The following is a 143,765-nucleotide window of genomic DNA, read 5'->3' as shown; positions in this document are numbered from 1 at the left end:
CTCTTTTCCCAAGGGATTTTTCTATTGCACCTTGGTGTTGCTTTACCCCTGTTGCTGAGGCGGAAGCACACCTCAATAATGATTGTCTTGCTGTTCTCTGGAAATATGATTTCCAGAGATTCAGCCTTCTTTTCTGAGTGGTTACCTTCCATCCCTCTGAGAAGGTGAGAAGGGGCAGGCGTGTTCGACTGTCTGACACAGGTGAACACTGAGCACAGAGAAGTGGGCTCGTGCAGAGCTCACAGCTCAGGAAGAAGCATTTGGATGGATGCAGTGCTCAGAATTTCAAAGGGATGAGGTGTCTGTCCTCAGGCGTTTACATTCTAGATGGGGGTATGGCATCTGCTTCCACACTAAGCAAGGCCTGAGCAATTGCTATGTAATGCTGCTCCTGGAATCAAGGAGAGAAGGAGTAGAGAAGCATTAGTCAAAGAAGGCCTCTTGGAGGAGGTGATAGGCGCGAATTGGGAAGGGGAAGTGAGGGAGAATATTTAGGAGCAAATGTTTTGTGCAAAGTTTCAGAAATGAAGACAAGCAATATTTATGTTCAAGACATGATAAGAAAATTGCTGGAGATAGAGCACAGGCCTTCGCTGAGGAGGCCGGAGAGGTATGATTAGAAAAGAGGAGGGAGGGAAAGGCTAATTAAGAACGGAGGGAGGCCTGGGCTCTTAGGAGCATTTTCTCTGATCTCTGGACCCCAAATAAGGGTCCTCTGGTCCCAAGGCCAAACCTTCAGCTCTACATTCTCAACTCCCATCTGTGTCTCCTGCCTCGGCAATAATTACAACAGCACTCATAACAGCTGCCATTTGTTGACTGCTTCCTACGTGCCAGGCACGGCACGAAGCTCCATACCTGCATTTTCTCATGTGACCCTCCTGGAAACACTAAGGGGAACCTGCACTTTATACATGAGGAAACTGTGGAACTGTGAGACAGGGCTGCGAGTTGCGTGAGAGAGGCTTGGCAACTTGCCCCATGAATCTCCTGTCACTCACAAGTGGCAGAGCCAGGATGGAGCCCAGGATGTTGGACCCCAGGCTGTGTTTTCACTTTCATCTGTGCAGGCTCCTGCATTTCGGAAGGGATCGCAGGCAGGACTAGCTGCGTAATTTGTGGGGCCCAGAGCAAAATGAAAATGTGGGGTCTCCTGTTCAAAAATGACTATGAATTTCAAGATGGTGCCAGCAAGTGTGGGGTCCTTCTGAGAGCGGGACCCTGTCCACTGTGTGGGTTGCCCACCCACGAAACCTGGCATGATTGTGTGGGTCACTGCAGAGACACAGGAGGGTCAGACACAGTGGGTTTACATGCTGTCAGCAGCCCCTGAGTGCCCTCCCTTCCCCACATTACTCTTCTCCTCGCCTCAGAGGAGCACCCTCATTCAGGGAGGACAGAGATGGAGGGAAGGACAGGAATTGGCATCGCCAGTGGGGAGGGGCTGGTAAAGCTGTGCTTTAGCTGATCTGTCCTCAAAGGACCCCCGTCTCCTAGAAGCCCAGGGAGAAGCTGCCTTCAGGTGAGGGGTATGCTGTGTCCAGCCACGGTAACATATTGCATAGATACGCATTCATATAACAAGATATGAAGCGATTAATAGTCTGGGAATTCCTGCCTCTTAAGTGCCCTTTAAGTCCCTATTTATTTAAATAAGGAGCACTCGCTGTGTGCCTAGCACCCTGCAAAGTGATGAGGGGAGGAGACAGAATAAGTGCAGGGAAAGTCAAGCTTCTTGCCCTCAAGGAATTTTTGCACCCTGATTGGGGATATAAGATTTCTAAACATTAAATAATTAGAAGACAGTGCCAAATAACATATAATTACATTGTCAGTTAAATGTGATCGAATGCCAAAATATATGCCACTAACGTTACTTGCTATGTGCTGCCTGGAAGAGGAGAAGCCTGGGTTGGCCTGAGTGAGTTGAGCCTTGAATGGCATGTAGGAAGCCTAAAAAGGGAGGGGCAAGTCAGAGGTGGTGTGGAGAGAGGTGGGAACAGGGTAAGAACGTTAACTAGCCAGAAGGGAGAACAAGCATGGCGACTGTGTGAGCCTGGGAGGTGACCAGACAGGCTGAGCCAGGGAGGGTGCTGGGCAAAGAGAAAACTCTGGTGTCCCACAGACTGGGGTTTAAGGCTGGCTCTGCAGGGAACTAGCTGCGTGACCTTGAACATTGCTTAGCGTTTCTTAGCCTCAATTTTCTCATAAGATGATGATATCCACCATTCAAGGTTGTTCTAAGGATTAAATGCAATTTATCAACCCAGAGCCCGGCACAGAGTAGAGCTCACACATACAAAGCTGGCTACTTGTACAATTATCCTGAAGATAAAGTTGTGTGGATGAGTGGGATCAGATTACACAACACTGCCTTGCATCCAATCTGGCCCCCTTCTGCTTAGCTGGGCTGACGTGGACAGTTTACTTTACCTCCCTGAGCCTCAGTTTCTCCATCTGAAAATAGAGACAACAATGTCATCTACCTCCTGGGGCAGGTGCAAGGATAAAGTGACACAATACTTATGAAGCACTTAGGACAGGGCCTGGTACCTGATGAGAGCTAATAAACGTTAGCTATTATTATAGCCGATCCCCTCAAATCCTGCAAGGGGTTGCATCATCCCCACACTGTTGTTGAGGAAACAAAGGCTCAGAGGTTAAGTAACCTGCCCAAGGCCACCCAGCCCGTCACTGGGGAGCCAGAAGCCCCACACAGTCCAGACTGCCTTCCTCATCCAAGTGGACACTCACCTCCCTGATGCCAAAGCTCTCTGTGCTTCTAGAATAACACTTGTTACAGTCTGCTTATAGTCAGGGACTCCCTCGAGGGCAAGGCTGGTGTCTTACTCATCTTTTGTGGACCAGCACTGACGTCCCCTGGAAGGTGCGCAAGAATACTTGTTGACCTGACCTGAAAGGAGGGGATGGGGGTGGGACTTGTAGAAAAGGCAGGGCTCCACATGAGCCTGTATCTGAGGTGACAAAGATGACTCCAGGGTTCACGTCTGGGTAGGTGGGGAAGGTGGAACTGTTGGCAGAGAAAGGGAAGTTGGGAGAAGCTGATGGCTTAGGTTTGAGACGAAAGTGGGGGAAGGGGAGATGCAAAGGTCGGGTTTAGGCAGGTTGTGATGCAGAGATAGTGGCCACTGAATTAGGATTCCAGGCTGTGAAACCCCTCTGGCAGCTCCCTACACCCTCCTCACGGACTGGGTTGTGACCTGACGTCCAGGTCCTGGCCCTCGAGTTGTTCCTAATGGGAGACACCTGAGACACACCCAGGAAACCACAGTGTTAGAACACTTACACAGCTGCCTATCAACGCCCTGAAAAGAAAGGGTGTCTGGTCACCGTGGGAGGATGAGGAGCCCTGGAGTGAGTGGGGTGCACAGGGGTCAGTCTAGGAGAGCTTCTTGGAGGAGAAGAGGATGGGGGGGGAGGCTCAGCTTTGGCCAGCAGGGGGCAGTCAGCTGCAAAGGAGGAAGAGAGAACTGGGGAGGGGGTGCTCACTGAGGGAAGACGAGGCTTCCTGCCCCGGCTGGGAGTCCGGGCTGGTCCCCTAATCCGTCAGCAGGATGCTGGAGGAAGAACACATCACAGCTGTTGTGAGGGCCTGGATGAGATCTCTAGGAGACAGGACGACAATAACCACTCCAGTGCCCAGCCCCATTCCGTGCTCAGGGCCTTCTTCTCTCGCTGTGGGGCTTTGCTTTCTGCCATGTGGACACCCCTCACTCCCACTCCCTGTTCCTCTACTCCCCAACTTTCTGCCCCAGCAGACCCTGGGGAGGTGGGACCACCACCACCCAGCGAGTGGGGGAGGGTGGGCCTGGCCAGGTGCCTCCTGCCTCACCTCAGTCCATCACCACCCCTTCCTCCTGGCTGGCAGAGCCCACAGTCTGGTCCCAACAGACAAATTGAGCATTGCGCCGTGTCTCCCGCCCCCAACCCTCCTGTCCACTCTCCCCCAGCCCTCACCCTCTGCCCTGAGCTGGCTGACAGAGATAAAATCTGGATACTCAAGAGGTGAAGAGGTTGCTCCCCCTGGCCCTGGCCGTCCTGCGGTATCTCCCCGCCCCCTCCCCCCCCCGCCCCCCCCCCCCCCCCCCGCCTCCAGCCCGCTCCTTGGTTTGTTCTAGCCCCAGCCCTTCCTCTAGTGCCCAGCCCCACCCTCGCCCTGGGACCCCCTCTGCCATCAGGAGGGCACAGCAGCTCCCTGCCCTGACCTGGGGGGGCTGTGAGTCCCTGGGGGGCAGGCACTGTTCAGGTTCTGGGATTTCCCCAGCTGAGGGCCAGCAGGAAGTCAGCCTTAGATGGGGGAAACCTCCTTGTTGGCCTCAGGCCAGCTACTAAGCCAGACCAAAGTTCAGGGGAGGAGCCTGTTTCCCTGGTCAGCTGGGGACTCCCACTGACCTCTACTATTCAGGTTTGGGGGGGTGTAGGCCTCAGAGGCCCAGAGCGCAAGGTCAGGGGCTGAGGCAAGAGGGAGAGGAGGCGCTGAGGGCAGTGGGTGAGAGACACTCTATGCTGCCCCTGCCTGCCTCCGCCAGTCCTGGCTTCCCCGTCCCTCGGCCTGTGGAGCAGGGACTGTCTCCTCTCCCAGCTGGGTTGTGTGCCAGGTGGGTGTGGCAGGGCACAGAGTGTCGATAAGGGGCCTGTGGCAGCACCACCCTCCCCAGCCCTCATGGGAACCCCATTGTGGCCCCAGAGCAGAGCGGGTGTGTGGGCAGAGTCCCCATGGGACACCTGAGGTATCCAGGAATTAGGGGCAGGAAAGGAGGGCACCTGGAGGCCAGCCTTTTCTCTGGTGCCTCGGTTTCCCCCTCTCTGGGGCTGTTGCTGTTGGAAGTGATGACCCCTGTGGATGGGGCCGGCTGTGGAGGAGTGGCTTCCTTTCCCAGTGGCTCTGGCCTGGTAAAGGCCTCCCAGTCATTCCTAGTCCTCTCTCTCCTCTCTGACTCTTGCTTCTGCCCTTATCCCCTGGTTGCCCTGTTCCCTGGCTCCAAATGAGCCCCTGGGGACCCCTCCCCAGCAAACACAACAGGGAAAGAGCAAGAGCCAGGCCCCGGGCAGACAACACGGTGACTGTGCACATTCCACACTGCCCCACACCCGGCCCTCAGGCATTCTTCCTCGTCTTCCCCTCCTCTGTCCCTCAAATCCCAGGCTGGGGTCCCCTCTTCAGGGCTCTTCTTGGGGCTGGGCTGTCCCACCCCGCAGCCAGGGGCAGAGGCAGGAGAGAGAAACTGAAGCAAAGGGGCAAGCAGGCGGGAGGGAATCACTGGGTGGGCTGGAGTCAGGGTCAGATGGGGCGAGGGCCGCCCTGGGGAGCCAAGAACAGGCGGTTTGCGGAGAGAGAGGGAGAAACTGCGTGCCGGGCCAGCGCCCCCTGGTGGAGAGTGTTGCAGCGGCAGCCACCCAGAGCCAGGTCCCCAGCCCTGCACCCTGGCCCCTGGGCGGTCTTTCCAGGACACTTGGAGGGTGGGGAGCACAGCCCTGTACTGGGCCCAGGCAAGGTCTGCTCCAGCAAGAGTTGGGTTTGAGAAGGACTGTCCAGGACCCAATGCATCCTACCCTGACCACCTCGTTTCTCACCTGTCCAGCAAGCGGTGGGTTACCACACAGTGTCCGAGGCCCCTTTGGGTTCTGGCATCCCGAGACTGTAGGTCAGGATGGACCTGATCTGGCTCCATGTTACCTCTCTGATCTCAGAAGCTCTTACTTCTCTTGCCTGTGCTCACATCTGTCCAGCCACCCTGGCCTCCTGCTCTTGGAACACACCAGGCGTGGTCCCCCGAGGGGCATTACACAGCTATCACCTTTGCCAAGAAAGCTATTCCCCTAGATGTCCACTTGGTCACTCCCTCACCTCCTTCCAGTCTTTTCTCAAAGTCTGCTCCTTAATGGAGCTTGTTCTGACCTCCTGATGTAAAACTGAATCCACCTCCCAGGTCCTGATCCTCCCAACCTGCTCTTTTCCAGAGCCCTTATCACCTTCTCACATCCTGTACCATTTCCTTGTCTATTACGACTATTGTACAGTGCCTTCCTCCTTCTAGTTGAAGGCAGAGAGTTTGTTGAACTCACTCATGGATGTGTCCTCAGCACCTGGACCAGTGGCCGGCACGCAGTAGGAGCTCACGACTCTTGCTCAAGGACTGAGTGTACCATTGAGGGGGGTCCTGGTTGGGGGCAGACAGGTCCACCCTAAACAGCTCATATTTAGTGAGTAGCAATGGTTGTGCTACTGTGACCGAAACGGGGTTTCACTGAAAGGCCCACATTGCTGATGAGCGATCACAGGTGGGGAGAGCGAGAAGAAGGCGAGGGCTCGTGGGAGAACACACATGGCTTGGCCCCTGTCACTCACCAAATCCACAAACTGGCACCCAGTTTACTTATGTCAGATATCCTCTGTGTGCTCCATGGAACACCCGTTCTGAGGAATGCTCCTCAAAGAAGGAGTGGGGTGCAAAGTTCAGATAAATTTGGGAAATGCTACAGACCGGATCCCTTCTGAGATATTCAGAGTCCTGACTCCAGGGAGAACAGCAGTTTAAATTCTTTCGGCTGGTATTTCACAACATACATGACCATGGGATTCCACGTTCCTTCTTTCTTTTTTCAAGTAAAAGCTCTACTGAGCGCCTGCTAAATTCATGACTAACGCTGCCTTATAAGATAAAGCTGAACCTTGAGCACAGCATCCAAGGCCTTCACAGTCTCTTGTGGTCTCTCCAGACTAGTCTCGAACGTGCCCCACGTTTCACCCATACCATGCAGTTCTCTACCTGCTCATGGTTCTTTCAGCTCCCCGCCCCACAGCCCTGTCTCCAGAACGCCTTCCTGGCCCAGCTCAAGTGCCCCTTTCCCCAACCCCGCCTGTGTGCATCGTCTACACCCATCACTGTGCATATTCCATCCAGCCTGGGGCTCAGTGTCTTGTGGTTTGTATGCTGCCCCTCCGGACCTGCTCTTCCCGGGCAGGTAGAAAGCCAGCTCACCCGCATCCCCAGGGCCTGCCTGTGAGCTGCTGCAGTGGACGCAGGATGAATGGAGCCAAAGGAAAGGACTCGCACACTCTTTGTCCACAGCCTGGGAAGGGGCCCCAGCTCGTCACAGCTTCCGGAAGAAGAGCGGCCTGGCTGCTCCTCCAGTAGCCCAGGTCCCCTCGGCATCTGGAGTATCTTCCTCTCCGTGGGTCCTTCTCTCCCCTCAAAATGCTGAGGAGTCGCCATCCCAAAGATGACTGGATTTCCCCAAAGGAAAATAGTCAAACATATGTGTAGATGATTCACAAAGTGGGAAATCCAACCAGCTAAGAAACATTTGGGCACATTTTCTAACTTAATAGTAGTCGTAGACATGCACATGTAATGTGTTTCAAGAACTATAAATTGTTCATACCATGTGCCTCATTGCTGAATGTGTGACTAGATCCTAGGAAAAAAACATAAATATTGGAAACGCTTTATGTTCAAAAGTTATCCACAGTATTCTTCGTTACAGACATTCTTGATGGAGAAGCACAACACAGAAAGAACATAATGACAAGCGTACAGCTTAATGAACTATCATGAAGAAACACTCAATGTAAGCACCACGGGTTATGAGGTGGAATACCCCGGCACCCAGGAGTCTCTGTGTCCCTTACAAATCGCAAGTCCCCGTCCCCTCCCAGATAACCACTTCCTTGCTTTTCTCCCTGTCTGACCACCTCAGTAGGCGTCCACGAACATGAGGGTTTAGTCTGCCTGGTCTTGGGGTGCACACAAGTGAAGTCGCAGAGTGACCCACATCACAGGGGCCTTTCTCACGCGTCTCCGGAGCGCAGCGCAGGCATTTCTGTAGACCCGGCAGTCAGGGGCAGAATGGCTGAGTCCTGGGGATTCCATGGGGGAACGAAAGCACAGAACCCCCCGGCACAGACCCAGCACACGGGGGACACTGAGTGCACGTCTCATTCTTTCCCCAGCTCTGTGACAAGGGCCCAGCCCCATTTCTGAAGCAGGACTCTCCCCGCCCCCTCCCCAGGACTGATCTGCTGCCCGTCCCGCTACCACCACTTCTTACTGCCGCCCCGAGTCCGGGCTCTCTCCCCTGGCTCCGGGGACAGGGCTGTCTCCGTGTTATAACCCTCTGCCGCCCACACAGCTCCCGCTCCACTGAGGGCCCCTTAGGATTTTCTTCCAGGAACAAGACAGGGTCACCCAAGTGGAGCCCGCCCCTGTCTCCGCCCCTCGTTCCTCACTAAGACCCTTGGCAGGAAGGACTGCGCTGTTGCACTCTCAGCAGGTGAATCTTTACACAGGGATGTGGGGAAGATTTGCTCTATTTCAGAAGAGGCTGAATACTCAGGCTTTTCAGACATTTTTTCAAAGAAGCTGAGGCAAAAAAGAATGAAATCCGGGAAGTGGAGCCCACAGAAAGGTGCAGGGGTGGGAGGCAGGGCTGGAGCAGCGCGGAGGCTGCCCGGCTTGGAGAGGGACAGTGTGGGCAGAGCCGGGCCTGGAGAAACAGCCTCGGTGCCTTAATCCCCCCTCTTTTTTGCTCTGTCCTTTAAAACATCACCTTTGTGTCCCCCTGCTCAGTTTCCAGTGTCTTGTGCCATTTTGTAGGGTGCGTCCTATTGTAGTTGCCACCGTGTACACCAGGTCTCAGGAAGAATTCCTGAGAATCCATGCGGGTTAAGGAGCAGGCTTTATCCTGGAAACTTACCAGAGAGGTTGGCGAGAAGAGAAGAGGAACGTGACCCCTCATCCTCCCTCCCATCATCACATAGAAAGGTCTGGCCAGGCCTCAGTAATTTGCTGGATGCACAGAGAGTGGGGCTGTGTGGATGATGAGGGACCCTGGTCCCAAGTCCTTCCCCTTCTTACAGGGCAAGGGGTGAGGGGAGCCTCAACAGTGAGGGGATGGGTAGATCTGTGACCCCAAGAGTCCACGTTACGTGCCAGCAAATGACAAGAGTTTTCTGGGGGTGCGGGCTGCCCAGCACCAGGGCCTTGGGGGACCTGAGGACACTGGTGAGCCCTCTGTCCCAGGGAGGAGAGCTCATGATCTCATGGGCAGATGAGTGTGGCTGCAGACTCTCCCGGGAGGAGGAGGAACCCCAATACCAATTGGGGTGGTATCCAGGAAAGCCCAGAATGAGCTCCAGGCCCACTTTTGTTCAGTTCTGCTCCGGGCTGTCTAGGCGGCCTGGCAACAGTCAGCCTGTGTTCACTGAGTCCATGGATGACGATGCAGGATCAGGTCAAGAGAAACACTGCAGTCGCTGTCCCCACTCCTGACCTGCATGGGGCCAGGGTCTCGGCTGAGCTGGAGCGGGGGGCAGAGGTGCTCAGTGGGGAGGTCAGGGTGTGGGAGGAGGCAGCGTTCTCTACAGGGACCTCTGAGGACCCCGAGGAGCAGAGTTCACAGCAGGCAGGTGCCTCAGAGCCCCCACTGGCGCTTAGAACACCTTCTGGAGAAAGTTAGCTCAGAGCCCAAGGCCCTCGATCCTCAGGGAGACCTGGAGGTGGGAGGAATTCTCTGTTGTTCCAGGGGCTGAATTACCACGTGTGGGCCGAGTCTCCAGAGGAGAATTGTCGCAATTCCACCCGCAACACTTCTGGAAGCTGAACCGTCCTCACACCCAGTGCACGTTTACTCAGCACCCACTGTCTGAAGGGCCTGAGTGAAGCCTGAGCACACAGAGTGGAAATGACTGTCCTTGTCCTCTGGGGCCTCTACTTCCTGTGGAGGCCACAGACCCCACCTGCAGCCGCACCAGGACCCACGGTCTGGGAGGTGGGAGGTCACGGTCGTGCTGCTGCTCTGTATTTTCATCATGTCGATGTGGCCTGTGACACTGGGCTCTGCCTACCTTCCCTGGGTCGTGGCTGGCCTTGCCCTCCTGGCCTTTGCCACAGTCAGCTTGGCCTTGCTCTGTGTCTCTGCTTGTGGCCTCCCTCGCTTCTCCACAGCCCTCCTCTCGGCTGGCTGAGTCTTGCTCTGAGTGGATGGTTTACCAGGAACCCACTGCTGCTGAATTCTGTCATCACCCTTGCCTTGAGGCTGCTGTTGTCACTGTCCGTCCTCTTAGGGCCTGGCCATGGGACCACCATCCCCCCAGCTCACATCAGCCCTCTGGACACTGACTCACAGCTGGAAGGGGCAGCGCAGGAGTCCCTTCTCTCCATCAGTCCTGTGTGCTTCCGTCCCCTGTGCTGAGACCCCGAACCTTACCTGAGCCCCTGGAGACGAGTGAAGAGGGATCTGGGGACAACCTAGGCAGGCACTGGGCTCACTTACTCCCCTTTTGCGCTTCTCCCTCAGACTGTCATGCTGCTGGTGAATTTTATGCATGAGAAGCTCTTTTTTTCCTATTTACTTCACCTTAAGGCCATTGCCTCGGCCACTTCTAACATCCTTAGAACAGTCACCTGCAGACTCAGGAACGTGGGTCCCCAGGACGTGGATCATCTCCTCCTTTACAGCCACCTTGGCCTCCATCAGGAGCAGAGACCCGGGCCACAGGGCTCTGAGCTACATCTCCTCCCACTCCTGTAGCCCCTTCCCCTCCTGCTGGCTGTGCGCGCTCCACCTGTCCCTAGCAGGTCATCCTGCACGCCTCCTCCAAGACGCCTTCCTCCTTTATTTCAGTTTCCACATGTGCTGCTCTTGTCTCCTTGATGAAAGAAAATGCTTCTTCAGTGTCTGTACTACAGAACTTACAACCTGCACGGAAATGATTTCTGCTTCTACCTCCCTGGACTGTGGGCTCCTCTAAGACAATGGCTCTGCTTCCTGTCTTTGCATCCCACGGTGCTGGCACACAGTAGGCATTGATTTCATGTTTGTTGAATGGTGACCTGATGTTGCAAGGCCTCCTATCAGGAAATCTCTAGCGGCAGTTTGGTCTCCAGCCGCCAGGTGGCGCGAGTGCCCAGCCGCTGCCTGTGGGCGGGGCTGGAGGATGCTTTGAGGGAGGCTGAGGCGCTGGTTGCAGGCGGCGCTGTGGGGTCCGTCTACCCCTTGGGCTCCCAGATTGACCACAGGGGCGGGTAGGAGTGGTGAGAGGCAGAGAAACTGGGAGAGGGTGGTCAGTAGCTGGGGCAGCAGTACATAGCAAACATGCCCGCAGGATTCAGCGGTTAGGAGCCAAGTCCAGGCGGTATGAGCGCAGGTGAGAAGTCAGGGGCGAGGTCCTGATGTAGGAGAGGTCGGGGCTCGGGGTTCAGGTGGGGGATCTCGAGGTCCACGTCTCCGATTGCGCTGGGTGAGAATTATTTTGGCCTGGGAGTGGGGTGTATTACCATTGGGAATGGGGGACCTTTGAGGATCCTGAGCCTCGGTTTCAAGGTCTTGATCCAGGTAAGAGACTTCTGTGGTGAGACAGTCTCAAAGAGGAGAGTAGGGAGCCTCCGCCCCCTTCGGTGAGACAGACTCTGAGAAGGGAAGGCAGATCGCCTGGGGGAGGGGAGATGGGACACAGGGGTTTTCATGGCTAGGGGGTCATGTGGGGGGAAATGCCCGGCTCTGGAGAGATTATTTTGATCCGTGGAAGTGGAGCCTACTTTGAAGGACTGAGAAAAGGCCCCCCAGTCAACAGCAAACCCAGCTCCGGCCGTTAGGTCTCTGTCGCCCTTTCTTCCTTACTGCTCACCTCTCTGAGCTGGTTTTCTTTTCTGTGGAGTGGGGATAGTCCTCCCTGCCTCTCAGGTCGCTCTAGAGACAGCCTAAGATGATGGATGCACAGTGCTTGGAGCCTGTAAGGCGCTGGTCCTCTGGATCTTTTCTCACCTGGAGCACTCACAGCTTGGGCACCTTTCTGCCCAAGGTTGGAAGCCTAGCTTCCATCTCCCTGCCTGGGTGACCTTGGGCAAGTCACCTGTCCTCTCTGTACCTCTGATTTGTCATGAGCCCAATGAGCATATTGAGGGGGCTAACCTCATGAAGCTGTTGACAGGATTAAGCAAAACAATATATGACACAGTACCTAGCAGAGGTAGTTAACAAAAAATACCTATTTAAAAATAATCCAACATATATGAGTTTAATTTCCAAACAAACAGTGACACAAAGAAAGCAAATTGTGCCATGTTCTCTCTGGCAGATAATTCCTGATGACGAAGATCATGTAATATACATATGATTAAAAATTTGAATAAATGTTTGCAGGAAAAAAAGTATATTTTCCACCTTTGTTTCCCACAGTCCTCTCCTCAAAGGTAACCTGTCTTTTTTCTTACAATGAATAGTAGTTACTGTATTTTATCAAATATACACTTGTATGGATGTGTAGATATATTAATACTTTAGGTACCACGAAGTAGCATTGATTCAAAGACTTAACTCAATTTCGCAAATTTTAAATGTGAAAAAAATGCTTGCCCAAGGCTTCTTGACACCCAGGACACCATCGCTCTGCTTCCCTCAACTCGCACAGCAGTAGCCCACAACCTCCTTCCTAGTCATGCCTTTTAACCCTCTTCTCTCTGAGTCTGAGTTCAAGCTGCTTCCTCCTCCCGGAGTGGCCTTTCCCCACCTCTCCTAAGCCGGCTTGTTGAAATCCTGTCCCTCGTTTAAGGTCTAACTCAAGTCCTCACTGTCCCTGAGGTTTTCCAGACTCTTCCCTTGACCACTCCCTGCTCGCATGGTTAATGGTGTCGGTCCCCCTGAAGTGCGTCCTGTCCCCTGTATTCTTCCTGCTGGAAGATAGCATCCCTAAGGGGAGGGCTCCTATCTCCCTCACCTATTACCTGATGAGGCCACAGGCTGTATTCAGTGAGTATAGACTGAGCTGGAAGTGACCTAAAGGGCCCCCTTCTGGCCTTTTTAGGGTCTCAACGCTTCTATTTTGGGCCATGGACTCTTTTGAGAATCTGATGAAAGCTTAAGAATGCCTTCCTAGAAAAATACACACACTTGCCAAGAAATACAAGAAAGAATAATCTAAAAATGAGATAGTTTTCTTAGAAATGGAGGTAAGAACTCAAAGCAGCAATAAAAAACTAGTGGAAGGCACTACCTCACCAGACAATCGAGGTCAATGTCACAGTGACAAATCATGTTGATGGTATGTACCCCCGAGATGATGTGGTGGAGATAGCACTTTAGCTTTGTGGTCGTCTTCCCAAAAAGCCTGTAACTCCAATCTAATCATGAGAGAAACGCTAGAGCAATCCCAATTGAGGGACAGCCTCAAAATCCTTGCCTACCAAAGGGTGCAAAATCTGTTGCAACATACTTGAAATTTGCTATGAGAGTAGATCTTAAGCATTCTTACCAAAAAACAAAACAAACAAATAAAAACAAAAAAAGCTATTTGAGGTGATAGATTAATTAATCAATTAATTAGATTGTGGTAATCATTTTACAATGTATACATATATCTGATCATCATGTTGTACACTTTAAATAGACACATTTTTATATGTCAGTTATATCTCAACAAAAAAATACCTGACCAGTACTCCTCACCACTGTCAGAGTCATCAAAAACAAGGAAATTCTGAGAAACTGTCACAGTGAACCCCAGGCCTCTGAAGTGGAGCATGTGAACTTAACTACTACACCAGGGATCCCTAGTTTTAAAGGCAGGCCTGTCATTGCAGGAGCTGAATTGCAGCTTGGGGTGTTCCTCGGGGAGCACACGCAATAGGCCTAGGTTTCTTTGAGGCAAGAAACACCAAACAGGACTCTTGCTACCTCTTTGCTGTGGTGTGGTACCCCTTCTCCATCATGACCTTGGTGGATGGGGGCCCAGAAGGACTCGCCACAGTTTCTTTTGATTCTGTGGTCCGTTGGGACCATGGGCTCCTCCACGCGTATCACCCTCTCAGTGAACATTTTCTGGGCTTTGGGACAATCCTCTGGTTCTCTATAAAGACCTGGCTTCTTTCTGAGAGAGCTTCCTCCTCTGCAGACCAAATCCAGCCCTTTGGGCTGATGGCTGGTATGTCTGGGACTGCCTTGGGTGGGTGGTCTGCATTTAGAAGGGACCTGCATTCGGGGAAGGCCTGACACTGGCCTGAGCTGCACAGTAATCAGAGGCTCCCAGCAGCTCTGTGGTCAGTGCTGCCTATTCCAGGCGGGGCTACGTGAATGGAGCCCCTTCTTGAGGTGTGACGTGTCCCTCTACCTATTGGCCAGCAGACCCACTCACTCACCTCCACAGATTCCCTCACCACCATTCGATGCAGAGCATGGCTTCCCTCAATCATGGCTTCCTTCTCAATAATTTCCGCACACGACTGAGTGCCACAGAAACTGTAAGGACCAGTAGGGACCTGAGGAGCTGCAGATGCTTAAGGCTGAGGCAATCTCCTGCGCAATGGATGTCCTTCGCACAAATCCTTATCACCTGCCCTAAATTCAAACATGGCCTATGAGCCATTCAAAGCTGCTGATCGAGGGGGATGGGAGAGGGAATAAATGTATTCCCTACACACAGAGCAGACAGATAGCTAATTTCTGTAATATATCAAGAATTCTGACAAATAAATAAGAAATAGATGAGCAATCTAATAGAAAAGTGTGGAGACGCTATGAAGAGTCAGAAGAAATACAAGTAGCCACTTAACAAATAATATAATTTTTAAACTTGCTAATATTTAAAGGCATGAAAATGAAAACAGTGAGCTGTTTTCACATAGATTGGTCAAGTTTAAAAACGTTAGTAATACTGAGGGTCGATTAGGATTCAGGAAAACGGCACTCATGTACCGTTGATGAGTTTTGATTGATACAAATTTAAGGAAAATTTGACTATCTCTTAAAATATATAACGTATACACTCTTTGCCCTGGCAATTTATCTTTCAGAAAAACTCACAAAAGAGCACAGTACTATATACACAAGTAAGTCCAGTGCAGCATTTTTTGGTGATAAGAAACAATCCAAATGACCATCAGTAGGGAACTGTTTAAAGAAGGAAAGAATGTCATTATTAAGACAAACGGGTAAATGTAGATGTATTATCAAGTTGTGATGTCCAAGGTATACGTGACAATGGGGAAAACTGTAAAATTATGCCTTGTATGGTCTCAGTTTTGCAAAAACGTATAGATAGGTAGATACATAGAAAAAGGCATGCACAGGAACAATCTAGACTATACACAGATTAATTGCAGTGGCTCGTCCAAAGATGAGGAATTGATCAGGGTTTGCTTTTTTCACTTTCTACAATGTACGTTTCTATATTATTTGAATCTCCTACAGTGTTAGGTCACTTTTTTTGCGAAAGACTTTATTTTATATGTTTATTTATTTATTTATTTATTTTTTTAAAGATTTTATTTTTCCCTTTTTCTCCCCAAAGCCCCCCGGTACATAGTTGTGTATTCTTCGTTGTGGGTTCTTCTAGTTGTGGCATGTGGGACGCTGCCTCAGCGTGGTCTGATGAGCAGTGCCATGTCCGCGCCCAGGATTCGAACTAACGAAACACTGGGCCGCCTGCAGCGGAGCGCGCGAACTTAACCACTCGGCCACGGGGCCAGCCCCATTATTTATTTATTTTTAAAGATTGGCACCTGAGCTAACAACTTGCCAATCTCTCTTTTTCTTTTTTTGCTTTTTCTCTCCAAATCCCCCCCGAGTAGATAGTGATATACTTTTAATTGTGGGTCCTTCTAGTTGTGGCATGTGGGATGCCACCTCAACATGGCCTGATGAGTGGTGCAATGTCTGCGTCCAGTATCCGAACTGGCGAAACTCTTGGCCGCCGAAGTGGAGCGCGCGAACTTAACCACTCGGCCATGGGGCCGGCCCCAGGACTTTATTTTTTAAGAGTCTTAGGTTCACAGCAAAACCAAGTAGAAGGTACAGAGATTTCCCATACACTCTCTGCCCCCACATGTGCATAGCCTCCCCCATTATTAACAGCCTCCACCAGAGTGGTATATTTGATAGAGTTACTGAACCTACATTGACACATCATTTTTTGTTTTTTTTGAGTTAGATTAGCCCTGAGCTAACGTCTGCCACCAATCCTCTTTTCGCTGAGGAAGACTGGCCCTGAGCTAACATCTGTGCCCATCTTCCTCTACTTTATATATGGGATGCCTGCCACAGCACGGCTTGACAAGTGGTGCATAGGTGGGCACCTGGGATCTGAACTGGCGAATCCTTGGGCCACCAAAGCAGAACGTGTGAACTTAAGCGCTACGCCACTGGGCTGGTCCCCTACACTGACGCATCTTTATCACCCAAAGTCTAAGGTTTACCTTAGGGTTCACTTTTGATGTTGTATGTTCTATGGGTTTGAACAAATGTAAAGTGGCATGTATCCACCATTAGAATATCATAGACAGGGGGCTGGCCCCGTGGCCGAGTGGTTAAGTGCATGCGCTCCGCTGCAGGCGGCCCAGTGTTTCGTCAGTTCGAATCCTGGGCGCGGACATGGCACTGCTCATCAAACCACGCTGAGGCAGCGTCCCACATGCCACAACTAGAAGGACCCACCATGAAGAATATACAACTATGTACCGGGGGGCTTTGGGGAGAAAAAGGAAAAAAAAAAAAAAAAAGAATATCATAGAGACTATTTCCACTGACCTGAAAATCTTCTGTGCTTCATCTATTCATACTTCCCTCCCCTCTAACTCCTGGCAAACACTGATCATTTTACTGTCCCCATAGTTTTGCCTTTTCTAGAATGTTATATAATTGGAATCATACAGTATATAGCCTTTTCACATTGGCTTCTTTCATGTAGTGATATGCATTTAAGTTTCCTCCATGTCTTTTCATGGCTTGGTTGCTCATTTCTTTTTAGTGCTGAATAATATTCCGTTGTTTGGTTGTACCAGTTTATTTATCCATTCACACACTGAAGGACATCTTGCTTCCAGGTTTTGGCAGTTATGAATAAAGCTGCTAAAAACATCTGTGTGCAGGTTTTTGTGTGGACATAAGATTTCACCTCCTTTGGGTAAATATCAAGGAGTGAGATTGCTGGATTGTATGGTAAGAGTGTGTTTAATTTTGTAAGAAACCACTAAACTGTCTTCCAAAGTGGCTGTACTGTTTTGTATTCCCACCAGCAATGAATGAGAGTTCCTGTTACTCCACAGCCTGGCCAGCATTGGTGCTATCAGTGTTCTGGATTTTGGTCATTCTAATAGGTGTGTTGTGGTATCTCATTGTTTTAATTTGCATTTTCCTGATGACATATGATGTGGAGCATCTTTTCCCATGCTTATTTGCCATCTGTATATCTTCTTTGGTGAGGTGACTGTTGATATCTTTGGCCCATTTTATAATTGGATTGTTTGTTTTCTTATTGTTGAGTTTTAAGAGTTTTTAAATTTTGGATAACAGTTCTTTATCAGGTATGTCTTTTGCAGATATTTTCTCCAAGTCTGTGGCTTGTCTTTTATTCTCTTGACACTGTCTCTTTGCACAGCAGAAATTTTTAATTTTAATGAAGTCCAGCTTATTAACTCTTTTATGGATTGTACCTTTGGTGTCAAAGTCATTGCCAAACCTAAGGACATCTAGATTTTCTCCTATGTTGTCTTCTAGGAGTGTTATAGTTCTGCATTTTACATTTAGGCCTATGATCTATTTTGAGCTGATTTTTGTGAAGGGTGTAAGATCTGTGTCTAGATTCATTTTTTGGATGTGGCTGTCTAGTTGTTTCAGCACCATTTGTTGAGAGACATTCTTTTCTCCATTGTATTGTCTTTGCTCCTTTGTCTAGGATCAATCGACTATATTTATGTAGATCTATTTCTGGTCTCTCTGTTTTGTTCCATTGATTAATTTGGCTCTTCTTTTGCCAATACCACACTGTCTTGATTACTGCAGCTTCATAGTAAGTCTTAAGTTGGTCAATGTCAGACCTTCAACTTTGTTCCTCTCCTGCAGTATTGTGTTGGCTCTTCTGGCTCCTTTGCTTCTCCATATAAACTTTAGAATCAGTTTATTGATTTCTACAAAATAACTTGCTGGGATTTAGATTGCAATTGCATTGAATCTATAGATCAAGTTGAGGAGAACTGACATCTTGACAATATTGAGTCTTCCTATCCATGAACATGGAATATCTCTTCATTTTTTAAATTTTTCTTTGATTTTGTTCATCAAAGTTTTGTGGTTTCCTCATATAGATCTTGTATAGAGTTTGTTAGAGTTATACTTAAGTATTTTATTTTTGGGGGTGCTAATGTAAATGGCATGTTTTTTGCTTATTTGTCTTGATTTTTTTATTGAAGTATAGTTGACATACAATATTATATTAATTTCTAGTGTACAATATAGTGATTCAACTTTTATATACATTTCAAAATGATCACTGTGAGAAGTTTAGTTACCATCTGTCTCCATACAAAATTATTGCAACACTATTGACTATATTCTCTTGCTGTAAATTACATCCCCCTGACTTATTTATTTTATATCTGGAAGTTTGTACCTTTTAATCTCCTTTACCTATTTTGCCCATCCAATGGCATTGCATTTTTAATTTCAAATTCCACTTGTTCATTGCTGGCATATAGGAGTGTGACTGAGTTTTGTGTGTGAACCTTGTCTTTTGCAACCTTGCTATAACTGCTTATTAGTTCCAGGAATTTTTTTTGGTCAATTATCTTGGGTTTTCTATGTAGATGACCAAGTCATCTGTGAACAAAGATAGTTTTATTTCTTCCTCCCCAATCAGTATACCTTTTCTTTTCTTGTCTTATTGCATTAACTAGGACTTCCAGTACAAAGTTGGAAAGGAGTGGTGATAGAGGACATCCTTGCCTTGTTCCTGATCTTAGTGGGAAAAAGTTCAGTTTTTCATCATTAAGTATGATGTTAGCTGCAGGTTTTAAAATTTTTTTGTAGATGTTCTTTAGCAAGTTGAAGAAATTCCCCTCTATTCTTAATTTACTGAGAGTTCTTATCATGATTGGATGTTGGTGCTCAGTCACTTTTGGAGTCAAAGAAAACAATAAAGGAAATTAATTTTGTAGAGGAATACCACTTAGGCAACTGATACTCATCTGCACGGGTCAACCCCATCTTCCCGTGCTTACTGGGACACAGAGTAAAGACCAGATTCTATTCTGCCTGACACAAATACCATATATATATATATACATATACCCTTCAAGGTGCAAAGAACTAATTGGAGCAAACCAGTTTAAAGCAAAGGGATTCACATCCCTTTACTACATTTATTGGAGGCCACGCCTCACAATAAGGGCAAGGGCAGGGCTTCTAAAGGAAAAGCTATAAAGTTACAGGAGGAAAAATGAGTGCTCAGTTTGAATAAGTGCTTGGCTTTTCAGAAGAGCCTTGGTTGGGTGTCTGGAGCTCAGCTGGAGCCGTTGCTGAGCCCCAAGCACCTTTGTTAAGTTTAGACACTTGTTTTCTGATTCTCCATCAGACTGTTGTTCTTTCCGGTTCTTACCAATTTCTGGAGGAACAGGCGCTCCTGTTCTTTACTGAGGCCCTGATTGCTTCCATCGTCACCCTCCAGACTCAATCACTAGCTCTGGGCAAGTCTCCAGGCACCAGCTCCAGGCTTAGGGAAAATTTCCCTTATCAGCCCAAGTACACGGTGCTCACACCCATCTCTGCACCTTGGCTCCCACTGTACCCTCCTCCTTTTTCCCTTCCCTCCTTCTGGAAAACCTTTTCCCCTTCTGTGCATTTTGTAATTAGGGCACAGTTAGATGACTTAATTGCCACATATGCAGTATAGGTTTTTTCAGTTGTACATCTGAACCAGCTTTTTTTTTTCTTGTTTTTATTTTTATTGTGTAATAACTGTATATTTTTAAAAAAGTAAAATGATGTGAAACAGCAATCCCCTGTCCTACCCTCTTCAGAATCCAGACCCACTCTCAAAGACGACCACTGTCAATTCTTAACTGTTTCTTATGGCCTTACCTCCACGTTTCTAAATAATGTGCCTATATTACTGTTTTCAGATCAATTTTAAGTAACTATTGACTTTCCATTATGAAAGATGAGGAATTTCTTCTCTTACATGCTTCTCTTTCACCTTCCTCCATCCAACTAACACACATATATATATATACAAAATTTTTTGGTTAAATCAATACTATTTATAATCTATAATTCTATAAATAGCAAAAACTATTTAGGTCTTATTATGAGCTAGACACCATTCTAAGGCTAATTTCTCCTGTAGATACCAGAATTCTCTTGATTTTACAGATGAAGAAACCAAAGTACCTGTTGCTAAGATGTGCAAGATCATGAAGCCTGCAAGTGGCAGAGCTGGGATTTTAAGCCAGGCAGTCTGTCTGTAGAATCCACACTTTTAATCGCTAGGCTATCCCAACTCTGAAGCCTGTTTACTGAGTGCTTACTATGATTCTCAGTGCTGAGGATTCATAAGTGAATAAAATAGATAAATTCGAGACCCTCAGGAACTTACATTTAAGGGAGAACACCGGAAATAAACAAATGACCAAGTAAATATATAAGGTCAGATGGTGGCAAGTGGGTGAACTTAAAACAAGGTGAGGCAGGAGAGCTGCTATTTTTCTTGGGACTCTAAAGGAAAGTCCTCTTTGGGAAGGTGGCATTTTGGCAGAGGCCTGAATAAGCGTGAGTGAGAACCATTTCAGTAAGTGGGAAGGAGATACTAGACAGAGAAAATGATGTTTGCAAATGCCCTGAGCTGGGAGCCTGCCTGAAGTGCTGGAGGAACAGTCACAAGACACATGTGGCTGGAGGAGGGTGATGGATGGAATGGAGAGATAAGATGGGAAAGGTGGCCTGCGGCCACATCACGTAGGGCCTGGAAGGCCAAGGGAAGGACTTGGATTTCTTTCTAAGTAGGATGGGGAATCAGCAGAGTATTCTGAGCAGCAGAGGGACAGGATGCGACAGTGCTTTGAAAGGCCACTCTGGCTGTGTGTGGAGAAGAGACTGCAGTGCAGCAAGGGTGGAGCCTAGGAGGCAGCTGGGAGATGCCAGGAGGAGTCCAGGGCAGGGTGCTGGCGGCTTAGCCTAGAGTTAAAAGCATGGATTCTAGAGCCAAACAACTTGGATTCAAATTCCAGCTCTGGCACTTAATGGCTTCATGACCTTGGACATCTTAGCAAGGCATGCTTTAGTCTCTTCATCTGTAAAATGGAGACCTTGTGGAGGTGGTGAGAAGTGGGTGGGTTTATGAAATATTTTGGAAAGTTGACAGGATTTGCTGATGGGTCAGATGTGGAATATAAGAAAAAGTGGAGTCAAGGATTTTGGCCTGAGCATCATGGAGAATGATGGTGTCATTTCCCGAGATGCGGAGCATTGGGGAAGGAGCAAGTTGGGGGGTCAGGGTTGAAATCAAAGTTTGAGATGCAGAGACCTCCACATGGAACTATCAGATAGGCAGTTGCACATGTCGGTCTGGAGTTCAGGGGAAATTTGAGTGTAGACAGGGAAGTCGTCCAGGGAGCAAGGCCTGGGCACTTGAACGATCAGAGTCAGGAAGAGGAGACTGAGAAGGAGCGGCCAGAGGCAGGAGGAGAGGCAGGAGGAAAGTCAGGAGACTCTGGTGTTCAAGAAGCCAGGTAAAGAGTTTTTCTTTTTCTTTTTTTTTTATTGAGTTAATGATAGGTTACAATCTTGTGAAATTTCAGTTGTACATTAATGTTTGTCATTCATGTTGTAGGTGCACCACTTCATCCTTTGTGCCCACCCCCCACCCCATCTTTCCCCTGGTATCCACTAAACTGTTCTCTTAGTCCACATTTTTAAATCCCTCATATGAGTGGAGTCATACACAGATTATCCTTCTCTAGCTGGCTTATTTCACTTAACATAATTCCCTCAAGGTCCATCCATGTTACTGCAAATGGAATGATTTTGTTCTGTTTTGCTGCTGAGTAGTATTCCATTGTATATATGTACCACATCTTCTTTATCCATTCGTCTGTTGATGGGCACTTAGGTTGCTTCCACGTCTTGGCTATTGTAAACAGTGCTGCAGTGAACATTGGGGTGCATAGGACTTTTGGGATTGCTGACTTCAAGCTCTTTGGATAGATACCCAGTAGTGGAATAGCTGGGTCGTATGGTAGTTCTATTTTTAATCTTTTGAGGAATCTCCATACTGTTTTCCATAGTGGCTGCACCAGTTTGCATTCCCACCAGCAGTGTATGAGGGTTCCTTTTTCTCCACAACCTCTCCAACATTTATTACTATTAGTTTTAGATATTTTTGTCATTCTAATGGGTGTAAGGTGATATCTTAGTGTAGTTTTGATTTGCATTTCCCTGATGATCAGTGATGATGAGCATCTTTTCATGTGCCTATTGGCCATCCGTATATCTTCTTTGGAGAAATGTCTGTTCATGTCTCCAGCCCATTTTTTGATTGGGTTGTTTGATTTTTTGTTGTTGAGTTGTGAGAGTTCTTTATATATTATGGTTATTAAGCCTTTGTCAGATATATGACTTGCAAATATTTTTTCCCAGTTAGTGGGTTGTTTTTTTGTTTCAATCCTGTTTTCATTTGCCTTGAAGAAGCTCTTTAGTCTGATGAAGTCCCATTTGTTTATTCTTTCTATTGTTTCCCTTCTCTGAGAAGACATGGTATCCGAAAAGATCCTTTCAATACTGATGTCAAAGAGTGTACTGCCTACGTTTTCTTCTGGAAGCCTTATAGTTTCAGGTCTCACCTTTAGGTCTTTGATCCATTTTGAGTTTATTTTGGTGAATGGTGAAAAAGAATGGTCAATTTTCATTCTTTTACATGTGGCTTTCCAGTTTTCCCAGCACCATTTGTTGAAAAGACTTTCTTTTCTCCATTGTTCTCCCTTTTGTTCTTTGTAAGTCTGGCTAGGGGTTTGTCGATTTTATTTATCTTCTCAAAGAACCAGCTCTTTGTTTCATTGATCCTTTCTACTGCCTTTTTTGTTTCAATAGTATTTATTTCTGCTCTGATTTTTATTATTTCTCTCCTTCTGCTGACTTTGGGCTTTATTTGTTCTTTTTTCTCTAGTTCAGTTAGGTGTAGTTTAAGATTGCTTATTTGGGATTTTTCTTGTTTGTTAAAATGTGCCTGTATTGCGATGACTTTTCCTCTTAATACAGCTTTTGCTGTATCCCATATGAGTTGGTATGGCATGTTATCATTTTCATTTGTTTCCAGGTATTTTTTTATTTCTTCTTTAATTTCTTCAATGATCCATTGCTTGTTCAGTAGTGTATTGTTTAGTCTCCACATCTTTGTGCCTTTCTCAGCTTTTTTCTTGTAATTAATTTCTAGCCTTATAGCATTATGATCGGAGAAGATGCTTGTTATTATTTCAATTTTTTTAAATTTGTAGAGGCTTGCATTGTTTCCCAACATATGGTCTATCCTTGATAATGTTCTATGTGCACTTGAGAAGAATGTGTATTCTGCTGTTTTAGGATGAAATGATCTATGTATGTCTATTAAGTCCAATTGTTTTAGTTTTTCGTTTAGCTCCACTGTTTCCTTGTTGATTTTCTGTCTGGATGATCTGTCCGTTGATGTGAGTGGGGTGTTGAGGTCCCCTACTATCACTGTGTTGTTTTTAACATCTTCCTGTAGGTCTGTTAATAGTTGCTTTATGAATCTTGGTGCTCCGATGTTGGGTGCATAGATATTTATAAGCATTATTTCTTCTTGATGAAGTGTCCCTTTGATCATTATATATTGTCCCTCTGTGTCTCTCTTTACCTGTCTTATTTTGAAATCCACTTTGTCTGCTATGAGAATTGCAACACCTGCCTTTTTTGCTTGCTGTTAGCTTGAAGTATTGTCCTCCACCCCTTCACCCTGAGTCTGTGTTTGTCCTTGGGGCTGAGGTGTGTTTCCTGGAGGCAACAAATTGTTGGATCTTGTTCTTTAATCCATTTTGCCACTCTGTGTCTTTTTATTGGAGAGTTCAATTCGTTTACATTGAGAGTGATTATTGATGCATGTGGACTTAATGCTGTCAATCTGTCACTCATTATCTTGTTTTCCTGCATTTCTTTTCCTGTGTGCTTAGCCTACCCATTTAATACTGCAATTTCTTATGCTGGGTTTCTTAGATTTTTCATTATTTATGTTTTGTGGCTCTGTTCTGGTTTTTAGTTTAGTGGCTACCCTGAAGTTTGTATTTAGAATCTCGTGTATAACAGTCTATTCTCTGGTGGTCTCTTACTTACTTGGCCTAGAATGATTTAGACCCTTTGCTCTTCCCCTCCTAAATAATTATTTGTATTTCTTATTCCAACTCGTGTTATGCCTTTGTAGAGTGATAAGATCGTCCTTGCTTTGGTAGTTTCCTTACCTTTACCCTAATGCTCTAGTTGAATATTTGCTATCCTGTTCTGGTTCTATCCATTGGTCTCCCTACTCTGTGGTTTGTGACCACTTTCTCCCTTTTTTCTTTTTTCAGGTATGAGAGCCTTCTTCAGGATTTCTTGTAGTGGAGGACTTTTAGCAACAAATTCCCTTAACTTTTGTTTGTCTGGAAAAGATTTAATTTCTCCCTCATATCTGAAGGATATTCTTGCTGGATAGAGTATTCTTGGCTGAAGATTTTTATCTTTTAAAGCTTTGTATATGTCACTCCATTCTCTCCTAGCTTGTAAGGTTTCTGTAGAGAAATCCACTGAAAGTCTGATAGGAGCTCCCTTGTAGGTTATTCTCTTCTGTCTTGCTGCCCTGAGTATTCTTTCTTTGTCTTTAATTTTTGCCATTTTTACTACTATGTGCCTTGCAGTAGGTCTTTTTGCATTGACAAATCTAGGGGATCTGAACGCTTCCTCTACACTCATTTCTCCATCAATCCCTAGATTTGGGAAGTTCTCTTCTATAATTTCATTGAGCACACTTTCTGCTCCGTTTTCCTTTTCCACGTTCTTGGGAATTCCTATGATCCTTAAGTTCTTTCTCCTCATTGAATCCACTATCTCTCAGAGATTTTCCTCATTTTTTAAAATTCTTAGTTCTCTTTCTTCCTCTGTCTGGAGCCATTCAGCCTGTCTATCTTTGATTATGTTAATTTTCTCTTCTATGGTGTCTCCACGGGCATTCAGGGAATCTGTATTCTGTTTTATCTAGTCTATTGTGTTTTTCATCTCTAGTAATTCTGTTTGATTCTTCTTTATAATTTCAATCTCTTTTGTGAAGTAACTCCAGAACTCATTGGCTTGTTTCTCTATCTTTCTCTCTACCTCATTGAGTTTTTTGATTATAGCTGCTCTGAACTCATTTTCACTTAGTTTACCTAATTCCAAGTCCTCAGGACTTAATTCTATGTTTTTATTGTTTTCTTTCTGGTCTGGGGCTTTTATAAATTGCTGGATGGTAGAGGAGTGTTTTCTTTGCATGGTGGTAGAATTTGGTTTCAGTTACAGCCTGTTGCCACTAGATGGGGGTCGAGAGCCACACGTTCTGAGCTCTCTGCCTTCAGGCGAGATGGCGGCACCCAGTGCGCTTTGCTGGGAGGAAGGGGCTGCTATTCTCAAGGGCCTATCTGGATTCAGATCAGTTCTGTTCTCTGGTCTCCCAGGGCCCTGGGTTTATGGGCTCCCCTTGCATGGAAGCTTTCCCCCATCAGCGGGTTTCCATTGTACCAGCGGCAGGAGTCCTGGATGATCCCCTGGTCGTGTGGCTCCTCCCCTGCTCCTTCCCATACCCCTGACAGCGATCTCGGTCTCTGGGGGAGGGAGCAAAGTTCTCTCCTACCCCGTTCCAGCTCCTCTGATGCCGGCAGCAAGGTCTCCATCCTCCATCTTCTTGGTACTGTAGGTCTCTGACGTGTTGGCATTAGATTTATTATCTGAAATTCAGTTTTTCCAATCCTTTGTTGTAGTTTTGTGGGGAGAGAGTCCCGGGTCAGCTCACCCCACCATTTTGCTCTGCCCCTTTTTCAAGAGTTTCTCATTTTTTTCTTTTCTTTTTGAGGAAGATTAGCCATGAGCTAACATCTGCCGCCAATCCTCCTCTTTCTGCTGAGGAAGACTGGCCCTGAGCTAACATCCATGCCCATCTTCCTCTACTTTATATGTGGGACGCCTACCACAGCATGACTTGCCAAGTGGTGCCATGTCTGCACCCGGGATCCGAACTGGTGAACCCTGGGCTGCCAAAGCGGAGTGTGCACACTTAACCACTGTGCCACTGGGCCAGCCCCAGAGTGTTTCTTGCAGAAAGGGGTGATGAACTGTGCTAGAAGTTGTGGAGGGTCAAGAAAGGTGGAGATTGAGAGCAGCTCATTGGTGTTGGCTAGGTGGAGCTCATGGGTGACGTTTTGGTGGCCATCAGAACCTGTAGGCCTCAGCTTAATTGTCCCTTTCTCAGGGAGGCCTCCTTCTCTCTTTAATGCCCGCCTCCTCTCCCAGCACTCTGCACTTTCCCTTCTCTGTAACTGGTGTGATATCTTAGACATGAGTTTTGACAATTCCTTGTTTAGCATCTGTTCCCCACTGTAGTGTAGACTCTATGTGGGCAGGGAATATGGGTGCTGTGTTTAACCCTGTGGATGAGCATCTAGCTCATGCCTGCCACCCAGGAGAGGCTCAGTAAACATCCACTGAATGAATGTTGAGTAAGCACCTGTGAACCAGGCCTGGGGACAGAGCCCAAATATATGTATGTGTATATATATATATATATATATATATATATATATATATATATTTAAATTATTTTATCAAGGTCATATTGGCTTATAACATTGTGTACATTTCAGGTTTACATTATTATATTTCAGTTTCTGTGTAGACTGCATCGTGTTCACCCCCAGTAGTCTAATTTTCATCTGTCACCACACATATGTGCCCCTTTACCCCTTTTGCCCTCCCCCTACCTCCTTCCCTTCTGGTAACCACAGTCTGTTCTTATCTACATGTTTGTTTGTTTGTTTATTTTATACATGAGTGAAATTGTACAGTATTTGTCTTTCTCTGTCTGACTTATTTCACTTAACGTCATACCCTCAAGATCCATCCATGTTGCTGCAAATGGCAAGATTTTGTCTTTTTTATGATTGAGTAGTATTCCACTGTGTATTCCACACTACATCTTCTTTGTCCAAACATTTAAAATTTTGCTTTCATGAGGTCAGCTGTGGGAACAGGGTTTTATTTGGGAACAAGCTTTCCTGTGGATGTTGGGGAAGAGATTCCCACATAGACCTTGCTGGCCTTTGTGGAAGTGGTGACTGAACATGCTTGAACGTCTTGCACGAGCTGTTGTAACCAGAAGGGACATGAGCTCCGGAGGGGTAGCACTTAAAAAAAAACGTCAGTTTTTAGAGCAGTTTTAGATCTACAGAAAATTGGGAAATAGAGTGAGTTTCCATTCACTCCTCACATAGTTTCCCCTATTATTAACATTCTACACTGTTAACATTTGTTACAATTAATGAACTAATATTGACACGTGTAGTCCATATTTTATTCAGATGTCCTTAGTTCGACCTAATGTCCTCTTTCTGTTCCAGTACCCAGCGTAGGACAGGATCCTCCCAGGACACCACGTTAGTTGTCATGTCTCCCTAGGCTCTTCTTGGCTGGGACAGTTTCTCAGACTTCTCTTGTTTTTGGTGACAGTTTAGAGGAATATGGATCAGGCATTTTTTAGAATGTCCCATAGTTGGGATTTGTCTGATGTTGTCTCATAATTAGACTGGGTTTTTGGGAAGAAGACCACAGAGGTAGAGTGCCATTTTTACCACATATCAAGGGTACATACTATCAACATGACTTACCACTTTTGATGTTGACCGCCATCACCTGGCCAAAGGGATCGTTTGTCTGGCTCATCTACTGATGTTACTCTTTCCCTCCATTTCCATTCTGTCTTTATTGGAAAGAAGTCACTCTGCACAGCCTACATGTAAGGAGCGGAGCTATACTTCACTTCCTTGAGGGTGGAGTATCTACACACATCACTTGGAATTTTTCTGCATGAGAGATTATCTCATCTCTATTTGCACAATCATTTATTTGTATCAATATGAACTCATTGAGATTTTATACTTTGGGTTATAATCCCAAATGACTTTTTAAATTTTATTGCTCAAATTGTTCCAGTTTTGGCCATTGGATGCTCTTCGGCTGGCTCTTGTGTTGATTTGATATGCCCCCATCATTCTTTTAAAAGGATTTCCTCACTTTATGGCACTACAAGATGCTCCAGGCTCATCTTGCATATTTCCTGCTTCAGTCCTAGAATCAGCCATTTCTCCAAGGAGCTCTAGTTCCTTTTATTGGGGAATGGCATTAGATGTGGATACTAGGTGAGCTTGTTGCTACTGGGAGTGGGAGCACTTTTTCAAGCATTGGGAATTGAGAGAGGAATTTCTTCTCTGTAGGCACAGATTCTACTTAAGGCCATAAGGCCTCATCATTTTTCTGATTTATTGGACATGAGTAGACTTTGAAGACACAGATGGGGAAGAAATTCATCACAAACATCTTTAGTAGGGAATGAGAGTGGTTAAAATGATTGTCACTAAAGGAAACGCCATTTGGCCTCTCAAATATGAAACAGTTGATGGATTAGGGAAGGAAAACATAAGAGAGCCTATTGTTTTGTTACTGGAAAGCTCAGTAATAGTTATTACAGCACAGATGTTATTGTAAAGGCCTGTTGGTAAAAGCAATCAAGATTGTATTGGAAGTATAGGACAAGAATGAGTGCTTTGGGACCAGACTGATCTGGGTTTGAATCCTTAGTGTAATTTCTCAGCCTTGGATCTTGGACAAGCCATTCTACTCCTCTAAGTCACATTTTTCTTGTCTGTAAAGTGGATGTAATGATCATACCTACCTCATGCAGTTGTTGAGGATTAATTAGATAATTCATACAATGTCGTTAGCCTCAGGGCCTGGCATAGTAAACACTTGATAAGTGTCAGCTGTCTGAAATGTGCCAGGATGCACCTGGTCTAGGGAAAACATGTGGAGCAGATGTCCGAGGCATCTTGGCCTATTGGACACAGCAAATGAATTTTGTTAGAATAGCAGGTTTTGGCCTTCAGTGTGGACACCTATAAGAAACAGATCAAAATTATTTTAAGGACTAAAATATAGTGACATTCAGGCAGAGAAATTAGTAGTAGATATTTTTCCCAGGTTGGGGTCTGGGGGCTGCTCTATTGCTCACATGCTGATAAATGGGTCCCCCTGGATCTGCGAACCCTACAGAGAATGAGGACAGTGACTTCCTCCCTTCCTCCACACATTCCCTAGGCTGAAGCCCCAGGGGAAAGAAAGGGAAGACAGCAGTGGAATGGTTACAGTAATGGGATGGACAGAGGCCAGCTCTCGCTGCAGGTCTTGATGAGAATCAGAGGCAGATCTAAGTAGACGGATGGGTTCAGCCCCAGGAGAGTCATCTTCGGGAGGGAGAAGTTCTTCCATCCCCAGTGTGGGGAGGTTTTGAGGAATTTGGCAGTAGATGTCAGCATCATTTGTGGAGTCCTATGGACTCTGCAGGCCAGTAGGGGAGAAAGCATCCCCTCCTTGATGGAGCTAGTATCTCAAACGATGATCCTGGCAAGAACAGAACTACTCTCTCTAAACAAATCCCCAAATGGGATGGTGGGGCCTCTATCTCATTATTGTACTGGTTTTATGTCTGATTGCTTTTTGGTTGGTGAGGCCACTGGCAAGTATGCCATGCTTTCAACACTCCACCCCAGACACTGCAACCCTAGGGGCAAACATTTGTTCAGTTATCCCATGTTATGGACTGAATTGTATTCCCCCCAGATTCATATGTTGAAGTCCTAATCCCCAATATGACTGAATTTGCAGAAAGGGCTTTTTTTTTTTAAGATTTTATTTTTTTTCTTTTTCTCCCCAAAGGCCCCCGGTACATAGTTGTATATTCTTCGTTGTGGGTCCCTCTAGTTGTGGCATGTGGGACGCTGCCTCAGTGTGGTTTGATGAGCAGTGCCATGTCTGCGCCCAGGATTCAAACCAACGAAAGACTGGGCCGCCTGCAGTGGAGCACATGAACTTAACCACTCGGCCATGGGGCCAGCCCCTCAGAAAGGGCTTTTAGGGAGGTAATTAAGATTACATGGGGTTGTAATGGTGGGGCCCTAGTCCATTAGGACTCATGTCCTTCTAAGAGGAGGAAGAGACACCTGAGCACGCTCTCCTTCTCTCTTTGTGCATGTACAGAGAAGAGGCCACGTGAGGACACAGTGAGAAGGTGGCCATCTACAAGCTAGGAAGAGAGGCTTCACCAGAAACCAACCCTGAAGGCACCTTTGCCTTGGATTCCTAGCCTCCAGAACTGTGAGAAAATAAATGTCTGTTGTTTAAAACACTCAGTCTGTGGTATGTTGTAATGGAGGCCTGAGCAGAATAATACAGCCCATGTTGTTTTTTGTACTGCGTGTGTGAAATATTGCATTTCTTGTTTTGTGACCTGCTTGTTCCTGTTCTCTGGCCACACTATAAAATTTTCTGTGCGTACCCATTTGTTTAGGTTTCATGGTATTTCTTTCTGGCGAGTGGAGAATCCACTGCATGTGTTGGGAAGTAGGTTATGACATGTATTTACATTTTTCTTTCATTGTAAAGGGTTTCAGTGGCTCATATCTTGAAATAGAAACGAGTTGGCTGCAGGGATTAGTGGGTATTTATCCTCAGGTGTTTCCTATCCCCAAGCACAGTTTTATTTTTTTAAAGGAAATTAGGAAAATGTAGTGCCACGAGGGGGCGCCCCTGTAATTCTGATCTAGTAGCAAAGCCAACACTTTCATTTTGGAGGAAGTATCTCCTAGAGAAGGTCTTCAGATTAAAATAGGTATTTTTGTTGGATATCTGCCAGTGGCCTCACTGGGTGCACGCACAGGGCCCCAATTACTAAACCCAGAGACTCCTGAGGTAGAAACATGTCCCCCACTGTTGTGGTAGCTCACAGGCTCAGTTAGTGCAGCTGCTTGTCCAGCGTCACTCAGGTAATAAGTAAAGAAAGATGAGATTCAGAACTAATTCCATCTAATCCTAAAGCCCCGCATTCCCACACAGCCCACTGTGGCACTGGCATATCTCCGGAGGGTCTATAACCTGAAGGGCGGTGGTCAGCACGGAAGCCACGCTGGTCAGTGCGTGTCCTCAGAATTGGGGTCATGAGCAGTCTGCCCACCACAGAGGTGTTTCAGTTGAGTGAGGAAGTTTCAGAATGTTCTTGAATGTGGGAGAAATCACCCCACTCTGACCATCTCAGGGTCTGTGCTCAGCAAGGCCCCCTTGTGGTTGGAAAGAGAATTTGTTAATGGGAAGGGGGTGTCTTAGGTCACTGATTTGACTGGGGAGTCTTTTACCACAAATGAATAACTTGGCATCTACTTTATATGTTATCCTTGACATAATTTTGTCAGTGTGAGTGCATACCCAAGAGTCTGGACATTAGTGAATATTGTAAACACTTAGAGCTTTGGGACCTGAAGTACTGTGGATGGCTGTGGCCTTTGAGATTCTCTCCTTAAGAGGTGCGGGGTCCTGAGGGAAATTAGGCAGCATCCCTGAAAACAGGGTTGAGAAAATGTGATTGGGGGGAACCACCAAGGAGGTATAGGAGGCAATAGGATGATATTTATTAGGGTCTGGAAAGGGGGCTGGAAGAGGAGTCAAGAGCAGGGAGAAGGGCAGCAAACACTTATTGAGTGTTTAATGACATAGAAATCATATTGTTCTTTTCACAGATGAGGAACTGAGTTTTGAAGAAGTTGAACAACTAGCCCAAGGTCAAACTGATACTATGTGGCAAAGCTGGGACCTGAACCGCATACTAGTGCCCAATCTCTTTCCATAACACCAGATCGCCTCTCAGAAAACATGGTCTTCATTCTCACCAGAAATCCACCATCCCTTCTCTTCTCTGAGCAGTTTTCCTTAAATCCAGGAACACCTACAGGCCTTTGGGCGATTCTGAGCTCAGCCACTAAGTGGCGACATTGTCTGATTGTGGCTCAGGCCCCACTCCCCTGGGGATGTGAAGGAGGGAAGTAGTGGTGGTGTGCCTGTTGGTGCTGCCCTGTGCTGGGTGCTTTTTGTACTATATTTGTTTCCCAACAACCCTACGAAGTACGTATTATCCCAGTTTACAGATGAGGCCATTGAGAATCTGCCCACGATTACACAGTTTAGTGGTAGAAGCAGAAATGGAATCAAGGTCTGTTTGTCTCCAAAGTCCTGCCTCCAAGTATGCTGGGCTCCCAAAGAAAAAGTCGTTCTGAGCCCTCAGGATGCACAATCTTGTGGGGAGGTAGATGGGGTGGGTGGGGGGACCCCACTTGAGTTTGGGACAGGACTGTCCAGTGAAGGAGGAGGGTCCATGAGGAGTCCCCAAGCCTTAGCTTTGGTTGTTGAAGGAGAGAATTAGGTTTTAAGGTGGAAATCAAATATAGTTAATACTACTCTTGCGAATCCCTTGGATGCTGAGGGATTGCAGGCCGACCTCCCACCCTCAGCAAGTGTTTCCTCCTGCTCTGGAAGACATGCCTTTTCTTCCTGATGAAACAGTGGGCTGGTATGAGGGGCCAGGCTGTATGAAACCTGTGTCCTGCATATCGAAACATCGGATTCACCCAAAGACAGTGGTGTGCTGGAGCCAGCTGGAACTGGCTGTGAGAGCTGCTTTCGTACATCTTTTCCCAACGGTGTGTTCATGTCATCAAGGCAGTAGTTTGAAATGAGCCCTAGTGGGAGTATTTACACCACAGAAATTTTCGAATGCTAGAGATCAGGGCTTTTTCCCTCCTGAGGAGCCAGCTGTTAGGCAGTTACCAGCACACCACTGCCCACCAGGAAAGGCTGGTGGGAGCAGAGAGATGGACCAATGAACCCCAGGGGAACCCATGGATTTACAGCTTCCATCTCAAGCTCCCTCCAAGTCCTCAGGTTTTGAATAGAGTAAATACTACTGGAGTAGAATTGCTGCCCAATTTAAGTTGCTATTTTTTTCTCCCTCTTCTTTTTTGTTGCTGAGGGAAATAACCAAATTTGAGTAATAAAAGATGCATACCCTTTGTCTCCACTGGAAAGCAAGATGGCTGACACTGGAAGTTGTCTTTGGGCCCAACCCATGAGGGAGTTGTGCCTGGGTCCTAGGAGGGTAGGACACCCACCCAGGAGTGGGTGGGCTGTGGTGTTAGCTGGGGAAGGACAGCACACGTGACTGCTCAGGGTCCATGAGGACAACTAGCTGAGAGGAGCTAACCTTTGTTTTCCCAAAGAATGATGTGGCGTGGGCCTTCGGGGGACTAGTGTCCATCAGAAGAGGAGGTGCTGGGTGAGGTCATGCCTGTGAACCCACCTCGGGGCTCAGTGAAGCAGCAGATGGTGACCAGGATGGGAAGGGAAGCCCCTGGCAGTGCTAAGACACAGGCATGTTCAGTAAATATCTGCTGAATGGAAACCAGTGATGGCTGCCATGTGCACTTTAGCTGAAAGGTGGTTGTCTTGTTCGAGAGCATATGTGATACCCCAGGGTCCTCACAGGCAGGGTGGGGACTAGGGTGAGACACCCACTCTCAGGTGCCAACCTGCGCTTGCACCAGCCTGAGTGGGCTCCTCGCCTCACCTGTTCACAGGGCCTGGGTCCTGCATCAGAAGTGGGAGGACAAGATCCAGTGACATCTGTTGCTGTCACGGATGACCAACAACTTGCTAATGTATTGTGAGAGCCCAGCACAGAGATCACCTAATTCCATCTGAGACAGGACAGGGCCGGCCCCCAGGGAGGCTGTTTGATCTGCTTCTGGAAGGGTCAGCAGACATGTGACAGGAGACGGAGGAAAGGGTGATACTCCAGGGAGCAGGAGCAGGCACACAGTCTGGAGGCTGACGGGGCGTCCTTTCTTAGGTCCACAGGGGATGAGGATTGATCCCGATAAATGGGGAGGTCTTTTCCCAGTTAACTGTCCTGCTGGGGCTCTCCCTCCCCTCTGTGCCCCCATCAGGAGGTCTCAAAGGTCTGAAGGCATGTCCTCAGGGCCTGTGTGGAAGCTGCAGAGCCCACCCACTGCCCTGTGGGGTGGAGTGGTGTGGCCTGAGCCCCTTGGTGGGCAGAAGGTTGTGCTGGGTGTCGTGGCCTGTCCTCCCCCAGTGGACAGATGAAAGATGGTGGGAACCCATCCAGCCAAGACCTGTGAGTGAAACCTTGTGATAAATGAAGTCCAGTAGAAAGGGGCCAACTGATATGTTTGAGGTGAAGTTTACCGACAAACTTAGTTGGGAGCCCTGCCGGGAAGCTGGGCCCAGGCAGGGGATGGGAGCAGCCTCCACCAGTGGGGCTTCTCCAGGTTTAAAGGGTAATGTAGTTAGCATGACTGATGGGATGGTTAAGACTAATGGAAAGACCTTGTGAAAGCCTGACTGAGACACTCCCTAGGAGGACAGGGCTCCCTGCCCCAGGGATGGGGAGTGTTCACCAGCCTCCAGCTCACAGACCTGAGGGTTCCAGGCCCTGCTGGAGACAGCTGAAGCTCCTCAGGCCAGCAGGCTTTGCAGGCGTGGGCTGGGCTGGAGGCGCAGGCCCATTTGTGATGCACTGAGTGCAGAGGGAGGCGGCTGTGGTTGGCCAGGGGCCGCCTTCGTTCTCAGAGGCTGTGAGATGCAGCCACAGGCCTTGGTTCCCCTGCCTGGGGGTGGTGTGAGGGAGGTGAGAGGCCGCTGTGGGACAGGCCTCCCTCCCCCTTCGTGTGGCTTCTCAAGCTCTGAAGCTGTCTTAGTGTGGGAGATTCATTTCCTTGAGAGGGACCTGGATCTGGAAAGACCATGGGTCTGACAGGCTGACCACCTGGTTCTAGGCCTGGCTCTGCCACCTACTGGCTTCCAGACCTTGGGTTTATTCATGAACCTCCTTGGACCCTCAGTTTCCTTATCTGTGAAATGGGAAGGTAATCCTAATGATGCCTGTTTCTCACAGGTGGAAGTGCTTTGTAAACTGGAAAGTGCTAGACAAGTGGGTGGTGGTGATGATGATTTAGCTCTGGATGCCCTTGACAGACTGGAGACCCTGGGAATGTCTGTTGTGTAGATTCAGCAAGAACAGATTAAGCAGTGTTCCCATTTATCCAACAGTCAGACGTCTCCCATCCGTAACCCTTTAGAACTTAGCTCAAGGCAGGACTCCTGTCTCATTGCCATGGGCACAGGGACCTGTTTCAGTGACCTGAACACAGGAGCCCCCAACGCCCAACATTGGCAGCCCCTCACCCTCAGAATAGTGTTTCTTAGGCTGCCTGGCCTCACAAATAGCAATATTTCAAAAGTGTTTCACACAGAATCATGTAGCTGTATTTATTTTCTCTTTTGATGTTATAGAAAATAAATGAAGCAAAATATACTTCATCCTTCTGGCTTTCCCACCCACTCTTGTCAGATAGAGAATTCCAAACTCTATTTTCCTTTGCATTCTGTTGCCAGGAACTATTTTTGATTTTGTTTATTGTGTTTGTCAAGTTTTTAGTTGCAGACTCAGTCTTCTCTTCAGCTACTCTAAGAAGAAAAATGTTTAATAAAGGGTATATATTAACTCAACAATGTTTTAACAGGGCTGAAGGAACAAACTCAAGTCAGATCCCAGGAATGACTTCCAGAGCGACACTGCAGGATTTGGCTGCTAAGAGGGCTGCTGCCTCTGACATGAACAGGAAACTGCAGGATCAGGAGCTGCTCATCTGTAGCCGTTCTCTCTCTGCCAGTGTTCCATGCCTGCAAAGCAGATGTCCCCCCCCACAACCCCCCAACCCCCGACCAAGTGTAACTCAGTCTCAGGTAAAAGTCCTATGTGTGTAAAAACGATTGCTTGGACCTTAGTCATAGAGAATCTGGAAAACATAGTTCTTATCTTTGCATCCCCCTGCAGCACAAGGAGGATCCTCGATCAGGGACTTAATGGGTGTTGGATGAGCCAGGCCATGGGATCTGCCAATCTTGTCCTCAAAGAGCTGATTGAACTTGGTTTGACACTTTTCCAGGCTTTGACACAATACAAGTCCCCCTGTGCGTTCTGTAATATGCAACTTTACCATCTCACAGTCCCCACCCCCCCACTTCCTTTCCCTCCTACATTAACCCCTCCATGCCTGCATTCACACCTGCTCTCTTGGTTCTGTTATACCCTGGATTCCATACACAAAAAAATATAATTGAGCCAAGAATTTGTTTGTTTGTGGATATTATTGTAGATTGTGGTCTGTCACAGGGAGGTGTTATCAGTCTCATTGGCAACACACAGGCTTTCCCATCTTTGCCATCACCTCCATCATGGCCTCCCTCTAAAGCCTGAGGTCCTCACACACGACCACTCTCTGCCCTGTAGTGTCCTGTGGGGTGTAGAATCCACTGCCCCTCACTCCAATTCGTTCTCTGAGAGAGCGACCTTGTCAGCTTCCAGCCCTCACCAGCACCCCCCTGGGGAATTCTGGTGAGTGAGACTTTCCTGCCTTGTTACACCAGTGAGCACAGTGAGAGCCAGCGAGAGATGTGGGAAAGAACTGAAGAAGTGGAACAAAAAATGTAGACTTTTCTTCCAGGAAGGTTGCCTGTGATGAGCAAGAAAGAGGTGGATCAGGAGGGAGGCCATAAGATTTAGTAAGTTTTTGACTTTTTTAGTGGAAGAGGTTCAGTCATATTTTCAGGATGAGAGAACAGATTCAGCAGAGAGGGAGAAGTTGACACAAGACTGGGGAGGGAATAATGGATGAAACAATGTGTCTCAGGGGACGAGAGGCAGGAGCAGAGCAGGTTTTGTGGGACTTAATATGTTCAACCTTTTATACCTAGAAGCAGGAAAGAGAGTGAGTATTTACAATGAGAACTGTCTCTCCAGGGAGTTTGCGCCTCTAGTGTCCTGAGGCCTCCCTCGCCTGCTCTTGGCCCGGACTGTCAGTGACTATCCTGCTATGTGGACTGTGGCTGTTAGGTGGATGCTTGTCTATACTTGACAATCTTTCTCTCCTTTCACCTTTGTCCCCTTGACTCATTTTTTGTAGCATTTTGTTTTTTTTTAATTCATGAAAGGGAAATCAGCTCTGAGAAGAGACACCACTATAAATTGTTGTCATTATTCTTGTCCTCTGTGCCTCAGCAGGGGCTGGAGTGGTGAGGAGAAACCTCCAGTTCTCTCCTTATGGTGCCTTCCCCACATGTCTCCTCCCTCTTGGGTCGATTTCTGGAACTTTAGCCCAAAGGAAATCATTATCATTGTCACACACTGGATGCAGCCCTACTGGGGCAGGGAGATAGGAGTAGGTGGGGCCCTGGGAACCCTCTCAGGCTGCATGGTCCCTGTGATAGCGAGAAAAACATGACACTCACTGTGACAATAAGTGAGAACGGGGAGAAACCAGGAAGAAAGGAGGGTTGAGAGAGAGGATCTCAGAAAAATCAGCAGTCAGGAAAACCAGGGGGCCTGCATGGATAAGGGGGGTGATGCAATATGTGTGGAGCCTTTAACAAGGACCCTGGTGGCAGAGGATGGGCAAGGGGGCACCTCAGCCAGGGGAGCAGGCAACTGGACACAGGACTAAAGGACCCTGTTCACTCAGTAACTACCATTCTCCATCTGACATGGCCTTAACGTTAATGGTACACACAGGTTAAGAGTAAGAGGAGAGAAAACATATGCCATGCAAACACTAATTCAAAGAAAGCTGGAATGGCTAATTAATATCAGAGAAAGTCGACTTCAGGGCACAAAAATTACCAGAAATGGTGATGGACATGTAATCGGGTTCTGGTACTGACTTCAATGTATGTAGTGTTTCTCCATACAACAAACAATTCTTGGACATTAGCTGTGTGTTCTTCAATTCAATTCAATTCTGACACTATCCACAAGGAGATAGCATGAGAGTCTGCTGTTTAAGAGTTCAATCCTACCAGACTCTCCCCGCTCCATTTCAGATGCCATCACAAGCCCAGGTTGTTACCTATACTGCTGACTGGCTATATATCAGAGGTTCCCATGACCCCTTCCTTGGGTTTGAGGAATTTGCTGGAGCAGCTCACAGAACTCACAGAAACATTTTACTAGACTACCAGTTTATTGTAAAAGGATATAACTCAGGAAAAGGCAGATAGAAGAGATGCATAGAGCAAGGTATGGGGAAAGGACACAGAGCTTCCATGCTCTCTCTGAGTGCATCACTCTCCCCAGTATCACCTGTTCACCAACCTGGAAGTTCCTTGAACCCTGTCCTTTTAGGTTATTTTGGAAGCTTCATTACATAGGCATGATTGATTACATCATTGACCATTGGTGATTGAACTCAATCTCCAGCTCCTCTCCCCTCCCCAGAGGTCGGGAGGTCAAACTGAAAGTTTCAACCCTCTAATCGCATGGTTGGCTCCACTAGCAGCCAGCTCCCATCCTTAGGTGCATTCCAAAAGTCACGTCATTAACATAACAAAAGACACCTTTATCTCTCTCATCACAGGAAATTCTAAGGGTTTTAGGAGCTCTGTGCCAGAAATGGAGAGGAAGACCAAATATATATTTGTATTATAAATCCCAGTACCACAGTATCACAATGAGTAGATCAATTCGTAAAGAAGAGATAACATTCCTAAATGTGTATGCATCTGACAACAGAGCTTCAAAACACCTGAAGCAAAAACTGACAGAACTGAAAGGAGAAAGAAACAAATCCACTATGATAGTCAGAGGCTGTGATACTCCTCTCCTAGAAGTAGAGGTAGTAGAAAGAAAATCAGCAAGAATATAGAACAACTGAACACCACCATCAACCAACTTTACTTAATTGATGTTTTAGAACATCCACCAAACAACAGCAGTATGCGTTATTTTCAAAGCACATGGAAAAATTCAGCAGGAAATGTCCTATCCTGGGTCATAGTGTATTGTCTGATGATAATGGAATAGACTAGAAATTAATAATAGAAAGAGAACAGAAACATCTCCAAACCCTTAGAAATTATACAAGACATTTGTAGATATTCTGTGGGTCAAAGAGGAGGTCTCCAAGGAAATTAGAAAATAATTGAACTAAATGAAAATACAACATATCAAAATTTATGGGATGAAGCTAAAGTAGTGCTTATAGAAAAATTGTAGGATTAAAGGCTTATGTTAGAAAAGAAGAAATATAAAAATTATTTAACTTCTCATCTTCTGAAACTTGAAAATTAAAAACACCTAAAACAAGCAGTAGAAAGTAAATAATAAAGATAATAGCAGAAACTAATGAAAATGATAAATGTGAAAAAGGGTGTATTCCTGAAAGCTACAGTTAAGTCAGTCTTAATGGTGAAAAATTGCATGATTTCCTCTGGTATTGGAAATAAGAAAATACGTCCAATTTCAGCAGTTGTATTCAACATTGTACTGGAAGTCTTAGCCAGTTCATTAGGGCAAAGAAATAAAAGGTCTAAAAACTGGCAAGGAGGCAGGGGAAACCTATCATTATTTGTAGACAACATGCTTGCCTATGTAGAAAAACCTCTAGAACTAATAACTGAGTTTAGCAAGTTTAGAGGAAAGAAACCCAACAGAAAAATATTGTGATTCTTCTATTTACTAAGGAAAGTCATGAACCCCAGGTTAAAAATTTGGATTCCAGTTTTTTTGGAACATAGTGAGGTTCTTGAAGGAGTCTGTGTACGTGAAGATTAATCTAGTCAAGCTCTGCAAAATGCATTAGAGGGTGGGCAGGGCACTGGTGGCACAAAGCCCCGTTAACCTCTGTAGGTGGTATCTTCTGTGCTCACCCCCAATTCCTGATCCACTCCCCTTACCATTTGGTCTTAAATGAAGATATGAATCATTTTTCAATTCAAGTTGGACACTTCACCCACAGATTGTTTGAAGAGTAGTTAATAATAATATTACTGCCTGTTGTAGTTAGGAAATTCTGATTCAGTTTCCTTACCAATGAGTGCTAGAAGCAGCTAAAGTTTCACATTTTTTTCATTCTTAAGATTGTGACAATAAAATAAAATCATTGGATGTGAGGTACTCAGCATGAGACCTGACAAATTTAATTACTTGATCAACAACTCTAGGAGGTAGAAGGACAAGAAGGAGCCAAGGAAAAGGTCCGGGTTTTTGGAGTGGGCCATTGAACACAGAAATAGGTTGGAAATGAAGATAATGAATGAAGCATTGGACATGTTGAGTGTGAGCCTCCAGTGGAGATGTCTTCTCAAGTCGAATGCAGGGTCTGATGCTAGGCAGATGGTGTGGGGTGGGGATATAGACTTGGACACTAACAATCTGTAAATGATAATTGGATCCCACAGAGAAGATGTCCTACTGAAAGAATGAAAACTAAGCTGAAACGGGAATTATGACAAAACCATCGGGAGCACCAACATTTGAGGGAAGAATGCTTGTAGAGAGAGGAGCCAGCAAAAAAGCCTGAGGAGGATGGAAGATGGGAAAGGGGAGACCCAGGAGAGTATGACATCAAGGAAACCAAAGGAAGAGAGTGTTTTAAGAAGGAGGGAGAGGTCAATAACGTCAACTGCTGGAGAGGTCACCTGATGATGTTCTGAGCACTAGGAGAGGAAGGCAAGGAGGGAGTGTCTTGGAGAAAGGTAGAAGTGTGACTGTGATGTGGAGGAGGGAGACATAGGGCAACAGTTGGGGGTGTGAGGGTAAGGGGGATGTTAAGAAGACAGAGTACTGAGAACAATTATGGGATGCACCAAAGTAGTGTGCAGAGATGGATCAGTGGAGCATACCAAAGAAAGAGGAAATACATTAGAAAGCCAAGTTCCTGAAAAGGTGTGAGGAGAAGGGACTTGAAGTGCAGTGATGAAGGTACTAACTTTAGACACTAGGAGCTCAATGTCTTCCAAGGGGACAGGAGAGAAAGTTAGGACAGACATAAATGAATGCAGGTCAATTAAAAGTTTGGTGGTAGGAAATTGAAATCATACCTTTCTGCTGTCTATTTTTCCCTGAGAAATAGGAGGCCCTGTCATTTGACAAGAGTGATAAGGTAGCATGGTGTCTTAGTCTGCTCATCTGCCATAAAAAGTAAACAAAATAATATAGAAGATGGCTTAATCAACAGAAATTAATTTGCCCACAGTTCCAAAGGCTGGAAATCTCAGATCAGAGTGCCAGCATTGTTGGGTTCTGGTGAGAGATCGTGTCCTCACTTGCAATCACTTCCTGGCTTACAAATGGTCACCTTTCCCCTGTATCTTCACATGTAGAGAGAGATTGAGAGAGAGAGAGAGAGAGAGAGAGAGAGAGAGAGAGAGAGAGAGAGAGAGAGAGAGAGAGATCTGTCTCATGGCAGTAATCTCACACATTGGCACTTAGGGCTTCAATACATGAATTTTGGGGGAACATTATTTAGTGCATAGCTGGTGGATGTTTTTGAATGTGAGAGACAGTCAGCAGAAGGATGAAAAAAGCGGAGCTTTGGAGCCAAACGACTTGTATTTGAATCCTGGTTCTGATAATTCCAAGCTATACGGACTTGAACAAATGGCTTAGTCTTTCCATGTCTCATTTTTCTAATCTGGAAAGTAGGGGTAATGATACCTATCTCACTGAATATTTATGAGGATTAAATGAATTAAAGCACTCAGAATGATTATAAGTTTATGTCACATAGCAAGAACACAAGTGCTAGATATTACAAATTTATATTATTTATATAAAAATAAATATTTAAGCTATTATAAATTTATATTATTTATATTTAAATAGCTCTCATGCACATGACTGATTACTGAGTCGTGTTAAAGATTGTTTGAAGCTAGATATTGTGAATTTATAATGGTGTTGTCTGGGAGGTTAGTGATTTTGTAGGGAGCATGAGTGTTTATGAGTTGACCCATGGAATTTTAGCAGGGTGGTGAAGAAATGGTGGTGGATATGGTATGCAGGCGCTCAGTGGGATTCCTGTACTGCAGGAGCAGGAGAGCTAACCCACATTTTGCAGGCTCTCTTGCAGCTAGGGTTCTGGGTGTGATTGAGTGTTATTTTCATAGGTGGGTTTGAAGGGTGGAAGTGAGACAGAAGACATCCCTTTGCTTTTTTTTTTACTTTACTTTTTTTTTTACTTTACTTTTTTTTTTGTTTTAAAGATTGGCACCTGATCTAACATCTGTTGCCAATCTACTTGTTTTTTCTTCTTTTTCTTCCCAAACCCTGCAGTACATAGTTGTGTATTCTGGTTGTGGGTCCTTCTGGTTGTGCTATGTGGGGTGCTGCCTCAGCATGACTTGATGAGCAGTGCCATGCCCGTGCCCAGGATCTGAACTGGTAAAACCCAGGCTGCAGAAACAGAGCTCTTGAACTTAAGAACTCGGCCACAGGGTGGTCCCCATCCCTTTGCTGTTTCTGCTGTTTCTGTGTTAAGGAGTTATGGAGTTATGGAGTTACTGGGTTTTCTGCAGCATTAAATCCATGGGTATTGGGAGACAAATTGTTGCATATTGATTTTTTACTAATGTGTATCTAGCAGGTCAGACATAGCTCTGCAGCCAGCAGTGCTGATGGTGGCTTCTTGACTGCTGTATCACAGCTGAGGCATTCTATTGCTTCTAGTCAAGCATCCTAATTCACACATACATGGATACTGATGTCATGCTGAGTGCAGGAATTTGGCTGAAGAAAATATCTGATCCTGTCTTTGTTGACAGGTGATCAGGAGCATGGTTGATAGGTGACCGTGATGTGGCAGTTTGTGTGTAATATAGCCAGATATATCCTCAGAGTATTTGGGGATGAATAAGTGGTGGAGGAATTGTGACCTGGCTACAATAGGGAGAAGCAAGGAAGGCTGGACCACCTCTCTATCCTAAGGTATGTGGGTATGATAAAGAGATCATTCTCTTCTTGAGAGGTTCAGGGGAGTTCATGGGGAGATAATGATCTGCAAGGGGAGAGGCAGGTTTCGGTTAAGGCAAAACATTTCTTATACTTAATCACAGTCGTTATTTGACTCCTGTGAATTACAACGTTTTTCCTTCAATTATATTTCTATTTGGTTACAAGTGATATATTATGGCCTATTAGTTTTGATATGTTGATCTTAAATTCAGGCTTTAATTGAATTCTGCTGTATAAATATTGTATATGGTAAAATAGTATTAATATTTATTTTAAGTTGATATTAATACAAACTAGATATCTATAAATTAATATGTAAATGGTAATCTGCAGAGCAAGCAGTTAGAAAATAATGGAAAAATATATAGTAAAAGAAATGACAAGAAAATACAGCAATACAATAGAAAATAACTGACATGAAGAAGATAGTAATGGCAGAATAGGGACACAAAAATACATAAGATATATAGACAATTAATAGAAAAATGGCAGATGTAAATCTTACAAGAGGCAGAGCTAAATTTTATGTTAATAATTACATTCAATGTAAAAGGATTAATAGTTCTAATTGAAAGACAGAGATTGGCAGAATAAATAAAATAAAACACACGATCCATGTATATGCTGCCAACAGGGGCATACTTTAGATTCAAAGATACAAATAGGCTGAAAACAAAAGGATGGGAAACGATATGCCATACAAATAATAACTAAAAGAGTTAGAGTAGATATACTAATTTCAGACAAAACAGACTTTAGGACAAAAATTATTAGTAGAGGCAAAGAAGTATATTTTACAATGATAATATGGTCTATCCAGCAAGACGATATAACAATTATAAACCTATATGAACCTACAAACAGAGTCCCAAAATACAGGAGGCAAAAAGTGACAGAATAGAAGGTAGAAGTACACAATTCAACGGTAATAGTTGGAGGCTTCAATACCCCAATTTTAGTAATGGATAGAAAATCTAGAGAGAAGATCATCAAGGAAATAGAAGATGGTAGAGTATATAAAACGATTAGTAGAGAGTTATGTGCAAAAGAATGAAACTAGACCACTGTCTTACACCATATATAAAAATTAACTCAAAACAAATTAACGACTTGAATATAAGACCTGAAAACATGAAAGTCCTAGAAGAAAACATAGGCAGTACGCTCTCTGACATTGGTCTTAGCAGTATGTTTTTGAATATGTCTCCTCAGGCAAGGGAAACAAAAGGAAAAATAAACAAATCAGACTACATCAAACTAAAAAACTTCTGGACAGCAAAGAAAACCATCAACAAATGAAAAGGCAACCTACTGATAGGGAGAAGATATTTACAAATCATGCATCTGATAAGGGGTTAATATCCAAAATATATAAGAACTCATACAACTCAACAACAACAAAACAAACAACCTGATTAGAAAATGGGCAGCAGATCTTAATTAGCAATTTTTCCAAAGAAGACATACAAGTGACCAACAGGCACATGAAAAGATGTTGAATATCACTAACTATTAGGGAAATGCAAATCAAAACCACAGTGAGATATCACCTCATGCCTGTTAGAATGGCTATTATTAAAGACAAGAAATAACAAGTGTTGGAGAAGATGTGAAGAAAAGGGAACCCTCATACACTGTTGGTGGGAATGTAAATTGGTGCAGCCGCTATGGAAAACAGTATGGAGAATGCTCAAAAAATTAAGCATAGAACTAATGTATGATCCAGCTATGCCACTTCTGGGTATTTATAAAAAAAATGCGAAAACACTAATTCAAAAGAATATATGCACTCCTCTGTTCGTTGAAGCATTATTTACAATAGCCGAGACACAGAAACAACGTAAGTGCCCATCAATGGATGAATTTATAAAGAAGGTGTGGTACAGAATTGAAAGTAGATTCTAATTCCCTTGTGATGTCTTCTCTTACTGTTTGGTTGTTGAAGAGCGTGTTATGTATTCTCCATGTATTAGTGAGTTTGCCAAATTTCATGTTGTTGTTGATTTCTAATTTCATTTCATTGAGGTTGTAGAACATATTTTGTATAATTTCAATTTGTATAATTTCAATTTCAAGATAAATCAGAAAAAAAAAAAAAAAAGAGTTCAGTGGAGGATGTGGTTCCCTGACAGGAAAATTAACCTGGGCCACAGAAGTGAGAGCGCTGAATCTTAACCACTAGATCACCAGGGCTGGCTATGTATTCTGGATATTAGACCCTTAACAGATGCATGATTTCCAATTATTTTGTCCCATTCTCTAGATTGTATTTCACTTTTTTGATACTTTTTTTTTTTAATGATTGGCTCCTGAGCTAACAACTGTTGCCAATCTTTTTTTTTTTTTTTTTCTGCTTTATCTCCCCAAATCCCCCCTGGTACATATTTGTATATCTTAGTTGCAGGTCCTTTTAGTTGTGGCATGTGGGACGCTGCCTCAACGTGGCCTGATGAGCGGTGTCATGTCCGAGCCCAGGATCCGAACCAGTGAAACCCTGGGCCGCTGCAGCGGAGTGCACGAACTTAACCACTCGGCCACGGGGCCGGCCCCTGTACCTTATTTCCTGTCTGTCACCACATAAGTGCTCCTCTTCACCCTCTGTGCCCACCCCCACCCCCCTTCCCCTGGTAGCCACTGAACTGTTTTCTTTGTCCATGTGTTTGTTTATATTCCACATATGAGTGAAATCATCTGGTATTTGTCTTTCTGAGTCTTGCTTATTTTGCTTAGCATAATTCCCTCTGGGTCCATCCATGTTGTTGCAAATGGGATGATTTTTTTCTTTTTTTATGGCTGAGTAGTATTCCTATGTGTATATATACACCACATTTTCTTTATCCAATCATCAGTTAATGGGCACTTGGATTGTTTCTGTGTCTTGGCTATTGTGAATAGTGCTTCAACGAACATAGAGGCACATACGTTACTTTGGATTGTTGATTTCAAGTTGTTCAATTTCTCTATCCCAGTAGCAGGATAGCTGGGTCATTTGGTATTTCTATTTTTAGTTTTTTGAGGAATCTCCATACTGTTTTCCATAGTGGCTGCACCAGTTTGCATTCCCACCAGCAGTGTATGAGGGTTTCCTTTTCTCTACACCCTCTCCAACATTTGCTATTTTTAGTCTTAATGATTTTAGCCAATTTAACAGGCATAAGGTGGTATCTTAGTGTAGTTTTGATTTGCATTTCCCTGATAATTAGTGATGTTGAGCATCTTTTCGTGTGTTTATTGGCCATTGGTATGTCTTCTTTGGAAAAATGTCAGTTCATATCCTCTGCCCATTTTTTGACTGGGCTGTTTGTTTTTTTGTTGTTCAGTTGTGTGAGCCCCTTATATATTATGGAGATTAACCCCTCATCAGATATGTGATTTGCAAATATTTTCTCCCAATTGGTGGTTTGTCTCTTTGTTTTGATCCTAGTTTCTTTTGTGTTGCATAAGCTCTTTAGTCTGAAGAATTCCCTCTTGTTTATTTTTTCTTTCGTTTCCGTTGTCTGAGAGGACATGGTATTCAAAAAGATCCTTTTAAGTTCGATGTCAAAGAGTGTACTACCTATATTGACTTCCCTGAGTTTTATGGTTTCAGGACTTCTCTTCAAGTCTTTGATCCATTTTGAATTTATTTTTGTGTATGGCGTGAGATAATGGTCTACTTTCATTCTTTTGTGTGTGGCTGTCCGGTTTTCCCAACACCGTTTATCAAAGAGACTGTTTTTTCTCCATTGTATGTTCTTGGCAGCTTTGTTGAAGATTAACTGTCCGTGTATGTGTGGTTTTATTTCTGGGTTTTCTGTTCTGTTCCATTGATCTGTGTGCCTGTTTTTGTACTGTGCTGTTTTGATCACTATGGCTTTGTGGTACATTTGAAGTCAGGGATTGTGATGCCTCCAGCTTTGTTCTTTTTTTTCAGTATTGCTTTAGCAGTTCGGGGTCTTTGGTTGCCCCGTATGAATTTTAGGATTCTTTGTTCTATTTCAGTGGAGAATGTCATTGGGATTCTGATTGGGATTACATTGAATTTGTAGATTGCTTTGGGTAGTATGGACATGTTAACTATGTTTATTCTTCCAATCCATGAGTGTGGAATCTCTTTTCATCTCTTTGTGTCATTATCTATTTCTTTCAATAATATCTTATAGTTTTCATTGTATAAGTCCTTCACCTCCTTGGTTAAATTTATTCCTAGGTACTTTATTTTTTTTGTTGTGATTGTAAATGGAATTGTATTCTTGAGTTCTCTTTCTGTAAGCTCATTATTAGAGTACAGAAATGCAACTGATTTTTGTAAGTTGATTTTGTACCCCGCAACTTTACTGTAGTTGTTAATTATTTCTAATAGTTTTCCAATGGAGACTTTAGGGTTTTCTATATATAAGATCATATCCTCTGCAAACAGTGAGAGTTTCACTTCTTCACTCCCTATTTGGATTTCTTTTGTTCCTTTCTCTTGCCTAATTGCTCTGGCCAAAACCTCCAGTACTATGTTGAATAAGAGTGGTGATAGTGCGCATCCTTGTCTTGTTCCTGTTCTCAGAGGGATAGCTTTCATTTTTTCATTGTTAAGTATGATGTTGGCTGTGGGTTTGTCATATATGGCCTTTATTATGTTGGGGTAATTTACTTCTACCCCATTTTGTTGAGTTTTTATCATAAATAGCTGTTGGATCTTGTCACATGCTTTCTCTGCATCTATTGAGATGATTTTGTGGTTTTTAGTTTTCATTTTGTTAACATGGTGTATCACATTGATTGATTTGCGGATGTTGAACCATCCCTGCATCATTGGAATAAATTCTACTTGATCATGGTGTACAATCCTTTTAATGTATTGCTGTATTTCGGTTGCCAATATTTTGTTGAGGATTTTTGCATCTATGTTCATCAGTGATATTGGCCTGTAATTTTCCCTTTTTGCATTGTTCTTGTCAGGATTTGGTATCAGAGTGATGTTCACCTTGTAGAATGAGTTAGGAAGAACTACATTGTCTTCAATTTTTTGGAATAGTTTGAGAAGGATAGGTATTAAATCTCCTTTGAATGTTTGGTAGAATTCTCCAGGGAAGCCATCAGGTCCTGGACTTTTGTTTTTTGGGAGATTTTTGATTACTGCTTCAATCTCTTTACTTGTGATTGGTCTATTCAGAATCTCTATTTCTTATTTATTGAGAAATTGGCACCTGAACTAACATCTGTTGCCAATCTTTTTTTTTTTTTTTTAAATTCTTCTGCCCAAAGCCCTTCAGTACATAGTTGTATACTCCAGTTGTAGATCCTTCTGGTTGTGCTTTGTGGGATGCTGCCTCAGCATGGCTTGATGAGCAGTGCCATGTCCATGCCCAGGATCCAAACCAGTGAAACCCTGGGCTGCTGAAGTGGAGTGCACAAACTTAACCACTCGGCCATGAGGCTGGCACTCTCTATTTTTTCTTGATTCAGTTATGGGCGGTTGTATGAGTCTGAGAATTTACCCATTTCTTCTAGGTTATCCAATTTGTGCGCATATAGTTTTTCATAGTATTCTCTTACAATCTTTTGTATTTCTGCAGTATCTGTTGTAGTTTCTCCTTTTTCATTTCTAATTTTATTTATTTGAGACTTCTCTCTTTTTTTCTTGGTGAATCTGGCCAAGGGGTTGTCAATTTTGTTTATCTTCTCAAAGGACCAGCTCTTAATTTCATTAATTCTTTCTACTGGTTTTTTAGTCTCTATTTCATTTATTTCTGCTCTGATTTTTATTTCCCTCCTGCTGACTTTGGGCTTTGTTTGTTCGTGTTTTCCTAGTTCTGTTAGGTGAAGTGTAAGATTACTTATTTGAGATTTTTCTTGTTTGTTGAGATGGACCTGTATTGCTATGAATTTCCCTCTTATGACCACTTTTGCTGCATCCATAACAGTTGGTATGTTGTATTTTAATTTTTGTTTCTGTCCAGGCATTTTTAAATTCTTCCTTTGATTTCTTCATTGATCCAATGATTTTTCAGTATCATGTTGTTTAGTTTCCACATATTTCCGACTTTCCCAGTTTTTTTCCTGTAGCTGATTTCTAGTTTCATAGCATTGTGGTTGGAAAAGATGCTTGAGATGATTTCAGTCTTCTTAAATTTATTGAGGCTTGCCTTGTTTCCCAACATATGGTCTATCTTTGAGAATGACCAATGTGCACTTGAGAAGAATGTGTATTCTCCCACTTTTGGATGGCATGCTCTCTAAATATATCTATTAAGTCCATCTGATCAAGAGTTTTGTTTAAATATTTCATTTTATTCTTGACTTTTTGTCTGGATGATCTGCCCATTGATGTAAGTGTGGTGTTGAGGTCCTTTACTATTATTGTGTTGCTGTTGATTTCTCCCTTTATGTCTGTTAATAGTTGCTTTATGTTCTTTGGTGCCCCTGTGTGCAGTGTGTATATATTAATGTGTTATGTCCTCTTGGTGGAATGTCCCTTTTATCATTATACACTGCCCCTCTTTGTCTCTTATAGTCTTTTTTGACTGGAAGTCTGCTTTGTCTGATATAAGTATGGCAATATCTGTCTTCTTTTGTTTGCCATTAGCTTGGAATAGCATCTTCCATCCCTTCACCCTGAGCTTTATGTTTGTCTTTAGAGCTGAGATGCGTTTCCTGGAGGCAGCATATTGTTGGGTCTCTCTCTCTCTTTTTTTTTAAATACATTTAGCTACTCTATGTCTTTTGATTGAAGAATTTAATCCATTTACATTCAGAGTGATTATTGATGTATGAGGACTTAATATTGCCTTTTTATCTCTTGTTTTCTGGTTGTTCTATGTTTCCATTGTTTCTCTTCCTTTGTATTTCTGACTGCCATTTCATTTTGGTGGTTTTCTGAGGAGGTTTTCTTCTTTTTGTGAATTGTGGCTCTGCTCTGATTTTTTGTTTAATGATTGCTGTGAGGTTTGTATAAAAGATCTTGTAGAAGAAATAGTCCCTTTTCTCATAGCCTCTTATGTCCATTAATCTAAGCAGGTTCCATCCCTTTCTTCTTCTCCTTCTGAGTTTTTATTGTTACCAATTATTCTGTTTTTAATGTTGTGAGTTTGTGACTAAGTTGAAATTTTTTTTTCTTTTTTCTTTTTGTATTTTTTTTATTTATTTATTTTTTTATTAATGTTATGATAGATTACAAGCTTGTGAGATTTCAGTTGTACATTTTTGTTAGTCATGTTGTGGGTACACCACTTCCCCCTCCGTACCCTCCCCCCACCCCCCTTTTCCCTGGTAACCACCGATCAGATCTCCTTCTCAATATACTAATTTCCACCTATGAGTGGAGTCATATAGAGATCGTCTTTCTCTGACTGGCTTATTTCGCTTAACATAATACCCTCGAGGTCCATCCACGTTGTTGTGAATGGGCCAATTTCGTCTTTTTTTATGGCTGAGTAGTATTCCATTGTGTATATATACCACATCTTCTTTATCCAATCATCAGTTTCTGGGCATGTAGGCTGGTTCCACGTCTTGGCTATTGTAAATAATGCTGCGATGAACATAGGGGTGCAACGGACTCTTGAGATATCTGTTATCAGGTTCTTAGGATAGATACCCAGTAATGGGATGGCTGGGTCATAGGGTATTTCTATTTTTAACTTTTTGAGAAATCTCCATACTGTTTTCCATAGTGGCTGTACCAGTTTGCATTCCCACCAACAGTGTATGAGGGTTCCTCTTTCTCCACAACCTCTCCAACATTTGTCGTTCTTGGTTTTGGATGTTTTTGCCAATCTAACGGGGGTAAGGTGATATCTTAGTGTAGTTTTGATTTGCATTTCCCTGATGATTAGTGATGATGAACATCTTTTCATGTGTCTATTGGCCATATTCATATCTTCTTTTGAGAAATGTCTGTTCATGTCCTCTGCCCATTTTTTGATCGGGTTGTTTGTTTTTTTGTTGTTAAGCAGTGTGAGTTCTTTGTATATTATGGAGATTAACCCTTTGTCGGATAAGTGGCTTGTAAATATTTTTTCCCAATTAGTGAGCTGTTTTTTTGTTTCAATTCTGTTTTCCCTTGCCTTGAAGAAGCTCTTTAGTCTGATGAAGTCCCATTTGTTTATTCTTTCTATTGTTTCCCTCAACTGAGGAGTTACAGTGTCCGAAAAGATTCTTTTGAAACTGATGTCAAAGAGTGTACTGCCTATATTCTCTTCCAAAAGACTTATTGTCTCAGGCCTAATCTTTAGGTCTTTGATCCATTTTGAGTTTATTTTGGTGTGTGGTGAAAAAGAATGGTCAATTTTCAATCTTTTGCATGTGGCTGTCCAGTTTTCCCAGCACCATTTGTTGAAGAGACTTTCTTTTCTCCATTGTAGGCCCTCTGCTCCTTTGTCGAAGATTAGCTGTCCATAGATGTGTGGTTTTATCTCTGGGCTTTCAATTCTGTTCCATTGATCTGTGGACCTGTTTTTGTACCAGTACCGTGCTGTTTTGATCACTGTAGCTTTGTAGTATGTTTTGAAATCGGGGATTGTGATTCCGCCGGCTTTGTTTTTCTTGCTCAGGATTGCTTTAGCAATTCGCGGTCTTTTGTTCCCCCATATGAATTTTAGGATTGTTTGTTCAATTTCTGTGAAGAATGTTCTTGGGATTCTGATTGGGATAGCATTGAATCTGTATATTGCTTTAGGTAGTATGGACATTTTAACTATGTTTATTCTTCCAATCCATGTACAAGGAATGTTTTTCCATCTCTTTATGTCATCGCCTATTTCTTTCAAGAAAGTCTTGTAGTTTTCATTGTATAGATCCTTCACTTCCTTGGTTAAGTTTATCCCAAGGTATTTTATTCTTTTCGTTGCGATTGTGAATGGGATAGAGTTCTTGAGTTCTTTTTCTGTTAGTTTATTGTTAGTGTATAGAAATGCTACTGATTTATGCACGTTAATTTTATACCCTGCTACTTTGCTGTAGTATAAGTTGAAATTTTTATAGTTACTTCTGATGCTTTCTTTCCTTTTGTCTTTTAAATTATAATTGAATATTTGCTTCCATGTTCTGATAGAGAGCTTCAGTGTTCTGATTTTGTCTATTTATCTCCTTTCTCGAAGATTTGTAGACCTTTGTCTTTTTGTTTCTGGTGTGAGAGCATCTTTAATCATTTCTCATAGGGAAGGTCTAGTGGCAATAATCTCCTTCAGCTTTTGTTTATCTGGGAAAGCTTTTATTTCTCTATTGTCTCTGAAGGAAAATATTACTGGATAGAGTATTCTTGGCTGAAAGTTTTTGTCTTTCAGTATTTTGAATATATCACCCTATTCTCTCCTATAATGTAGGATTTCTACTGAGAAATCTGCTGAAAGCCTGATGGGGCTCCTATGTAGGTTATTTTCTTCTGCCTTGCTGCCCTCAATATTTTTTCTCTGTTGTTGACTATTGTCATTTTTACTATTATATACCTTGCAGAAGGTCTTTGCATTGATGCAGTTGGGCGTTCTATTAGCTTCATGTATTTGTAAATCTGGTCTCTTCTCCAGGTATGGGAAGTTCTCAGTTATTATTTCTTTGAACAAGCTCTCTGCTCCTTTCTCTCTCTCCTCCCTCTTGAATATCTATGATCCTTGTGTTGCTTTTTCTAATTGAGTCAGATATTTCTTGAAGAATTCCTTCATTTAAAAAAAATCTTAGTTTTGTCTCCTTGTCCACCTGTAGCAGGTCTATATTTTTATCCTCTAAATGACTAATTCTTTCCTCCATAATATCAGCTCTATTTCTTAAGGATTTTAGGTAGTTTTTATTTCATTAATTCTGTTTTTCACATCCAGAATTTATTTGATTTTTAAAAATAGTTTCAATCTCTTTGGTGAAGTATTCCTTCCTCTCATTAATTTTGTATCTGAGCTCATTGAACTGCCTTTCTGTGTTCTCTTGTAACTTGTTGAGTTCCTTTATGATGGCTATTTTGAATCCTCTTGTCATTTAGATTGTGAATTTCTGTGCCTTCAGGGTTGGCTTCTGGCAAATTGTCATTTTCTTTCTGCTCTGAATTGTTGTTGTAGTTTCTCATGGTGTTTGATGAACTAATCTTTTGTCAGTGCCTTTGTGGTAGCTCAGGTCACAGATTCTACCTGATACTGCTGGGGGGAAGCAGGAGCTGAGTTTTTGTTGCCACCCTACCTGCTGGAAGTTGTGTGGGTGCTTATGCTGGCCTGGAGAGCATTAGGGTGCATGTGTAGACTGTGGTTGGTGGGTGTGGCTTTCTAGTGGGGAATGAGCCAGGGGCACTCCTTGGAGCTGCAGGGGCATGGTGGGCAGTCCCAGCACCAAGAAAGTGATCACGAATGGGCTAAGGGCTACCACCTCCTCTTCCTATAGTCACCCTGGTGTGCATTCTCTCTTTAAGGACTCAGCAGTATTATAGGTGCTTGCACAGGCCTGGAATGCACATGTCCCCATATAGATCTGCTGCTGTCTCTGCTTGTGGTCCCACTGGACCTCTGTGCTTGGTGGGGGGGGGGGGCTTCCTCACTGCGACTGAGCCAGGGCCACTCCTTGGGGCCACAGGGGTATGGTGGGCTGCCCCTTCACTGGAAAAGTGCTCCTGAGTGGGCTAAGGACTGCCACTCCCTCTTCCTACAGTCACCCTGTGGTGCATTCCCACTTTTGAGATGCTTGTGCCAGGCTGGAAAGCACAGGGCTGCTGGAGGAGGGCAAGGAGTGCTCACCTATCTCTACCACTTTCCAGAGGCCTGTCAATCCACCCTCAGATGTAGAGCTGTGTGTATCTCTCAGGCACCCTGTTGTGCTGTGCTGGGCTCCTCCATTGGTCAATGCTTGTCTGTCAGGTTGTAGTTCAAAGGGGGAGAGACAAAGGGAACAGCTCACTCTGCCGTGTTGCTGACGTCTCTCTCCTTAAGTCACTTTTGTTAGTTGTGTCCTAGAAATTGGTCCATAATCTAATTTATGTAATTTTTTTTCATACAATTGTTCACAGTATTTCCTCATAATATTTTTTATTTGTGTGGATTAAATTAGTTCCCTAATTTCTACAATCCCAACTAAATTAATACCAACTTAATTTAAATAGTAAACAAAACTTTGATCCTATAGAGCTATGTTCTATCCTGCTTTGTGCTGTTATTCTTATACAAATTCTTTCTCTAAGCATCATGTGCCCATTAATGAAGATTTATGATTTTTGCATTATGCAAGTTTCTTTTAAGTCAGTTAGGAGAAAAAACTGTAACAAGGAAAACAACAAAAACTTGATTCATATTTTATTTTTTATTTATCTATTTAATGACCTTCACTGGTCCTACTTGTTCTTATGCATTCTATTTACTGACTAGTGTGCTTTCATTTCAGTCTGAATGGGGCCCTTTAGTATTTCTCATAGGGCAGGTCTGCTAGTGACAAATTCTCCGTTTTTGTTTATCTGGGTATGTCTTAATTCTCCTTCACTTTTGAAGAATAGGTTTGCTAGATAGTAAGTTTAAGTTTGATAGGTTTTTTCTCTCAACACTTCAAATAAGTGCCTTCTTATCTCCGTGGTTTCCAAAATCAGCTAATTAAATCTAATTGGGGTTCCCTTGTATGTGATGAATAACTTCTCTATTTCTGCTTTCGAGAATCTGTTTGTCTTTGTCTTTTTTTAGATTGAGATATAATTGTCATGTAATATTACTTTTAGGTGTACAACATATGATACAATATCTGTATTAATTGTGAAATGATCACTACAGTAAATCTAGTCAACACCCATCACCACACAGTTACAATTATTTTGTGAGTGATGAGAACTTTAAAGATCTTCTCTCTTAGTAGCTTTCAAAAATACAATACAGTTTTATTAACTATATTCACCATACTGTACATTAAATCTCAAGACTTATTTATTTTATACCCAGTTTGTACCTTTTGACCACCTTCACTCATTTCATTCATCCCTCAACCCTTGCCTCTGGCAACCATCAATTTGTTCTTTGTATTGATGAGTTCTTTTTCTTTGTTTTACATTCTACATGTAAGTAAGATCATACAGTATTTGCCTTTCTCTCTCTGAGTTATTTTACTTAGCATAATGCCCTCAAGGTTCATCTATGTTGTTGCATATGGTAAGACTTCCCTCTTTTTTATGGTTGAATAATATTCTTTAGTGTATACACTAGATCTTCTTTATCCCTTTACCATTGATGGAAACTTAGGCTGCTTCCATGTCTTGGTTATTGTAAATAATGCTGCAACGAATGTGGAAGTTCATATATCTCTTTGAATTAGTATTTTCTTTTCCCATGGATAAATACCCAAAAGTGGAATTGCTTGATCATATGGTAGTTTTATTCTTAAGTTTTGAGGAACCTCCAGACTATTTCCCTCCACATCCTTGCCAACACTTATTATTTCTTGTCTTTTTGATAATAGCCATTTTAACAGATGTGAGGTGATAGCTCACTGTGGTTTTGATTTGCATTTCCCTAATAATTAGTGATACTGAGTGCCTTTTCATGTACCTGTTGTCCATTAGCATATCTTCTTTGGAAAAATGTCTATTTAGTTCCACTGACCATTTTTTAATCAAATTCTTTGTGTTTTTTTTTTGCTATTGAGTTGTACGAGTTCTTTATATATTTTGGATATTAACCCCTTATCAGATATATGATTTGCAAAATTTTCTGCCATTCCATAGGTTGCCTTTTCATTTTGTTGATGGTTTCCTATGTTGTGCAGAAACTTTTTAGTTTGATGTAGTCCCACTTGTTTATTGTTGCTTTTGTTGTCTTTGCTTTTGGTGTCAAACCCAAATCACGATGAGATGAACTTTGTCATTCAGCTCTGCTCTAGCTCTTGATTGTCTCTCAAACCTTTGTGATCAACCAAGTAACCTACTCTATTCTTGGTGCTCCCAGTAGTAGAGTTTGTGCCAAGTCCAATCAGTGTCATAGAGGGGAGGATCTGGGTCAGCACCTAGATTTAGGCTGATTGGAAGCTCAACTCTCAGGCAACCACTTTTTTTATTTTGCCGAGGAAGATTCGCCATAAGCAAACATCTGTTGCCCATCTTCCTCTTTTTGCTTGAGGAAGATTTTCCCTGAGCTAACATCTGTGCCAGTCTTCCTCTATTTTGTATGTGGGTCACTGCCACAGCATGGCCACCGATGAGTGGTGTAGGTCTGTGCCCAGAAACTTAACCTGGGCCCTTGGTGCGGCGCACTCTGAACTTAACCACTAGGCCATGGGCAGGGCCCAGGCAACCACTTTTAATGTATGCAAATATGCCTTTTTCAGGAAAAGACTGAAAGTTGGGCATTTCTGTCTGCTCCCTCTGTTCTGAGCCCTGGAGTGATGGCCAGTTAGCAACTATTTCTTTGCTACTGTCTCATTAAACCTTTGAACACAAGCCCCATTGACCACCAGAGCCAGGCTATGAGTGTGTCCTCTGGTCATCAGACATAAAAGCCAGAGTCCCAGATGCGTACACAAGCTCTTATCTTGGAGACACTGACAACCTGGGGTGGGGCAGAGGGAGAGAATAAATATGGCACCCACCAGCCTCCCTGGTCTCTGGAGAGGTTTGTAGTCCACCCCTAGATGTGTGTTTAATTAGAAGAGTGCCCCTCAGGTCACAGCTATGAAGATCAGCTAATAGGCCTCTTTCACAGAAGTACTGGCTTGCATTTCAATCTGCTGTCTCTGTGCTGTGCCCTGGAGTGGATACTGGTTTAAGAACTGTTTTTCCATTTTTAGCAGTCCTGCAGGACCCATAAGTGTAAGGCCCACTAGCCACCAGAGCCAGGTGATCAAGAGGCATCCCCTGGGTGGCAGCTGTAAAAATCAGGGTGCCAGACAAGTGCATAAGCTACCCCCAGGAGATACCAGAGACCCAGAGTGAGGCAGAGGGAGAGGGCAAAGATGGTGCCACCCAGCCTCCATCCCTGGAGAGCACCTTAGTAGCTCTCCAGATGTGTGCCAAACCTGAAGCCTGCCCCTCTGGCTGAAGTTCCAAGAATAGAAAATAGATGTCTTTCACAGAAAGACTGTGGTGTCTTTCAGTCCACTATCTCTGTGCCGTGCCCTGGGGTTGGTAGAAGGCCAAGAACTGTCTCTCCCATTGTTACAGTCCAGTGAGAACCATGAATGCAATCCCCACTTGCTACCAGAGCCAGGTGATCAAGGAGTATACCCGGGGCAGCAGCTACAAAAACTAGGTACCAGATGTAAAAATTGGGAACAGACACACATATAAGCTCCTCTCTGGGAGATACCAGAGTTCTGGAGCATGGTAGAGGGGACTGCAAAGATAACACCTGCCCTCTAACCTGTCTGGAGAAGATTACAGTTGGCGCTTAAATGTGTGTCTAATTTTAGAAGCCTGCCCCTCAGGCTGCAGCTATAAAGATAAGCTAATAGGCTTCTTTCACAGAAAGACTGCAGGCCTCAGTCTATAGCTTCTCACTGTGCCCTGATGGTGGTAGCTGGTTAAGAGCTCTTTCTACATTTGTCATAGTCCTGTGGGACCCACAAGAGTGAGTCTCACTGGCCAGCAGAACCAGATGATCTAGAGATGTCCCCTGCATGGCAGCTGCAAAAATCGGGGTGCTGGATGAGTGTACAAGCTTCTTTCTGGGGAATACTGGCCACCTTGAGTGAGGCTGAGGGAGAGCACAAAGATGGCGCCTGCTGGCCTCTGTCTTTGAAGAGTGTTTCAGAAGCCTCTAGATGTGTGTTAAATTAGATACATGCTCCTCAGGCCAAGGCTTTAAGATAAGCAAATAAGCCTCTTTCATAGAAAGTCTGAGCACTTGGCTGTCTCTGTGCTGGGTTCTGGTGAGATGTGTGTCCTCACACACAAGCCCTTTAAGAACTGTTTCTCACTTCACTATGGCCTTGGATGCAAGCCCTGTTGGATCAAAATGTAGATATTTTAGGGCTTGTTTGTGAGGTGAAAGTCTTAAAAGTTAGGGTGCCAGCTGTGGGGTTCAAACCCTTCACTCCTCAGGGAGAAGTTAGGGGTTGTGGGTTCCCTCCTGATCATGGGTTGCCATGCCAAGGTGGGGTTTATGTGAGATTGTGACTCTGCCTCTCCTACCCACTTCTATATGGATTTTTTCTCCTTCCCTCAACATATAGGAGCCATTAAGCTAGTTTTTGATTTTTTTCAGAGGAAATTGTTTCATATGTAGATGTAGATTGGGTGTGTTCATGGGAGGATGTGAATTCAGGATCCTCCTACATCTATCTTGAACCAGACCTGTCTTTATCTTTTGATAATCTGCTTCTGATATGCCTAGATGTGGATCTCTCTGAGTTCATTGAGTTTCTTGACTGTAGTTTAGAGGGTTTTTAAAAAAGAAAATTTGGGAAGATTACTGCTAACATTTCTTCATTTTTTCTGCTCCTTTCTTCTTCTCCTCTATTTCTAGAAATCCATTAGGTATTTGATGTTATGCTTGATGATGTCCAATACATCTCTGAGTGTCTTTTCATTGTTCTTTATTTTTTTCTTTCTATTCCTCAGAGGGGATAATCTAAATTTAGGTCTTAAAGTTCACTGATTATTTTTCTGTCAGCTCATATCTGCTATTGAGCTCTTCCGATGAATTTTTCAGTTCAGTTGTCATATTCTTCAACTCCAGAATTTCTATATGGTCCTTTCTTACAATTTCTTTATTGATATTCCCTATTTGATACATTGGTCTTATACTTTGGTTCTTCATACATGATTTCCTTTAGTTCTTTGAATGTATTTAAAACAACTGATTTAAAGTCTTTGTCAAGTAAGTCGAATGATTGTGCCTTTCTAGGGATACTGTTTTTTTCCCCTTGTGAATGTATCATATGTTCTTGTTTCTTTGCATATCTTATTTTTTGGTTGAAAGCTGGTCATTTAAAACAGTATAATGTGGCAACTCTGAAAATCAGACTTTTTCCCTTTCCAGGGCTTGTTGTTGTTGCTAATTGTTGTAATTTTTCTTGTTTTTTAGCTGCATTTCTGAATTAATTCTGCTCATTTGCATTCTTTGTTGTGTGTGGCTACTAATATTTCTGCTCATTTAGCCTAATAGTCAGCTAATATTGTGCAGGGATTTCCTTAAATGCCTGGGCCCAATAAATCTCCCAGTGTTTGCTGAGGGAAAGTCTCTGTGTGCGTGTTGGTCTCATCTTCCATACTCAGCCAGGCATTTGACAACTGTACCTTTACACTTCAATTCCTTCTTGCAAAGAGCCCCAGTGTTAAGTATAGATAAAGTTGAAGGCCTTCTCAGGCCTTTTCAGTTGTGCCCACAGCCATATGCATGTGCTTAGACTTCTAAATTCCAGGACTATGTCAAAGCTTTTCATTGCTTCTGTGGATATTTCATATGCCAGGTTTCTCTTATAAAGTTTTAATTAATCTATTTTCATCAACTGCTATCCACTATCTCAGGCAGCCCTAAAGTTAAACAATTGCCTGTAATTGCTTTTGTCAAATTCTGCTGGGTAGGGGCTGGCCCTGTGACTGAGTGGTTAAGTTTGTGTGCTCTGCTTTGGTGGCCCAGGGTTCGCTGGTTCGGATCCCGAGTGCAGACTTAGCATCGCTCCTCAAGCTATGTTGTGGCAGAATCCCACATAGAAGAACTTGAAGGACTTTCAACTTGGATATACAACTGTGTACTGGGGCTTTGGGGAGAAGAATAAAACCAGGAAGATGGCAACAGATGTTGGCTCAGGGCCAATCTTCCTCACACACACACACAAAAACAACAACAAAAAACCCCCTTACATTTAGGATTAAAAAAAAATTCTACTGGGTAAAAGGTTATTCACAGTGGGAGAGCTCCAAGCTAAGTCAAATACAGACTCTGTAGGAAGTGGCGTCTTCAGGGATACTCCCAGATCTGTCAAATCACAACAATTTACTGGGAATGGGGCTTTGAAAGGGCTTTCTCTGGAGGCTGCAAAGCTGCTGGTGTTCACCAAGAATACAGCCATTTATTTTTCAAGCATAAAGTGCTGCTGGAGAACAGAGAAGTGACTAAGGAAAGTTAAAACACCACCATCTCCCCATTCTTATTGAGCTTAAGCCATACTACAAGCCATTAGTTAATTCCTACTGTTCTGAAAAAGTTCTCTACAAAGTAGGCCAGTTTTCTCACTGTCTTTGTGAAGGAGAGAAGTTTTGAAGGTCCTTACGTGGAATTTTTCTACTCTTCACATTTTAACATACATTGTAAATTATTGTTTTCTAATTATGGCTAAAGTTGTTCAGTGTTTACATACTTCTTCCTGAATGACCCCTTGAAACCAAACATTATTGTGTTATTACTTTCTAAAGTTTTAGTTCTATGTATTTTAAATAAAAATATTAATTAAAACTTTTCTTATCAGCAAATAGTTGGATTATAGAGAAGCAGGAAAGAAGAAGAAAAGGATAGTGATGACCAGTGTGCACCTGCTGCTCTATCCCCATCTCCAGTCCAGCTCTGGGGCTGCCCTGCTGCTCCACTGCCAATCTCTCATGGCTGGGCAGGTGGCTCTTCTCTTTCACCCAGGCAAGGTGGTCAGGGAAAAGAGCATAATTCAGACCCTGTCCTCCAAACTCTCCTTTACCTAAACACCTAGCCCTCCTCCTGGGGATACAGGTTCCCCTCACATCATAAAGTGGCCAATCTCTCTCCTGCCAGGGTCTTTCACAGTGGTGACTTGAATTTCTCAGAATCTACACTCTCCTTTTCCTCTAGGGCACGTCCACGGCTGGGATGATGTTGTCAGCTTGTGAGCACACTGCCATTTATTTAAAATATGATCTTGGACAAGTTATTTAATCTCTTTGGACTTTCAGGATGCTCCTTCATAGTGCGTGTAATGCTTAGATAATATGGTGTTTTGAGGATTTAATTAAACATATGTTGTGGATTAGTTGAAAGAACACATGGAAAGCCTCTGGCATAGAGTAGATATTCAATAAATGCATTCTTCACATGACCCTCTCTCAACTGGGTGTCCTGCCCTTTGGAATTCAAATAAAATAGACATGACGTCCACAGACTCACTTGGAGGTCCGGAGAATTCCCTACAATTCCTGTGAATTTGCAGGAACTTCTGATTCCTACGAATCAGAGAATAACCTCATTCTCCTGGTCACCTCTCAGGTCTCTCGTTCTTCCTGTGTGCTCAGCTCACTGAACTCTACATTTTTCTCCTATCTGGCCCTTCCTGACACATGCATCATGCCGCTGTAGATCCAGGTGTGCCCTCCTTTAATTTCCAAAACGTTCCTGGCATCAGGTAGTTGTGTGTAGCACACTCTTACCAAAGGCTCTGTGGCTGGCGTGTGTGCTTGTTTGTGTGTTAGACCTTGGCACAGAATGGCTTGGATGTAGAAATGAGGTTAGATATCTGGATTTTTAAAAACTCCCTGATGCTTTGCCAGCATGAAAAAGTCTACTGTCTGGCTCTCTGCAGTGTCCCTGGCCTGCACCTGCATTGCTGGTTCCCTGTCTCTAGGCTCCTCCTCTCCACCCCCCTTAAGCAATTGGTTTTTATAACCCAACAGTTCTTACATGAAGAGTGCTCTCACAAGAGGTGTAGGGACATAGGGGAGGGGGACCTGAAAGACTTGCTGCCCATCACCCTGAGAGTGACCAGTGGAGGAGCTGCCCAGATTTTCTCTCCATGCAAGAAGCTTCTGACCACAGGACTCATGGATTGTCTTTGAAGTAATGTCTTCATAACTAAGTGGGGGTGGAGGAATCTAGCCAGTGTTGCATATTCTCTTGTCTGGGATGCTGCAGAGCAGTTTAGGGGACACACAACCTCGACTCAGGTGACCTGCTTGAGGCCACATAGTAGTTCTGGACAGCAACTGTGATATTGGGGACTTTTTTCCAGAGTTTGTTGTTAAGAGTCCACACCCTGAACCTTGGTTTGCTGTGTGACCTTTCACAGGTTGCACAACCCCTTAGGACTAAGGTTTCACATCCATAAAATGGGTTTAGTATGCAGTGCCCTGACCACCTTCAGTGCGTGGTCATGGGGCCAGTGCTGCAGCTCCAGCCTTGGGGTGTGCTACCTGGGCAGCTGAGGGGGAAGCCTCAGTGGGGAGGAGAAGGAGGCACTGCCCGCAAGTTAGGAAGATGGGGCTGCTCCCCTGGGTTATGGGAGTCAACAGTTCTCAATGTTGCAGAGTCTCCAGTCTGGGGGAAGAGTCCAGGGCCTGACCCTCAGTAGGGGCGGTGAGTCTGAGACAGCGGAGGCTGCGTCCAGGAGGAGTGTGCAGGTCTCTGTCCCTGCCGCTCTGTGATGGCAGGAGCAGGGCTGGCAGAAGCTTAGAGGAAAAGCCTGTTGTGATGCAGCTAAGAGCCTGTCAGTTTCTGTAGAGGTTAGTCTGCGCCCTGTGTGGGGAGCATCACTAGCACTAGTGGCCGCTGAGAAAGCCATGTAGGCTCAAGCAATAGGCAAACGGCAACATGTGCATTGGGGGTGTGGGGATTTAACGTTTCCCATAAAGAGCTTTGCTTTTTTGCTCAGAGCTTCTTACTTAGGTGACTGACAGTTGAAATTTGCGGAGAATCTGAGTGAAAATTTGACTCATTCAATGGTATGGGGACAGAGGACAGGAGAGGCTTAGCCCAGCCTGGCTGTAACGGGGTGACCTCTGAGCTGACCACACTGACACTGCTGGCCAGGGCTGCCTGGGGCAGGCTGTTGACCGGAGAAGCAGGTGAGGGTTTTGAGTGGGTGTAGGGCTGAAAAGTGTGAGATCACTGCAGGGAGGGGTCTCTGCAACACTGGGCCAGGAGGATCATAGTGTGAGGCTGTTTATAACTGGTTCTGCAATTATGATTGACGTCTCACTGTAGATACCAGGGATGACAGGAAAGATCTGAATGAGTCACTCTAACTATTGGGCTGCGATCCCAGAACTAATATTAAGCTCCGCCCTTTGGGTGGGGAAGAGCGTAAAGGGCTTGTCTGAGTGAAGCTTTCCCTCTGCTTTTGTCTCTGCCTCCTGGATGTTTCCTCTGCAGCGGGACAGGCTGGCAGGGAGCCTGCGATGGGGCCCTGCTCAGAAGACCCCCCACTCTGCTGGGCCTCCTGGCTCCTGGGCTTCAGCAGCCTCCTCCTCAGTGAGTGGCCCGGGCTCCGGGGAGGGAGGGCAGCGGGGTGGAGCAGGGGGGGCAGGGTCTCCCTCCCCGTCTGCTGTCTTTGGTGGACAAAAAGACAAAACAAGTCTTTAATTTAGCAAACGCACTGCATTTGGTTTCAAGTCTAGGGGTGAACAGAAAGAACCGATGGCATTTTGGTTGTGGGGAGTCTGGGAACCCTGAGCTAGGGCGGCCTTGGCCGCATCAAGGGGACCATTAACAGGGAGGTGAGGCCACTTCTGCTGCAATGACAGGGAAGCTGGGAGAGTCTGGAGCTGCCTGGGGAGTGGGACGGAGACAAAGAAGCGGCTCCTGGGGACACAGCAGGTGGGAACGCGGCACCCCAGGCCTGGAACTCAGAGGGGACCTGCCAGCCTCTGAAGCTGTCGTGTGGAGAGGGGGCTGACCTGGCAGCTCCGTGCCTGAGCTGGAGGAATCAACTCCAGCTTCTTGGGTTTCTCCTCTGAAAAAGGAGAGTGAATGAGCACTCCCCGTCTGGGTTTGGGTCTTAGCTCCAAGCACCAAGGAGAGAGTCCCTGGGAGTCTCACATTTAACTTAAAATTACTTGTGAATTTTGCGTTCCGCTACATTGTTAGTTTTCATGTTCAAAAGTTAAGAAGTGTTTATCTTCGGGTAAAGTGAACCCTCTAGGAGGATGCCTTTTTCCTGCCTGTGGGTTGCATCTCCCTCCACTGCCACATGCTGCCCAGGTCCTGGAGACCCCAGACTGAAAGCAGTTCTTTAGAGACAAACCCTGGGAACACAGGAAGCACCAGCAGCTCGTGAATCATTGTACAAACTGAGGACTATCTGTACCATGGGATAACATGGAGGATAAAAACCAAATGTACCAGTTGTCCGGGTGGGATTTCCAATTTCCATGAGTTCAGAGGCATGGGTTTCCACGAGCAAGATGCAGGAGGATGAATACAATGGAATCTAATTTTGTAAATGAACAAGAGCCTTCAAAATTTAAGGGTGTCTGTGTACTCACATGTTTATAAATGGAGAAAATGTGGAAGGAAACAGCAGACTGCTAAGGTGGGTTTCCAGAGAGGGTGAACTTGGGGAGGAGAGAAAGGAGGGGGAAGTAGAGACGGGGGAGGGTTAAACAGAAAGAGAACTGAAAGAAAGGCTGTCCTAAGGAAGCCTGAGTATCTCATCTATTACTTTATCGGAGATTTTATGTTTACATATAATGAAATTAAATAAAGAACTAATGAAAATAATAATAATTAGTGAATTATGAATTCAGGTGAAAGCTGTGAAAGGTTTCATTGTATTTTTTTTGTTCTAACATCCCAGCCACTATATGAAGTTGCAGGGAATTATATGAAATTTAGTGGATTAGAGAGCGTCTGTACACAGGATGTCTTGAATTCATGATGAGCTTTGCATTAGACCCCTTTAACCAGGTAACGTTTTGTCAACAGTAAAATGTAGGATTTCTCCACTTAGCCAATTTTATTTAAATGGAGAAGTATGTTAAATTATATACAGCTTTCTCCATAGGCTCTGGGGTTGGAAGATTATAGAGGGAAGAGAGAGAGAGATGGAGAGGGAGGGAGGAAGGAAAAAGGAGGAATGGTCAGAAAAATGGACAACATTTTATGGTGATTTTTGAGTGTTAAACTTTATATTATTCAAGTGAATTTTATCTGTACCTTGTTTACCACCATGCCCTCCTCTGGCTTTATTTCCTTGTTCAGGATTACATCCTTTGTGGCCCAGAGAGCTCTTGCTGCCTTCCTTCTCTTTCTAAGTCTTCGTCCATCTTCCTCTCAGCTGGTGCTCCCCACGCAGCTTCAGGGGCCAATCCTCCCTGCAGGCTGAGGGCTGAGCCTCCTCTCTCCCTGGGTCCCTCCTCTCTAGAAAGTGGGGAGTCAGGCTGGGCTGCTGTTTAACCCTCCCCTAGCCAGAAGCCCCTGCTCTGCTACCCCTCTAAGTCTTGCTTCCCTTTCCCTGGAGAGGGAAGTTGGAGGGTGAGACTCTGGGACCTGCTCAGATCCTGGGATCAGACAGCAGTGCTGGCACGGAGGAGTCCTGGGGAGGGCAGGGAAAGGGTGGGGGAGCTGGTGGGCAGCTCCTGCAGGGGAGAAGCCCTGGGAGGGAAGAGAGGAGACTCAGGCTCCAGGTCTGGCTCTGCCCTGCGTGACCCAGGGCAAGGTCATTCACTAGGGAGCCTCCTCCTCTGTGAAAGGAGGGCCTGGGCAGATCCCCTCTAAGGCCCCTCCCAGCTATGACATTCTGCGATTTGGTGACTCCACCCAGACAGGACTCTCCTGTGGCTGCTTCAAGGCCTCTGCTCTGTCTCTCCATCCCGTGCTGTCCTATTCCTGTGGCCTGACAGGGACTGCCAGCTGGTGAGCCTATTTAGGGCACCTTCAAAGAGAAGATCCCTGGCAGTCTCTGTGGTCACTTCCTCAGCCCTCCAAGGAGAGAGGGAATCCTCCTCCTCAAGCCTTGTCTTTGAGATCCAACCTTGTCCTCTTTTTTTTCTGTCAACTGCTCCTGAGAGGGGTCTCCAGACCACCTAGAAGGACATCATCTCCTTCCCCCAGTGTGTGGAAATCAGTCTGCAAATCCCACTGGGGAAAGCTCGCTGCAGCTGTGCTGCTCAGAAGCAGCTGAGAACCTCGGCCACACCTTCTCAGTTTCTGTCTGTTGAGCAGAAAATATCAGCTTCTTTCTCTCTGTTCCCTTGGTGCTGACCCCTTCTTACCAATGCTGGGGGTGGCGGGGGAGGTGGTGGAAAAGGCAAACACTGTTTGGTCAGAATTACCTGTGAAAATCCCTTAGGAAAGTGCCACACTGGAGACTGAAATGCTGTCTCTCAGTTCGGCTGTCTGTACATTTCCCCATTGCAACGGGGCTGTTTCTTTGAGCCTCAGGTTAGATAGAACACTTATGGTCAGTGTCCATTGCTGTACCCAAAATTACATATTTCAACATGAGATTAACTCTGAATGCCATGATTGACCAAGGTGTTAAAGAATACTTTAATTTCACTCATTAGTTAATGAGGGAACCAGGAGGCTGTCACAGCCTGTTCAAAGGAAGAGTCAGAGACCATGCCCACACTCAGAGGCCATGAAGATGCTGGAATGAATGTACAAACAGATGCCCCGTGTTTACAGAGTTTATGGCATTTGAAGCTATATAGGTAGAGTTCTAGAAGGATACAGGTCAATAACAGTGCTTACCTCGGGAAGGAGGCACTCTTCGAACTTTTATTTGAATCAACTACATAATCCATATAATAGTTTTCTATGAACACATAATACATTTACAATTACAGAGCAACTCATTAAAAATGGGGGAAAATGCCCACACCAAATAGAGTTGATAATACAAATTTTTTCAACCCAAGCTTGGGATAGCATGTAGCCTGTCCTTCCTCCATCTTTACCACTCTCCCCTGTAGCACAGATGTCCTCGGGTACCTGGTAAAATGGGAGTTGACAGTGGCCATGGAAACCAGCTGCTGTCTACACAGCAATAAATTTCCTTTCAGTCTGAGGCCTTTGGTAAACAAGAAGGCCCTGGCTGGACTTCGACTCCCTACCGCTGCCTATGGGATTGCACCCACGGGTGTCTGAGCCCAGCCCTGTACCCAGGGCGAGACCCCTTAGAGGGGCAGATAGGGAAGAGGAAAGGGCACCATCCTGGGACCTGGGAATGTCTGGTTCTGATCCCAGGTAGGCTTGGTCAAGAATCATCATCATCATAATGAGCTGGAACACATTTATGGATGAATTATTGAGCACTGTGCTGAGAGCTTTTATCTTCTTATATCGCCACAATAATTCTGTGAGGTGAGCACTGTCATCATTTCCATTTCACAGATGAGAAAGTGAAGGCTGAGAGGTTCAATAACAGCTCACATCCCTCACAGCCAGGAGATGGAGACCCGGCGTCAACTTTAGTCTCGCTGGCTCTGAAGTCCAAGCTGTAGACCACCTGTTGTACTGGATCACCCAGTCTGACCCCTCAGCATCTTTCAATAAAAATACTCTGAGGTGGGACTGAGAGGCTCTGAGGACACTGTGGATTTCATGTGGTGCAGCTACAAGGTGGTGGAGCCTCCACCACGTGTGACAGGCCCCCTCCCTCCCTCTCTCATGGGACATGTGCTGTATGATATAAACTCTCCTTTTCTAAGACCCTGAGGTATTGTAATTATTTGTTACCACAGCCCAGCCCAGCCCATCCTGACTACTACACTGCCTGGAAGGAAGGGGAAGGGAGAGCAACCTTGTTATTGTATTAGTTATCCATTGCTGTGTAACCTGTTACTCGAAAACTTGTGCCTTAAAATAATACCATGTACAGTCTCGCAGTTTCTGTGGGTCAGGATCCAGGGGTCCTTTAGCTGGTCCTATGGCTCAGGGTCTCTGAGACTGAAATCAAGGCCTTGGTGTGGGCTGCCGTCAGCTCAAGGCTCAGCTGGGAAGAATCTGCTTCTGAGCTCACTCGTGTGATTGCTGGTAGGATGCAGTTCCTGTGGCTGTTGGACTGAGGGCCTCAGTTCCTCCCTGGCTGTTGGCTGGAGTCTGCCCTCAGTTCCTCGCTGTGTGGGCCTCTCCACAGGGCAGCTGACAACATGCAGCTGGCTCCATCAGACTGAGGGAGAGAGAGAGTGCGAGCAAGATGGGTCATAGTCGTGTATAACCTCACATCGCTAGGTGACATCCCATCATCTTTGCTGTATCCTGTTCCTTAGAAGCAAGTCACCAGGTCGGACCACACTCCAGGGGAGGTGGATCCAAGGGTGTAAGCATGAGGAGGGAGGGGTCTTTGGGCCCACCTTGGAAGCTGCCTCCTACAGATATGGTCTTAGCATGTGTCAGAAAATGTGCTGGTGCTTTTGATCCCTGAGCTCATTTAATTCACACTATCTTTTTGAGGCAGGTAGAGAACCTGACTGCAGGTTAGCAAGTTTAAGTAACTTATTCAAGGTTATACCCCACTGGAACAAGGACTTGATTCAAGAATTGTTTCAAGTTCATTGTACTAGGCTGCCTTCCAAGAATCAAGGTAATGTACTGGATGGATTTCATTAAAAAGATGGGTTCTGTGGTTCTCTCTGTTATTCTTGATGAAAAAACACTCACATTCCTGTTTCCAATGCCCTAGGTGTCTGCAGCACTGAGGTCAAGAGTTCTGGAGCACATGGTGCTGGAGTTCAGGAATCTGGAGTCCACGTTCCTTTAAAGGAGATCCAAGGAGGGTCTGTGTTGTTTCATGTGATCAAGGAACCAGGAACCAAGCTGGAGGAGATCTCGTGGGGCTTTGGCCCTGACTTAAAATACAGAGTCATCCTGCGAGTCCATAATGGGTCAGAAGGGACTCCAACCTGGGTCTGCTTTGAGGACAAGTACAAGCAGAGGGTCCATGTGCCCAACATGACGTCCCTGAGGATTGAGAATTTGACACGTGGTGACAGTGGGCAGTACCGGGCTCGAGCCAGCTTGACTGGGGGAATGGAATCTAACCAGATTTTCTACCTCACTGTCTATGGTACGTGACACCCCCTCACCTCAATCCCATGGCTATGACCTTCTTTTGTACCTAAGAGTGTCACACGGGCCCCATTTTGCAGCACTCCTTCCCAATGCCAGCCTTCAGGCTCTATTTTCTCCCTTGAAATTAGGATAAGTGGGTTCAGCACAAATGGGGAGCAGAGCTGAGATTCACACCAGGGATAAAGTCACTTCAGTGTTTTGGGAGAGGAAAATGGAAGTTTGGGGGAAATGGAATTTTTCCATAACACTTATTGTTCTTTAGAGGATTAAGTTGACTTATTTATGTGTTAGTTTTCTATTGCTGCTGGAACACATTACGGTAGTTCTCCCTATCCGTGGGGGATACGTTCCAGACCCCAGTGGATGCTTGAAACCGTTGGTAGTACTGAACCCTATATATACTATGTTTTCCCTATTCATACATACCTATGATAAAGTTTAATTTATAAATTAGGCACAGTAAGAGATGTACAATAAGTAATGATAAAAGAGAACAATTAGGGCCAGCCCCGTGGCCGGGTGGTTAAATTCGTGTGCTCCACTTTGGCAGCCCGGGGTTTCACAGCTTCAGATCCCGGTTGCGGACATGGCACCACTCATCAGGCCATACTGAGGTGGCGTCCCACATTCCACAACTAGAAGGACCCACAACTAAAATATACAACTACTTACAGGGGGGATTTGAGGATAAAAAGCAAAAACAAAAAAAAAAGTACAATTAAAGCAGCGTACTGTAATAAAAGTTACTGTAGATCTTAGCAACTTCGCATTCTATTTTTTTCCTTTCTTCATTAAGTCAAGAACTTTCACGTTTTCACTTAAAGGAAGCACTTCATGACTTCTCTTTGGTCTATCTGAATTGCCAGCATTGCTGCTCTGTGCTTTGGGGTCCTGACTAAGTGAAATACGGGTTACTAGAGCACAAGCACTGGAATAACGCCACAGTCATCTGATAGCTGAGACGTCTACTAAGTGACTAACGGGCGGGTAGCCCATACAGCTACACTGGGCAAAGGGATACACCGGACAAAGGGATGATTCACGTCCCAGGTGGGAGGGAGTGAGATGATGCGAGATTTGACATGCTACGCAGAATAGCATGCAATTTCACACGAGTTTTTTATTTCTGGAATTTTCCATTTAATATTTTCAGACTGGTTGACTGTGGGTAAATGACACTGCAGAAAATGAAACCAGCAATAAGGGGGGACTTGGTGGCTTAAATCAACACAAGTTCATTATCTTGCTGTGCTGTATGTAGGTCAGAAGTCAGACACGGGTCTCACTGGGCTCAAGTCAGGGTGTTGGCAGGGCGTGTTCCTTTCTGGAGGAGCCAGGGGAGAAACACTTTCTTGCCTTTTCCACCTCCTGGTGGCTGCCTGCATTCCTAGCTCTTGACCACCTTTGTCTGTCTTCAAGGCAGCAATGGTGGGACGAGTCCTCCTCACATTGCCTCCCTCTGAACTCTCCTTCCTTCTTCCACTCTTAAGTACCCCTGTGATTACACAGATCCCATCCAGATAATCCAGAATAATCTCACTATATTGGGGTCAGCTGATCAGCAACCTTAATTCTATCCATTACCTTACTTCCCCTTTGCCATTAACCTAACACGTTCACAGGCCCTGAGGATTAGGATGCGGACATCTTTGGGCGGGGGGCACTGTTCTGCCTGCCATAATTCAGAAATCACGTGTAGTTCATCCTCCCTATTCCCTCTGCTCTTCCTCAGCCTCAGCCCGATGCCAGCCTCACTCACAAAATCCAGCCCTAAGAGCCTCCATAGACGTAGGAGAAAGTCTAGCCTGCCACACTTCTGAAGACCTCATTTAGCCCCTCTTTCTTACCCTACAGCTCCTCTGCATAGAGAAATACCCTCCTACAGAGAGTGGCTTTGACAGCTTTAGGGCCCCATGGGATTTCTATGACTGGCTTGTAAACCTGTCACTTCTGTTCCTCTGTGTACCACAAGTTCAGTGCCACATTCTAACCACACTTGGGGTTGTCATTCCTAGTGGCTACCACTGCATCTCCCACAAATGTCTGCACTTTGGGTGGCATGGGGCCCTTCTCTGGACTCCCAGAGCTGGCCAGATATCCTTGTTCACTGTGGGCTGTGTAGTCCAGGCATCACCTCAGCAGGAGAAACAGGCGAGGGCCCTGGACCAGGACAAGTCCTTCAATCCCGACTTCTCCTTCTAGTAAAGACCCATTTTCTAAAAATAAAGGGCCTTGGGTAGGTGGAGTGCAGGCTTTATTTTCTTGTGGGAGACTTTAAGCCTTGCTCGGTCTAGTGCAGTCACATAAGGCTTAACTCAGTGGCTCCCTTCCTTCTTGTCTCTTGCAACATATTTAGCTTTGGATAAATTCTATTTCATCTGTAAAATGTCTCCCCTTCCTAGAGGAAGGAAGACAAAGCTTTAATGAGATAATGGGTGAGAATGTGGCAATTGTAATGTTCTACACTCATGTGAGGCTCCATTCTCTTGTCCCTCCTACTCCAGAACCTGTGCCCCTTCCCCAGATCCTGGTCCAGTCACTGTCCATCACACCACGCTGGTGCAGCGTCATCTTAGAGTGCAGGGCTGCTGGGGTCACAGAGGACCTGAATGTGACCTGGGAAAGCAAGGGCCTCCCCAAGGAGCTGGAGCAGAAAGGGACACAGGGACCAGCCCCCAATTCCTGGACCCTGGCTGTGAACCTACCTCTGCGCCAGCCCAATGCCAGCCTCACCTGTGTGGTCAGCAACTCTGAGGACCAGAAAACTGTCACCTCAGCCCTTGGGGAAGTCTGTGCCCATGGTGAGTACAACCTGCTGGTGGTGGTGGGGAGGGCACTGTCGGAGCTCAGGGAGCACTGGGTCTGAGGATTCTGGGCTTTTTTCCCCACCATGTTTATCACCACCACCCCCACCTGGTCACCCCCTACAGGAGTCTGGGAGGCACATCCAACTTGTTTCTGTTCTTAAATGACTGTCATGTCAATGCCTCTCACCTCTTGCCCATGCTGGTGGGCAGCAGCTGTCCAGCACCTCTCCCACCCGACCCGTCCTCCACAGGGAATGCAGAGTGGTCTTCGGGAAAGAACCTAGATTGTGTCATTTGTCTGTGTCGCCTGAAGTGTTTGATCTCCAGGGACTCCCTGTAGGATTCAGGGCTCAGACACTCCTGTGCCCATGTTTTGGTCACTGACACTTCACACCGACCTGCTTCACACCGACCTGCTCTGTTGGAGTCCCGAACGCCTTCTCCTATTGATGCTTGTCAGCCTCTGGAGATGCTGCTTCATCCCCCATCTTTCCTCCCACCGTTTCCTTCATTTCTTGCCTTATTCCTACTGAAGGATTTCCCTCAGGCATGGCAGACTTCAGTAGCATGTGTCCCCTGTTGTCACACAGGGCCCCGTGCTGGGTTTAAAGCTCTGTGGTGGCCATCTTGAAATTTCTGACGATCTCTGAACACAGGGCTCCTCATTCTCATTTTGCGCAGGGCCCTGCAGGGGCTGTAGCCATCCTGCCCTCAGGGATCACCTTTAAGGAGGGTCCCCGGCCCCTCACTGAGTGGCAATGCTCTGTTTATGTACCTGTCTCCTCCAGAGCCTGGAGCACCTTGAGAGCAGGGGCCCTGTCTTCTTCTCCTCTGAATCCCTGTGCCAAGCACAGCTTCTGGCACAGTTTGTTCACTGTGTTCCATTGAATGAACGGATGACCTGGTACCCCTGAGTGCAGCCTCGCCCCTCTAACCTACCCTGCATGAGCTGGTGGAGGGATCTGATGTGTCAGCATCACAAAAAACCTCCTGTGACCCTCTCCGCACCCCCGTACTGGACCCTTAGATAAAGCTCAACACTCAGTGTGACCCACTAGACCCTCTGAGAGCAGACTCCTGCCTCCCTCTGATCTTTCTGCCTGGCTCCTTCCTGCCCTGTCCCTCTCTTGCCTGCCCCAGTGGGGTGCTGGCAACTTCCCAGGGGCTGGCTCTTTGACACTGCCATGTCCTCAATATGGTGCTCCTCCCTCCTGGAATGTCCTGCCCACCCTGAGTATCTGGTAAACTCCTATTCCTCCCTCAATATTCAGGTTACCCATCACCTCCTCTGGGAGGCCCTTCCCTGAAGACCTAGGTACAAGATGTAAACCTCTATTGCACTGCGATCCCTCTGGCTGGCAGACTTCGTTATTCTCTCAGTCTTCCCTGCTGGGTGACGAGCTCCAAGGGCGTGGACCCAGTCTTGTCCATCTCAACATCCCTGGCAGCAAGCAGGAGCTTGGGAACTGGTTGAATGAATGAATCTCCATGCTCCTGCCTCTTCAGCTTCTGACCCAGGACCCTCAGACTTCTCCACCTGCTCTCTCTATCTCTCCTTGGCAATGGGTATCTCAAGTTCCCTCTTGCCTTAACCTTCTTCACTCTCTTTGTGTGAGGGAAACAGATTCACATGGACAAGCCACCGTTGGCCCCCTGCGAACCATCCTAGGGACCATCGTGGCCGTGCTGTTGATCCTCGGGGTTGGCCTGTGCCTTTGGAAGACACTGGGAAGAAGATGACGGAGACTGCAAGAGGCAGGTTGCACTTCTCTTTTCTGGCTCTGTACCTCCCCTCCCCCACTGGGCCCTCGGCTCCCTGTCTCCTGCATTTTACTGCTCAGGGAACGTCCCTGTGGAGGGGATGATCTGTAGCGTGGCCTTGGGGCTCATAGCAGTGGGGGAGGGTACAGGTTTCCAAGGCCCAGATTCAAGCTCCACTCCGTGTATGACTCAGGTATAGAATTGCAGGAGGAACACAGGAACCATGATGGTGACACCCACTGTGCAGAACTAAGCCAGCAGGAGTCTCGAGGGGGCAGGGAGAAGATGAGAGCTTGGAGCAGTGCCCAACTGGGCTCTCCCAGGTCCCCCTGTGCCTGGGTCTCGGCATTTCTGGCCCTGCTGTGTCTTTAACTCTTTCCAGATAGTCACTGGTATTTTCTAAGAAAATTTACAACTGGGGCCAGTGTAGTGCTGGGCACTCTGAGGGAGTTCACATGCAGTTCATGTCAGCAGCATTGGTTCTGTGTAGGTCCCTCTGGGGCCTCTCTATCCCGCAGCTGTTCTAGGAACCCTCTGTCTTGCATTTCTAGGGTCTAGATGAATGACATCTAGAAGAAAATAACCTCTCACTACTGTCTGCAGTGAGGTCCAGAAGCCAGACCAGGCCATGAAGATAACTTAATTGGAGAAAGCAGGAGAATCAGCATTCCTAGGACACCTCCAGGCTGAGTTTGATCCCTGCAGACATCTGCCTCTTCCAGCTCTGGTCCAGCTCCATTGGACTTTGGTCTGAGTTACTCTGCCCTTTGTGTCCTCAACTCCCTGGGCACATGACATGTGGCCATGCCACTTCCTCTGCCACCTTCCCAAGCTGCCCTCCCACTCAGGACCCTCACTCCTGCAGGACAAGTGCTCATTCCCTGTCATTGACTCAGTTCCTGACCCTTCTCCTCCTGAAGCTTCCCAAAGGAGACCCTCCTGATGGTGCTTGTTAATCCCCACAACCTCTGCTGTGTGTCTTTCTGAGAACACGAGCCCAAGTGTGGAGACTCTGTGGAGGTGTTGACCATGCTACCAAGGAGGGAGTGAGGGCCTTGGTGCTGGCTGGGTTGGGGGTCAATGGAGGCAGCATGGGGGGGTGGGAGCCCACAAAGGGACTGGCCCGATGCTTCCTTTGCAGCTTGTGGAGGGCTCCCTTGGATGTGTTGGGCAGTGTGTGTGTGTGTTGGGGAGAGTGTCTAGTGTACATTATATTCTGGCCAGAGCCCTTGCTCTTGGCCACCTGTGCTAACCTGGTCCTCGGCCTCAACGTCAGCCCATGGGTCCCAAAACCACTTTCCTGTGGAGTGAGAAGAGGTTTTTGTACTGTTTCAGGCCCTTTCAATTCTTGTGTTTCTCAGAAAATGACTCCAGAGGCCCAAAGTTGGGAGTTGCCCCCTTAGGAAAACATCTTCATCTCTTCTCCTACCTTGGATAGGGGCACTCGGTGGTTAGAATGGATGAGCAGTGTCCTCCCACCCTCCTTGGTGGGGCTGCTGTGGGGTCTGAGGAGTGAAGCTTGTGGGAAGGTCTGAACCAGCCGTCTCCAGACTCTTCTGCTGACCCTCAGCCCCCCACAACCATGCTGGCCTCAGCCCCTAGGTCAGCCCCTCTTTGCTCACTGACATCCCTGTGTCTAGAATGACAGTTCCCTCTCCCTGTTCCTTGCTCTCATCCCTGCCTGTTGAAATACCACCATCCTGCCTCAAGCCTCCGTCCAAGTCACATGTTCCTTGGATCCTGTCTGGTTCCAAAGGTTTGGAAATGGTCTCTCCAACATCTGACTTTTTCAAATGCTTTGGACATAACTAAGGCCATGGCCACAGTCTGTCCTGGATTAGTCATGAGTCTTCTCTGCTGGACTAACTTGGGGTTCCCCCAGGAGGGTGTCAGGGCTGTAGGAGGCCAGGACCAAGAAGACAAGTACCTGTCTCTGTGAAGGGTCTGGGCCACCCTTCCTCCCACAGGTGCTCAGTAGGCTGAGACCAAGAGCACAGAGGCGGCTGTAGGTCTTTCTGGTGCTGGGTCCATGTGGAATCAAGGATGGACATGATGACCTCCCATGACCCCGCTGATGACCTCTCATGACTCTCCCTGGCCCAGAGATCTGAGGTGAGGATTCCCCACCCAACCTCCAACCCCACATCGCCTGAGGACCTGATGCAGCCTGCACTGTGGCGTGTGGGAGCTTCTCTCCTCCATGGGGTTGCTCACCTCCTCAAAGCCTCTGCCTCCTGCCTTGGATCTCAGCTCTTTGGTCAGAGGTGGACTCACTGGACTATGACCTCTGGTACCTGGTCTGCTGGCCTAGATTCCTGGGTCTCTTGGTTAGCCTCCCAGTCACCTCAGCTCAGCTGCTTCATCCCTGACCTCAGAGCAAAGTTCTGAGCCACAGGCTTGAGCATTATGAAGCAATGCTAGGAGCCTGCTGGATGGCGCGTGGATAAGGGAGGAGTAGGGGGATCCGTAAAAAGACTGTTTCTGACCTCTTTTCCCTCAGGCTGAGCAGAAAGCTGAGAGAGAAAAAGATGACATCTCCTCACTGGCATCCCAGGTGACTGGTTATGGCTGGGTGTCAATGCCCATCAGCCCAGGAGCAGTGACCGCCCACTGGCCCTTTCAATCCCACCTAAAGCAAGGAATTAAAAAAAAAGAAGAAAAGAAAAGGAAGGGAACAGGGCTTTCAAAGCCTGTAATGAGTGAGGTTTTGTCCTTTGTTATTAGTGCACTGAGCCAATTCCAGCTCCTATAGACCTGGTGCACGGCACAGCGGATCTCTGCCTGGTCTTTTCTGCACCATCCTCTCATCTCGTGATGCTGTGTCAGGCAATGCTCTGCTGCTATTCAGAGGGTTTTCATGGTCATTCATTTTGGGAGTGTGTGGGCAGGTCCTTCTTCCTCGTCTGTCTTAGTCTGGAAAACCCACTGAAACTTGTCCACCATGGGTGACCCTGCTGGTGTTTGAAATACCGGTGACGTAGCTTACACCTTCACAGCAACACGCAGCTGATGGGATGTTATGGCCATGCACTAATCCCCAGAACCTGTGACTTTATGACCTTATGTGGCAAAAGGGACTCACAGAAGTGATCCCTCCCCTGGACAGCACATCATAAATTTCCGACTGTTTACTGGCCATCTCCACTCGCATGTACAACTGGCGTCTCCAGCTTGGCTCCTCTAACTTGAAACTCTCCAAACGTGCTGCCCATACAGTTTCCCATCCCCAAAATGCCACCTCAGTCCGACCATTTGCTCTGGCCACAAAACCTTGGTGTCATATTTGACTTCATTCTTTTTCTCATACCCCACAGTCTATCAGCAAATACTGGTATCTTTTCATTCAATATATATATTCAAATATTTATTTTCATATATACAACACAATACCTCTCACCACCCCCCTGTTCCAAGGACCATCAATTCTCACCTGGATTATTACAGTAGACTCAGTGTCCTTAGTTTTGTCTTAACCCATTAATGTATATTTTTCAAATGTCATCTAGAGGCCTGCCCGGTGGTGTAGCAGTTAAGTTTGCACGCTCTGCTTTGGCAGCCCTGGGTGCGCCTGTCCGGATCCCGGGTGCGGACCTAAGCACGGGATCAAGCCATGCTGTGGCAGGCGTCCCATGATGAAGATGGAGGAAAATGGGTACAGATGTTAGCTCAGGGCCCATCTTCCTCAAAAAAAAAAAAAAAAAAAAAAAGTCACCCAGAGTGATGTTTTCAAAACCTAAGTTGTGTCACATTACTCTTTAGCTCAGAACTCCCCCATGGATCCCCTTTGTCTGCAAGATCCTATACCATCTGACCTGATCTCTCTTGCTCCCCTCCTCCCTCAATTGACTCTAGGACACTGGGCTTTTTGTCCTTCCTTCAATGCACCATGCATGCTCCTGCCTCAGGGCCTTCGCTCTGCCTAGAATTCTCTTCCCCCAGCTGTCTGCCTGTCTCACTTCCTGACCTCCTTCAGGTCTTTGTACAAACGTTATCTTCTAGGTAGGGTCTCCCCTGACCTCCCTATTTAAAGCTGCAAACTCCTCCAGGCGCCATCCTCCCTCCTCCAAGCTCTGTTTTTCCTCATTGTTCTTCAAAAGGCTGTGACTCAGGGGGCGTTTAATCTGGGCTGCAGTTTAAAGACAATGGGAGTGGAGGCCTCAAAGTGTAAACTGCAAATCCTATTATGCAAATCCCATTATTATTCCCAGGAAACTGCAACACTGATACGTTAATGAACTTGCTCCAGGTCACACAACTAGGAAGTGGCAGAGCTGGGGTTAAATTTTGGAGTTGGATTCTAAAGCCCCCACTCTTGACAGCTGTACACTGGTTAAATAAGGTAGTCTATCCGCATAGTGGAGTACTATAGACGTAATAAGAAGGATAAATTGCATCTTTACATATTTAGATTGGAAATTGTCCCTGCAATATTAAAAGAGTTATGGGACAGTGTGTATAGTATTATCCTGTATTATAAATATATACAAACGTATGTTTATGTCGGCATAAGGGAAGTCTAAAACTGATATGTCAAGAAGTTAACAGTGGTTATGTTCCGGAACCCGTCTCTTTTTCTGTATCATCAGATTCTCTATAGCACTTATCAGAAAAAGATTATCTATTACAATTTTTGAGCAGGGCAGTGACATGAGCAGAGCTGTGTTTCAGGCAGTTAATGCCACATATGTGCCAACAGGAAGCTTATCATCTTAGGAAGTCGTTAAAGTATTTATGCTTATTTTCACTTTCTTTTGTGTGGAATTGATGCCTTCAGAATCTTATTGAAATAACCCCAGATATCTCTGGATCTATCTACATAGTACAGGCAAAGTGAAACTTTTGGTCTAATTGATTCAAATGGACACTCCACCTGACCCAGCTCACAACCCTGGCTGTTCATCAGGTCAACTGGAGAGATTCTAAGAACAGACACTTGGACCCTATCCCCACACTAGGGATCATCTGTATTTTACAAAACCCAATAGTTGATTCTGATGTATGATCTGGGCTGAGAACTGAAACCTTTGGCCTACGTGAAGACTTCATTAAATTCAAATGGGAATGTACATGGCATGGAGACTGAGAGTTTGTCTTCCAAGATGGTTCTCGGTGTGTGCTCAGCAGGCAGTGCAGGAAATGTTGGTTGAGTGAAAGAATGAGTGAATCACGAGACCGCACAGGTTGGAATTACTTTGGTGTGCTCACCAAGGTCCAAAGTCTGACACATGGACCCTGAGCATGAGCCTAGAAGCTCTATTTCATCCATTGCCCTGTGTGATTTGCCTTGGAGATGCAAAATCTTGCTAACAAATGTCAAAAGACACTGATAGGCACAACCAGAATGCTGACTTATCAATTTGTAGTAAGAGGCACACTTGCTAACTGGGCTGGATGGTCCTGTTAGCCTGAGCAGTGTGTCCTCTCCCAAAGACACGCCACGTGGGAAACAAAGGTGTCACTGGGCTGCCTGGGGAGCCCTGAGTCAGGACAGGTGAGTAGACGCTGCTGGTGTGGATGCCAATGGCTTTCTAGTCTGAGCTCTTCATCTCCATGGTGGGACATACCTGCCTGGAGCATGGGAATCTCCTGCCCGCCTGACAGAACTGCGTTTGTCTCTGTCGCTCACCTCTCTTTATGCTCCATTTCTTATATAACCCTCCCAGGATTGACAAATTTTTTCGGTCACGTTCATTTGTGAGATTAAGTCTTACCTAGGTCTCTGATCTTGAATGTCTGTACCTTTCCTGTGATCCAGGGGTGTGATGTTTTATCTAATCTCCCAAAACCAAAAAAACAAAGAAATACCCACACGTGTTCCTCTCATTTCCCAGCTGTAGTGGAGGGAGTGGAGGGAGAGGACGCTGCCTCAACACACCACACACCACCAGCTGAACCACCAAACCGCTTTAGCAAACAGACCCAGAAAGAAAAGCAGTGAACTGAGCAATGGGATTCCACAGCTCTCAGGGCCGGAATCTTCACCTAATTTATCACTTAGACTTTCAATGAGATCCTCTCATATTTACAACATCAGAACCACCATAACAACTAGAAAAACTAAGAGAGTGTAATACGTAATAAAAGTCTATTCAATTTAAAAATCTTAATGAAATAATTTCTAGAATGATATGAATTGCTAAAATTGATCTACATGTGTGTATAAAGCTCAAAAAATCAACACAGAAAATATTGTAAAACTTATATAAGTATTTTCTCCTTAAGGGCATGAGAGCCACATGCTATTACAGGTAGATTCCTTCAAACCTTAAAAAATAATGCATTTTCATGCCAACAAATATGTTTTAAAACTTGGCAGAATATAGAAAGCATTCATTTATGATTTAGAAAACTTGACAAAGCACAAGAAAAGACAGAAGGCCCCAGTGCAGTTGTCTCGCTGCTCGGGCACCTCTCTCTTCCCTTCTGCTGGAAACCCTTCTTGTGAGCTGAACTCCGGGCTTCCCAAGGAGCCCAAGGAGAGAGGCCGTTTGCCAGCACCGTCCACAGTAATGGGGGGAACAGAGCTCTAGTCCCTGTTGGGTCAGAAACGGAGCAGAGTGAGCGGCTTCCGGGTGATGGGTCCTGGGACTGCCCACACTCCCTGCAGTGGGCTGGCTCAGTGCAGGCCCTCCACTCCACCTGGTGGTTCTGGGAAACTGGGTTGTTGGGGTTTGCAATAATCCTATGTGCTTTTGCTGCAGAGAATTTCCTAGAATCTAAGAATGTCCATGTTGGAAGCAAACTCACTGTGGAGTCCTGTTCCTTCCTCGACTTTCTAACAACCCACCAGGTGAGTTTGCCTGTGGTTACATTCCACCAGTGACAGGGACCTCACTGTGTCCCAAAGCCTCTGTTGCATGTTTGGATGACTCTGAGTACAGAACTCTCCTCTAATATTGAGTCAAAGCTGCCTTTCTTTATCTTCAAGTTTCTGTCTTGAGGTCACTAATTACAGAGATGATTCCTTGTCCACTCAACGGCCCTTCAAGATGGATTTAGGGCAGAGCGGAGAGACACATCAGTGACTGGCCTAGCTGTTCTTTGCTCTTCCTAAAAGCCCCGATTCCACCCATCCCCCATAGTTTCCTGGGTCACATGCCAGCCTTTACTGTCTCTGATTCATCTCATCTGGTATTGTCCCAAGGGCTGGAGATGTTGGATATCACATTTCCTGGGGGTGGTGAGCACCAACATACCCCACCCCTAATCTCCTGGGAAAGGAGTGTCTCAGGAGCTGGGCACACTCACCCTGCTGGGCACTTTCTTGATCAATAGACTTCCCCGGTGCCGTTGGTGGCAGTGTTCTGGTCCACATAGTTGCCGACCACACAGGTGTTGCAGATGTTGGGCTGGCTCAGGGACAGCCTCACAGCCGGGGCTCAGGTGCAGGGGGCTGGTCCTGGTGTCCTTGGTATTCCTCTTACATTTATAAATGAGCCAAGCAGCTCTGTGGGCATCAGGCTCCAATTTAGGGTGAGGACAGGGAGCTGGCTTCTATGCTGGGGAACCCCTAAATGTCAGAATGAGGTGGGCTTTCCTGAGGCTCCTGTGCCCACACAAGCTGCCCGAGTTCTCTCCAGACAGTGTATTCAGAGTTTCTTGGCTTTGGTTTTGGTTTTAGAAGAGCTCTCCTTTGTTAATGTCTGAGAAGGAAATGCCTAGCTCCATGACGGTCCATGCCTGGAGGTGGACAGAGGGTTGGGGGTTGACTATTCCATGCACAGACCTCCCACTATTCTCCCTGTTTCAGCCCCGTTCTCACCCCACCCTCCGTCCTACCTGGGCCTATGAGTTCAGAGCCCCTGTGGGTTCCTCTGGGCGTACATCTCCATCCCCTTCTGTGCCCCTCTGTTTGTATCCCAGGTCAGTGGTTCTCAAACGTGGCTGTACATTGGGCTCAATGGGACCGTTAAAAAAATACTGTTCCTGGGCACTAGCCCAGAGATGCTGACGTCATTGGTCTGGGGTCTGGCTCTGCCCTGCTAGGCTGCCCTCTTCCTTCTCGCTCTGAAACTCCAGGAATCTCTGGTCTGCCGACTAGTTATTCCTGTCTCTCTTTGATGCTGTGATTTATACACTTAATCAAAATAGATTCAGTATGGTTTTAAGGTTCTGCGGAAGGAGAGGAAACACATGCATCTACCTTGTTCATGAACATCTTGAACAAGAAGTCCAAACCTAATTTCCATGACCGTGCCCAACTTATTCTCCAGCCCCTCCTTCTCTGTGCTCTATAACTTAGCAGATGCAAACCAACCAGCAAACTCCAAAAGCATTCCCTTTCACCTGTCCACACGCTGCTCCTTCCCGCATCTGTAACATCACTCTTGCTGCTCCCCTGGTGATTTCTAGGCTCAGAGATAAGCTGTGGCTGGGTTTGGATCAGCGCTCAGGGGTGCCAGGGCCCTGGGTCAGACTCTGCCACCTCCTGACCTCCCCTCTGCTCTGAGAAGGCTCCAACAGTTTCAAGCACCACATTCTCACACAGCCACTTTCAGAGGCAGGAGCCAGGGGAAGTGTGGGGCGGGAGCTTCTCCTCAGCCTCCTTCCTCTTGTCAGGGTGGAAGTCATTCTCAGGAGCCCCTAGTAAACTTTTCTTACATATCCTTGGCCAGAACGAGGTCACACGCCCACCGTGAGGTCAGGGGAATCCCCCCGCCCCATCCTTGATACCCGCTCTCTCTCTTGACAGCTGAACCAAGCAGGGTTCTGTTGGTGAGAAGAGGGGTGGCTTGAGGGAGGAAATGGATGGTGTTGGTCATGGTAGTTTTTCCTCTCCATTCCTTCTGTCTCTTCTTGGAGGACACTAGTTATCCATGCATTTGATCTCCATTGTCATTCCATATTGCTCTTCTTTGCTCTAATTGCTTTCCTCTTATTTTTTATATTATTTTCTTATCTTGTCTTCCACATCATTGATATGGTTCCCTGTAGTGCTGATTTTAGTCTCTGCATTTTTAAATCTGCAAAAGAATTACTTTTCCCTTTGATTGTTTTCTTTGCCCCTCCCCCAATCATATTCTGATATCTTAGTTCATCTTTCATCTCTGGTTCCGTCAGTCTTTTGAAAACTGTTCTTCCTTTCCTTTATTTTGGAGGATGAATTTTTTGTGTAGGTCTTATTTTTTCCTTTTCTGCTTTTTCATCTTTGATTGAGGTCTTCCTATTTATTTTGCTCTTTGCCTCAGTAGACACGTGTTTAGATTCCTTTTGACTTTGCTTTCTGTCAGGACGCTGAACTCAGCACAGGAGTCAGAGAACTAGATATAATGGCTGTATTCTTTGTTTGGTCCCACAGCAGCCTGGGCAGCGTAGGAAGAGAGCAGGAACTTTGGGGAACAAGAGTTTGAGAACCCCGTCTGCTCCATCTGCTCCAGTTCTGTGAAAACCACATGGAGACCGTCTCCGCTGAGTGGAGTATTCCTGTTCCTCGAGGAATGCCCTGTGGGATTCCATTCCTTTTCCCCTCCTCCCTTCAGCCTGGGCCAGCCATGTGGCGTGACATCCTTGTGGCTCCTGGGCCTCCCCCAACCCCGCCCCTCTTGCTCTTTTGTCTGCTGTCTTTCCTGTCTGGGTCCATTGCTCCTAGAATGGTGTTTCCCAAACTGGTGTGCCTGGTAGCCTCAGGGACCTGCAAGAGCTGCATTAGAATGTGTATATTTCATGCTTTCATTTTGATGATATCTGAACATTAACACACGCATGTTCTGGATCCTGCAGTGACTACCTTATTACAGGCATTTTCAGGGCTCTGCTTGCTTTCGTGTTAAAGCATCTTCACAGGAGGACCAGATGATGACACAGACGGTGGTCCTGACAGGGACTGTCCAGTGCATGGTTCACGTAGAGGAGACAAGTGGGAGGACTAGCCCTCAGGCGGGGAGGGCAGAATGACAGTAATAAGATGTACTGAGCACTGGTGATGCAAGTGCTGCTCTGAGGCTGTGAGTGTGTTAACTCGTTGACTCTTCCAACAACTCTAGAAGGGAGGCCCTTGATTACTCCACTTTGTTTTTTTGGTGAGAATGGTTGGCTCTGAGCTAGCACCTGTTGCCAATCTTCCTGTTTTTGTTGAGGAAGATTGCTGCTGAGCTAACATCTGTGCCAGTCTTCCTCCATTTTGTATGTGGGATGCTGCCACAGCATGGCTGGATGAGTGGTGTGTATGTCTGTGCCTGGGATCCAAACCTGTGAACCCTGGGCCCCCGAAGCAGAGTGTGCAAACTTAACCACTATGCTGCTTGGCCAGTCCTTGCTTACTCCACTTTTACAGATGGGGAGACTGAGGCTCTGAGAGGTCACGACCCTGCTCAAGAGTAGACAGCCAGTAAGTGGTGTGAGGGCTTAACGCAGGCAGCTGGCCCCAAAGCCAAATTTCTTAGCCATTAAGCAGTAAGGCTCACATCAACCTGCCCAAAGGTCAACTCATCTAAACTGGTTTGCTGAAAAACAGTTTACAGATGAATCCGTTTCCCATACAAGCAAATCACTGAATGATCAACGTGCTGAATATGCTAAATTGATAAAATCTGTACTTCTATCAATGATTGATAAAGTTTATAACAATGTGAATCGAATGGATCAACAGGGCCTATGAGAACCCTGGGGAGCAAAGACTCCAGGGTTCTGGCTTCGGATTGCCTCCCTGACCCTCAGTCTCCTCCTCACTCTGCCTGTCAGTCTCCTCACCTCTCTGCCCCCCCGACCTCCGCCTTTCAGGAATCACCAATTCAGGCTGTCCTGTGAACTGACTTCTCCTTTTTTCTCCTCACAGGGAGCTGAGTAGAGAAAAGTCAAACATTGTCTTAGGTGCTTTTAGGAGGAAACAATGGAATCCTGTCAACAAAAAAGACAGAAATCTTCAAAAGCTGTTAAACCAGACTATCCAGTACGAATTGCTTTAAGCTTTATACACAGTTAAAAGAAAGAAGTTTCTGGTAAATGGATAGATTTGACCACTTTGATGGCTTGATCATTCACTGAATTGGCCTCTAATTGGCCCACAGCTCTTCTCACACAGGCACGTCAAGCTCCAAAGTTCCTGCTCTGTAGCGGTCAGGGGCGTATCTGCCCTGCACGTAGAGGTGTGGGATTCTGTCTTTGTAGTAACAGCTTTCCAAAGTTCATTCACAGTAATGTAGTAAATACCCACTATGGTAGCAAATATCCAAAGAAGAATTTTTCAGACTAGGGTTTCAGTAGTAAGTAGATAGGTATGTATTCAGTGAAGATTTCCATAATGCTGTAATGCTAATTTTTTTCAGGTGAATCCAACAATTTATAGATCTCTCAATTGTCACCTGGCAGAGTTTTGGTTAAGAATGAAGTTGACCGTCTTGAACTGGTAAACAAAGACTTTAATCAAGTGTTGTCCAATAAATGTATATGAACTGGCAGTCTTTGTGTTAAAGTTAAAAAAATAAATTAATTACTGAACCTAATGTGAACCTACAGTTTTTTCCTATAATCCCAACATTAATGATTTAATTTCAGCAAAACAAAAACACCCATCACATTAAAGTTGTACGTTTGAATATTAGTTTCAATGACCATTGCTTTACTGTTTGACTGCTTTGTTTTTATTTACTTTATCCACATTTATTTGGATTATAGTATAAATGCTATAAGCAGAAGTCATGTACATGTAGTTTGATGTTTATACATCTTTAAGTAAATTTTTAATAAAAATAATTTAAATCAACACTGGGTAATTAGAATTATTTTCTTTAAATGGAACCTGTTTTGGACTACAAAGCAAATTTTTATTGCATTATTACAAGAAGTGAAGATAAAAGTTGTCTTTAATAAGTCTAACACAAATACCAAACTGACAAAGTAAAGCGTAAAAATCATATAGGAGAATTTCATTTATGAATAATGATACAAAACTCCAAAATAAAAATATTATCAAAGAGTATCATATTAAAAGAATAATACATCAACTGGGATTTATTCCAATACTGCAAAAATAGCTCAATATTAGGAAATCTGTTAATGTTTTATTAATAGATGAAAAAGAAAAAGCATGTGAAATTTGCACAGGTGAAATGAGAAATGATAAAATTTAACATTTTATTCTCAGTATAAGTCTTGATAAAATAGGAATAAATACATGCTTTCCTAACATGATAAAACAGATATGCCTTAACCTAATAAAAACATCATGCTTAATGGAGAAACACTAGAAGCATTTATATTAAAGTTAGGAACAATACAAGGACATCTTTATCAGTATTATTTAGCATGGCTTTGGAGCTATTAGCCAATGCAATTAGACAAGAGAAAGGAATGTGGCATAAAAATTGGAAAGAAGGAAGCAAAAATTATAATTATTTGTTGATAATATGGTTATTTACTCAGATATTCAAAGAGATCAAATGAAAAACTGTTACAAACAGAAAAGAAACTTAGTAACATGAAAATTTATATATGTTATGTGTGCATTATTTTAATCAACTAGTTGGAAGATCTAATGGGAACAAGACCCCATTTACAATAGCAATAAGATGCTGAAACATTATCATGTCAACAAGAGCTGCCTTTTGAGTTTTATACTGTATGCATATATCATGTAATAAAAATAAAAGGGTCTGTGAATTACTTGAATTTGCAAAATCCTGAGATAGTTCATTTACTGTGCTTAGATTAAGCCTGGTAGGTACTGGAGCTCAAAAAGCATTTCCCTCCCTTTCCACCCCTCCCAGGCACAACTGACCCGGAATCTTGTATCTGCCAGCCTCTGGCTTTTCCATAGTCAAAGGCCATCCCTTTCTCTATTCTTGGGTACTGGGCTGGGCTATGACATCCTGAAGTTCCTCCACCCAAGACTCATCATTCTCAGAGGCACCAGGACTCTCCCTGTTCCAGGAAAGCATCTCTATCCCCTGACCATCCGTATGCAGGTCCTGCCTAACCATGGGTGTTCCCTAATGGGGTTAAGATGGTCACAGGTCAGAAATCTGGCTGACTGCTGAAAGGCTTACCTCTCACACTTGGATATTTGAGTAGCACCATCACTGACCACAGTCTGTGAAGGGAGAAAGCTTTGGTGGGGAACCCAGGGGAGCAGCTCCTGCTGCTCTGCTGTCTCAGTGGGATGGGTCAGAAAGACTTGGGGTCTAGTCCCAGGTCCACCTGAAGGAGGGAGATCTTAGGATGCTGGGGTGAATGGTGGGGTGGGGGAGATCTTGCGAAGGCCCCCTCACTGCCCCAGGGTCTTCACGGCCTCGGTGTCACCCTGGGGTTCTGGGCTTTTCTGGATCTTCTCAAAGATAGTGTGGACTACTGGAGCACACTCGGGCTGTATGAATGGCAGCTGCCCTTCTCCATGTCTTCCTACAATTCAAGAAGAGTTTAGGAGTGGTCTTGGTCAGTTTCTAAGAATTAGGAACAGGGTTATTCAAGCTACATCTCTTCATGTGCCTCTTGTCCTCAACCAGGTAGTTCTGGCTCTCCATCCTGACAACTCCCCAGAATACGGCTTCGGTGCGGAACTCTCCATTGAACACTGCAGAATCTTGCCACTTGCTCTGTCCTAGACCCAGGATGCTAGCCCTCTCCCCGCCCCGCCCACACCCTCCAAGACCCCCACTTCGCTCATCTCTTGGTGAGGTTCCCTGACAAGCTTGTTAAAATCGCACCCAATCCCTCCCTCCCTCTTCTCTGCTTTATTTTCTGCTTAGCACTTATCGTCATCTGACCCTTCATGTTTTGCTTATTTTATTTGTCATTCTCCCCTCCCCCAACCTAGAACGTATATTCTAGGAGGCCAGGGATTTTTGTTGTTCTGTTGAATCGTGCAGCCCAGATCAGAACAATTCTGGGAACATAGTAGACACTCCGTAAATATTTCTTGGACAAATTTGTCAATCACCTTGACTGCCCTCATTGCAAAAGTGCTTTGAAAAACTGCAAAGCATCAGATAAATGTAAGGTGTTATTACTATAATCCTCACTTTATAGAAGAAGAAACTGAGGCCCAGGGAGTAAAGTAACTTTTCTAAGGTCAATCAAGAAGTCAGTATCAGAGGTGGGTTTCACATCCATTTCTCTGGACTCTGCTGCTTCATGCCACTCCCATCTCTCTTCTCTGTTCTCTCCCTGTGTCCTGGCAGGGAATTCGTTTTCTCCATCAGACCGGGAGTGCCCCAAGGGCAGGGACTCTGGTGGCAGGGGCTTTAGGGCAGGGCTGTGTGTCTGGGTCAGATGTGGCCTGCTTTGTTTCTCTGTCCCAAAGTCACACATTGCTCCCCTCCTGTGCTCCTCTGGTAGGGGGAATTGGGGTTTGGGCCCAAGGAGCTATTTCCTGAGTTCCCTGAGGCCCAGGTCAGATGGGGACATAACTCAGAGGGGCTGAGATGGGAAGTCGCAAGGTGGCAGGCACTAAGGCAGTTGGGCACAGTGCACAGAGCACTGGACTTGTAGTGAGGACACCCCTGTTCTGCCCTGTGCTTACGTGGTTCTCTGCCCAATCCCCACTGTTCCTTCTGGGCTCCACTTTCCCAACTCTAAACTGCTGGGACCAGACCAAGGGATTTCTAAGATCCTGATGTTCTGTGGCACAATGAGCCAGAGTGCTCCCTCTTTAGAAAAGTGAAAGGAGGGGAGAAGAGAGGCCCCGGCCACTGGCTAGTCCTGGATGTCCAGACAGTGGCTCTACTTGCTTTTCCCCTGATCTCTCTTTAGCCCAGTAGTTCTCAAAGAGTTGGACCAGGAGTGTCAGCATCCTCTGGGAACGTGTTAGAATTGAGCAAATGCTCGGGTCTCCCTAGACCTGCTGAATCAGAAAGTCTGGAGTCAGCCCAGCAAACTTTATTTTACCATGCTCTCCATGGGGTTCCGATGTGAGCTCAGTTTGAGAACCATTGCTTCTAGGGAAGTCCCTTGACTGTCCTCTGCTCCTACAGTTGTCCTGTCTCCAGGTCTGCCCCCTTGTTGTAATCATTCCATCGGTGACCATGGCACCAATTTCCATCTAAGGGCCAGTGGCCACTTGAGATGCTTTCCCTGGGACATCTCATCAGTGGTGACAACAATGCCTTTATCCAAACAGGTGGCATTAATGGCAGGATCTCAGGTAGGTAGGAGGGAGACAGACTGCGGGGAGGAGGAGATTTCCCAATGTTCCTCAGATACTTGGGTCTGCCCAACCTCCAGGCCCTGCTGGTCTCACCTGCTTTTGCTTCCTTTGGGTCCTATGCAGATGGCAGGGTCTACCAGACACCTGTCCATTTACATTCTTGCCTCTCCTGCTCTGCCACCCCTCCTCCCTGGGTGGCAGCGACATCTGATGAGATTGTGGACAGTTGGTTGAGGTGTACTCCTCATCGGTGGTTTCCTCTCATTGCACCTCAGCTCCCAGCATCCTGTGAGTGCCCGGGCACAGCAACCATATCATCCAAAGCAAGGATTGAACCCAGAGCCCGACAAGGAGCAGAGTACCCTGGACTTCCCGGGATTCATGACCTCTGAGTAGATGTTGGTCAACCTGATTTGATTCCTTCAGACCCACCTCAGGGTGTCCCAGGAGTCTGATCTTCATGTAGGGGGAGTCGTGGCTATCAGCCCCACCAGTGTGCAGGTCAGCAGATTCTTCTGTGGGAAGGGCCTGGGGAGCAGCTGCTGAGCTGGGCCCCTCGGGCAGGAGAGCAGACCCACCTGCACACAGCAGACACTCAATGAGGCTGCGTGGAATTGAGGTGACCCCTCATCAGCCCTCGGGTGAGGGCAGCTATTGCTCCCCAGGCTGTAAGCTCAGGTCCCAGACCCCTGCCCTGTCCCTGCCACACATCACCTTCCTTCCTGGGCATGTTCTCTGCTCCCACCCCCAGCAGGCTGTAGCCCAGCCTTCCAGGGATGATTCACAGGAGAGGTCCATGAGCCTCTGTCTGCCCATTGTCCTGCCCAGTCCTGCCCCGCTCCCTGGGGTGTCCTCCAGGCCCCCCATCCCACTGCTCCTCTCAGCGTCTCTCCAGCACCTACCTCTCCCAGTCTCCGTCTTCTTCCTCATCCAGATCCACACTCCAGCGCCCAGGCCCACCATCAGAACCGTGGGACGGATGCCTCTCCAAAGCCGTTTGCTCTGAAATGAATGTGGGGTCAAAGGCTGGTGTCAGGTCTGCCTCAGTCAGGCCTGGTGCAGGCAGGGGGAGGAGGTGGGACCACCCTGGCTCAGGACCTGTATCCCAAGTGGACATCCTTGATGCAGCCCTGAGAGGTTTCCTCCTTTCTAATCTCCCTGCACACTTCCCACTGTCACTTTAATGTTTCTTCTGCTAGGTTTTATGTCTTTTCTCTGCACTGGAAACTTGGAGGCTCCTGCTAGCTGGATGTGCCATTGCTCATCCCCTCAACCTGGATCTCTTTTCACCTCTCAGAATCTAGAAGAGAAGTGTATCCCAAGAGGGAGAGAGAATGGAAGAATCTGGGGTCACCAGACCTCAGGACACGTTGTGCTCTCTGTTTGGGGTATCTTTCTCATTCTGCCACAAGAAAACTCCTATTCATCCTTCAAGGCCCAAGTCAGGTGTTCCTTTCTCTGTGATGCCTTTCCCAACTCCTGCAGCAGTTACTCAGTTTCTTTCTTTCTTTTTTGTGCTTGAACCATATCCTTTGTATTTGCTGTGACTTCAGCACTTACTATGTGGCTTTATATTTAGAAATTTACTCCTCCTCTTCTTTGAAGTATTTTCTAATAATTATTGACTCAATCTATACCACACACTGTGTTGATAACTTTCCATAGATTCCCCTTTGAGTTTGCACCACAGCCCTATGAAGTAGATACAATTATTGCACATCTTACAAAAAGGCTCCAAAAATCAAGCGACTTGTCCAGGGTCACACAGCTGGTATGTGGTGATGCCCTACCGCACTCTGAGCTCCTTGAGGGCGGGGCTCAGCTTACGGCTCACTGACGCCCCCCCAGCACATGGTAGGCCTTCAGTCCTAGTGCGAGGGTTGAATGCTGGGTGGCTGAGCGAGTGAGGAAATGACATGGAGGAGACTGTTCAGACGGGAGCCCCACGTGAGCAAGCAGAGCCTAGGGGGATGTGGGTGGGAGGAGGCCGCTGGACTCATCCTCCTTTTTTCCATCCCTTGTTCCTGCTGCATAATCCTAGGGAAAGTAGGAGGTTTCGTATTTTATGAAACCAGGTCCCAAGGCTCCTTTGTAAGGGCTTCCACCCCCTAACATACCCTGGACCGTCCCTTTATCTAGCAGGGTGACCCCTTAGGCTGATGGGGGAAGTGTGTAACTGGCTGTAGTGACCACAGGTGCTCTCACTGCTCAGTGGGTGGTTGAACTTTGGTTTACTTACTCAGAGGTGTTAATCATCTCAGAAATGGCACATCTGTCATGCAGCAAAAAATGGCCATCTTCCAGCCTGAATGTGCTAAGCTTTTCCAGCCCATCCAGGGAGGGCCTGAGTCTGGGCGACATGAGCTTTCCAGGTCTAGGGAATCCTCAGTCCTTAATCCTCAAGTCCTCCTCCTCCCCTGCTTGGATTCTGATGACTAATTCAGTCTTCTGGGCTCCTCAGTGCTGGGAAAGGGGGTGCCCACATGCCAGTCCCAGATTTATGTCCTGGGTGATGCAGCAGTCTCCACACGTTGGTCCAATTTCTGGAGTTGCAAGTTAGACTATAACAAGGGTGTGGCCATTCACCAGGCAGGGGAACTTTTGGTTGCACCACATCAGGTGCCTTAAAACATTCCCCTGTCCCACCACATTCCCTGAGCCCACCCAGTCTCGTCCCTCCCCCGTTCTCTGCTAGCCCATTTTCGTCACCCTTCCCAGCAGATCACACTCACCCGCCGATGGACAGATGTTCTCCAGGTGTAAGTTGCATTCTTCTTGTCCACAGGGTTGCTGACCACACAGGTGAGGTGGCCATTCAACTGGCCCAGGGGCAGGCTCAGGCTTAGATTCCTGGAGTCGGGGGCTGGCCCCAGTGTCTCTCTCGGCTCCAACTCCCTGGGGAGGCCCTTGCTCAGCCAGGTCACTGCCAGGTTCTCTGTGGCTCCTGGGGTCCCACACTCCAGGCTGATGTCTCACAATGAATGAATCTGAATCTGGGGCTGGGGGCTGGGCTCTGGGGCAAGGGGCACAAAAGAGAAACTGACCCTCAGGACTGGAGGCCCCCCCCAAGTACATCATCTGCTCTCACTAAGCTGATGCAGCTGTGTGAGGTTCCTAACTGCAGCCCGGGGAAGGACCCTTCTCCCTCTGGCCCAAGGGGTTCTGACTCCAGCCCAGGGGCAGATGGCTGAGGCCCTCCCATGCCCAGTTAAGCCTAGATGATTAAACAGACATGATGTACATGATAACCACACAATGATATGTACCCATGATAATCATACGGATGATAATAATTTTATATATTGTTATATATAATAACTACAACATGGGAGGAGTTGTGAATAAAGTGGAAAAACATGTTAAAGTTCCAGTTTTGTTCAGAGAAAGAAAAGGATACTGATTATCCTTAAATGGTGAAGTAAAAATTTAATTTCAGTAAGCTGTAGGATAAAAATCCAAGGTGGTATAACTTCCAAACTACTAGAAAAGTTTAGGTCAAAGAAAACTCTACTAATCAAATAAAATCCAGAAAAAATAAGAAAAAAATGGTAAATAAAAAACATTAGGGGCCAGCCCTGTCGCCCAGTGGTTAAGTTCGTGGGCTCTGCTTTGGCAGCGCAGGGTTTTGCTGGTTCATATCCTGGGCCCAGGCTTAGCAGCGCTCATCAAGCCATGCTGAGGTAGCGTCCCACCCAGCAGAACGAGCAGAACCTACAACTAGAATATTCAGATATGTACTGGGGGCCTTTGGGGAGAAGAAGGAAAAAACAAACAAACAAAAAGATTGGCAAGAGATGTTAGCTCAGGTGCCAATCTTTGAAAAAAAACAAAACAAGCCCCCCCCAAAAACATTAAACAAGATTTCAGGAGTTTAGGTCCATACCTGTAAAAAAAACGAAATACCTTGGAATGCGTTATATCCCCTGTTAAAAGCCAAGACTCAGATGAAGTAAAGCCAGCGGCACGCTATGTCCATTACCTAACGACACGGAAAGATTAAAAAGAAAGAGATGGGAAACAGTAGATGAAGAAAATGTCAAGAAAATGACTGCAGGTGTGGCAAGAGTCATTACAGACCAAATAAAATTTAAGATAAAAAACATTAAGCAGGGTGCTGGCCCCGGGGCCGAGTGGTTAAGTTCATGCGCTCTGCTGCAGGCGGCCCAGTGTTTCGTTGGTTTGAATCCTGGGCGCGGACACGGCACTGCTCATCAAACCACACTGAGGCAGCGTCCCACATGCCACAACTAGAAGGACCCACAACGAAGAATATACAACTATGTACCGGGGGTGCTTTGGGGAGAAAAAGGAAAAAATAAAATCTTTAAAAAAAAAAATTAAGCAGGCCAAAGAGAGATATTTTAGATTAATATGTTAACATGGTTTGGAAATGCATAAATGCTATAAAGCAAAACAAAACAAAATCAAAACCAAAACACTGTTGGAAATTCAAGGAGAAATTTTCAAATCCACTATTACTCCAGTGGATTATTTTACTATGGTGGGTAGACCAGAGCAAAGGATGTAACACCGGTAAAAGCAGCCAGTAACGGCCACGTGGCCAATCTGAGAGGTGGCTCATCCACACGCAGCCCCACTTCCCTCTCCGTCCTCGCTTCCTCTGCTGTGGAATCTAGAGAGCCAAAGTCTCGGTTTCGGTCTTTCTTGCAGCTGCATTGGTGCTGACCAGGGAAGTAGGGGGATCTGCTGGGGGAGGAAAGGCCTTCACTCCTGAAAAGACAGAGCCCCAGACCGAGAAGGACCTTCCCCTTGTCCTTCTCTCCTTGCTGCCTTTATTGTGGAGTGACGTCTGGAGCAACAGCCACCTCTGGACCACGAGGCAACAAGCACGAGGACAAAAGTCTATGTGCGGAGGATGGCAGAGCAGAAAGACAGAGCGAGCCTGGGTCCCCATGACAGTGCCGAGCAGATGGCCCAACACCAGCAAATGCTATCTCTTGACTTCTCGTTACATGAGAAAAACAAATTTGCTTAAACCTTTGAAAATCAAGTTTTATGCTAATTGTAGTCAAACATATTCTTAAATTATATGCATAGATAACAATAAAAAAAGAAATTTGATCAGCAAAATTAAAAGTTGATTGTTCAAAAAAGAGAAAATAATGATATCTAACTAAAAAATCAAAGCTATAATAAATACCACTAGGAATGAGCATTGGGGGATAATTACAGATAAAATATTAAAAAAATTATAAGGAAAAACTATGTACAACTACATGCCAATTAATTTGAAAATGCAAATGTAATGCTTTTCCAGGAAAGCATAAATGATCAAAATTCTGTTAAGAGGCAGCAGCAATCCTGAATACACCCACAGCCTTAGAAGAAAGTAGAAAGGTGGACAATGATCTGTCCTTACAAAGGGCATGAAGCGCATATGGTTTCAGGGGTGAGTGCTACCCAATGGCCAAGGCAAATGGAATTCCTGTGTTACAGACACTGTTTCAGAGCTTAGAAAAAGGCAAAACATTTCTCAGGTCATTCTGAAAGGATAGTTGAACTTGAATGCTCACATCAGACAAGGAGAATACCAACACCAAAACAAGACAAAGCACACTTGCAAATCCATGGGTTAATGTCAGTGATAAACAGAGAACTTAAAATTGCTAAATTAAATATTAGCAAATACAGTCACACAATACATCATGATCAAGTTGGGTTTATTATAGGAATGCAAAGTTAGTGTAATCAGGAAATTTATTAATGTAATTTACTTCATTAGCAGATGAAAAGAAAACCACAGCAAGCACTTATTGAGCAGGTATATATTTCCAGTCACGGCTCCAAGGGTTTACATGGACTCATTTAATCCTCATGTTAACCCTCTGAAGTTACATGGATCAGCTGTCAGTAGATTCATCTAGGCAGGGGAGGCAACCTTTTCTCTAAAGGGTCAGATAGCAAATATTTTAGGTTTCACCAGCCATATGGGCTCTGTCACAACTACACAACTTTGATGTTATAGCACGAAAGGAGCCAAACACAAGATGTTAATGAATGGATGTGGCTGTGTTCCAATGAAACTTTATTTACAAAACAGCCACTGGGCTGGATTTGACCAATGGCGTACAGTTTGCCAGCCCCTGATCTGGGGCAGTTATTAAAAATACAAATGTGTGGGCTCTCCTCAAGACTGTTTGAACATGTGTCTGGGGAAAACAATATTTTAATTAGCTTTTTCAAAGATCTGATTTTTTGAACAGATAACAATTTAAATATAAAACCAAATGGACTGTCTATTATAAAGTGTTATGAAGCACAGATGGGTGTTTAGAAAGCTCATGCTCTCAGGCATTTAGAGTATTCACTCAGTAATTGGTTTATATGAACCTTTATTCTGCTCTTTTCAAGAGGTGAAGGAATAGTAATCAGGCTTGAATAATCAAAAATCCTAGAAAAAGTAGGTGTGTTTCTGTAGGTATCCTTTACATATTGCTTAACTCTATCTGGTTAAAGGAATACAGTACTTCCTGAATCCCTGCTGGGAGCTGTAGAAAACACTGGGCAGATGCCAAGGGGAGCAGGGCACGGACCCTGCTCTCAAGTGGAGAGTAGACCACACACAAACAATTGTAGTGCAAGGCAGACAGAAACACAATCTGCAAAAGAACTAAGAGAAAGAACCTTGGGACTTCACAACGGAAGTATTCCTTTAGTATAGATCAGAAAATCGTTTTCTTAGGCTGTGGCAGTTCTGAAAGCCATGAGGGAGAGAGAGGCTGTGTTTGAGGAGCAATATGTTTGGCTGGAATGACGGCATCAGTCAGTGGAGGTCCTCTCATGCTGTGATGAGTACTTAGTCCTACAGGCGATGGGGAGAGAGCGAGTGTTGTTTGAAGACTGAACTTGGGCATTGATGGGATGTCAGGGAATGGAAAACAAGGCCAAAGGAAACCAGCTAGTAGGACTTCTTCTTTTGGCAACTTCTCTTCTGCTCCAACCTTGTATTTTTGATATGATCTCAATCACAGCAGCCTAACCCTCATTACAGGGGAGGGCACAAGTCCCAGGCCTTGCCTATTCCTCTGGCCAGTAAGCCATCTAGGGGCGGTCTTGTGACCCAAGCCCAGCCAACAAGGGTCCTTCCCTGGAATTTTCCATGTGGAGTGCACCAGGAAAGTCCCTTTGCTCTCTGATCCAGTGGGACCCATAGCTGCAGAAGGCCATGTTCCCTACCGTGTGGACAAGCCCAGGAGAATAAAGCTGACAGGAGAGAGAAAGAGAGACACTGAGAGCAAAGATGAGGGACCATATGGTCCCTGACAGACAGAAGAGAGTGCCCGTCAGCTTTCCCGTCCCTGAGCATGAGGGCTAGAGGAGCTCCTGTATTCATCTTCCTCCTAGAGATCTATGTATCTTTACAATGAAAACCCTCTTTATTGACCTAATTTGAGTAGGTTTCTGTTTCTTGCTGCCAAAAGAGAGAGGATGAGACTGTACCGGTATGACGTCACTGAGAAAGCTATGCAAGGAATTTATCAGCCAAGGAGGACAGAGACAAGATCAGGAATCAAGAGCTGGAGGCCGGGGGGTCAGCGGGTGTATTCCCCACCCTTCACCAATGGAAAACCCCAGTTTGGACAGCCAAGCCAGTCACCCCAGTCTCTTCTTACAAGCGTTCCCATCTCCCATGTTGGAGTCCCTCACCCCTCCCCTGCTCCCACTAGGTGAGGCTTTGCTAGTTGTGCAGGGGAAGTGGGGAGATGGATGTCCCCTGGAGAGCCACCAGCATATGTCCAGGAGAAGAGAAAGGGCCAGGTGGGTGAGTGAAGGGTAGCTAATTTGGAGTATTGCCCATGAGGGAAAGTGTTGGGAAATGAGGCTGGAGAGGCAGGCAAGGACCAGATCCTGTGTGGGGTTGGACTTTTCCTGAGGGCCATTATCCTGTGGGGGTGGGGACAAGAAGTATTATTTGGTTTTAAGCAGGGGAATAACAGGCTGAGTACTGCATTTTTAAAAAGATCCAAATATCAGCTGGTTGGAGGGTGATCTGGAAGGAGGAAGAGAGGAGAGGCAGGGAGGCCCGTTAGGAGGCTGCTGGGATCACCCAAGCAGAGGAGACGGAGGGTGGAGGCAGAGAGCAGCAATGGGCGAGAGCTCTGGCAGGTTGGATGCCCCCAGGCACTGCTCCCCCTCCTCTCTTTTTGCTGCTTTCTCCACTGCGCATCTGCCCAGGTTCTCTGCTTCCTGGGGCAGGGTATTGGGCTCCTCGTTGGCCTGGGAGCCCCAGGGCACAGCGGCTGGGTCGCCTTCTGCATCTTTGACTTGGACAGAGCAGGACAGAGCTTTGTCCTGAGATCTCTCCAGCTGGACTTCAGGTCAATTGGTCTCAAAGCAATTTATCTAATGACTCGTCCTAACATCAGTCTCCTTCTTGGTGCTTTTATTTCATCTTTTTGGTGTTCTGTTTTGTTGTTTTGGTGTTGCCAACTATTTTGGGTCATTTAAGAATTTTTAAATCAGGTTTTCAACCAACCAATTCAGGACATTTTTGATATAATTGCATATATCTAATAATCAATTTTGCAGTATTTTTATGATTGGGGAAAGGTTTTTTATCCTTTTCAGTGGCTCTTTCTCTCTCCCCCATTTCGTGTACATTTTATACTTTTTAAGAAATTTTAACTAGTTTTTCCTGGGATGTAATCTTTAATATTTAGTTTTATTTTTAGGGCATCAGAAGAAATGCAAAAACTCCTAAACACTGGTTTCTTTTTTTTTACCCAGTTCTAGGCTAACTTTTAGATAAAATGGTTGTCAGAACGCCTGTTTGGGGCGTGGTCCCTACAAACCTTACCATATAAACAGAGTCTGAAGGCTTTCTCCTGGGGTTTTCCTGACCGGAACCTGATTTTCGCTGTGTACAGTCCACTCATTTCCATACTGAGATTTCTGATGATCAAGAAACCCAGCTCTGTTAGGCTGAATATGTGCTTGTATTTTTCTTCAAGGCCATACCATTCAGGATTAGAGGTATTAGGTTTCCAGGACACCAGAATCAAATCTCTCTCATCACCAGAATCCCGAATCCACTCGATCTCTCGACGTCAGGAGACGAGGAGGAGTTCAGTTGCAGCTGCACAGACCCCCCGATATCGACCCTGATATCAGTTTCCCCACATTAAACCCAGCATATATGGGGTTAAAATCAAAACACTCATTCCCTGCTTACTCTCTGGCTTCCTGGCTCCAGAATCCACTATCCTCCATGGAGACAGACACCGTCAAGGACAAGCACCTGGACTATCTCCTCCTGCAAAGAGATATGGGCTGGTGGGAAAGCTGCTGACCAGCAAGGTCATGAGCTCCCTCCTCTCTCCAAGTGTCTCAAGGCCAAAGACAGGCTGGTTGGAAAGCTCCGACCAGCAAGGCCGTATGCTCCCCCTCCCCTTCCTAAAGCCCCAAATAAAACCCCTTCCTTTTAGCTTTTCAGGGAGTTTGGGATTTCAGTGTTAGCTGCCCTCTCTCCTTGCTCAGCGCTGTGCAAAAATAAAATTCCTACTTTCTTCCATCACTCCTGGTGTCAGAGATTGGCTTGCTGCGCAACGGGTGAGCGAACTCACTTCATGTTCGGTAATACCCCCAGGGTCCTTTGCAGCATGCAGGACGAGCTGGGGTCTTTGACAGCCTGGGAACCTGGTGAGAGAACAGCTGAGAATGAGGAAAGGAAGAAGCAGGGCAAACACCATGCTGCATCTCCTCTCTGCTTTCACATCTCATTAACTTTATATTCATACAAAGAGAACTCTCTCTTTCTACAGACAGGAGAACAAAGCTGAGACAACTTGCCCAGGCCTTGGTCCTGCCTAGGACATGGCAGTTTTGATTCAAGCACGTGTCTGTCACCCTCCCACACTCACGTTCTTTCCTTTTCCTGCAGCTTGCACCTAACATGGTCTTTGGTCTCATTGAAGAAACAAGAAACTGAAAATATTAACGCTGCTAAACAATAATCCAGTTTCCCCATTAGTTTGTACACACCAGAAGAAAATCATTCCAGCTTTGTCTGTTGCCACCATTTTCCCCTCAACCCGCTGCACTGTGGCTGCTGGCCCATCACTCCTCTGAAATTGCTCTTGATTGGGTCACTAACAACTCCCTAAAATTAGCAAAGTCAACTGTTACTGGTCAGTCCTAGTCTTTCAGGACCATCTTATGGCATTTGACATGTCATTGTTCTCCCTTCCTTGAAATTCTACTTATTTGATACAAATTTTTCTCCCTCTGGGCCCTCAGCCAGCCTTCATTCAGTAAATGCTTAATGAGCTTGGCACAGGTGAGGTCGCTGGGGACACAGTGGTGGATAAGCAGACCAGGTCCCTGCTCTCATGGAGCGTCCATTCTAGTGAGGGACACTGCTGGAAAAAGCAGGGAAAACAAATAACTTCAGACAGTTATAAGTGCTGTGAAGAAAATAAAAAGGATGTGGCATAGATTTCATCTCTGTTGCCTGGCATCTGAACTTCCTTCACATTTCTGTGGAATTTTCTACCTTATGAGGCAGAGCCCACCTCCCGCTATGAATGCCAGATACTTTCCCAGCCTCCTTTGCGGCTGAGAGAGCACATGATCTGGGCTCTTCCAATCAGATGCACCTACCACAGACTTTCAAACACAAGCTAGTGACATGAAGGGAGGAGGCCCACAGGATCTGTGCTGTTGAAATGGCAGTCATGGCAGCAGCCACACACAATCGCCTGAGGCAATGGTGGCAGCAGTTCTGGGGCAGAGAAAGTGTCCAGAGTCAGTGGAACAAGGGTTTGAGCTGTGATGTCTTGGCCAGGATTAACAGACCAGCCTCTGCTGGACCAGCTCTGGTGGTGTGACTCAGGGTGTGGCTCCTGGATGAGTGGTCTCAAAGCCTGGCCATCTGGACCCCTCAAAGCTCTGTGGGTCACCTGCTAAGCTCTAACATATACATATTCGATTAGTCAGCTGCTTTCTCTTGTGTGTAACCAAGAACCCTGACTGACACTTAGGATAATGTGACAGAATAGTGGCGGTTTGGTGGCGATCTGGGGGTGTGGGTCGTTCATCAAGAAAGTCCCCTATGACTGGATGCCAATTAAGGTGAGTCCTGAATGATGACAGGACAGAACGAATTATTCCCGGCAGAGGAAAGAGCGTGTGCCAAGTTCCCAGTGCAGAAATGTTCTTGGCCCGCATGTGGGACAGAAGGAGCGCCACGGCTGGGGCGGAAGGAGCGAAGCAGATATCTGAAGACAGGAGACTGGGAGCAGGGAAGGCTTCGCAGGGACGGTAGGGAGATTGGACACAGTCTGAATGCAACAGGAAGCTGCTAGATGGTTCTTAGCAAAGTGATATCGTGTGATTTACATTCTTAATGACCACTTTAGAGTAGATACGGTCTGGAGAATGGTTGATAGGAGGGAAAGAGTAGGAAAAGGGATTCCAGCGAGGGGGTTCTTGTAATAGGTTAAGTAAGAGAAGGATGGTGGCACAGGATGGGGAGAAGGGGAGAGACTCAGGAAAGATTGGGAGGTAGAGCTGACATGGACTGCTGATGGACTGGATGTCAGAGGGAAGGAAAAGAAGAATCAAGGATGACTTCCTGGTTTACGGCTTAAGTAAATGGGTAGAAGGTGTGACATTTATTGAATGGTAAATATTTTTCTTTCTTTCTCTTTGTTTGTTTGTTTGTTTCTTTCTCTCTTTCTCTTTCTTCCCTCCTTCCTTCCTTCCTTCCCTTTCCTTCTTGTCTTTCCTTCTTTCTTCCTTTCTATCCCTTTCTTCCTCTCTTTCTTTTCTTTTTGCTGAGGAAGATTGGCTCTGAGATAACAACTATTGCCAATCTTCCTCTTTTTCCTTGAGGAAGATTCACCCTGAGCTAACACCTATGCCAGTCTTCTATTTTGTATGTGAGTCACCACCACAGCATGTCTGGCAATGAGTGGTGTAGGTCCAGGCATGGAAACTGAACCCTGGCTGCCAAAGCAGAGTGAACAAACTTAACCACTAGGTCATGGGGCCGGCCACCTGTAATTATTATTAAAGCATAGGGAGGAACAGGTTTGGGGTGAGGGGAGGCATAAAACAAGAATTTGGTTTTATACATGTTAATCTTGGCTTCCAAGATGTTAAATAGGCTGTAGAGTCTGGGTCTGAAGCTCAGGGGAAGGTCAGGGCTGGAGACGTGGCCCTCAACCCAGCCACACTACTAAAGCCATGGGATTAGCTAAAATCATCTAGGGGGCATTATAGCTAGGGAAGAAAAGATGGTGTGGCACCAACCACCACTAAGAGAGAGGGACAAGGAGCATCCAGTGGGAAAAGCCGGTGAGCGCAGTGTCGCAAAAGCCAAAGAAGGAGTTCCAGGAAGTGAGGGGAGGGCACTGTGACAGCCCTGCTGAGAGGTGAGGCCAGGCTGCCCTCTGTTCTTTTCTTTTCCTCCTGAGTACTTCCAAAATTCTTTGGTGCTTCTCCATTCCACTGGTGTTTACCCCCGTAATACATACATTTCTCTGCTCTTATATTAAATATTCGAATTATACTCTTCCTCCCTCCGTGTCCCACTGCTCACCACCCCAAGTAGGATGAGAATGCGGAACACTCAGTAGCCCCGGTGTTCTCTGCCACCTCACAGTCTTGTAACATTCTCACCCCTCTCCCTGCAGCAGCTGTCCCACCTAGAGGCTTTACCGAAACAGTCAAGCGTTCTATTTCCAGACATTATTAGATTTTCTCCAAAAATGTGGCTTCTTTGTTCCAGGAATCTTTACTTTTCACTTAAATCACAAATTCCCAGTCACATTACCATCATCCATTGTATTTAATTAAAATTGTGTGATTCTTTGCTATCATTGTTGACCATATCTTTTCCCACTCTGGAGATCTCTGTTATGATGAATTTGATACTTGATAGAGAACCTTTTTGAGCATTTCCCTTAAATGGACTCTTTGGTGATATATTCTCTGAATCCTTACCTCAGTGCTAATATTTTCTTTTACCCTGACATCTGGTGACATCTAGTTGTCTAGTAAGTGACATCTAGCTGATTTGCAAGGATTTGTCAATTCTGTCCTTTCGTTTAAGCAGCACATAGATGTCCTTTCACTGTCATCAAGCTTCCATTATTGTAGACAAGAAGTTTCATTATTTTTCCTTTCAAAGTATTTTTCCTTTGGAAGCTTGCTAAGTTTTTGTTCTTTTTTGTGGTATTGTAAGAATTATACCAGCTACTCTTAGGTGCGTGTCTTTTTTTTTCACTGAAGTGAAATCCTCATACATACAGTTAACACTATAAAGTGTACATTTTTTAGTGGCATTTCATGTATTCACAATATTGTGCCACTGCCACCTCTCTCCAGTTTCAAAACATTTATATCACCCCAGAAGAACACCCCGTATCCACCAAATAGTTACTCTCCCTTCCTCCTCCCCATTCCCTGGTAACCTCTACCAATCATGCCTATGTAATGAAGTCTCCATAAAAACCCAAAAGGGTGGTGGTAGGAGAGCGCCTGGGTTGGTGAGCACAAGGAGGTGCTGGAGGGTGGCCCACCTGGAGAGAGTGTGGAAGCTCCACACCCCTTCCACATACCTTGCCCTGTGCATCTCTTCCATCTGGTTTTTCATGAGTTATACCTTTTTATAATAAACCAAGAATCTAGTAAGTAAACTGTTTTCCCATTGTTCTGTGAGCTGCTCTAGCAAATTCCTCCAACCTGACCAGGAGGTCATGGGAACCTCCGATGTTTAGGCCGTCAGTCAGAAGCCAGACGGTAACAACCTGGACTCGTGACTGGCATCTGAAGTTGGGGGGATGATAATCTTGTGGGGCTGAGCCCTAAACCTGTGGGATCTGACACAAACTGCAGGAAGACAGTGTTAGAACTGAGTAAAATTGTAGGACACCCAGCTGGCGTCTGAGAAATCACAAAATTGCTCCGTGAGGGGAGAGGAACACACACATCTAGCGTCAGAAGTAGTGTGGTAGTCTCATGAGAGTAAAGGAGAAACAGAGGAGTGTGTTTTTCCATAGCAGGTAATTTATCTGTTTAGATTATCTTTCTCTTCTGGAGTCACTATTGGTAAATTATATTTTCCTAGAAAATTATCCATTTCATCTCAGTTTTCCATATATTTGTATAAAGTTAAGCAAAATGGTTTTTCCTTAACTTCCTTTGTATATGTGTTCTTTTTTCTTGCTGTTTCATTTCTTCTTTTGGGCATTTAGGCTTTTGTGGGAGGGTTTTTGAAAGATTGGAGCCACTCAATCATGCTTGTGTGCTCGTGGCAATAAATCAGGGGTTTCATCTGTTTCAGACAAAACATTTCAAAGTAGGAGACAGTTTGTTTCCCCAAAGCAATGTTTGGTGTTTTAAACAAGGATCTGATGAATAAATGAAAAGCAATAGTCTATATTGGAGTATAAGAGGAAGCCATTTGGTTTACAACTAATTTGGCCTGAACTTCTGTTTCCAAAAGAGCTTGACATGGCCTGTTGAGTATTCATTGTACATCTGCTTTAAACATTTACAATGTCCCACAGGCAAGAATGATGGCCTTAAAGATAGGGATGTAACTTCCCCCCATATGGCATTTCTTTAAGGATAAGCATCACTTCCTGGGAACTGAGGATTCATTTCTGACCTGCTGCAGTCACCTTGTGACCACTAACTTGTTGTGCCAGCTAAGCATCTTGTGACAGTAGTAAGAGAGATATTCCTGCCATATGTGATATATGCTCTTTGTTTCAAGATGGTACATAACCACTCTGTACACCCCATTTCTTTGGTGCTCTTCCTTCCTTGGAGAAGGAAGTCCTGGCTATAGTCCTCAAAACTGGCTCATAATAAACTCACCCCAATTTTGATTTATAGATTGATTATGGATTCTTGCATCAACATTTCTTCTTGTAGTCACAGCAGGATTTCAGAGAAATGCACTGGAGACCACCTGGAACCTCCACTGAACTGGCATTCAGTACCAATAGGGGCCCGCTGAGCCCCCTGGATCATTGCATTCTTCAGGTGACCCTGGTGAGATCTTCTGAACTCTGACCTTCTTATTTTAAGTCGATGGTCCGGAGATTATACAAGCCTTAAGACTAGGTGTCTTAGGGGGTACCAGTACACACCCTAGGTAAGAGGAATCTAGGGGAATTTGCTAGGAAGGAGAAACCTAATGGGAATTTCCCAGGTCAGGGGAGTGTAGGGGGTACTGTGGAGTGAATGGGGCAGACTGACCTTTTTAATTTGGCTTTAAGTCGGACAGAATTGTGTTTATAAAATCTGAACAAACTGCTTGATAGAGAAATGAGAGTCTGAACATGTTCAGTTCCAAAGAACAGGACACCAGCTCCTTCCAGCTGAAAGGCATTTTCAGGTGACTCAGAACCTCTCGGAATTGTCAGAGGATCAATCCTCATGATGCATGACCCACTATCATTCACATTAAGTAATTAAAGCCTCCTCCAGGCGTATTAGGAGTGGTCTTCCAGTGATCAAAGCCCCCAATAGAGTTTTAGAGCAATAGTGGGAGATCTTGAGCCATGTAGAGAGTGTTTGTGACCTTTCTTTAGGAAGTAACACTCACATTTCTGACACACTATACTGTCCTTAGTTATAGTAAAATTAAACCGAAAGAAAAATGGTAAATTGAGTTTCTAAAAGCCAACCAATTCCTGAATGGGCCGCCTCCTCTCAGAACTGCAACTGGCTTCATGTTGAAACTTGCAAGTGCTTAACAAAATGGGGATTGCAGGAAATGGCTGGCAAGATATCCTGGGATAATTTAAAGTTACAGTGGCTACTGTGGGGCTCCTTTTTAAGAGCCAGGTAATAGAGAAATTTTTAAACAGCCGAGCTTGCCACCATCCAGCACAATTGCTGAAGATTAAACTTCCAGAAGCTGTAAATATTTATGAAGAAGAGCAAAATCTTACAAAACTCGTTTTGTATCCTGAGGGCTTGGCTTAATAATCATCTGGTTGGGGTCCCAAAATACAGTCAGACAAAAATGCGGTTGCACCACATTTTTTGGTCAGAGATGGTCAGACAGAAATGTGGGTTGCATTCCACTGGATGCTGAGGGTCCCCCCAAACAGCTGCCAGCCTCCGGGGAATTACATTGGCCATCAGAAGGAATGTTCTGATTATCTAAGATCACTTAAGAAGTACATTTAAAAGCAAAGACTTTAAACTCCAAAATAACCTTATTGAAAGTTTTGTTGCAAAAAGCTAATAAAAATTAAGTTATAAAAGGTAGCTAAAGGATAATATATAGCAGGTCATGGCTTTACAGACACCCCTGTATCTACTCCCAGAGTTAATGAGACTCTGAGACACTTTCTGGGAAACCTCCATGTTAAAGATTACTGGAATGGTTCAATACCACTAGGTAGTTACTGGTTGTCCTGGCTAAAACCTGACAAGACACTTGAAAAGATTTAGCAACTTATGAGCAGAAATTCAGCGAAACTGGAAGCTGATATTCAAAGCCTGATAGGGATTTTCTTTCTAGCTCTTCTCTAAGTTACAATCAAACTAAACACCCACAGGGAAGAAAGCAAATTAGGGCTGATGTAGTTGGATTGCTAGATCCACCTATAGTGTCATTTAGGTTACAACTCAATTTGTGAGTAATTAAGAGAAACTGTCCTTAAAAAATAGTCCTTGCAAGACTAGGAATGCAGCTCTAGAGGCAGTTCAGGTTCCACTCATTTCCCTTATCTCAAAAGGCATATCATCTCTCCAGCAACTGTTAGCTAGTCCATCACCAATTCGTAAGAGTGAAGAAAAAAAAGTAAAAAAGGCAAGAAAAACGGCCATAAGAGCACTTTCTCCCCAAATCTAGAATCTTGAGTGTCTTCTCCACAAATAGTAGTGGAAAAAGCTTAGAACTAAATTTGGATTCAATTATTCTTTCATAACTAGTGAGCCTTACATTACTGTACCTGATTCATGGCAGTAATCTTAAAAGAGTAGCTGTGGAGTGGTTGTGTATGTGTATCCATATGTGTGTTATGTATGTGTGATGTTTTACCTCTGGATGGTATAATTTCTAAAGAGCTCTATTTAATTGGCTTAATGTAAGTGTTTTTTTATAAATGTAATGGAAACTAACCCAAATGTCTTTCAAGCTAACATGATGTAAAATCACCTTTGGTAAATGAAAGCTGATTTAAGTTTGCTGGTTTGATTAAAATAAACACATTTTCAGAGTTCTCAACACGGAAACAAGTAAACTAAATAGATGTGAAAAAGATAAAAATCTTGGGTGGACTTTTTAACAATAATACTTTATTATGGTGTATGTACTTAAAACAATTTCAAAAATTTTTGGAAACTTGAAAGCTTAGTGCTTTCCTAATTGAGTTAAATGATAAAATTTATTGAGTATCTAGATCATTCCCAAATGAGATAAAATATTAGACATTAAATATTAAATATAGTTTAAGTACTTTTGTCTTAGTAGAGAGAAAGCGAAAGATGCTTGGGTCTATTAGTAAACATGTTTTAATTTTATTTAAAAATTATGCTATCAAGTAGCATGTTTCTAGAAATCATAAAAGTATTTGTAAGTTTTCCAAGCCACAGAATGCTCATGTAAAATACACTTTATAATTGCTTACTTCTTAGTTTTCACTAAAAATTATGGTCTTTGAGGGTTAAAAATTCTAATTAATATATGTGATTAAGGCTACTAAAATTTAATAAGGGAAACATCTTTGTGTTCCAGGAAAGTAAGATGTATGTTTTCAGTAAAGAAGGTATAAAGCATGGAAGTATTTTCATTTGTTTTGTCAAGAAAGATAAATTTGTCCTACAGTACTAGGAAGGAAAGAAGGCATGGGATAAATTCTGAATGTGAAAAGAAAGTTATGGGGGATTTGTGGATGAGGAACTCTGAGGGAAGAATTTTGTGCATTGTCAAATTGGGCAAGATTAATATGAATTTAATTGAATGAGTAAGGTTTAATGTCAAAAGTAAGCTAGTACAACAATTAGAATTTGGTTTTCTCTTTCTTAAAAGGATACTTTTGCTGAACTTTTAGTCTGCTCTGGGTTCAGAGATTATGAAAGGTTTTCTTTACTTTTGGGTTCGTCTTACTTCGGCTAAATGGATAACTAAGGCATTGTTTCACAGCGACCATTGTTTCACAGCAACACAGTTCAGCAAACAATTGATGTTGTTTGACCAAGCATTGTAACTTTTTGATATTTTGCACAAGCTCCCCCAAATTCATATCCTAATAAAGTCTTTCTTTTGACTTAATAATTTCTCCGCTGATTTTCAGAGGGCCCCTGGGCCCTCTCAAAGAAATGTGTTCTCTCTTCCTATAAAAAGGAAGATACTAAGCTAATTAGACTTGTTCACTATGCTAAGTTGCATGGGAAGCATTGTCAAGTAAATGCTGATAAGCCTTCTTAGGTCACATTGTGCAGGTAAATATTATTCAACTCACTCTCTTAACCCCGCTACCTTGCTTCCAGCACCACAAGAGGAAAATGACCATGGCAGCATTCGATTATCTAATTTGGTTTACAGATAGGTCTTAAATAAATGATAAGCAAGGACATTATCCAGCTGGACATGCTGTCCAGCCTTGAGAATGCCCACTACTTCCTATTCACTGTAGTAAGCCAGTAAAAGATTTCCTTCCCCAGGTTCAACAAATTGCCACAGAAGAACAGAAGCAAATGTGGCAATAAAAACAGGGAATTTTTGACACCACCACACAGATGTGGTTTGGGTTCAATAAAAAAACACCCAGAAACCATAATGCCTACTGGAGCACAGTTGCCACTGCTCCAGCATACAACCAATTAACTCACTGGTCACCTGAAAAGATGATTCCATGGGGAAAACAATTCTTGGAAAGTTTCTCCCACAGTGGCTCATAAAGCCTATACTCGTTGTGCTATACGCCCAAAATATTATCTAGGGAAACTATTTCATGGGTCACAAGGCCACTTTCCCTTCCTCAGGGACCCTTTGAGGTATGGCAATTGGGCTTTGTTCAAATTCCCTGATCTCAATGATAAATATATCTTGTAATGATCTGGATGTTCTCACGCTGGGTTGAGGCCTTTTCTTGCAGAAGAGTGATGACTGTTGGTACATTATTATTAGAAAGGATAATTCCTGTTAGAGGAGCTCCTTCTGAGTTACACAGTGACCAGGGAACTCATTTCACCGGACAAGAATTTAAATCTATTGGTGACATTTGGCCAATAATACAACCCTAGAACTAATGGCACAATCAAAACTCAATTGGCAAAGCTTTGGGATCATTCAATCTCTCATGGCTGAAAGATCTTCGTCTAAGTGCTCCTCAACCTTAGATCTACACACTTTGGTAAACTTCAGTTGTCCCCTTTGGAGATAATAACTGGACAGCATATGCAATTAGATGAAGGAATGTATGAACCAATTCTGCATAAAGGAGATATCTTACATTACTCTCAAGGCCTCATTGAGACAGTTAATGGAAGTGAGAGGTTGGTAGCTGATTCTTTTCCCAGTGAGCTCCTGGGAGATTAAGGCCTTAAGGACCATGGACTTCACCCTGGAGATTTTGTTCATTGGAAAAGACACCAGAGAATAGACTCTTGGCAACCCTGTTGGAAAGGACCATACCAGGTACTTGTAATCAATTCATGTGCTGAGGAATCAAAAGGCATAGACTCATGGATTCATATTTTTCATTAAAAAAAAGTCTTCTTTACCTGAGTGGGTATCAGTTCCTATTTCTGATACCCAGCTTTAACTGACCAATGCAAATATCTGCAAACCAGGATGAGAAGAAGATGGCATCTGTTGTAGACAGCTTTCCCAAGACTCCAGACCTGTATTGCCAACATTATATCTCCTCATTTAAACCTCTGTAATGCTTAAACCATACACCTATTTCATGATTGTTCTATTTCAGGTTTCAGAATACTATCATACTTAAAGAAAGTGATTGATTTGGAACAGACCTGTCTTGAAGGCCAGGCATTTACTGGGTGGCTCCTAATGGAACTCAACGGTTATATGAAACAAACCTCTAGCCTTGGCTGCTGTCTATATGGCTAAAACACTGCACCCTGAGCTTCCCTTGGATACAGGGAAGGATTCACCCTGAGCTAACATCTGTTGCCAATCTTCTGTTTAAGGCCAGATAGGGTCATTCAGTGTCCCACTGATATGGCCACCTAGTAGATATATTTATTCTTTCCTTGGGGCAAGAATATGTTGTATCACATATAGAAGGCCTGACTAAATTAACTCGACAAGACCTTAATGATAGTCAAGCAGAAATAGCCTTACTAAACACTACAGTGTCTTTAATGAGAAAAACCGTCCTTCAAAATAGAATGGCCTTAGATGTCCTAACTGTATCCCAAGGTGATACGTTACCATCACTTACACTGAATGCTCTGTTTTTACACCTGATAAACCTTCCAATGTGTCATCTCTGCTAAAGCACAGGAAAAAAAATAGGTGAATGCCTGAAGTAATTCTACCTAGTCTTGATTTGTTTGGTTGGCTCCCTTCAGGTATTGGTTCCCTTTTTTGACCCAGATTACAACTCCTATTTCTATTCCTCCTTGGAATTCTTGTAGTAGTCACAATATTCAAACTACTTACTGTTTTCTTTACTCAGTGTTGTAGAGTGGCATGCTGCCTAGAGTAATGATTGCTCAGTGACTTGAGATGGTCAATCGATCTTACAAGCCTGGACAAACTTCCTTTTTTGATAAAGACTATGCCAAATAACTCATTTTAAAACTACCCTTTTCAGATATTGAATTATCAACATTGTTCTTGTACCCATTCTATAATTGTAAACACTGTGAGCATGACGAGTCACGTGAAGTATATGCACGACATTTGTGTGACAATCTAAATTAATTGAAAAATTATACAACCAAGAAATGCTTCCTCTGTTAATAAATAACTCTATGCTGTCCAACTATTTCCCCCTAATGTGGATAACTGGGCAAAGAAATGTGTTCAAAGCCCAGCACCGAGGGATGTGATGAACCCAGGGCAGGCGGCAACCACCCTGGCACTGATGGACTATATTTTGATCATAAATGTTTTCTATTGAAAGATTATAGATAAAAAGGGGGAAAATGATGAATAAATGAAAAGCGATAGTATATGATGAAGCCATTTACTTCAAAACTAATTCAGCCTGACCTTGTTTTTCCACAGGACCTGATGTGGCCTGTTGAGCAGGCATTGTACTTCTGCTTTAAGCATTTACTATGTTCCAAGACAGGCACGATACCCTCAAATAAAGGTATGTAATTTCCCCTCATATCAGCATTTCTTTAAAAATAAGCATCTTTTCCTGGAAAATAAGGATTCATTTCTGTCCTGCTGTGTTCGCCTTGTGACCACTGACCTGCTGACCACCAACCTGCTGTGCCAGCTAAGCATCTCGTGACAGTAGGAGAAGGGCTATTCCTGTCATATGTGATGTATGCTCTTTGTCCCAAGATGGTATATATCCACTCTGTACACTTCTTTGGTGCCCTTCCTTCCTTGGAGAAGGTAGATCCTGGGTTATAGTCCTCAAACGTGGCTCATAATAAACTCACCCTAATTTTGACTTAAGATTGATTAGGGATTATTTGCATCAATAGACCTAAATCACTAAATAGAAGGCAAGGGTCCAGGGTTTAGGAAAAGGCAGGAATGAGGGAATTTCCAAAGACCAACGATTTAATGAAGAGTGCTGCCAGAGCTCACACAGCAGTGAAGCTAGATCTGTGCATCTGAGTGGTCTCCAACTGCCTGACTCCTGTTTTCTCTCTCTCTCTTTCCCTCTTATATTTAAAAATTTATTAAGTGATTTCTCACAGGCTACAGAAAAGATTCTTTACTATGAACAGGGAGATGGAGTCACAATTTACAAGAACACTGAGAGAAATCACTAGAGAGTAGTTGGTGCCACAGTCCTTATGAGATCCAGGTTCCTGATTTCCAGTTCTCTTCCCAGTGCACTGCTGGGACAGATAAAACATACAGGAAGGACCAATTCCAATAACGACTGAGAAAGTGGTCAAGGGCAGTGCGATGACAGCCGATTCCATCTCACATATACCAACACATCCTGTGCCCTCCTTGAGGATGCATGTAAATATACTTCCATAAAATTTTTCCCTTGCAAAATTTTAAGGAACTAAAATTAAATATGATGACATGATGCTATATCCTTTGAATGTTTTTAAAAATTCTTCTTTTAAATAAAGGACAAAAGTTCACTAGCTCAGTCAACTTCAACTCTTAATAAAAATGAGTTATTCATGAACCCAGTGCTGCCTGAATCTGCTTTAATCCAAGCTATGTTTACAGGAAAGAGATTTTGTTTTGTCAATGTTTAAGGGATAGAAAGGACATTGTGGCTAGGGCCACTGGGCACCCCCCACCTCCTTGCCCTCCCCTGTCCTATGAGACCCCATGCAGCCTGGTAGTGGCTGCTCTCAATCTGCTTAGAATTTGGTAAGGCTGATGCCAGCTTGGGTGGGGCAGGAACAGCTGAATTTTCTGCTCTGAGGGACTTACCGCCCTCAGTGGTTGTGTGGCAACCAATAGCACACAAAGAGAGGGCAGCTGGGGGCAGAGGCAGCTTCCTGTGCATCTCACCCTGCCATGTATGCAGCTCTCTGAGAGTGGTGACAAATGGTACAATGCAGAGCAGTGGAAGCACCCCCAGAGGAGCCAGCATAGACGTAACTACAGCTCAAGAAAGAAAAGACCCAAGAGGACTCCTTAAAGTGCTCACTGACCCCACGGACTCCATGACCCTAACCCAGAAATGATAGCATTTGTTGAGTAGAAAAAGGAAAGAGAATTCAGAAGGGGGAAGGCACTAAGGGAGCAGCTGTTTCCCTATTGAGAAACATAAAAGGCATAATTTTCCTAGAGGCTGGGGTGGTGGGAACAGAAGTTGTAAGAGAAATTTCTGTCAAATAGCGTAGGTTCCCCTACCTGCTTAGTTAAGAATTCAGAGGTCTGGGTGTGGGAGTGGGGGTGGGGAGGGTTAGAAGAGGAGGGCAGCACAGCCCGAGTCCCCAGCTCTCTGCAGTCTGAGGCAGAACGTGGTCCTGGAGCTCTTAGATACCTGGGCTAAGATGTTGTAGTGCTGAGCTCTCAGGCAAATTCATCGGCCTCTCTGAGCCTTGGTTTTCTCAAATGTAAGACGAGGGTGGTGTCGTCTACTCAATGGGGCTACATAGAAAGCCAGATTCCTGCCATGTGTCACAGTGCCTGGTCGTTAGCAACAGGTCTTCCGTTGTCTTGTCCTCCCTGCCTCAGTATCCCTCCCAGCCCCACAGGAAACACATGGTGATGTGAGGCTGCAATGAGAGAGTGTATGTAACACTCCAGGTGTAGATCTTGCCTATGGTAGATGCTCAGCCCGTGTTTATTCCTGTTCCTTCTGATCAAATCCTTTCCATCTTCTCAGTCACCCACCCAACTCAGCTTACGTGGGGCTATCATTGTCACCACTTTACTGTTGTAACTTGCCCATCTGTCATTTACCCTCTCACTGGGTTCCAATTTTTTTGCTATTATAAATAGACCAAAATGAATGTCTTTGTGCATAAGTTTCTTCTGCGTGAATGTTTTTCCCTTGGGGTAAGTCCCAGAAGTGGAGTTACCAAGGAAAAGGTAGAAATATTTAATTAATTAATTAATTAATTAATTTTTTGTGGGGAAGATTGGTCCTGAGCTAACATCTGTACCATTCTTCCTCTATTTATGTGGGATGCCACCACAGCGTGGCTTGATGAGTGGTGGTAGGTCTGCACCCAGGATCCACTGGGCCGCCAGGTCAGCAGTGGAGTGTGCGAACTGAGCCACTACGCCACCGGGCTGGCTCCCAGGTATAAATATTATAAATGCTTAAATGTTTCTGACACAGCAAATGTACTACCAAGAAGCTTTTACTCATTTAAAAAGCTGCCTACAACATGTGAGAGTGCCTGTCGTAGTGTCCCATTGTCAAAAGGAGTATTCACATTAAAAAAAAACCTGTGCTGATGTGACAGGCAAAATACAATACCTAGTTTTCTTCATCTGCATTTGTTTGATTACCTGTGACCATGACTGTCTTTCATGCTTATTTATCTTACCTACTTTTTCCTTGTTTCGTCTCCCACATCCTCTGCTCATCATCAACAATCGTGATAATATTTCTCCTATTGATTGGTAAGGGGGAATGGACTTTTTCAAAGACTCCTAAAATGTTCACCACAGTGCAGGAGGTGGAGGGCAGTGGGGAGCGTAGGGACGTGGGCAATCTCTGTGTTACCACAACTACCTCACGTCCCAGAGGGAAAACTTTCCTGTTTTTAACTGTTGGATCACGATAACACTGTCAAGTGTGAAACAAGGAGACATCACCTTTTTTTACAGTGTCCATCGGCAAGTTTTTAACCAGCAAGAAATGTATGATGCTATATACATGAGGAATCTGTGTCCCTGTTCAGACACCGGTCGGAAAGTGCACGATTTCACTTACTTTCCCAAGAACACCTTGAGTGAGGCACTATTCTATCCATTTTCCAGGTGAGGAGTTGAAGCTCAGAAAGATAAAGCCATTCTGCCAGGGTATTTACAATGTATCCAAAATTTTATGGCCAATATGTGGCAGAACCAGAATTTGTACCCAGTGGGTCTGACTCCTGAATTCAGCCCCTCGTTCCACCACAAGGAAGTTCTGGGGACAAGGGCAGGGGACCAGGTCACCAAGCCAGAGCCTGGTTCCCATTAGGCAGCTCCTGCAGCATAACCCCCACCCCCACGGAGAGCTTAGAAACAACCAGTAACCACACAGAAAGGTCACCAGCAGAGTGAGAGGGGAAGACCCCACTTCCCGCCCACACCAGAGGCCCATACGTCCACACCTCTGCAGATGGTGCCACAGCTCAGCTGTCCCTAATGATGGGCAGTGGGAGCTGTTCTGACCCCTCACTCCCCACACATGCCCTCCTCAGCCTGGGAGGAGAAGAAGGAAGCAGGCTGGGCGCTGGGGAGCGGATGGAGACAAGGACCTGAGACTGTGGATTTGTTCCCACCAAACAGGGAGGTAGAAAATGAGACGCTGGTCTGAGGATCTCAGCGGCAGCAGCCCAACGGAGCAGGACAAATAACTGCCCTTTGAGGTAGAGGTTTGATGGAGACTTTCCTGTCCTGAGGAAGTTACAGGCATCCCAGAAAATCCCTATCCCCCTTTCCCTCCCCCTCAACCCCTCGAAGAAGCTGGAGGAGTCAGAGTTTTAATACCGTGCAAGCCCCAGCTCCCCCTCCCACCTGACTCCTCAGACTCCTCCACGCCTGCCCGGAGCCCCCCACCTGCTGTGCTGCTCACAGAGAAGGAGGCTGATTTACAGCATGAGGTTCTGGCAGGAGAACCAGCTGCGGCACAAGGAGTCCATGACTGCCTCTTGACGAGGTTAGACCAGTGGCTCCTCCTCTGCTCGCCTCCGGTCCCCCTCCCATCCTCACTCTCCTCTTGAATCCTCTCAGCTCACACTCTTCTTGCCTGATGAGCCAAGGGACATAAAAATGTGTAAAAAGAAGGATTTTTTTTTTCTGAGAACAATCCATGTTGATTATATAAAATTTAGAAAACATAGAAAATTGTCCAGAAGAATAAAAATCACTTGCTATCACACCTCACAAAGCTAACTACCATACACGTTCTTTTCCCCCAGCTTTACGGAGACATTACTACCATTGAACATATGTATGTTAAGATATACAACACGGTGATTTGATAAATGTATGCCCTGCAAAATGATTACCACAATGAGGATAGTAATGCCTCCATCTCCTCACATAATTACCAGTTTTTTGCACGTGTGATGATAACATTTCTGATCTACTCTCTTAACTTTCAAGTGTATAATATCAGCTCAGGGCCAATCTTCCTCGCCAAAAAAAAAATCAGCTTGGTTATATATAACAGAAATACCTCCAATGGTAGTGGCTTACAGATAATACAAGTTTAAGTTTTACTCCAACAAAACAAAATGAACCCAAAATGTTGTCCATGCATCCAATGGAATATTATTCACTCATTGAAAGGAATGACTTACTGATGCATGCTACAACATGGATAAACCTTGACACATTATGCTAAGAGAAAGAAATCAGACACCAAAGACCATATAGTACGTGATTCCACTCGTATGGAAGTCCAGAATAGATTAGCAGATGTTCAGGGCTGAGAGAGGGTGGGGAAGAAGGGAGAAGGCAGTGACAGCTGAAGGACACGAAGTTCCTTTCTGAGGTGGAGAAAGTGTCCTAACATTGACTCTTTGGCTGGCTGCACATCTCTGTGAATACACTAAAGCCATTGATTTGGACACTTGAAGTGGGTGAAATGTATTGTGTATCTCAGCAAAGCTGTTTTTACAAATACGATTGTATTGGAAGTACAGGACAAGACCAAGTGCTTTGGGGCCAGACTGACCTGGGTTTGACTCCTTTCTGTAATTTGTCAGCCTTGGATCTTGGACAAGTCATTCTACTCCTCTGAGCCACTTTCTCATTTGTGAAGTGGGTGCAATGAACCTATCTGCCCAGAGAGCTGTTGGAGGATTAACGAGATCATTCATATCAAGTGTTAGTCTCTGTGCCTTGTACATAGTAAGCACTCAATGAATGTCAACTGCCTGGAATATGTCCAGAGCACCTGCTCAGGGGAAAACACATGGACCACGTGACATGCCTGAGGCCCACAAGGCCTGTCCAGACACCTGCAAATAAATGTGGTAGAAAAGCAGATTTTGGCCTTTGGTGTGGACAGGTATAGGAAATGTGTCAAAATTATTTTATGGACTAAAATATAGTGACATTCAGGCAGAGAAATTAGTGGTAGATATTTTCCCCAGGTTGGGGTCTGGGGGCTGCTCTATTGCTCACATTCTGATAAATGGGTCCCCCTAGATCTGTGAACCCTACAGAGAATGGGGACAGTGACTTGCCTCCCTTCCTCCACACATTCCCTAGGCTGAAGGCCCAGAGGAAAGAAAGGTGGAACACAGCAGTGGAATGGTTACAGTAATGCAATGGGCAGAGCCCAGCTCTCGCTGACGGTCTTGATGAGAATCAGAGGCAGATGTGGAAAGGGGGCTGGAAGAGGGGTCAAGAGCAGGGAGAAGGGCAACAGACACCTATTGAGTGTTTATCTGATGGCATAGAAATGATTTTGTCCATTACACAGATGAGGAAAGTGAGTTTGGAAAAGATTGAACAACTAGCCCAAGGTCAAACTGCTACTATGTGGCAATGCTGGGACGTGAACCTGATACTAGTGCCCAATGACTTTCCATAACAGCAGACGGCCTCTCAGAAAACACGGTCTTCATTCTCACCAGAAACCAACCATCCTTTCTCTTCTCTGAGTAGTTTTCCTCAAATCCAGGAACACCTACAGGCCTTTGGGTGATCCTGAGCTCAGCCACTAAGTGGCGACATTGTCTGATTGTGGCTCAGGCCCCACTCTCCTGGGGACATGAAGGAGGGAAGTAGTGGTGGTGTGCCTGTTGGCCCTGCCCTGTGCTGGGTGCTTTTTGTACTACGTTTATTTAGTCCTCCCAACAACCCTACGAAGTAGGTATTATCCCAGTTTACAGATGAGGCCATTGAGAATCTGCCCACGATTACACAGCTTGGTGGTAGAGGCAGAAATGGAATCAAGGTCTGTTTGTCTCCAAAGTCCCACCTCCAAGCACCCTGGGCTGCCAAAGGAAAAGTCATTCTGTGCCCTCAGGATACACAGTCTCATGGGGAGGTAGATGGGATGTGGGGGACTCCATTTGAGTTTGGGCCAGGACTGTCTAGTGAAGGAGGAGGGTCCGTGAGGAGTCCCCAAGCCTTAGCTCTGGTTGTTGAAGGGGAGAATTAGGTTTTAAGGTGGAAATCAAATACAGTTAGTACTACTCTTGTGAATCCCTTAGTATGCTGCCGTATTGCAGGCCGACCTCCTACCCTCAGCAAGTGTTTCCTCCTGCTCTGGAAGAGACGCCTTTTCTTCCTGATGAAACAGTGGGCTGGTATGAGGGGCCAGGCTGTATGAAACCTGTGTCCTGCATATCGAAACATCGGATTCACCCAAACACAGTGGTGTGCTGGAGCCAGCTGGAACTGGCTGTGAGAGCTGCTTTCATGCATCTTTTCCCAACGGTATGTACTGTGTCATCAGGTTGGTAATTTGAAATGAGCCTTAGAGGGAGTATTTACACCACAGAAATTTTCGAAGGCTGGAGACCAGGGCTTGTTCCTCCTGAGGAGCCAGCTGTTAGGCGGTTACCAGCACACCACTGCCCACCAGGAAAGGCCGGTGGGAGCAGAGAGATGGACCAAGGGACCCCACGGCTAACCCATGGATTTATAGCTTCCATCTGAAGTTCCCTCCAAGTCCTCAGATTTTGAAGAGTAAATACTACTGGAGTAGAATTGCTGCCCAATTTAAGTTGCCTCTCTTTTCTCCCTCTTCCTTTTTGTTGTTGAGGGCAGATGACTCGATTTGAGTAGTAAGACACGAGTATGCTGTGTCTCCACTGGAAAGCAAGATGGCTGACACTGGAAGATGTCTTTGGGCCCAACCTATGATGGAGTCCTTCCTGGGTCCTAGGGAGGTGGGGCACCCACCCCAGACAGGGTGGGCTGTGGTGTTAGCTAGGGAAGGACAGCGCACACGTGACTGCTCAGGGTCTGTGGGGACAACTAGCAGAGAGGAGCTCACCTTTGTTTTCCTGCAGAGTGGTGGTGTGGTCTGGGCCCTTGGGGGCTCAGAATCTGTCAGAAGAAGAGGTGCTGGGTGAGGTCATGCTGCCTGTGAAGCCACCTCGGGGCTCAGTGAAGGAGCAGATGGTGACCAGGACGGGAAGGGAAGTCCCTGGCAGTGCTGAGACACAGGCGTGCTCAGTAAATATCTGCTGAATGGAAACCAGTGATGGCTGCCATGTGTAGTTTAGCTGAAAGCAGCTTGTCTTGTTCGAGAGCATATGTGACACCCCAGGGTCCTCACAGCCAGGGTTGGCACTAGAGTGAGACAACGAGACACCCACTCTCAGGACTGACCTGCACTTGCACCAGCTTGAGTGGCCTCCTCGCCTCACCTGTTCACAGGACCTTGGTCCTGCATCATAAGAGGGAGGGCAAGAGCCAGTGATGCCTGCTGGTATCACAAATGAGTGATGACTTGCTAAAGGTCTGTGAGAACCCAGCACAGAGAGCACCTAATACCTTCTGAGACAGAACAGGGCAGGCCCCCAGGGAGGCCATCTGAGCTGCTTCTGGAAGGGTCAGCAGACATGGGACAGGAGACGGGAGGGAAGGGTGCTACTCCAGGGAGCAGGAGCAGGCACACAGTCTGGAGGCTGAGAGAGCGTCCTTTCTTAGGTCCAGAGGGGATGGGGATCGACCCCTATAAATGGGAGGTCTTTTCCCAGTTCACTGTCCTGCTTGGGGGACAGGGCTCTCCCTCTCCTCTGTTCCTCCTCAGGAGGGAGTCTCCAAGATCCGAGGGCATGCTCTCAGCGGCTGTGCATGGGGTCTGCAGAGCCTACCCGCTGCCCTGTGGGGAGGAGTTGTGTGGCCTGAGTCCCTGGGTGGGCAGAAGGTTGTCCTGGGTGTTGTGGCCTGTCCTCCCTTTCTGGATAGATGAGAGATGCTGGGAACCCGTCTAGCCGAGACCCGTGAGGGAAACCTTGTGATAAAGGAAGTCCTGCAGAAAGGGGCTGACTGATTTGGGTGGCATGAATGTCACCAACAAACTGAGGTTAGACGGGAGCCCTTCAGAGGAGCTGGGCCCAGACAGGGGAAGGGAACAGTCCCCACCAGTGGGGCCTCTCCAGGTTTAATGGTAATATAGTTGGTGAGACTGATGATACGGTTAAGACTAATGAAAAGAAGTTGCGAAAGGCAGACTGAGACACTCCCTAGGAGGACAGTGCTCCCTGCCCCAGGGAGGGGGAGGGTTCACCAGCCTTCAGCTCACAGACCTGAGGGTCCCAGGACCTGCTGGAGACCAGCTGAAGCTCCTCAGGCCAGCAGGCTTTGCAGACGTGGGCTGGGCTGGAGGCGCAGGCCCATCTGTGATGCACTGAGTGCAGGGGGAGGCGGCTGTGGTTGGCCAGGGGCCGCCTTCGTTCTCAGAGGCTGTAGATGCAGCCACAGGCCTTGGTTCCCCTGCCTGGGGGTGGTGTGAGGGAGGTGAGAGGCCACTGTGGGACAGGCCTCCCTCCCCCTCCGTGTGGCTTCTCAAGCTCTGAAGCCATCTTACTGTGGGAGATTCATTTCCCTGAGAGGGACCTGGATCTGGAAAGACCATGGGTCTGACAGGCTGACCACCTGGTTCTAGGCCTGGCTCTGCCACCTGCTGGCTCCTAGACCTTGGGTTTATGCATGAAACTCCTTTGATCCTCAGTTTCCTTATCTGTGAAATGGGAAGGTAATCCTAATGATGCCTGTGTCTCACGGGTGGAAGTGCTTGTAAACTGGAATGTGCTAGACAAGTGGGTGGTGTTGATGATTTAGCTCTGGATGCCCCTGATAGACTTGAGACCATGGGAATGTCTGTTGCGTAGATTCGGCAAGAACAGATTAAGCAGTGTCCCCATTTATCCATCAGTCGGACTTCTCCCATCCGTAACCCTTTAGAGCTTAGCTCAGGGCAGAGCTCCCATCTCATTGCCATGGGCACAGGGACCTGTTTCAGTGACCTGAGCACAGGAGCCCCCACTGCCCAACATTGGAGGCCCCTCACCTCCAGAATAGTGTTTCTTAGGCTGCTCAGCCTCACAAAATAGAGATAATTCAAAAGTGTCTCACAGAGAATCATGCAGCTATTTTGATATTATGTATTGTTTCTGTCAAGTTTTTAGTTGTATACTCAGTATTCTCTTCAGCTACTCCAATAAAAAAATGTTCAGTAAAGGGTATGTATCAAGTCAACAGTGTTTTAATAGGGCTGAAGAAACAAACTCAGGTCAGATCCCAGAAATGACTTCCAGAACCACACTGCAGAATTTGGCTTCTAAGAGAGCTACTGTGTCTGCCATGAACAGGAAACTGCAGGATCGGGAGCTGCTAGCCTGTGCCCATTCTCTCTCTGCCAGCGTTGCATGCCAGCAAAACAGGTGCTCTGCATCCAGTGTAACTCAATCTCAAATAAAAGTCTTGTGTGTGTAAAAATGATTGCTGGGACCTTACTCATGTTGAATCCGGAAAACATAGTTCTTAGCTTTGCATCCCATGCAGTACAGGGAGGATCCTTGATCAGGGACTTAACGGGTGTTGGGTGAGCCAGGCAATGGGGTCTGCCAATCTTGTCCTCAAGGAACTGTTTGAACTTGGTTTGACCACTTATAGGGTTTGACACAATACAAGGCCCCCTGTGCCTTCTGAAATACACCACTTTACCAGCTCGTATTCCCCCCACTTCCTTTCCCTCCCACATTAACCGCATTTTGCCTGCATTCACACCCGCTCTCTTGGTTCTCTTCTACCCTGGTTTCCGCAAAAAAACCCCCAGTGGAGCCAAGAACATGTTTGTTTGTCGACATTACTGTAGATTCTGGTCTGTATCAGGGAGGTGTTATCAGTCTCATCGGCAGCACACAGGCTTTCCCATCTTTGCCATCACCTCCATCACAGCCTCCCTCTAAAGCCTGAGGTTCTCACACACGACCACTCTCTGGCCTGTAGTGTCCTGTGGGGTGTAGAATCCACTGCCCCTCACTCCAATTCATTCTCTGAGAGAGCGACCTTGTCAGCTTCCAGCCCTCACCAGCACCCCCCTGGGGAATTCTTGTGAGTGAGACTTTCCTGTCTCCTTACACCAGTGAGCACGGTGAGAGCCAGGGAGAGACGTGGGAAAGAACTGAAGAAGTGGAACAAAAAATGTAGACTTTTCTTCCAGGAAGGTTGCCTGTGATGAGCAAGAGAGAGATGGATCAGGAGGGAGGTCATAAGATTTAGTAAGTTTTTGACTTTTTTAGTGGAAGAGGTTCAGTCATATTTTTAGGATGAGAGAACAGATTCAGCAGACAGGGAGAAGTTGACACAAGACTCGGGAGGGAATAATGGATGAAACAATGTGTCTCAGGGGACGAGAGGCTGGAGCAGAGCAGGTTTTGTGGGACTTAATATGTTCAACCTTTTATACCTCGAAGCAGGAAAGAGAGTGAGTATTTATGCTGAGAACTGTCTCTCCAGGGAGTTTGCGCCTCTAGTGTCCTGAGGCGTCCCTCGCCTGCTCTTGGCCTGGACTGTCAGTGACTATCCTGCTATGTGGACTGTGGCTGTTGGTGGATGCTTGTCCCTATTTGACATTCTTTCTCTCCTCTCACCTTTGTCCCCTTGATTAATTTTTTATAGCATTTTGTTTTTTTAATTCATGAAAGAGAAATGGGCTCTGACAAGAGACACTAGTATAAATCGTTGTCATTATTCTTGTCCTTACAACCTCTGCAGGGGCTGACGTGGTGAGAGGAATCTTCCAGTCCTCTCCTCATGGCACCTTCCCCACATCTTTCTTCCCCCTTGGGTCCAGTTCTGGACCTTTAACCCAAAGGAAACCTTTTCATTGTTGTAAACTAAATGCAGCCCCACTGGGGCATGGAGATAGGAGTGGGTGGAGCCCTGGGAACCATCTTAGGCTGCATGGTCCCTGTGATAGCAAAAAAAAAGTGATACTCTGTGTGACAGTAAGTGAGAATGGAGAGAAGCCAGGAAGAAAAGAGGGTTGAGAAAGAGGATCTCAGAAAAATCAACAGTCAGGAAAACCAGGGGGCCTGCATGGATAAGGGGGTGGTGCAAATTGTGTGGGGCTTTTAACAAGGATCCTAGTAGAGAAGAACAGGAAGAGGCAGAGGATGGGCAAAGGGACACCTCAGCCAGGGGAGCAGGCAACAGGACACAGGACTAAAGGGCCCTGTTCACTCAGTAACCACCATTCTCCATCTGACATGGCCTTAACATTACTGGTACACACAGGTTAAGAGTAAGAGGAGAGAAAACATATGCCATGCAATGACTAATTCAAAGAAAGCTGGAATGGCTAATTAATATCAGAGAAAGTCGGCTTCAGAGCACAAAAATTACCAGAAATGGTGATGGATATGTAATCAGGTTCTGGTACTGACTTCAATGTATGTAGTGTTTCTCCATACAGCAAACAATTCTTGGACATTAGGTGTGTGTTCTACAGTTCAATTCAATTCTGACACTATCCACAAGGAGACAGCATCAGATCCACTGTTTAAGAGTTCAGTCCTACCAGGTTCTCTCTGCTCCATTTCAGATGCCATCACAAGCCCAGGTTGTTACCTGTACTGCTGACTGGCTGTATATCAGTGATTCCCATGACCCCTTCCTTGAGTTTGATGAATTTTCTAGAGCAGCTCACAGAACTCACAGAAACACTTTACTAGATTACCAGTTATTATAGAAGGATATAACTCAGGAACAGGCAGATGGAAGAGATGCATAGGGCAAGGTATGGGGAAAGGGTACAGAGCTTCCATGCTCTCTCTGAGTGCATCACTCTCCCCAGTATCACCTGTACACCAACCTGGAAGTTCCTTGAACCCTGTCTTCCATGGGGACAGGAGAGGAAGTTAGGACAGACACAAATAGTGCAGGTCAGTTAAGAGTTTGGTGGTAGGAAGTTGAAAGCATCCTTTTCTGCCGTCTATTTTTCCCTGAGAAATAGGAGGCCCTGTCATTTGACAGGAGTGATAAGGTAGGATGGTGTCTTAGTCTACTCATCTGCCATGACAAAATAAACCAAATAATTTGGACGGTGGCTTAACTAACAGAAATTAATTTGCCCACAGTTCCGAAGGCTGGAGATCTCAGATCAGAGTGCCAGCATTGTTGGGTTCTGGTGAGAGATCATGTCCTCATTTGCAATCACTTCCTGGCTTAGAAACGGTGTCTTCACATGGCAGAGAGAGATTGAGAAAGAGAGAGAGAGAAAGAGAGAGAGAGTGTCTGTCTCGTGGCAGTAATCTCACGGTGAAGGCTCAACCCTCAGGGACCTCCTCTAAACCTAACATCCTCACAAAGGCCCCATCTCCACATACCATCACATTGGCAGTTAGAGCTCAGTATATGAATTTTGGGGGAACATTATTTAGTCCATAGCTTGTGGATGTTTTTGAATGTAAGAGACAGTCAGCAGAATGATGAAAGAAGAGGAACGCTGGAGCCAAACAACTTGTATTTGAATCCTGGTTCTGATACTTCCCAGCTATGTGGGCTTGAACAAATAGCTTAGTCTTTCCATGTCTCAGTTTTCTAATGATGAAAGCGGGCATAGTGATACCTATTTCACTGAGCATTTATGAGGATTAAGTGAATTAAAGCACTCAGAATGATTATAACTGTATGTCACATAGCAAGAACACAAGTGCTAGATATTACAAATTTATATTATTTATATAAAAGTAAATATTTTAGCTATTATAAATTTATATTATTTATATTTAAATAGCTGTCATGCACATGACTGATTACTGAGTGGGCTTAAAGATTGTTTGAGGCTGGATATTGTGAGTTTATGATGGTGTTGTCTGGGAGGTTAGTGATTTTGTGGGGAGCATGAGTGTTGAGCAGAGGTGGAGGACAGTTAGATTGATCCAAGGTTTATCATTTATTGAGTAAGTGCAACTGAGTGGCAAGGGGAAAAGTACATTTAGGAGACTGACCAGAGTGTTTATGAGTCCATCCATGGAATTTTAGCAGGGTGGTGAAGAAATGGTGGTGGATTTGGTATGCAGGCGCTCAGTGGGATTCCTGTACTGCAGAGTCAGGAGAGGTAACCCACATTTCCCATGTTCTCTTGCAGCTAGGGTTCTGGTTGTGACGTCAGGGTGATTTTCAGAGGTGGGCTTGAAAGGTAGAAGTGAGACAGAAGCCACCCCTTTGCTGTTTCTGCGGTTTCTGTGTTAAGGCCAGTCATGGAGTCACCGGATTTTCTGCAGCATCATATCCACAGGTATTGGGGGACAGATTGTTGGATATTGATTTTTTACTAAAGCGTATCTAACAGGTTAGACATGGCTCTGCAGCGAACAGTGCCGGTGGTAGCTCTTGACTGCTGTGTCACAGCTGAGGCATTCTTTTTGCTTGAAGCCAAGCATTCTAATTGATACACACATAGGTACTCATGCCATGCTGAGTGCAGGAATTTGGCTGAAGAAAATATCTGATCCTGTCTTTGATGAGAGGTGATCAGGAGAATGGTTGATGGATGACTGTGATGTGGCAGTTAGTGTGTAAAATAGTCAGATATATCCTCAAAGGATGGAGGAATTGACATGTAGTGGAGGAATTGTGACCTGGCTATAACAGGGAGAAGCAGGGAAGGCTTGACCACCTCTCTATACTAAGGTATGTGGGTGTGATAAAGAGATCATCCTCTTCTTGAGAGGTTCTGGGGCACAGGGGGAGATAATGATCTGCAATGGGAGAAGCAGATTTCAGTTAAGGCAAAATGTTTATTACATTTAACAACGGGTATCATTTTACTTTTGTGAATTATAACTTTTTCCCTTCAATTATATGTCTATTTGGTTACAACTGATGTATTATGGCCTATTAATTTTGATATGTTGATCCTAAATTCAGCCTATTTAATTGAATTCTCCTATGTAAATATTATATATGTTAAAATACTATTAATATTTATTTTAAGGTGGTATTAATACACACTAGATATTTATAAATAAATATGTAAGTTGTAATCTGCAGAACAAGCAGTTAGAAAATAATGGAAAAATATGTGGTAAAAGAAATGACAAGAAAACATAATAGTACAACAGAAAATAACTGTTTAACATGAAGAAGTTAGCAATAGCAGAATAAGGAAACAAAAAATACATAAGACATACAGACATTTTAGAAAAACGGCAGATGTAAACCTTACAAATGGCAGAGCTAAATTTTATGTTAATAATTACATTAAATGTAAATGGATTAATAGTTCTAATTAAAAGACAGAGATTGGCAGAATAAATAAAATAAAAAACATGATGCATATCTATGCTGCCAACAGGGGACATGCTTTAGATTCAAAGATACAACTAGGCTGAAAACAAAAAGATGGGAAATGTTATGCCATGCAAATAACAACTAAAAGTGTTAGAGTGGATATACTGTCTTCAGACAAAACAGATGTTAGGACAAAAATTGTTACTAGAGACAAAGAAGTAGATTTTATAATGACAATATGCTCTATCCATCAAGAAGATATAACTATTATAAACCTATATGACCCTACAAACAGAGGCCCAAAATACAGGAGGCAAAAAATGACAGAATAGAAGGTAGAATTCCACAATTCAATAACAATATTAGGAGACTTCAATACCCCAATTTTAGTAATGGATAGAAAATCTAGAGAGAAGATCATCAAGGAAATAGAAGACAATAGATTATATAAAACAATTAGTGGAGAGTTACATGCAAAAGAATGAAACTAGACCACTGTGTTACACCATACGTAAAAATTAAATCAAGGGAGCCGGCCCTGTGGCTGAGTGGTTACGTTCATGTGCTCCGCTTTGGTGGCCTGGGGTTTCACTGGTTGGAATCCTGGGCACGAACATGGCACTGCTCATCAAGGCATGCTGAGGCAGCATCCCAGATGGCACAGCTGGAAGGATCCACAACTAAAAATACACAGCTATGTACCAGGGGGCTTTGGGGGAGAAAAAGGAAAGAAAAATTCAATCAAATTGAATTAAAGACTTGAATGTAAGACCTGAAAACATGAAAATTCTAGAAGAAAACATAGGCAGTGCGCTCGTTGACATTGCTCTTAGCAGTATGTTTCTGAATATGTCTCCTCAGGCAAGGGAAACAAAAGCAAAAATAAACAAATGAGACTACATCAAACTAAAAAGCTTCTGTACAGCAAAGGAAACCATCAACAAAATGAAAAGGCAACCTGCAGATGGGGAGAATATATTTACAAATCATACATCTGATAAGGGGTTAATATCCAAAATACATAAAGAACTCATGCAACTCAACAACAACAAAACAAACAATCTGATTAGAAAATGGGCAGTGGGTCTGAATAGACATTTTTCCAAACAATACACACAGGTAACCAATGGGCACATGAAAAGTCATTGAATATCACTAATTTTTAGAGAAATGCAAATGAAAACCACAGTGAGATACCACCTCATGCGTGTTGGAATGGCTATTATTAAAGACAAGAAATAACAAGTTTTGGAGAAGATGTGAAGAAAAGGGAACCCTCATACACTGTTGGTGGGAATGTAAATTGGTGCAGCCACTATGGAAAACAGTATGGAGATTCTTCAAAAAATTAAGAATGGAACTAATGTATGATCCAGATATGCCACATCTGGGTATTTATCAAAGAATATGAAAACACTAATTCAAAAAATATATATACACTCTTACGTTCATTTAAGCATTATTTACAATAGCCAAGACACAGGAACAACTTAAGTGCCCATCAATGGATGAATAGTTAAAGAAGATGTGGTACAGGGCCTGGCCCTCTGGCCGAGTGGTTAAGCTCTTGTGCTCCACTTCAGTGTCCCAAGGTTTCGCCGGTTCAGATCCTGGGCACAGGCATGGCAATGCTCATCAGGCCATGCTGAGGCAGCGTCCCACATAGCACAACCAGAGGCACTCACAACTAGAATATACAACTATGTGCAGATGTTAGATCAGGTGCCAATCTAAAAAAAAAAGGAAGATGTGGTCCAAAATACAATACTACTCAGCCATAAAAAAGATGAAATCTTGACATTTGTGACAACATGGTTGGACCTTGAGGGTATTATGCTGAGCGAAATAAGTCAGACAGAGAAAGACAAATACCATATGATTTCACTCATATGTGGAAGATGAAAACAACAACAAACACATAGATACAGAGAACAGATTGGTGGTAACTGGAGGGGAGGGGTTGGAGGGGAGGATGAAGTGGGTAAAGGGGGACAAAATGGTACAGAGCCAGATGGAGACTAGACTTTTGGTGGTGAACACAATGTGGCGTATACAGAAGTCGAATTATAATGATGTATGTTTGAAATCTATGATATAAACCAATGTTACCTCAATAAAACAAAAACAAAACCAATTAGATCTAACAGATATCATTGAACACACTACACTCCGTCTATAGAACTGCTCACTATTCAGTGGTTTACACATTCTTCTCAAGTATATATGGAATATTCTCCAGAAAACTCCATATGTTAGGCCATAAAACAAGCGTCATTCATTAAACTTAAAAAGCCTGAAATTATACAAAGCATGTTCTCCAACCTCAATGAAATGAAACTAGAAATCAACAACAACAGGAAATTTGGCAAATTCACAAGTACATGGAGAATACATAACACACTCTTCAACAACCAAAGAGTAAGAGAAGACATCACAAGGGAATTAGAATCTACTTTGAGCTGGAAAAAACTGGAAACACAGCACACCAAAGCTTGTGGGATATACTGAAAGCAGTACTTAAAGGAAAATTTATAGCTGTAAGTTCCTTAATTAAAAGAGAAGAAAGACCTTAAATCAATAACCTAAATTTCCAACTTCAGAAACTAGAAAAAGAAGAGCAAACTAAACTCAGCACAAGCAGGAAATAGAAAATAATTAAGATGAAATATTTGACTGTATTGATATATCACATTTGATTATCCATTTATCAGTTGAACATTTCAGTTATTCGCACTTTTTGGCTATCATAAACAATGTTAAGTTCTTGTCTGAATATGTTTTCAGTTTTCTTGGGAGTATACCTGGGAGTGGGGTGCTCGGTCATATGGCAGCTGTGTGATGAACATTTTTCAGGACTGATAAACTGTTTGCCAAATCAGCTGCACCATTTTACATTCCCAGCAGCATTGAGTGAGGGTTCCAGTGTCTCTACATCCTTGTCAACACTTGTTATTTCCAACTTTTTGATTCAAAAATACAAATAGACCGTGTCAAGTGGCTATGAAGTGTTACCTCAGCGTAGTTTTGATTTGCATTTCTCTAGTGACTAACTATGTGGGACATCTTTCCATGTGTTTATGGGCCATTTGTATATTTTCTTCGGAGAAGTGTCTACTTGAATCCTTTCATAATTTTTAAAAATTGAGTTGTCTTTTTATTATTAAGGTGCAAGAGTCCTTTATGTATGCTGGATTTCTTGTTAGTGCTGTTGAGTCGATTCTGATTCCTAGCGACCCTGTGTACAAGGAAGTGGAACCCTGCTCGTTCTTTTTGCACCATCCTCTCATCTTCCAGCCTTATGTCAGACAATGCTCTGCCACTATTCATAGGGTTTTCATGGCCGAGTATTTCAGAAGTGGGTGGCCAGGTTTGTCCTCTAGTCTATCTTACTCTGGAAGCTTCTCTGAATCCTGTCCACCATGGGTGACCCTGCTGGTATTTGAAATACTGGTGGCGTAGCTTTCAGCATCACAGCAACACGCAACCACCAGAGAATGACTACAGTTTGATGGAGGGTGTGGTTCCCTGACACGGAAATGAAACTGGGCTGCAGAAGTGAGAGCGCTGAGTCTTAACCACTAGATCACCAGGACTGGCTATGTATTCTGGATATTAGACCTTTAGCAGATACATGATTTGCAAATATTTTGTCCCATTCTCTAGATTGTATTTCACTTTTTTGACAGACAGTGTCCTTTGAAGCACAAAACATTTTATTTTTATTGGAGTCCAATTTATCTATTCTTAATTTGGTTGCTCGTACTCGAGGTGTCATATCTAAGAAACTATTGCCTAATCTAACATCATGAATATTTTCACCTGTTTCTTTAAAGAGTTTAGCTCCCATAATTAGGTCTTTGATTAGCTTAGAGTTAATTTTTGTGTATGGTCTGAGGTAAGGGTGCAGCTTCACTCTTTTCCACGTGGCTATCCCGTCTTCCCAGCACCGTTTGTTGGAAATTGTTCTTTCTCCCATTGACTTGTCTTGGCATCCTTGCTGAAAATCAATTGACCATTGACGTGTGGGTTTATTTCCATTCTTTCGAGTTTTATTCCAATGATTTATTCTCATGTCAATGCTACATTGTCTTGAGTACTTTGGCTTTGTAGTAAATTTTGAATCCATGAAGTGTGAGTCTTCTACTTTTATTCCTCTTTTTCAAGATTGTTTTGGTTCTTCTGAGTCCCTTTTACTCCCAAAGGCGTTTTATGACTGGCTTATCAATTTCTGCCAAAGAAATTAGAATGGAATTTTGATGGGGATTGCATTGAATATCTAGTTCAATTTGGGGAATATTGCCAACTTTGCAATATTAAATCACTAATTCATAATCATGGTATGCCATTCCTTTTACTTATGTACTTTTTAATTTCTTTCAACAATGTTTTGCAGTTTTCAGTACACTAGTCTTGCATTTCTTTTGTTAAATTTATTCCTAAGTTTTTTCCTTTTTTCTATTGTAATGAAATTATTTTCCTAATTTACTTTCGGATTGTTTGTTGCTAGTGTATACAAATGTAACTAATTTGTGCATATTCATCTTGTGTCTTGAAACCTTACTGAACTTACTTATTAGGTCTAACAGTTTCTTATAGATTCCCTTGGATGTTCTCTATATGAAAACATGTCATTTTCAAATAGAGATAGTTTTAAATCTTCCTTTGTAATACGGGCACATTTTATTCTTTCTCTTACCTAAGTGGCTCTGGCTAGAAACTCTGGTATAATGTTGAGTACAAGTGATGAGATCAGACACTCTTTTTTTCATCTTATGGAGAAAGCTTTCAGTTTTTCACCATTAAATAAGATGTTAGACATGGACTTTTTGTAAATACCTTCTGCAAGTTCTCCTCAATTCCTACTTGTTGAGTGGCTTTTCTCATGAGACAGTGTTGAATTTTGTCAAATACTCTTTTTTTTCTTTACTGAGGTGATCATGTGGATTTTTCCCCTTTAGTATACTAATATCTCATATTACACCACTTAATTTTCTTATGTTGAACGAATCTTGCGTGTCTGAGATGAATCCCACTTGGTCATGTTGTAGAATCATTTTTTATATGCTGATGATTTCAATTTGCTAGTAATTTGTGGAGGATTTTTGCATGTATAGTCATATGGATATTTGTCTGTAGTTTTCTTGTGATGTCGTTCTCTTGTTGGTCATCAGGGTAATTCTGGCTTCATAGACTGAGTTGGTCACTGCCTAAGTGTCATTTCCTATTATATATTTTGGAAGTATTTGTGAAGGATTCACATTAGTTCTCCTTTAAATGACTGGTATAATTCAAGATGAAGCCATTCTGGCTTTACTTTGAGGGAACATTTGGATTACAAATTTATTCTCTTTACTTGTCATAGGTTTATCTAGATTTTCAATTTATTCTTGTCACCCTTTTTCCATTAATTTTATTGAGATAATGATGGTTTATAATTATGTGTAATTTTGGGCTTACATTATTAATTATCAATTTCTGAATAGACTTCATCATGCTCACCACCAGCAGTCTAATTTTTGTCTATCACTGTACATATGTGCTCCTTTATCCTTTTCGCCCACCCCTCAAACCACTTCCCCTCTGGCAAACACTAATCTGTTCTCTTTATCTGTGTGTTTGTCATCTTCCACATATGAGTAAAATCATGCAGTATTTGTCTTTCTCTGTGTGGCTTATTTTGCTTAAGATCACACCCTCAAGTTCTATCCATGTTGTTGCAAATGGGATGATTTTGTCTTTTTTATGGCTGAGTAGTATTCCATTGTATATGTATACTACATCTTTATCCCTTCGTCTGTAGAAGGGCACTTGGGTTGCTTTGAAGTCTTGTCTATTTTGAATAAGGCTGCAATGAACATAGGGGTGCACAAATCTCTTTGAATCATTGATTTCAAGGTCTTTGGATAAATTACCCTGTAATGGGATAGCTGGATCATATGGTATTTCTATTTTTAATTTTTTGAGAAATCTCCATACTGTTTTCCATAGGGGCTGCACCAGTTTGCATTCCCACCAGCAGTGGATTAGCATTCCCTTTTCTCCATATCCTCTCCAGCATTTGTGGTTTTTTGTCTTGGTAACAATAGCCATTCTGACCAGTGTAAGGTGATATCTCATTGTACTTTTGATTTGTATTTCCCTAATAATTAGTGATGTTGAACATCGTTTCATGTGTCTGTTGGCCATCTGTTTGTCTTCTTTGGAAAAATGTCCGTTCATATCCTCTGCTCATTTTTGACTGGGTTGTTTGTTTTTTTCTTGTTGAGTTGTATGAGTTCTTTATATATTTTGGAGATCAACCCCTGGTTGGATAAATGATTTGCAAATATTTTCTGCCAGTTGGTGAGTTGTCTTTTTGTTTTGTTCATGGTTTCCTTTGCTTTGCGGAAGCCTTTTAGTCTGGTGTAGTCCCATATGTTAACTTTTTCATTTTTTTCCCTGCCGGAATAGACATGGTATTCAGAAAGATGCTGCTAAGACCAATGTCAAATAGTGTACTGCCTATATTTTTTTCTAGGAGTTTTATGGTTTCAGGTCTTACATTCAAGTCTTTAATCCATTTTGAGTTAATTTTTGTGTATGGTGCAAGATAATGTTGTACCTTCATTCTTTCGCATGTGGCTGTCCAGTTTTCCCAAGGCCATGTATCGAAGAGACTTTCCTTTCTCCCTTGTATGTTCTCAGCTCCTTTGTAAAGATTAACTGTCCATAGATGTGTGATTTTATTTCTGGGCTTTCAATTCTGTTCCATTGATCTGTGTGTCTGTTTTTGTGCTAGTACCATGCTGTCCTGATTACAGTAGCTTTGTAGTATATTTTGAAGTCTGAGATTGTGATACCTCGAGCTTTATTCTTTTTTCTCAGGCTTGCTTTGGCTATTTGTGGTCTTTTGTTGTTCCATATAAATTTTAGGATTCTTTGTTCTATTTCCGTGAAGAATGTCATTGGGATTCTGACTGGGATTGCATTGAATGTGCAGATTGCTTTAGGTAGTATAGATCTTTTAACTGTGTTGATTCTTCTGACTCATGAGCATGGAATATTTTTCCATTTCTTTATGTATTCTTCAATTCCTTTCAACAATGTATTCTACTTTTCAGTGTATAGGTCTTTCACCACTTTTGTTAGGTTTATTCCTAGATATTTTATTCTTTTTGTTGCAATTGTAAATGGAATTGTATTCTTGATTTCTCTTTCTTCTAGTTTGTTGTTAATGTGTCGAAATGCAACTGACTTTTGTAAGTTGATTTTGCACCCTGCAACTTTGCCGTAGTTGTTGATTATTTCTAACGGTTTTCTGTAGGGTTTTCTATATGTAGAGTCATATCATCTGCAAACAGTGAGAATTTCAATTCTTACTTTCCAATTTATATTCCTTTTATTTCTTTTTCTTTCTTAGTTTCTCTGGCCAAAACCTCCCATTCTATGTTGAATAGCAGTGGTGAGAGTGGGCATCCTTGTCTTGTTCCTGTTCTTGGAGGGATGGTTTTTAGTTTTGCACAGTTAAGTATGATGTTGGCTGTGGGTTTGCCATATATGGCCTTCATTATGTTGAGGGACTCTCTTTCTATGCTCGTTTTATTGAGAGATTTTTTACCATAAATGGATGTTGGATCTTGTCAAATGCTTTCCCTGCATCTATTGAGATGATTATGTGATTCATAGTCCTCATTTTGCTAATGTGGCATATCACATTGATTGATCTGCAGATGTTGAAGCATTCCTGCATCCGTGGAATAAATTCCAATTGATCATGGTGTATGATCCGTTTAGTGTATGTCTGTATTTGGTTTGCCTGTATTTTGTTGAGGATTTTTGCATCTGTGTTCATCAGTGACATTGGCTTGTAATTTTTCTTCTTTGTATTGTCTTTGTCTGGTTTTGGTATTAGGGTAATGTTGGCATCATAGAATCAGTTGGGAAACACATCATCTTCGATTTTTTAGAATAGTTTGAAAAGGATAGGTATTAAATCTTCTTTGAATGTTTGATAGAATTCTCCATGGAAGCCCTCTGGTCCTAGACTTCTGATTTTTGATTACTGCTTCAATCTCTTTTCTTGTGATTGGTCTATTCAGATTCTCTATTTCTTCTTGCTTCAGTTTTGGGCAGTTGTATGAGTTTAAAAATTTATCTATTTCTACTAGGTTATCCAATTTGTGGGCATATCATTTTTCATAGTATTCGCTTATAATCCTTTGTATTTCTGCAACATGTGTTGTAATTTCTCCTCTTTAGTTTCTGATTTTATTTGAGCCTCCTCTCTTTTTTTCTTGGTGAGTCTGGTCAAGGGGTTGTCAATTTTGTTTATCTTCTCAAAGAACCAGCTCTTAGTTTCATTAATCCTTTCTACTGATTTTTTCAGTCTCTATTTCATTTATTTCTGCTCTGATTTTCTTTTTGAGGAAGATTAGCCCTGAGCTAACTACTGCCAGTCGTCCTCTTTTTTGCTGAGGAAGCCTGGCCCTGAGCTAACATCCATGCCTGTCTTCCGCTGCTTTATGTGTGGGACACTGACCACAGCATGGCAGGCCAAGCAGTGCCATGTCCGCACCCAGGATTCGAACCAGCGAACCCCAGGCCACCGAGAAGTGGAATGTGTGAACTTAACTGCTCTGCCACCGGGCTGGCCCCTCTGCTCTGATTTTCATTATTTCCCTACCTCTTTTGACTTTGGGCTTTATTTGTTCTTCTTTTTCTAGTTCTGTTAGGTGCAGTTTAAGATTACCTATTTTAGATTTTTCTTGTTTGTTGAGGTGGATCTATATTGCTATGAATTTCCCTCTTATGATCACTTTTGCTGCATCCTATGAGAGTTGGTATGTTGTATTTTCATTTGTGTTTGTGTCCAGGTATTTTTAAATTCCTCCTTTGATTTCTTCATTGATCCAATGATTGTTCAGTAGCATGTTGTTTAGTTTCCACATATTTATGACTTTCCCAGTTTTTTTCTTGTAGTCCATTTCTAGTTTCATAGCATTGTGTTTGGAAAAGATGCTTGAGATGATTTGAATCTTCTTAAGTTTCTTCAGCTTTGCTTTGTTTCTTAACGTATGGTTTATGTTTGAGAATGAACCATGTGCACTCGAGAACAATGTGAATTGTTTAAATCTTTTATTTCATTCTTGACCTTTTGTCTGGATGATCTGTCCATTGATGTAAGTGGGATGTTGAGGTTCCATACTGTTATTGTGCTTCTGTTAATTTCTCCCTTTATGTCTGTTAATAGTTGCTTTATGTACTTTGGCGCCCCTGTGTGAGGTGTGTGTATACTAATAAGTGTTATGTCCTCTTGGTGGAATGTCCCTTTTATCATTATATACTGCCCCCTTTGTCTCTCATTGTCTTTTTTGACTTGAAGTCTGCTTTGTCTGATATAAGTATGGCGACACCTGCTTCTTTCGTTTGCCATAAACTTGGAGTATCAACTTCCATCCCTTTACTTTGAGCCTATATTTGTCTTTAGGGCTGAGATGTGTTTCCTGGCAGCAGCATTTTGTTGGGTCTTGTTTTTTAATACATCCAGCTACTGTGTGTCTTTTGATTGAAGAATTCAATCCATTTCATTTTGAGTGATCATCGATATGTGAGGACTTAATACTGCAATTTTATCTCTTGGGTTTAGTTGTTCTGTTTCCATTGTTTCTCTTCTTTTGTATTTCTGAGTGCCATTTCATTTTGGAAGTTTTCTGAGGAGATTTTCTCTCTTTTTGTGAATTATGGCTCTGCTCTGATTTTTTGTTTATGGTTACTTTGAGGTTTGTATAAAAGATCTCATAGAAGAAATAGTCCATTTTCTCATAGTCTCTTATCTGCATTAACCTAAGCAGATTCCACCCCTTTGCTCTTTCCCTTCTAAGTTATTGTTGTTACAAATTATTCTGTTTTTAATGTTGTGAGTTTGTGACTAAGTTGAAGTTTTTGTAGTTACTTCTGATACTTTCTTTCCCGTTATCTTTTAAGATATAATTGAGTATTTTTCCCCCTGTTCTGATAGACAGCTTCAGTTTTCTGATTTTGCCTGTCTATTTATATCCTCGCTCAAAGCTTTGTAGACTTTTGCCTTTTTGTTTCTGGTGTGAGGGCATCTTTAATCATGTCTTATAGGGGAGGTCTAGTGACAATGAACTCCCTCAGTTTTTTTTTTGTCTGGGAAAGCTTTTATTTCTCTATTGTATCTGAAGGAAAGTTTTGCCAGATAGAGTATTCTTGGCTGAAATCTTTTGCTTTCAGTACTTTGAATATATCATTCCATTCTCTCCTATCCTGTAAGGTTTCTGCTGAGAAATCTGCTGACAGCCTGATGGGGGTTCCCTTGTAGGTTATTTTCCTCTGTCTTTCAGCCCTCAGTATATTTTCTCTGTTGTTGACTTTTGCCAGTTTTACTATTATATACCTTGGAGAAGGTCTTTTGCATTGATGTAATTGGGAGTTCTATTAGCTTCATCTATTTGTAAATCCAATCCCTTCCCAAGGTTTGGGAAGTTCTCAGTTATTATTTCTTTGAACAAACTCTCTGCTCTTTACTCCTTCCCTTCTCCCTCTGGAATACCTATAATCCTCATGTTGCTTTTCCTAATTGAGTCAGATATTTCTTGAAGAATTTCTTCATTTAAAAAAAAAAATCTTAGTTTTGTCTCCACCTACACCTGTAGCATTTCTATATTTTTATCCCCCAAATCACTAATTCTTTCCTCCATAACATCAGCTCTATTTCTTAAGGATTTTAGATTATTTTTTATTTCATTAATTGTGTTTTCAACATCCAGAATTTGTTTGATTTTTTAATAGTTTCAATCTATTTGGTGAAGTATTCCTTCTACCCATAACTTTGTTTCTGCGGGCCCAGCCCTGTGGCCTAGTGGTTAAGTTTGTGCACTCTGCTTCAGCGACCCAGGATTTCACCAGTTCAGATCCTAGGCTTGGACATGGCACTGCTCATCAGACCATGCTGAGGTGGCATCCCACCTGCCACAACTAGAAGTACTCACAAGTAAATAAAATATACAACTATATACTGGGGGGATTTGGGGAGGAAAAGCAGAAAAAAAGATGACTGGCAATGTTGTCAGCCCAGGTGCCAATATTAAAAAATAAAAATTTTCTTTCTGAGCTCATTGAACTGTCTTTCTTTGTTCTCTCGTAACTTGAGTTTCTTTATGATGGCTATTTTGAATTTTCTGTCATTTCAATTGTAAATTTCAGTGACTTCAGGATTGGTTTCTGGTGAATTGTCATTTTCCCTCTCTTCTGAGCTGTAGTTTCTCATAGTGTTTGATGAACTAATCTTTGTTGGTGCATTTGTGGTAGCTCAGGTCACAGATTCCACCTGTTACTGCTGAGGGGAAGCAGGAGCTGTGTTTCTGTTCCCACCCTACCTGCAGGAAGTTGTGCAGGTACTATGGATGCTTGCACTGGCCTGTAGAGTATCAGGGTGTGTGTGTAGACTGTGCTTGGTGAGTGTGGCTTCCTAGTGGGGAGTGAGCCAGGGCCACTCCTTGGGGCTGCAGGGGCATGGTGAGCTCCCCCACCTCCAGGAAAGTGATCATGAGTGGGCTAAGGGCTGCCGCTGCCTCTTCCCACAGTTGCCCTGGGGTGCATTCCCTCTTTAAGGGCTCAGTGGTAATATAGGTGCCTGCATGGGCCAGGAGTGCACATGCTCCCATGAAGGTCTGCCACTGTGTCTGCTCGTACTCCTGTTGGGCCTCTGTGCTTTGTGGGTGGAGCTTACTCATGGGGCCCAGGTCAGGGCCACTCCCTGGGGCTACAGGGGCATGGTGGGCTGCCCCAGCACCAGGAAAGTGTTCATGAGTGGGCTAAGGACTGCTACTGCCTCTTCCTACAGTCACCCTGTGGTGCATTCCCACTTTTGAGATGCTTGTGCCAGGCTGGAAAGCACAGGGCTGCTGGTGGAGGGCATGGAGTGCTCGCCTATCTCTACCACTTCTTGGAGGCCAGTCAATTCCCCCTCAGATGTATAGCTGTGTGTCTCTCAGGCACCCTGTTGTGCTGTGTGGGGTTCCTCCATTGGTCAATGCATGCCCGTCAGGTTGTAGTTCAAAGGGGGAGAGACAAAGGGAACAGCTCACTCTGCCATGTTGCTGACGACACTCTCCTTAAGTCACTTTTGACATTGGCCCATACTCTATGTAATTTTTTTCATACAATTATTCACAGTATTTCCTCATAATACTTTTTATTTGTGTGGATTAAATTAGTTCCCTAATTTCTACAATCATAACTTAATTAATACCAAGTTCCTTTAAATAGTAAACAAAACTTTGATCCTATAGAGCTATATTCCATCCTGCTTTGTGCTGTTAATCTTATACAAATTCTGTCTTTACCATTGTGTGCCCATTAATGAAGCTTTATGATTTTTGCATTATGCATGTTTCTTTTAAGTCATTAGGAGAAAACCCTGTAACAAGGAAAACAACAAAAATTCCATTCTTATTTTCTTTATTCTTTATCTATTTAATGATCTTTACTGGTGCTATTTATTTGTTCATATGCATTCTATTTACTGATTAGTGTCTTTTCATTTCAGCCTGAATGACTTCCTTTAGTATTTGTTATAGGACAGGTCTGCTAGTGACAAAATCTCAGTTTTTGATTGTCTGGGTATGTCTTAATTTCTCCTTCACTTTTGCAGAATAGGTTTGCTGGATAGTAAATTCAAGTTTGACAGATTTTTTTCTCTGAAGACTTCAAGTGTGTCATCCCAGTACCTTCTTATCTCCATGGTTTCTGAAATCAGCTGTTAATCTCATTGGAGATCCCTTGTATGTGATGAGTAACTTCTCTATTTCTGCTTTCAACAATCTCTGTTTGTCTTTGTCTTTTTTTAGATTGAGATTTAATTGACATATAATATTAGTTTCAGGTGTACAACATATGATACAATATTTGTATAAATTGTGAAATGATCACCACAATAAATCTAGTTAATATCCATCACCACACATAGTTACAATTTTTTTGTGTGTGATGTGAACTTGAAACATCTTCTCTCTCAGCAACTTTCAAATATACAATGTTTTATTAGCTATATTCACCATGCTATACATTACCTCCCCAGACTTATTTACTTTATACCTAGTTTGTACCTTTTGACCACATTTACCTATTTCACTCACCCCCCAACCCTTGCCTCTGGCTGGGAACCATCCATCTATTCTTTGTATTGATGAGTTCTTTTTACTTGTTTTACATTCTATGTATAAGTAAGGTCATACGATATTTGCCTTTCTCTCTCTGAGATATTTCACTTGGCATAATGTCCTCAAGGTTCATCTATGTTGTTGCACATGGTAAGACCTCCCTCTTTTTTATGGCTAAATAACCTTCCTTAGTATATACACCACAGCTTCTTTATCCCTTTACCATTGATGGAAACTTAGGCTGCTTCCATGTCTTGGTTATTATAAATAATGCTGCAATGAACATATATAAATTCATATATCTTTTTGAATTAGTGTTTTCTTTTCCCATGGATAAATACCCAAAAGTGGAATTGCTGGATCACATGGTAGTTTTGTTTTTAAGTTTAGAGGAACCCCCACACTATTTACCTCTACATCTTTGCCAACACTTCTTATTGTTTTTTTTGATAATAGCCATTTTAATATATGTGAGATGATACCTCATTGTGTTTTTGATGTGCCTTTCCTTAATAATTAGTGATACTGAACACTTTTCCATGTACCTATTGCCCATTTGCATGTCTTCTTTGGAAAAATGTCTCGTTAGTTCCACTGACCATTTTTTAATCAAATTGTTTGTGGGTTTTTTTTTGCTATTGAGTTGTATGAGTTCTACATATATTTTGCATATTAACCCTTATCAGATATATGATTTGCAAAATTTTCTCCCATTCTGTAGGTTCCCTTTTCACTTTGTTGATGGTTTCCTTTGTTGTGCAGAAGCTTTTTAGTTTGATGTAGTCCCACTTGTTTATTGTTGCTTTTGTTGCCTTTGCTTTTGGTGTCAAACCCGAATCACAATGTGATGAACTTTGTCATTCAACCCTGTCCTATCTCTTGGTTGTCTCTCCAACCCTTGTGTTCAACCTAATAACCTACTCTATTTTTAGTGGTTCCCAGTAGTAGAGTCTGTGCCAAGTCCTGTCAGGGTCCCAAAGGGAAGGATCTCAGTCAGCACCTAGATTTAGGCTGATTGGAAGCTCAACTCTCAGGCAACCCCTTTTTTTATTTTGCTGAGGAAGAGTTGCCATAAGCTAACACCTGTTGCCAAGCTTCCTCTTTTTGCTTGAGGAAGATTTTCCCTGAGCTAACATCTGTGCCAATCTTCCTCTATTTTGTATGTGTGTCGCTGCTACAGCATGGCCACCGATGAGTGGTGTAAGTCTGTGGCCAGGAACCGAACCCAGGCACTTGGTATGGAGCACTCTGAACTTTAACCACTGGGCCAAGTGGTGGGCCCCTAGCAACCACTTTTAATGTATACAAATGTGCCTTTGTCAGGAGAAAACTGAGAGTTGGACATTTCTGTCTGCTCTTTCTGTGCTGAGCCCTGGAGTGATAGCCAGTTAAGAATTATTTCTTTCTTTGCTACTGTCCCATTAAACCTTTGAACACAAGCCCCACTGGCCACCAGAGCCAGGCTATGAATATATCCTCTGGTCAGCAGACACAAAAGCTGGGTTTCAGATGTGTACACAAGCTCCTATCTTGGAGACACTGACAACCTGGGGTGGGGCAGAGGGAGTTAATAAAGATGGCACCCACAAGCCTCCTTGGTCTCTGGAAAGGTTAGTAGTCAACCCCTAGATGTGTGTTTAGTTAGAAGAGTGCCCCTCAGGTCACACCTATGAAGATCAGCTAATAGACCTCTTTCACAGAAATACTGGGGCTGCATTTCAATCTGCTGTCTCTGTGCTGTGCCCTGGGGTGGATACTGGTTTAAGAACTGTTTTTCTATTTTTTATAGTCCTGCAGGACACATAAGTGTAAGGCCCACTAGCCACCAGAGCCAGGTAATCAAGAGGCATACCCTGGGTGGCAGCTGTAAAAATCAGGGTGCCAGACAAGCGCATAAGCTCCCCACCAGGAGATAATAGAGACCTGGAGTGAGGCAGAGGGAGAGTGCAAAGATGGTACCACCCGGCCTTCATCCCTGGAGAGGACCTTAGTAGGCCTCTAGATGTGTGCCAAACCCAAAGCCCACTCCTCTGGCTGAAGTTCCAAGAATAGCAAATAGGTGTCTTTCACAGAAAGACTGGGATGTCTTTCAGTCTGCTATTTCTGTGCTGTCCTCTAAGATTGATAGTAGGGCAAGAACTATCTCTTCCTTTGTTATTGTCCTATGAGACCCACAAATGCAATCCCCACTTGCCACCAGAGCCAGGTAATCAAGGAGCGTACCCTGGGCAGCAGCCAAAAATACTAGGTACCAGAAGTAAAAATTGGGAACAGAACGCATGTACAGGCTCCCCTCCGGGAGATACCAGAGCTCTGGATCACGGTAGAGGGCACTGCAAAGATAACAGCTGCCCTCTAAGCTGTCTGGAGAAGATTATAGTTGGCACTTAAATGTGTGTCTAATTGGAAGCCTGCCCCTCAGGCTGCAGCTGTGAAGATAAGCTAATAGGCTTCTTTCACAGAAAGACTGCAGGCCTCAGTCTATAGCTTCTCACTGTGCCCTGATGGTGGTAGCTGGTTAAGAACTCTTTCTACATTTGTCACAGTCCCGTGGGACCCACAAGAATAAGTCTCACTTGCCATGAGAGCCAGGTGATCTAGAGGTATCCCGTGGGTGGCAGCTGCAAAAATCGGGGTGCCAGATGAGTGTACAAGCTTCTTTCTGGGGGATACTGGCAACCTTGAGGCAGATGGCGAGTGCAAAGATGGCGCCTGCTGGCCTCTGTCTTTGACGAGTGTTTCAGAAGCCTCTAGATGTGTGTTAAATTAGATACATGCTCCTCAGGGCAAGGCTTTAAGATAAGCAAATAAGCCTCTTTCATAGAAAGTCTGGGCACTTGGCTGTCTCTGTACTGGTCCCTGGTGGGATGTGAGTCCTCACGCATGAGCCCTTTAAGAACTGTTCCTCAGTTCACTGCGGCCTTGTGAGTCTCATGTGTGCAAGCCCTGTTTGTTCCATGTGAAATATTGTATGGCTTGTTTGTCAGGTGAAAGTCTCAAAAGCTAGGGTTCCAGATATGAGGTTGAAACCCTTCACTCCTCAGGGAGAAGTTAGGGGTTGTGGGTTCCCTCTTGATCATGGGTTTGCTTGCCAAGGGTGGGGTTTATGTGAGATTGTGACTCAGCCTCTCCTACCAACTTCTATGTGGACTTTTTCTCCTTTCCCCAATGTGTAGGAGCCATTCAACCAGTTTTTTATATTTTCCAGAGGAAATTGTTTCATAAGTAGATGTAGATTTGGTGTGTCCATGGGAGGATGTGATTTCAGCATCCTCCTACATCTATCTTGAACCAGACCTATCTTTATCTTTTGATAATCTGATTCTGATATGTCTAGATGTGGATCTCTTGAGTTTAACTTACTTGGAGTTCATTGAGTTTCTTGACTGCAGTTTAGTGGGTTTTTAAAAAATAAAATTTGGGAAATTTGCTGCCAACATTTCTCCATTTTTTCTGCTCCTTACTTTTTCTCCTCTATTTCTAGAAATCCATTAGATATTTGGTGCTATGCTTGATGATGTCCAACAGGTCTCTGAGAGTCTTTTCATTGTTCTTTATTTTTTCTTTCTAGTCCTCAGACTGGAATATCTAAATTTACATGCTTTCAAGTTCACTGATTGTTTTTCTGTCAACTCATACCTGCTACTGAGCTCTTCCAGTGTATTTTTCACTTCAGTTATTGTATTCGTCAACCTCCGAATTTCTATATGGTCCTTTCTTACAATTTCTATATCTTTATTGATATTCCCCATTTGATACATTGATCTTATACTTTTCTTTGCTTCTTCCTACATGATTTCCTTTAGTTCTTTGAATATATTTAAAACACCTGACTTAAAGTCTTTGTCAAGTAAGTCTTATGATTGTGCTTCTCTAGAGATATTGTTTTCCCCCTTGTGAATGTATCATATATTCCTGTTTCTGGGTAAATCTTATTTTTTTGTTGAAAGCTAGTCATTTAAAAGGATGTAATGTGGCATCTCTGAAAAGCAGATTTTCTTTCCTTTCTAGGGCTTCTTGTTGTTGCTATTTGTTGTAGTTTTTCTTGTTTGTTTAGTTGCATTTCTGAACGAATTCTGCTCATTTGCATTCTTTGTTGTGTGTGGCTACTAATGTTTCTGCTCATTTAGCCTAATTGTCAGCTAATGTTGTGCAGAGATTTCCTTAAATTCCCAGGCCCAATAAGTCTCCTAGTCTTTTCTGAGGGAAGGTTTCTGTGGGCATGTTGGACTTGTCTTCCGTACTCATCCAGGCATTTGACAACTGTGCCTTTAGACTTCAATTTCAGCTTGCACAGAGCCCCAGTGTTAACTATAGGTAATGTTGAAGGCCTTCTCAGGCCTTTTCTGACACGCCCACAGCCATATGCGTGTGCTTAGACTTCTAAATTCCAGGAGTATGTCAAAGCTTTTCAAATCTTCTATGGATATCTCATTCTCCAGGTTTCCCTTATAAAGTTTAATTAGTCTATTTGCATCAATTGTTATCCACTACCTCAGGCAGCCCTGAAGTTAGCCTATTGCCTGTAATTGCTTTTGTCAAATTCTGCTGGGTAAAGGAGTGTTCACTGTGGAAGAGCTCCAAGTTAAGTCAAATACAGACTCTCTTGCAAGTGGCGTCTTCAGGGATACCCCCAGACCTGTCAAATCATAACAATTTACTGGGAATGGGGCTTTGAAAGGGTTCTCTCTGGTGGCTGCAAGGCTGCTGGTGTTCGCCAAGAATACAGACACTTATTTTTCAAGTGTGCAGTGCTGCTAGAGAGCAGAGAATTGATGAAGGAGAGTTAAAACACCACAAACCTCCCCATTCTTATTGCACTTAAGCCATATTTCAAGTCATTAGTTAATTTCCAGTGTTCTGAAAAAGTTCTGTAAAAAGTAGGCCAGTTTTCTCAGTGCCTTTGTGAAGTAGAGAATTTTTGAAGGTCCTTACTCTGACTTTTTCTACCCTTCCCATTTTAACATACATTGTAAATTGTTCATTGTTTTCTAATTATGGCTAAAGTTGTTCAGCATTAAATATGTCTCCCTGAATGACCCATTAAATATTATTGTGTGATTACTTTCTAAAGATTTAGCTCTATATAATTTAAATAAAAATATTAATTAAAACAATTTTTTATCAGCGAATAATTAGTTGGATTATAGAGGAAGCAGGAAGGAAGAAGAAATGGACAGTGATGACTAATCTGTACCAGCTGCTGTATTGCCATCTCCAGTCCAGCTCTGGGGCTGCCCTGCTGCTCCACTGCAAGTCTCTCATGGCTGGGCAGGGGCTCTTCTCTTCCACTCAGGCAGGGCGGTCAGGGAAAAGCATAATTCAGACCCTCACCTCCAAACTCTCCTTTACCTAACCACCAGCCCTCCTCCTGGGGATACACGTTCCCCTCACATCATAAAGTGGCCAATCTCTCTCTTGCCAGGATCTTTCACAGTGGTGACTTGAATTTCTCAGAATCTATACTCTCCCTTTCCTCTAGGGCATATCCATGGCTGGGATGATATTGTCTGCTTGTGAGCACATTGTCATTTATTTAAAATATGATCTTGGACAAGTTATTTAATCTCCTTGGACTTTCACTGTTCACTTTTCACCTTTCGCTTTTCATAGTGGGTGTAATGCTTAGATAATATGGTGTTTTGAGGATTTAATTAAACATATATTGTGGATTAGTTGAAAGAACACATGGAAAGCCTCTGGCATAGAGTAGATATGCAATAAATGTATTTTTCACATGACCCTCTCTCAACTCTGTGTCCTGCCCTTTGGAATTCAAGTAAAATAGACATGACCATCCACCAACTCCCTTGGAGGTCTGGAGAATTCCCTACAATTCCTGTGAATTTGCAGGAACTTCTGATTCCTACGAATCAGAGAATAACCTCATTCTCCTGGTCACCTCTCAGGTCTCTCGTTCTTCCTGTGTGCTCAGCTCACTAAACTCTACATTTTTCTCCTACCTGGCCCTTCCTGACACACGCATCATGCCGCTGTAGATCCAGGTGTGCCCTCCTTTAATTTCCAAAACGTTCCTGGCATCAGGTAGTTGTGTGTAGCACATTCTTACCAAAGGCTCTGTGGCTGGCGTGTGTGCTTGTTTGTGTGTTAGACCTTGGCACAGGATGGCTGGGATGTAGAAATGAGGTTAGATATCTGGATTTTAAAAACTCCCTGATGCTTTGCCAGCATGAAAAAGTCTACTGTCTGGCTCTCTGCAGTGTCCCTGGCCTGCACCTGCATTGCTGGTTCCCTGTCTCTAGGCTCCTCCTCTCCATGCCCCTTAAGCAATTGGTTTGTATAACCCAACAGTTCTCACATGAAGAGTGCTGTCACAAGAGATGTAGGGACATGGGGGAGGGGGACCTAAGAGACTTGCTCCCCGTCACCCTGAGAGTGACCAGTGGAGAAGCTGCCTGGATTTTGTCTCCACATAAGAAGTTTCTGACCACAGGACTCACGCATAGCCTTTGAAGTAATGTCCTCATTACAAGGTGTGGTTGGGGGAATCTAGCCAGTGTTGAATGTTCTCTTGTCTGGGATGCTGCAGAGCAGTTTAGGGGACACACGGACTGGAATCAGGTGACTTG

General features: G+C 44.5%; 2 protein-coding genes and 1 long non-coding RNA gene across 6 annotated transcripts; 2 read left to right on the top strand and 1 right to left on the bottom strand.

Moving 5' to 3' along the window:
- The first annotated feature begins 62,544 nt into the window (after nt 1-62,544).
- On the top strand, nt 62,545-74,558 carry LOC103541694 (SLAM family member 8-like). Of its 4 annotated transcripts, none has more exons than XM_070608544.1 (5): nt 62,545-62,823; nt 67,979-68,362; nt 70,872-71,168; nt 72,799-72,929; nt 73,487-74,558. In XM_070608544.1, exons 1-4 carry the CDS (start codon nt 62,751-62,753, stop codon nt 72,912-72,914), a joined length of 870 nt encoding a protein of 289 aa, XP_070464645.1. In that variant the 5' UTR covers nt 62,545-62,750; the 3' UTR covers nt 72,915-72,929; nt 73,487-74,558. The 4 variants fall into 4 exon arrangements, with proteins under 4 accessions (XP_070464645.1, XP_008506775.2, XP_008506773.2 ...); XM_008508553.2 differs by having other exon boundaries at nt 62,645-62,823; nt 72,799-72,933; nt 73,539-73,950; XM_008508551.2 differs by having other exon boundaries at nt 62,645-62,823; nt 72,799-72,933; nt 73,487-73,950.
- Nucleotides 74,559-79,600: 5,042 nt separating this feature from the next.
- On the top strand, nt 79,601-83,825 carry LOC139081752 (uncharacterized). The gene is made up of 3 exons (XR_011536979.1): nt 79,601-79,725; nt 82,234-82,347; nt 83,710-83,825. It is a non-coding gene; the product is annotated as an uncharacterized lncRNA (long non-coding RNA).
- Nucleotides 83,826-84,643: 818 nt separating this feature from the next.
- Nucleotides 84,644-117,134, bottom strand: LOC139081751 (uncharacterized). Its single transcript, XM_070608546.1, has 9 exons — nt 116,757-117,134; nt 113,373-113,546; nt 97,599-97,671; nt 97,208-97,288; nt 96,824-97,111; nt 90,747-90,985; nt 88,917-89,016; nt 88,447-88,592; nt 84,644-86,270 (listed from the first exon to the last, which is right to left on the bottom strand). Exons 5-9 carry the CDS (start codon nt 96,915-96,917, stop codon nt 86,217-86,219), a joined length of 633 nt encoding a protein of 210 aa, XP_070464647.1. The 5' UTR covers nt 96,918-97,111; nt 97,208-97,288; nt 97,599-97,671; nt 113,373-113,546; nt 116,757-117,134; the 3' UTR covers nt 84,644-86,216.
- Nucleotides 117,135-143,765: the final 26,631 nt, after the last annotated feature.

The sequence above is a fragment of the Equus przewalskii genome, unplaced genomic scaffold (genome assembly GCF_037783145.1).
Source record: "Equus przewalskii isolate Varuska unplaced genomic scaffold, EquPr2 ChrUn-9, whole genome shotgun sequence".
Classification (NCBI taxonomy): domain Eukaryota; kingdom Metazoa; phylum Chordata; class Mammalia; order Perissodactyla; family Equidae; genus Equus; species Equus przewalskii.
The sequence above is the reverse complement of the archived record's forward strand: the minus strand, read 5'-3'. Positions and strand labels throughout refer to the sequence as shown.

Coding starts and splice junctions, on each gene's coding strand:
- LOC139081751 (XM_070608546.1), bottom strand. CDS start 96,917: ATGGAAATGAGTGGACTGTACACAGCGAAAATCAGGTTCCGGTCAGGA. Junction 90,986..96,823: donor CTGTTTATATGGTAAGGTTT/GTAGGGACCACG, acceptor ATTCATTGTGAG/ACATCAGCCTGGAGTGTGGG. Junction 89,017..90,746: donor GAACATCTGTCCATCGGCGG/GTGAGTGTGATC, acceptor CATTCATTTCAG/AGCAAACGGCTTTGGAGAGG.
- LOC103541694 (XM_070608544.1), top strand. CDS start 62,751: ATGGGGCCCTGCTCAGAAGACCCCCCACTCTGCTGGGCCTCCTGGCTC. Junction 62,824..67,978: donor CTTCAGCAGCCTCCTCCTCA/GTGAGTGGCCCG, acceptor CCAATGCCCTAG/GTGTCTGCAGCACTGAGGTC. Junction 68,363..70,871: donor TTTCTACCTCACTGTCTATG/GTACGTGACACC, acceptor CTCCTACTCCAG/AACCTGTGCCCCTTCCCCAG.